Source organism: Pimephales promelas, chromosome 7 (genome assembly GCF_988280905.1).
Source record: "Pimephales promelas chromosome 7, fPimPro1.hap1.1, whole genome shotgun sequence".
Classification (NCBI taxonomy): domain Eukaryota; kingdom Metazoa; phylum Chordata; class Actinopteri; order Cypriniformes; family Leuciscidae; genus Pimephales; species Pimephales promelas.
Window position 1 is genome coordinate 24303562 of NC_142775.1, and position 144179 is coordinate 24447740.

Here is a 144179-nt window from a genome sequence, read left to right on the forward strand (position 1 = left end):
GGTGACGGAAATCAATAACTCTTGCCACTTACACTCAGGTACACTTTGCTTATTATTTGTGCTCCTGTAGAGCGAAGCGGCCATTTTACGTTTTACTCGGCCTCAACGCACAAGCAACGTTTCAGGCCTGCAACGGTGTGTGAGTGTGTGTGTGTTGTGGGCCTGGGCCCACAATAGAGTGTTTTTTTTTTTCCCAATTGATGAATGATCTAATGGTTTAAAACTCTGTCATATTACGGTGTTACAGTTTGCATTTATTGTTGAAACTGAGGTTTGTTTACATTTCTTTATTACTGAGTTTTATAGAGACCGAAATTTCACTGGTATATTGGTTTGCACTGAGCATTTAAAGACAAATTTATTTATTTTTTGTAAAGTAAGGAAAAGTTAATTTAAAGAGTGATTCATTAGATATCCCTATTTTGAAGGGAATCTAAAAGGTTAACTCTTTAAGTGCCTGTTGTTGAGAAGAGTTAATCAAACACTGCATTTGAAAATACCAGTTTTTTTCAGAAGTTGTCTGAACAACTTTTATTCATCTCTAATGTGATACACTTTTGTTAATTCTTTTTGTTTATTTTTATTATTTTTTTTTTAAATAAATCCATTGTGTATTTCAGTTATAGTGTGGTCACTTGACTAGTAGCCTAGCTGTAATTGGTTAAACGAGGTTTTCAGAGATCTGAGTTGCACTTTATAAAAAGTAGTGTAGAATCAAGGGTCACAGATTGATTATAAAATCACGTCGAGAGACAAATAAACGAATCTGGGTTCAAGCGTCTAACATCCCAAAAGGGTAGATACACTTAGGATGGTAGGGGGCGCTACATATATGCGTTGTTTTTCTTGACTGTTTACATTCACTCATCTACTAGGATACTTTGCTAGGATAATTAGCAAGATGGCATATTGATAATTTTTGTGTTAATTCAAGTACAAGTATGTTCAAGTACAAGACTTGAAAGAGAACCCATCTGCGCACTGTCTGAGACGCGGTTTACCGTGTGCGCGCTTCAGTGCACACACACAAATCTTCTCACACCATGCGCGTGTTCTCTTTCACGTCTTCCTGTGCTAGAATGTTTAAATTGGCAAGGCTTAAACAGTTTAAACACAGATGTCAAGGGGTGCTGTTTAAGTCTCACCAGCACACACACTATCAACACCTAGGAGATGATCCTTTTAGAGCATACGACTCTCAATTTGTTTTTGTTTTTTTGTTTTTGTTTTTGTTTTTTTGTAACATTGTCTTCTAAAGAGTATTGTGTAGATTTGTTGTGGATGTCTGTGCTTTCCTGAATGAATAGATAGAGAAAGTGCTAAAAAAACAACAACTAATGGCTGAATTGAATATGTGGAATTTTCCTATTCATGAATCAGAGCTTTAATACCTGTCCCCTGGGGTATCACACTTTTATATAAAAAAAAATAAATAAAAAAAAAATGCACAGAAATTCAGGTTGATCTACATATACATTTGTTCTGCTTTTGTCTCCTGCTAATCGTTCGATATTACATAATCACAAACAGACACATTTTTAGTTGGGTGGACAAGTCTTATAAATCGCAACCCTCTGTGAGAGGACACACGCCCACAGAGCTCTCACTGTTGGAGCCCAATTACATCTCCCCAGCACATTAGCCAGCATTAGCGTGCATTAGCAGGGGAGCTAAGCCACCAGTTCATCTCCTGGAATCTCGACCTCCTACCTACCAGAACAGCGATGAGCATGCCGGCTAATGTGTGCTAATGTGAATGCTCCCCTATAGTGAAGCTGTCTCACTTTAGCACAACTTATCAGGTGCTTTTGTTTGGTGCTTTATTTGGGCAGAATTTTCTTGCTGTCACTTACGGCATACAAAAGTAGTGTACCGTCATGTCAACTTTTATTGTAAAAATCAGCAAATTTAGCTTTATTTAATAACATTTAATAACAGTGATTTCAAATCAATTTTCAGCACTTGAATGGCCACCACTGTTCGATATATTACACATTGTTGAAAATATAAGATGTTGCATAGCGTATAAACTAGTATGAATAATATAACTAATATAAACTCATATAAACACTCCATTATAAACCTGTGCTGCATCCCAATTCGCCTACTTATACTACGCCCAAAAAGTATGTAGGCTACTCTTTTTGTGGAGAAAAAAATACATACTTGAGTGTGTAGCAAAAGAGTAGGCAAGCTTTGGGACAGACTACTTCTTCTTTAACAGTCGCGTGAATCCTATCACCAAATAAAACTGCCCTGTCAATCATCTTTTCATATCGGTTCATAAGCAACTGAAAAAAGCACACATGTGGCCAGTAAAAATAAGTGGCTGGTAAACTAAGCTACACTCAAACAGAGATAGGAATATGTGAGACAGAATATGTGCCTATATTCTGTTATTGTTAAGCCCCACAAAATGCACAGAAACATTATAAAGCACCATAACGTTTTCGTGTACTATTTTATAAGTGGTCTGAAGCCATTATATTGTATAATATGAGATATAAATTAATATTTAAGTAATGCTGGAGCTGTCATTCTCCATTCAGCATTCAAACAGCACGTCGCTTTCGGTTACGACAGTCAATATGAGGAAACTACAATTGTTCTTCACGCGCAGTAACTGAAATTTAAAACTGTTAAAAGAAACTCTCAATAAACTATTGCATAGATAGTACAATACACTAATCAATATGTATTTACTTTGTGCTTTGAACTTTTCGATGCGGGCTCGACACGTTGCGCTCAGTGACTCATAAGCGCATCATTCTGTGCTCAGGACGCGCATAAGCACGGTAATCCATCAGCCGGAAGTTGAAGCCTCACCGGAGCCACCATTGTAGCAGAACTTCACCTGCTTTTAGCATCCCATTGACTACCATTCATTTTGTGTCATCACTTTGACAGCAAATAACTTAAATCTGAGGCGTCCAAAGACTTCATTTGTCCATATTTATTTCTAAAGAAACATGACAATGTATAAAACGCTCCATTATTTTGTGTCTTTTGTTGTAGCCCTGTAGATGCCGTTTTTGTGAAAAATTGGCTAACGATTGTGTCATCACTACGCAACTTTCTGTCGCACAATAGAGACATTACCGTATAGACAGGAGGAGAAGCTCGCAGGCAATCTTTTACTGTCTATGAGGCAATCGGGGGGACATGGAGGCATTAAGTCGAGGGAGAAGCCTTTTACTGTCTATGGGAGAAGCCCATAGATAGAGAGTCCATATTATTATTAGACAAAAATATTAAACAAAATATTTCAACGTTTTGGCTTGGCAAACCTACTAGAAGATTTACAACTGTCAGACTGTTGTTACGCTCAGTCTGAGCCTGCGCAGTTGCTCAGACATCAGACAGGAAGTGCAAAAATATTTGGTACTCCACTGGTATCGGATTGGTATCAGTATCAGAATTTGTGTATCGGATTGGTTTTGAAAAAGCAGTATCGATGCATCCTATGATGGGCTTCCCTCCTGCTGCTACTCACTGAAACTCATCTGTCACTTTGCTCAAAATGAGCCTCCCTTTGATCGAGCACCGCTTTGAGTGACGTGGAACTGCTGGGCATGCAAACAATGTGCCTGTTACATGAAATTGATTGAAAATTTAATTAACCACTGCGTGGCTTCCTCTAATTAATTATGCTTCAAAGACAAGACATGAAGCACGGTATCTTGATGGGATAGCAGAAAGTATGACTACAGTTTCATAACAGTGAGAATGGCAAACTGTAAATTACAGGCACTTTATTTTTTACTGCTGCAAACACATACTATTGAGTGCTTGAGCATGTAATTCTCCAGTCCCTTAGATTGTTGAAATACTGTAATAATGTTATTTATAGCCAAAAAAACGTACAAAAACACTTCTTCTAGCAGTAAAATTGGAAATGTACAATTCAGAGTCCTTCAGCTGCACTCGACTCCACTACTTCTAACTGAATACCAGTCAACGATATGCTGTTTGGTAGTTTTGTTAGCTTTGATTTATGAAGCACAACTTTCATAAATGTCATCTGCTGTCCATTCCCTTTTGTCTGGCTATGGTGATAAGCTAGTCGGGCTTGACTTGACATTCTCAGTTGAATGCAGGAGCACAGGTCACTTCCTCTTTTAATTTGTTAGTGCTGGAATTGTTTTGAATGGTTCGAGATTGAACTGCCAAACTGGATTTGTGGCTAAACCTTTGACTTGGTATTTGGCTATGAGCCTATTAGCATGTAAATGCAATAACTTACAGAAGGAACAAAACAGATAATGTGAAGGAAAAGGTACAGTATATTGTACAGGAAGTACGTATATATTTAACACAATCTTGACGAGTTTGCTTTTTGTCGTTGATTCAGCAGGATAGTGTTACTTGAAATGAGATAAAAACAGAAAGTAAATCTGCAGTTACTGTTTTGATTTTTGTATATGTTCTGCACATAAATATGTTATCCTTGAAATAACATATTTATCAACCTTTAAAGGCACAATATGTTTTTTTTCTGCAAATTTAGCAAAAATAACTGTTTCTATGTTATATATTTCTATTAGAAGTGTACTTACATTATTCTGACAGTTTCCACCAACTAACACACTTGGGAGTGTATATGAATCCACACTCAAGAGTGTTGAAGTTAATGAGATAAGTAAGTGAATAATTGATGATTGAGCATTATTGAAGACACCTAAAGCAGAATCACAAGGAGAAAATCTAAAATTGTAAGCCACCGTTATGGAGATGAGTGTCCGTTTTGTTGAGTGTTTTCATAAGAGCAGTCTTAAAGGGTTAGTTCACCCAAAAATGAAAATTAAGTCATAAATTACTCACCCCCATGCTGTTCCAACCCCGTAAGGCCTTCGTTCATCTTCGGAACACAAATAAAGATATTTTTGATTGAATCTGAGAGCTGGATCAGTCCTACATAGAATGCCTAAGGGACTGGCTCTAAAGTTTGACTGTCAAATTAAAGCTGTTGTCAATAAAGCCAATTTTGTCAAGACAACATTTTGAAACTGTAATCCACGCCTTTGTAACTACACGGCTGGACTACTGTAATTCACTATATGTGGGGGTTAATGGGTCCTCCATCACCCGTCTCCAGATGATACAGAACGCAGCAGCACGTCTTTTAACTGGCACACGTAAACAGGAGCACATTTCCCCGATTTTAGTTTCTCTACACTGGCTGCCTATTCAATTTAGGTCCATTTTAAAATTCTGTTATTTGCTTTTAAATCATTAAATGGCCTTTCCCCACCATACCTCTCTGAGCTTCTTCACTCGTCTAAACCCGTCCATGCTCTCAGGTCAGATGATCAGCTGCTCCTGACTGTGCCTAAAACTAAGCGTAAGCTCAGAGGGGACCGTGCCTTTGCGGTGTCTGCCCCGAAACTATGGAATGATCTGCCTTTGCATGTTAAGCAGGCCTCTTCTTTCCCTTTTAAAAAAAAAAAAAAAAAAAAAAACTTCTTAAAACCCATCTTTTCTCTCTGGCTTTTGACACCTAGCAAGATGTCGACTCCATGATTTTTTTATTATTATTGTTTTTTTTTTTTATTAATGATGAATGTAGGATTATTAATTGTACGTATGTTTATGTTTTCTGTCCAGCACTTTGGTCAACTGAGGTTGTTGTAAAGTGATAAACAAATAAAGTTGGTATGGTATGGTTTGTCTGGAGTACCTGGTGGACTGAGAGGAATACGGGCCTGAGGAACGTTCTTGGGTCCTATGGGACGACATCCTGGATCCTACTCTACTCTCCCAGTTCCATGAGGATCATCCGGACCATCCTGCACTCAGGGGTCGTGGTCGACCTAAGCCTAGTTCACACTACGTGATTTTAAGCCCGATTTAAGCCCGATTTGCAAATCGTTGAGTCGCCGACAAGTCAGGGTGTTATCGCGTGCAAATCGCGGGCGATTAGCGGACGATTAACGCTCGCCAATCCGATAGTGTGAAAGAGCCAACAACGCATCAAAGACAGCTCGCAGACAGCTCGCAGACAGGTCACCGAGCTCAGAAAAATATCTAGCAGGCTAGATATCTCGAGCAGTCGCGCGACTCAATCTCAGTGATGTCATGAGTACAGCCAATCATAGCAACGCATGGGTTGAGGACACCAGGTAAATCTTACTTTTTCTTTTTTGCATTTTTTTTTTCTCAGAGCATATCGTCGAGCAAACAGTGTGCAGCACTAGTTTCTGTCTGACGTCCATATTCGCGTGTTGTGTTCTTCTCTGCAGTTTCGCGTCATTTCTGGTTCGTTTTATTGCGTGGTTTTTCGTGACAAAACATGGTTTCTAGACCAGATAGAATCGTGTTGTTGTCAACTCGTTATTTGTTTGATTATTTTCAGGATTTAGACCGTACTATAGTACTGAAACAGCTCTCATTGAGTCACAAATGATATGCTCTTATCATGTGATCGTGGTTGTATCTCTATGTAGTGCGTTGTTAACTCGTGTAGTGAGTTACCTCCTGTTGTGGATCAATCACGCTGTGTTGTGTGGTGTGAACAGCTAAACAACTTGAACACTCATGATTTCACTGAGAGCAAGTCATGTAGTGTAAACTGCACAGTTCAGCCCGACATTTTAAAATCATGTAGTGTGAACTAGGCTCTAGTCGCCGTCAGTCCCCTTCTCAGTCGTCGAGAGCCGCCTCAGGTTATCTTTCTCCATGAGCACATTGCTAGTTTGGTCAAGGCCTGTGCCCTGTTGAGGCCACGCCAAGCACCCAGGAGGAGTGAGGAAGTCGGAAGATAGGGTGATTGGAGTCGTTGTTGGTTGGAGTCCTGGTTCCAAACTCCTGAGATTGTCCTTGGTTCTTTGTGAGAGAGAGTCTTCTCTCTCCTGCATGAAGCCACCGGGTTGGATAATGGCCTGCTGGGCCCTCGGGCCCCCATGGAGGGGAAGGATGTTCAGTATCACCAGAAACCGTGTTTGCGGCTGGATGAAAAACTAAGAGAGGGAGGTCACATGTGGACTGTATATTATACTGTAAAGCCTGAGAAAGATCCAAACCCTAAGGGTTGCCTAGACCAATAATCATGGGGAAATGTCAGAGTGGGAAGGTTGCTCTAGTTAATTTATGAGTTTTTGTCCCAAGCATGGTTATATCTTCATTAATGCTCAGACAGATGTACTGTATATACATAAATACGTGCATAGAGATTAAGGAAAAATATGGCTTTTCTACTTCAAAGAGTCATTGGAAGTCTAACATTTTCTTCTATTGAATATGTTTATTTCCTATTCTGAACAGATGTTTTCATCAGGCTCTTAATGATTTATGTAATCTTTTTGGAGACAGGTTTTCTCTATCAATCATTATTAGAAAATAACATATTAAAGAAAGATTGGTTCATAATTCATGAAGGTCCAGGCTTTTTAAGCTCTTGATTTTGTACTGTTGCCCTTATAAAATGTATCATACAGTATTTCTTGTAATTGTAGCATTTGTTAAAGCTAAAATTAATTACAGTTATGACCATGAGGATGAGAACCATAACTTATCATTAAAGCTCTGAATGCATGATATAATGCATATTAAATAATTCCGTATATGTTTCCTTTAAGTGTAGGGGTGTACCATCACCATACATGCTTATATCCTTCTATTAGCAACAGGTCAGAAATTATCAGCTAAGGTGTAACATCCCACATTCTCAGCGATGGCAGTGGCCGAACTCTTTCAGTGACCTCTCTGTACTTGGACAGCTTTGACTGCCGCCACAACATCACCTGCTGTTTCGAAGAGGAGTGCTAATTAAATTTGGAATCCAATTACAGCAATGGTAATGAAATTTCCAAATGGGGAAACTCTTAATCTGTTCATTGAGGTGTTTAATTACTAGTGAGTGTGTGAGTTAGAGATAGACTGCACCGCTGCATTTCAAGACGGCTGTTGTAGAGAAACAGAAAGAAACGTGCCTGTATAGGTCTGTGTCCAACATTTGACTGGATCCACACAAAGAGCTTTAAGAGACCTTTTTCACACCAGGGGTTTGGTATTTGATGCCAGGCTAATTTGAATATCTGCAAAAATGAGAAACTGAAGAAGCTTGGTATTTAAAAAAAAAAAGGATTAAAAAGGAGGAAGTCTAGTCTTCAGACTTTAGAGTTTAGTGATCAACTGTGATGAAATATTTTATCCATGCCTGAGTGTTTCTTTCTATTTTCTTTTTTTTTTTTCTTTCAACTTAAAATTTGTGCTGCTAAATTGAACATTGCTGAAATCCGTTTAACCCCAAACTATTGGGTCAAAATTGTGTGTCAAATTTTGTTCTACATTTTTCAGATCTTTTTGTCTGACACTGTCACCGACGGTTGCAGGAAACACGATGAAGATGGGGTAAAATGTCTTCAATAATCCACTCAGAAGGAAATACAGAACAAGATAATCAAATGAAACCAACTGATATGCTAAACGTGACCAAACAATGGGTGATACAAACACAGCGACTTAAATAACAAGGAAAATGGTAATTAATGATGCACAGCTGAACTGAAAAATAATCTTATCAGTTTACGTGACAGCTAAAGAGTGGCGGGTAAACTGAACAAATGAAGTCAGGAAACGTAAAAATAACCTAAAAGTCCATGATAATGAAACTAAGAATGAGTGTCGACACAAGTTATTTAAACATATATGCATATTTGAATGTCTTATGAAATTAATGCTTTCAGATTTGACTTTTTTATTATTAATTAATAGAACATTTGATATATTGAAGCATAAATCCTTTTAAAATGTAAGTTATGTGGTTTTCATGGCTCTGTTGGATATTGAGAAGAAGCCATAAACTGGTACTAAATAGCCCTATTAAAGGCAGTTTAGCAGCCCTCATATTGCTGTGTTGTTCATGGTTGGCAGTCTTTGATTGTTCTCATGAAATGCTTGCTGTTTAGTGCACAATCCACAACACCTATTTGTAGTATGACATTTTAACTGCTGCTTTTACCCCAGACCCTTAGTAATAGAGTTGTGTTGAATGCAGGCAGAGGCCATTTTCTTTTGTTCGCATTAAGCTATTAAATGCTCCGTGGTTACTCTGAAATATGTCACGTAGGCTATAAAGAAACATATTTAGTACTGATACACAGAGCAAATGTAAAGCTGATTCACATGTGAAGCTGAGGTTTTTGTAGGTTCTCTGAATAAATGACTCACCAAATGCCTTAAATGTTAAACATATGTTTCATACAGAGTGGGAGGATCTAGGAGCAAAAAACATGAGTTAAAAAGTTCAAATCAGGGGCAGTGATGTCGGTTTACATAATGTATGTGGGGGCATGTTCAGCTCGATAAAACAAGCAAATTTTTAAGAAAATGGATATTATACAACATCCTACTCATGTAAATACCCTTTGAATATTATCTGTGTAAAACAGTATTTACTTAACTGAAATTGTATTAACTGATTACCTTAAATTAACAACTTACAAAGCAATGCAATTTATAAAAAATATTGTCATTCAAACTTAATGCAATTTACAAGTGATGATAGGTAGCCTATACTGTTTTATGTTGTGTTTACAAATGCTGTTGCAGTTCCTTTAATGTCCACAGGAGGCAGAATGAGATGCTGAAAGACTTCTGCAATAAACCCATGAGGCTGTGCAGGGGTTGATGGGTAAGGCCTGTAGAGCACAAAGGTTCGGGCAGATAAGGCTGTTGTGTGTCCCCATGGTGAATCAATATTTTTCATCGTAGCAGCTTAGCCGGAAAAAGGAGAAGGAGGAGTTGGATTTCACAGCCAGAGAGCGTGACATTTCTGCAGGCAGCTTGCTCAGCCTCACAAAGTATCAGAAACCTTTATGTCGCTTAGATTTCCAAATGAACAGTTTGCTGTGGTGTTTATACTTGCTGTAAATTACACTCACAAGGTGGCAAATAAAGAAAAGAAAAACAGAAGAGTACACATTTCAGCAAGTGTAAATTTACAGATTTACAAAAAAAAAAAAAAAAAGTGAAAGTGCCTGTAGCTTTTTTATATAAATCTCACAGTAAAAGGGTATAGCTTTTTAATTCAGATTCTTTCAAATGACAGGAACTTCAAATGACAGATTTAAATTTAAATTCAGACCACTAATCTGATTTACCTCAGAGAACATAGTCTCATTGTGTATAACCTCTGGTAAGTTCAAATACCATAAATAACATAAATATCTGCTTAGAACAGTCTATCTTAATCTCAAAAATTAAATTTAATATATATATATATATATATATATATATATATATATATATAATTCATATATTTATGTGTACTTTATATATTTATATATTAGGGCTGTCAAACGATTAATCGCGATTGATATCATCCAAAACAAAAGTTTGTGTTTACATAATATGTGGGTGCGCTGTCTATAATTATTTTATATATAAAAATACACACACATGCTTGTATATATTTAAGAAATGTTTTCATATATACTGTATATAGCTTTATAATTTATATTATATTATAAATATCAATATTTTATGTATAAATATTTTTTTTTCTTAAATATACATGCATGTGTGTATTTATATAAATACAAAATAATTATGCACAGTGCACCCACATATATTATGTAAACACACAATTTTATTTTGGATATGATTAATCGTGATTAATCTTTTGACAGCCCTAAAATATATTCTAAGCCTTTAAAAAAGCTACGTTTTTAAAAAACATTTTTAAATTGTGGTTGTTTGGGCTAATATACACTCATCGTCCACTTTATTAGGTCTACACCTTGCTAGTACCAAGTTGGACCCCCTTTTACTTTCAAAACTGCCTTAATTCTTCATAGCATATATTCAACAAGGTGCTGGAAACATGGTCTAACATGTGAAACCATTAATGTTTCTATAAATCTCTGTCTAGAAGCTGACTCTTACTGTGAATTTCTAAGTAACATTGTCTTTGATGTTAAATGTATTGTTAACATATCAGTTTAAATGAATGAATATACAATCATTTTTTATTCAGTTCTTAATAATGCATTCTTCTTGTCTTTGACTGAGTCTTTTGAAGGTTAATAGATGTCAATGCTTGTCCACTCTCGATTCTATCCTTCACACATTTGCTTTGTTATATGTCCACTACAAATGTGTTATCGAATTAAGACGAATTAAGGCGAATTAAGTGTATTTTTATGGCTGCAGTGCGGTGACATTAACACTCATTTCTAGGTTCAAAACCTGAGTCGTCTTTGCTTTAAATACCTCTTGTACTGGTAGAATCAATAATTGCAGCAATTATGTCCCTTTATGACACATCACAGTAATTAGCTTATTTCAATCAATGATTAAAAATATATCATTTGCATCTCTGCTTTAGATAAGAACAGTTGTATTTACAATTACGATTATGATAAATTGGTGCATTTATAAGGTTACTATTGATCATAATACGCTAAAAGCCAGATGAGGTCATGAAGTCTTAGTGAGGGACTTTCTGATCAATAGATGACAAGCAAAAATAGAAGCTGTGCAGTTTTAACAAGTTATTGTTTACATGTCAGTAGTCCACAAATAGCAGTCATTCTGAAAACAGCTAGCTATAGTCAATATCTCTCATCTTCAGTTGCATTCATGCACAATAAACTGCTATGGATAAAACTCTTTTTCTGCATCCTTTTTTGAAGTTTGACAGCCAGTCACCTTACACTTCATTGTGCCTAATACTTATCTCGATCCAAACTTACTGTTGTGTTCCCCAATAACTTGATGGGACCATCTTTGTGCTCGTATTTCACACTGTCATCTCTTATCCAGTGTGAAACAAGCACCTTCTCTGTCAGTCTTCGCCACAGCAGGACTTCAGGGCCCCTAGCCGACAGCTTGAAGTGGCAGTCTGCCAGAGGTCCTGTTATTTTTTACTGCTGTCAATAAGCCTCTAAACGGGCAGTAACCCACGACTACATCTAATTGGCAAAACTCACCCATGGCCAAGTTATGGTGTGACAGTCCTATAATTAAAAGAGCTCATGAAACTGGCCATGTTCAAGCTCGTGATCAGATAATGTGGTGCATCAGTGTAGATGTGAAGTTGCATGGTGGTGTGCCAACTGATGCTTTGAGGTGATCATTTTGTTAATCTTAGGGAAACATCTTTTTAATTCAATATGGTGCCAGACAGAATCATGCTACACTAGAATTCACATTTATTTACATTTGTCCCTAATTTATCAGATTTTATTTTTGCGGTATACTGGATGGGTGTTGATACAGCTGCCTTTATATTTTAGGAACAGGGTCTCTAGCAAAGGGATAATCAGTATTTAGGGCATCAAAATTGTTTTTTCTGGTAGTTTATTTAAAATGCTTTGGATGCCAACCTGCCCAACAATAGCTACTATTTGTCATCTGCATTTTTAAAAGCCAAACAGGTGACCATTAGACCACTTATTGACAAATCTTCTCTGAAAGGAGTAAACATAATACATTTTTAGCTAAATAATCAACTAATTGCTTATTTGCATCATTAATATCAAACATGTATTCAGTTTAGGAAATCTGAGAAATTTAACAACAGTCAGGTTTGCTCGTTGCGCAGTTCAAATCAAATACGGAAGCAAATCATTGAATTCATAACAAGCAACATCATGTTCTTAGCATTTGTCTAAGAAGTCGAAGGATGATGGCAATCAATTTGTTACTGCTGAGAAAATCCACAGCTGTACTGAAATCTGTGTGTGATATCCAGCAGCAAAGAACAAAACCATATGCTCATCCCTCTATTATGAGGGAATGAGTTTTTTTTTTGTTTGTTTTTTTAACTGTTCAGCTGGTAAGCAGTTCAGCTGTGAAAATAAAATCAATTAATTCATTCTAAATTATTCACTTATATGGATTATAGATTGCATGCTTGTGGCAGAATTATGTAATAAGTTATTTACAATTGTCCTTATTGAGCTATTGATACAAGGGGAATCTTGGGTATCAAAATATCAGGTTAAGAATTTACCTTTGTAGTGTAATTTCAGAACATACATTCCTAAATAATCCATTGCGAAGCAAATCAATATCCATAATTTATTCACGTGATATGCCTGTCATGATTTTATTTTTGTGCATATTCAAATAAAGAGAAGAGCTACTCAGCAGGATGACAGAAGCACCAACAGAACTTAAGGGGGCGTTTTAAAATGCCTGCATCATTAATGGATCCCATGCTGCTAGAAGACTCAAACACCACACACTCCCTCCAGAGATGTGACCTTCTCACTGCATGGTCCCCAGGCAGCCTTCCTCATTAACCTGCTCACCATACTCTTCCAGCGAAGACTTACATTGAATGAAAGTTATGAAACCATGAAGCTCCAGTTGCCATGTCAAGTCTCCAGGTATGTTCCACAGGGGATTTTTCCTGTCTGGGTTAGAGATCACATGTTAGATGTGATGTAAATGATTTATAAAATGTATGGATCCAACTGGGAGAAATTGGGACAGTTGTAATGCAGAAACAAATGTTGAGACTGAACAGTGACCATGACCAACAAACTACAGTAAAGTGTCTACTCGTATATTTGTGGAAGAATTCTGAGAATATACTGTACTTGAAATAAGTCAAGGTTCTGAGAACAAAGACAAGCTTTAATAAATAAAAATAGAATTTATCAGTTTATCTTTGACATCATTACTACACTTAATTAAACCAACATTATACTTCTTTGAAAATGTTGAGTTCTTATACAGTGTTCATTGATTTTGAATATTTTTGCTATTTCAAATAACTAAAAGCAGCGGAGGGAGATGTGCCAAGACTGTTAAACTGTTTTTATTATTATTATAATTATTATTATTATTTCAAATGGCTCTGGAGTTGAGTCCTGACCTCTTTATTCTTATCAATGCAATACTGTAATTGTCTAGTCCTTTAACAAATATATATATATATATATGAAGAGTTCAGATGCAAAAGCCTCTAAGTGCCATTTGAAATTTTCTTCTAGAATGATCATTTTTATCAAACTTGTATATTTAAGTTCAGTGATTTCACTTAAATGGCAATGATGATTACCTATTAATTGTTATTTAAGTGAAATTACTGAACTTAAATATACAAGTTTGATAAAAATCATCATTAAAGAAGAAAATTTCAAATGGGATTTAGAGGCTTTTGCATCTGAACTCTTCATATATATATATATATATATATATATATATATATATTCTTACTTTATCTGAATAGATCATAGAGGACATGAACTTTTCCATTTCTCCTACAAATCTGAATGATTAATTAATGTTTCATAGTTACAAGGTCAAATCCATCATGTGATACGTGATACCGCACTGAGAAAACTACAGAAATCCTATGGCAAGGGTGTGTTATTTTATCTGTCAAGAGTGTCTGTCGCTGATAGCCCAGAGCCAGCTGCTCTCCAGCGGAGCTCTGAACCATCCTAATAATACTGAGCTGGTATGAAGCCAGACTCCGGGAGAAATGTGAGAATGATCAGGTAGAAGAGAAATGAACAGTTGAGAGTATATTATAATTTTTCTTGAGGACATGCCCAGAAGTCCACATTTAAACTGCTGAAGCAACAGGTTTCTGACCGTTTCCAAATGTGCTCTTCTCTTAAAGAGGAAATACAAGTGACTATTGGTGGTTAATATATATATATATATATATATATATATATATATATATATATATATAGCCGATATGCATTTTTTGGCCTGTCTGCTATGAATTGGACAGATGAGTCATGTCGGCATGTTGTCTGCATTTATTTAAGCTCAAACAGAGCTTAAAATTAGTTACATTTAATTTAATTAAAAAAATTCGAAACAAGGACCAAAAACAAAGTCAAATAGCTCATAAGGCATGTGCAGTACAAGCTCCTACAACATTCCAAATTGGCATGAGGACACCTCACACCAGGTTTGGTGTCAATAACACCAAATGCCATTGGTTCTCATTTGCCTCGTAAATGTATACTTGATCTGCGAAAACTGGACAACATGCCAGTTTTGGTGCTTTTTTGTCCCCTGGTCAATGCTGCTTTCATTGTGTGGGAAAAGTAGACATTCTTCAGAATTTCTCTCTACAGAATAAAGTAAGTCACACAGGTTTGGAATAACATGATGTGGGTAAATGATCCTGACTGAAGGAATACAGACTGAATTTACAGAATACAGAAACTGCATTAAACAACAGTTGTCCAGGTTCTTCACCACTCAGCTGTGCCAAAGAGCAAGCCACTGTAAAAAAAAAAAAAAAAAAAAAAAAAAGAAAGGCATAAAGATCTTGGCAACATTTTACAAGATAATTATGAATCCAGCTGCAAGACAGTTCTATGGTCAAATAAGACCAACATTTTGCTTTTTGGCCATTAGACTAATGCCAGATTTCAAGTGAGAATTTATATTAATCAAAACATTAATCATTGGGCTATTTAAAAGTTCTGTTTTTGTTTTGGTTTTTAATAGTGCCTGGCAGGTTTGGTTTGAATGTTTGTTATTTTAATGTTAAGTGTGCAAAATACTTGTGTTATCACTGTAGTGTCTGTCTGCCCTGGGTTCAAAGTCGTTGACTATGCCTTCTTACATATAGGCTTCATATTTCTCTGCATATTTTTTTAAATAATATCATATTAAAATTATGTCAGCAAGTAGGCCTAATAGCCTTAACAAGATAAAGAAGATTTTTGCCATTTCGCGTTTGGTCAGGTAGCCTATCATGATGTAGGCTAGGCTATGTCCTAACAACTGGTTGCCGTGCAAAAACGCAGCCAATAGCATCCGTTAACGGGCTGTGTTTATGGGATGGAGAAAACGCAGTCTAACCAGCTGGAGCCTAGCCTACTTCGTGCAAGTCTGAAACATACATCTTGCAAGAGGTGGTTGCGGTCGAAAGTTATCTCTTTTATTGTCGTCGTCGGTACGCCTCGCAATTGATCATGTCGTTAAAAGTCTCCATTGCTCAGCTCGAGACCATTAAAAAGCCTCTGCTAATTTATTTCCACCGCCGTGAACATCCACGAGCGTCGTGAACTCCTCATCGTCCCTCGGATTTCTCATCTTATGCTGTAGTAGTATAGTCTTTTGTTTAGGACATGGGGATCATTTCACAACACTGAGTTTCCAATCGATTTCTGCTGCCACCGTGCTCGAGCAGCAGTGCTCAATTAGGCTTGTGGGAAGACTTTCTCAGAATGGCCCTTCGCCCACGCGTTTGCAAACCAACGCTCTGTTAAAGTAGACTACAGGGTACACTATTCTGCACTGGCCGTCGATAAGCTAGAGCTGGACCATCGCCTCGCTCCTGACACTCCTGCATCCCTGCTGACCAATCAGAGCCGCTGCACCGTCCCGCCCCTCCCGAATCCCGATCCCTTCAGAACACGTGATCCGGAGCGGTCTGGAAACCTGCCGCTCGCCTTCAGTGCGTTATTGTGGTTCACAGGTACAGAGGAATGGCCCTCCGCGAGACTCTGACAAACTCACGGCTCTCCGCGAGCGCACGGACTGAGGACGGAGGACAGTCTCTCTAACTGGCGCTTCAGTGGATGTTGTAACTTCGGCATGTCACTCGAATGGGATATATGATTTTTGCCCCATTTGTGTCTCTCAAAAACACCCCTTGCGTCTTTTTATTTTTTATTTTTGCCTTGCTTTCTAAACACCTCTCTTACCCACTCTCCTCCCGAAACCATCCCCTCCCCTGTCATCGCACCCAGACCTTTCTCATTCCGCATCTGCACCTTCTCGCTTCGGGCGGATCCTTGCTCTTGTCATCCAGAAACAACTGCTTCATGGGGCACACTCCTTTCGTCGGAAAATGTCCCCCTCTTGGCTTCTAAGCGCACCGGCAAAGTTGACAACATTAGGACCAGGGCGCGTCTGTGAGCAGTGTCGGGGGAACTGAGATGGGTGTCTCGGTGGCGGCGGCCCTATATGAGCCCCGAAGTCCGCACCAGTGGAGCCGGATAGTGGGACACTGGGTTTGGATTGCAGTCTTGTCTTTTCTCGCCACTTTCCCAGTGCAACAACTTGGCGCTTTCCCATCCTCTCTCAGCGACTGTCAGACTCCAACTGGATGGAATTGCTCAGGTGAGAATTTCATAGTCCGCTGCTCATTGGGTTGAAGGGAATACGGGTTTGAAGTTCCCTTGACAACGAAAGACGGCTGTTTATCATACAAGTCGCATAAGTTATGGACTTAAATTGATCCTAATGTGTGGTGATGCAAGCTTTTGCATTTCACTGTTGCTGTAAAAACTAGGCTACCTGTTTTAGTGATGGTCAGGATGTTTGGTGTGTTGTATAGTTATTTCAGTATCGTCTTTTTAACCCTCACGGGATAGCCTATATAAATCGCCTAATGGTTTTTCATGAAAACAAGGATGAATCGCTATGCCGTGTGTCTGACACCATATTTCCTACATCAATTGACCTGTTTTTCAAGTTCAGTGCGTTTAAGAGAAAACGGATGGTTGTATGTCAAACACAATCACTAATAGCAAGAAAATAGGCTAATTAGCCAGCAAAAAAGTGGTAAACCTATCCTTCTGTCTAAATCACATGTGAATTAAGTTTCTGTGGATAATTTGAGACTCAGAGACTATATTGCTTGTTTATTTCCATTATCTATGTATCCTAATTTACCTAAAACTATTATTTATATATTTCTATTTTTTGGAGAGAAAAAAAATAAACGAGGGGTTTGATGGTGATAGGTTTCAGCCTTCAAGAATGTTGGCTACATCATTTAGAAGTCAAGTCATACTTTTCTTGGTTACAATTCCATCAAGCCAGCATAATAATCTCAATAATCAGTCCGTTGTAGACTCGGATATTAAGTGGAATTTGATTTGGATTGCGCCGACCTTTCACCTTCACTGTCAGAGCGCCATTCAGATGATTTCGGAGGCACGTGAAATAATCATGATGCGCGCGCCCTGCGGTGAGAGAGACCCGCGGAAGTCACCGCATGTTTGTGCGCAGTTTTCCGCCGTGGCGCCTGACTATCAATCAGCAGGTCACCGTGGGCAATTAGGTGTCGTTTCAAAACGTCTATACCTACTGCCTGCACTTTGGTTATGCAACTCATGGCAATGGCATGCATGAGACGTGGGAAACTCTACCACAGGCATGCCTGAAGGCCACTTCAGTGTTTCCATGATTTACAAAAAGGTGTTGATAATAGGCTATGATACATTTCCTTAAATCCTTACTACAAATGCAATCATACAACCATCGCAGACTACAAAATATAACACAAATTGCCAGAATCAAATGCCTATTGCCAAATGCCTATATAGGTATATTGTAATAATTTTCAAAAAGGTGTGGCCATTGTTTGAATTGATTTTTTTTTTTAATAACTTATCTGATTGGTGTCTAAAAACTTTTTACTGACTGTTTTTCAAACAGCTGTCAGTCACTGATTTTTCAAAATATCTTTTGTGTGTTCTTACAAACTAATAGGGTATTTTCATGTTTAGGTGAACTATCACTTTAATTCACTGCTGAATAAAGAGGATAGTGCACAGAGTAAACATAATATAAACTGACATTATTGCATTTAGGTCTGAAGAGAGGAATCTGTGGTATAAAACCTGAAGTTTTAACTGACTGAGTTTAACTCACAAGCACTTAGTTATATGCTGAAGACAGCAATAATGTCCAGCAAAACAAATGGAAGCCAGCTGTTTAGTCAACAATCCTAACTTGCGGCGGTTGGCAACGGATACAAGCGATGTGAATACTCTTGCAAAGTAAGGGCATTTTTACTGAAATATCTTCCCTGTGATTAGAATTCTGTAAGCTTTAATTTTATGTACCAACTCAAAACCCACGACCCAAAGGGCCAGTGTAAGCAAGATGGTCCTCACTGCAGAACACGAAATCCAGGGGGAGGAGTTGGATCCAGATCCAACTCCTCCCACCTTATGTGTACCCAAACCCATCTCAGCCCCCTGATCCCTAACCCCACCCCTAATACTACCCATCTCCACCCCTTAGATCTGGATCCAACTCTGCCCCCTGGATCTCTTGTAATGCAATGAAGAGCTACTGGAGTAAGCTCTTATTTTTAATGTTCATATATCAATAGCTCTCCTTTGGAGACCTTTTTTATTATTTATTTATTTTATTATATATTTTGTGCAGTGCTGTCTCACCAAGGGCTTTTTTATATCATTTGCAAGGTAGGTGAGAGGAGATAGAGTTTTATTAATTTAAAGAGACATAACAACATTAACTGCCAGTTTTAGTTAAACTCTTAAAGATATAGATTGTTTTCAAATTATCAAAGTGTTTTCAAAGTACTTACAAAATGTCGAGATTTTTCAAAATGAACTGCATCTCAAAATAATTGTGTTGCATAGTAGAGGATTCAGACCAGAATCTGTAGAGAAATTCTCTACTACACTATAGACCATATTTGTATTACACCTCAAACAAAAGCTAAAAACATTTTTAACTGAAAACAATGTCCTGGGGTTTGAATTCCAGCTCTTTACTGGCCAGACAACTGGTCTGATGTCTCACTCCCAGGAGTTGTTTATACTTCACCTTTAGAATATTTGTGTCTTTGCCAGCTTGCTCCTTTAAATTATTCACCTCACAACAAGGCCGAAATAACAATCTGCATCTCCCCTGATACTCACCCATTTGGCACATTGTGAGACGTAACATTGGCTCACACTTCTAGTATGTTTTGATAAAATTACAACACTCGAGGAGAGCAAGTGGACCTGCAATACCAGGTGTTCGAGCCAAGCAAAGTTTCTTATTTCACTGCAGATGAAAGAAACAATCAGATGAAGGTGGTACTGGCACCATTTTTAATTAGGATTGTTAGAGCTCCATTGCTGATGAAGTGGATGTAGTCAGCTATAATATTGGAGGTGAAAATATTAATTATTACAGTTAATTCCAATCCTTGATTCATATTCACGATAAAACACTGCTATGACCGCTGCACCCGGTTCTATTTATCACTGCACAACACTGTGGTTCCTATGTTGTTTTTATATTAGCTTTCATGCATATTACACATTGGAACGTTGTTATTGTTCCCCTCGCTTCGCAACGCGTCATGCCTAACAATGCCCTTCAGTCGTTACTTATTCAAGCACAGCCTCTCGTACCTTATTGCTTACGTAAAGTCTAGTGTTATTCATATATGTTATGAAGTTCTACATACATTCTCTAAACTGAATGCATTTATCTGCCCTTCACCTTGTCACTATAAAGCTACAGCTGTAACTCACAACCCATTTGTTTTAAATTTCTATCCATTAACCACTAAATAGTTTTTATACAAAAGTGGCCGAGGGATATGACAAATTATGCTGCTCCAAACACCTATCCAAAAGCAGTTACCAAGGTTATACTGATTATAAAATTCTTAACAGAATGTTTTGCTTCCGAATCTTAAAATGACTTGTTTGTGGGAAACCAAACTTCTGCAAATCTGGCCTTGCATAGGACGCATAGGATTCCACACTAAAATTAAAGTAGAGCAAAAGATTGATTATTCCATATTGTGACGCATTCCAGTGTAACGGATTATCGAAAAAAAGCATTAAATTAAAAATATTACAAGGACCTGGCTCTATGTATAAGTTATTGATTGGATTTTGAGATGTGGGTGTTGCAAGTGGGTGCAAATGTAAAGACGATATTGAATGGTCAGGATTTAAACTGTCTAAATGATTGAAGAGGTCCAGCATACAAAGTATGACATTTTAATTAACAATTAAGAGTTTAAAAATATATAATATCTTATTAAGATAATATCATATTAACATAAAAATGAAACATAATACAGATGAATTGTTCACAATAAGATAAGATACATAACAATCATTAACTAAATAGATTGGGTGCACAATCTTAATCAATTCAATTTGAAGTAGTTAAATGTTTGCGTCTATAGTTAATCCTTCACTGTTATGTTCTGTCCTGCCTGCACCTGTTCTTGTTGGTCCCTAATTAGTTCATTAGTTCCCTCATTTCATCCTGTGTATTTATACTTCTTGCTCTGTTCAGTCCTTTATTATTTTTTGACAATGCTGCTCTTCATGCGAGTCACCAGTAAACTCTATTTTTGATCAAATCCAGTGTACCTTATCTTCCTTCATTGGCTACACATTACATAATCAGTGTCACGGACTGGTGTAGAAAAGGAAAGCGAGGACTAAATAGCAGAGAATGAAGGTTTAATAAAAATAGAAAATAAATCCAGGTACAAACTGAAAACAAAAGCAGGCAAACAGATAATCAGGTCTGAAGTCAGGGACACTAGGAAATGTAAAATAATAAATAACTAATTACAGGACTGTGAACACAGGGAGAGTGAATAGGGAAACAAACTAGGAGGGTAACTAAGAGGGCAGGTGGGGAAGATTAACAATATGCTGATTTCACGCAGCCATCATTTTGAAATGGCTCCGGTGGGAAGAAAACCGGAAGTGTCGCTTTAAATCAAAGTCGCGAATGCGATGGCGTATTGTTGTGTTTAATTAAGAAATTAGTTATTCTAAAAATGTACATACATATCTTTCATAGTTTAGACTATATACAGTGAAATTTATATATATATATATATATATATATATATATATATATATTCAGAAAATAAAAAAGAATTAGGAACAAACTATATATATATATATATATATCAATCAAGTAACATGACTAGAACACAAGAACATGACAAACCGGGAACGTCAGAGCTCTGTCACCAAACTAAGAATTAAACCAGACAGACAGTGACAGAACTCTGACAATCAGTGCTTAAAGATGCTTAAAGATGTAAGACAAATTCCAGTTTGGGACAGGACTATTTGTTTTTGTGACCAATTTCAGAATGAATGAAGAATTTGAAAATGTAGTCATTATTTTTACAGTTCTGCTTAGTGACATAGTGGCACAGATATTAACCGCTTTATTATTATTTATTTTTATCTTATAATACTATACTATAAACTCTAACTTTCCTCAAAGGGACATTGTGTTGGAACTGCTGCCATCTAGTGGTGAAAATGTACTTTGCATTCAAACGAATTGTGCTCTCCAGCGCCTCCCTTTTTTCAAATGCGCGTTGCATCTACGGTAACCATTATGTACCAAAAAGCTATGACAGGATTAGCACTTCGTCGAGTGTTCCTTCGGGTGAACGGGTTTGTTATTTCAAACAAACAGCAACTTGACACAACGAAAAACGAATGTTACAGTATGAACTGTGAAAACATGAACTATTGTAATAAGTAGTTAAGCCTTCTTTATTCGTTATATTTTCTGAAGTAGCCTACGTGCATTAGATATCATCACCAAATGTTAACTATGTTAACTAATGTATAATAAACTATACAACCAAACAATGAAAAAAAGGCTTGTAATTAAGACTGTAACATTGCCTTACCTGTCGAGAAGAAAGCAGGACTTCTGCATCTCTTTTGAACTCTTTCTCCTCTATCCACCTGGAAAAAGCTATCCCGACATTAACTCGTGCTTTTTGTAATCTCCGGTCACGTTTCCTTTTACGATCTATTTTTTGGACTTTTCTGGCAACAAGGATTTGCAATGCAGCCTTTTAAACTTGCCAGGGGCCTTGAAAAGCCTCTCACTGCTCTGCTCCTCTGCTTCTGCTGATTTCAGTCACATCATGCTGGCTCTGAACGAAAACGCGTTGGGAAGCGAAAACTTATGTCCCTCTCTGCTATTATAGTTTTTCAAGATGGCAGGACTACATGGAAGCCTCCGTGGACTTACCCGTCCTATGTGTATAAAGATAATAAATTCTTAGTTTACGAGCATAAGTATTTGAACAGAGGTATTTGTACTCCATTGAGGACATACTGTATTTATGAATAAAAATATTGATTACAAATAATAAATTACATAAACATTTACACATAGTCTCTTTAAGTCCATATCATGTTCTTGTGTTGTGTACTAAATGTCAGTTTAAGGCCGTTTGTTGGAGGGTTAAATATAGTATTTGCCTGGTTGGTGACAGCTCCAAAGAAAAAAAAAATCACCTCCGCAAATCATTGTTGCGAGTAGTCATGCATCAACTGATCTTATTTACGGCTGTGTGTCACACAGGCTGTTTGCACATCATATTTTTACTATACATACCTTGAACTTCATACGATTTTGAAGAACTTTTGAACTTACCGAAAGTCTATTTTAGATTCAGGAAGAGTTGCTTTAACTTGTTTTTGTGGGCCATCAGATAGTAGAGCATCTTAGGATGAAAGATGTAATTTCCTGTTTGGCTGCTCTAATCATTGCACTGTGAATTCAAGGAATGACTTTGAGGAATTTTTATTGAAATTTGCAGGATGTTTCTTGTTGTCCACACACATACTGTTCTTTCTTCGCAAAGAATAGAACAACAGATCTTATCTATTCGTGTTGACATCCAGGCTACTGAAAGATTGTCCTGCCAGAGAGACTTTAAAGAGAGCAGAACAAAATTCCTTTCCGCTCATGGTAACTCGTCCCTGCTCAAAAAGCATTTTTAACTGACTTCCAAAAGCTTATTTACTGTTAATCATATTATCTGACTGATGTTTGGTTAAGTTTAAAATCTGGTTAGACGTTTAAAGGCCTCTCAGTGTCCTTGATGAAGAAATTAACATAATACAATTTCAAGGATGCCACTGCCTGTTTCCAGAACTCATTTCCTCTAGTGTGACCTTCTAACTTTCTTCAATCACTGATTTAACTTTGACATCCCAAACTTATAGGGCTTTGACCTTTTTGGTGGTCCATAGTAGACCAGGAGTGTGAACCCTAGTGTATAAGTACGTACGTATATATAGCTAAGGATAGTTCACCAAAATGAAAAAAAAAAAAAAAATGAAAATTATGTCATCATTTACTCACCCTCATGTCTTTCCAAACCAGAAGATATTTTCAAGAATGTTTCAACTGTTTTTTTTTTCTTCAATACAATAATGAATGTTTGACTGCAGAAAGCACTGAGACATTATTTTGTGCAAAAGGCATTTTGTGTAATGCTAAATTATATAACGTATAATGCATGCAGTGAAAGGAACACATTTCTTTTTATTTTTTTCAAAAAAATAAATGTGTTTCAGATTTACTTGTTGGTAAACAAGTCCAAACTGTTGAATCGCTCTCAATATAATCTGTGTTCATTGTGTTAGATGGAATATATATTCTCAAGTTTGGTTGGTTGGCTCTTTTGTGTTGAGTTTTTACTTGTTTTCTGAAACGGTAGCACCTTATGTGTTGTATTTTAATAGAATTGGCTTTTTTAGTGTAGCAACAGGATGCACTGCTTCAGATTCATTAAACTGAATGGCGGGATTTTGTGTCTGGTGAGAGAGAAGATCCATCATCACACCATTTCCTGCTCCTGTTACCTCATTGAATGCTGCACGTCTCAGACTTTATAGTCTCAGACAATAAAGCATGTATGTGTGTCGTGAGGTCAAGCTGTATCATGACACAGCTATGGAAGGGCAGCCAAGTAATAGAGGTGTGACAAAATGCCTTGCATCTGTATGACTTCGCAGAGGTATTGCTCACATCAATAATGCAAGCAGATACTGATTCCACCTAAAAAATTGTCTGTGATTCCCATGAATGCTAGGAAAAGATTTTGTTTAAAAAGTATTAGGGTGTATTCACACCTGCCTTGTTTGGTTCGATTGAATCGAACTCTAGTTCGTTTGCCCCCTTGGTGCGGACCTTTTGGGCAGGTGTGAATACAGCAATCGAACTCGGGTGCGGACCAAACAACCGAACCAAGACCCAGCTGAAGAGGTGGTCTCGGTACGGTTCCAAACGAACTCTTGTACGGTTCGTTTACGGTGTGAACATGAACCGACCCAATTGCAAGAAAGCACTGCGTCGAAAGAGAATATTGCGCGTCTTTCTGCGCGTCGTGTGTGAATGTCTAATCGCGCAAAGATGCAAAAAAAAAAAAATAATTTGCAGTTCATAAAGCATTTGCAGTTCACCACCTTTTGGTGGTGGTTGACGAGTTTCCCCCTTAAAGCGAGTGCCGAGAAAAATTCTATATATAAATGTAATGAATTATTATTATTATTAATGTAAGGATAGTTACAATACAAGGATGATGATGCGTTAATTTACGTTAAACTGGACAAACTTAATCGCAAGCGTTAACATTGACAGCACTTGTTAGTACACAATAAGAATCTCATTTGAATGAGTGAACATAGCCCCTCTATGAATTAAAACTTTATACCTTCTCCGTCTTCTGTGCAGTGCCACTTGTAACGCAAAGTTGAGATGTTGCCCAGAGATAAAAAAAACAGAAGGTGGTCGAATGAAAAGATGCACGAGAGACGAGAGTTGTCGTATTTCCCCGCGTTTATAGAGCCACTCAAACGTTACACTCGTCGTCTTCTCAAAATCCGAATTACAACTTCGTATAGATGACATTGTATCATATGATAATCATTAGTTTCTTCATATTGCATTTGTACAGAATTAACACAAAATTAGTAAAAGAACAAATATTGCAGTATGAAATATATGGAAATATCTCCATGCTGAGCCTTTTTTGCACTTGCTGATTTCCCTTGAGAATCCTTGTCCAATGAATGGACGACCTTAGCACACGTGTGGTTTGGTTTACAAATTTTGGTTCACTTGCAAAAAGAGCAGTGTGAAAGCGAACCGTACCAAAAAAATAAATAAATAAATAAATTATTTGGTCCGGACCAAAGCAAGTGAACTATTGGACTTTCCTGGTGTGAATACACCCTTAGACTCAAATTAAGGCATACATTCTTATTTTATCAGGGGATTTATTTATGAGGGATTGATGATGGTTTTGACTAATTAGCTTTGGCAAATACTCTGACTTGTATTTGTTGCTTCAGTAAGCTGAATTGATTGAATGTCAGTTAATCACTGCTCCTTAAGAACAGATTGTGAACAAGATGAATTTAAATAAAACATTGCAGTTGTAATCCATTCGTATGAACAGCTTCTCTAGTTTTACACGAGAGATTATTGCACATACCAAGAGCCAGAATCATTTCTCAAGGTCTCCAGAACTGAGACACATAATGAGAATATTGCAACTGACGACTGATTTCTTTTTTCCTTCCAGTAGCCTTTGAGGTCAATTGATAATTTCTTTAGCTGAAATGCAAATAAGTGCACTAGATTACGTAAGACATTTTTCTGCACTGTATGTGGCCCTTTAGCGGGGGCCTAAAGTAGCTGCATGTCCTCTGGTGTTGTCGTTACAATGAGCAATGTTCTGGTTCGTTCTAGCTTCCAGGGCTCACCGGATAACACGGGGTAAAAATATTGTGTAGCACTTGCAAGAAGCTTATTTGCTTTGACAGCAAAAATCCCAGGGCACACAAGCGGACCCACTGTTTTGTGTCATGTAGTCTTATTATGATGATGTATGGCTCTTTTAGTCTGAATATATGCGGGTAATATTGAATGTTTCATGAGATATTATTCTTTGCGTAATGATAGTGTCGTTTTTGTAATATTAAGCAAATGATAGAGATGCTTATTCCTTAAATAATTATAAAAGCTATCAGATAGGATCTGAATGATGTAGTGTGGGTAAACGGGTAAAGTCATTATTTTGGGAGCTTATTGTTAAATGAACAGCAGTCAGCCTGTATGCTGAATTAGGTTTTGACTCAGCTGTGGTCTGTTTTTAGAAACAACTCATCTTAATTGTAATCATTTTAAGGAATCCTTGTGGACTTAAACTGTCTGCAAGCTCTTGATTTTTGATGAAGTGCTATTTTTCGGAGTCTGTCCAGCTCCTCAGCAAAATTAGAATATTTGACAGAGACTGTACTCAGCTTATTATAAAAGCTGAATAAGGTTCTCATGTGCCTATTATTCCAAGAAGTTCACCGTGTGCTGAATCATTATTCCTCCATGAACGCTTGTTTAATTTCCGATAAGAAAATGTCTCAAGAGCAAAATATGGTCTTGGCAAATGGAGGTGCTCATCGCAACTTGATGAACCTTTCAGAAGCCCTGCCAGCCATCCTGCTGGGATGACGTGTTCGCCCCGATAGTTCTGCTGAATTATTTTTATCAGAAGTGCCTGAGCAAACATCCCTGCTTGTGCTAGTCGCGTCTTGACAATGCTGTGTTTATGCAGAAACTCATGATGTTTTCTGGCTCTTTGGGTTGTTGCAGGGGATGACGACCGGGACACAGATCTCTTCCTTTGTGACACCAACACTTGCAAGTTTGATGGCGAGTGTCTCAGAATCGGGGACATAATAACATGTATATGCAACTTCAAGGTAAGACCACTTTCACTATGAACCAGCATCACTAATCCAGGTTTAGTGTGTTGTGAAGGGTCAGGGGTTGTATGACACAAATCTTTTATTACTTCGTCAATATCACATATTGTCACATATTGTATTGTATTACAAAATTGTTTTTATATATTTTAAATCTTTTTATTGTATTGTATTTTCTATTCAGCAAAATATTGTAACAATATGTCACAAAACCATGTGGTAATGCCGATCACAGTTAATTAAATACTTTATAAATAAAATTAGTTTTCTTTTTTTTTTTTTTACTTATGCAAACTTTTGAAAGACATATCTTTCATGGCAACAACACATCACTTTTGTTAAGTAAACAAAACACTTAAAACTATAAAATGATTAGTTCACTTCAGAGTTATTTTCCTGACCATTTACTTACCCCACGTCATCCAAGATGTTCTTGTCTTTCTTTCATCAGTCAACAAGAAATAAGGTTATTAGGGAAAACATTCCAGGATTTTTCTCCATTTAGTGGACTTCAATGGGGTCCAACGGTTTGAAGGTGTAAATATCAGTTTCAAAGGGGTTTACACGACTCCAGCCGAGGAATAAGGATCTTATTTAGCGAAATGATCTGTCAATTTAAAAAAAAAAAATGATTTTATATATATATATATATATATATATATATATATATATATATATATATATATATATATATACTCACTTAAAGAATTATTAAGAACCTAATACTGTGTAGGGCTGGGTATCGATTCACATTTCAATTTCGATTCGATTTCGTTTCACAAGCTCTCAGTTCGATTCGATTTCGATTCTCGATTCAATTTTCGATTTCGATTCCTGATTTGATTCTCGATTCGACTATAATGAAGATGTAATATAAATCCTATATTTATAAAAAAGAACAGTGGACATAAGTTTACTAGTGGTTAATTAATACAAGGAAATTAAGAGCCATAAACCTGTATATAAAACTCTTTTTATTTTAGGTACACTAAATGCATACAAAGAATAAACAGGATTTTGATGCAATATACAAAAAAAGTCAGAACAGTCGCACAGCTTGATCAAACAGTATCATGTTATTGTATGTTTAAGATAGATATAGATAAATAAATATATAAATATTTAGAATTTTTTTTTACATTGATCTTACCTAAATGGTAATGTATTTTTTTGTTTATTTTTGTTTTAAGAGTTTATGTATGGAAGCTTGATTTCAATCTTTGAATTAAATTGAAAAAAGTAGCACAAATAAATACAATAGGAAAAAGAAACAAATTAAGAGACATTTTGGGGTAGTTTTTTGGGTATGTCAGAAATACTACAGAAACTGACTAAAGTAATCCAATGTAAAATAACACTGGATAGTCTTTTTAGTCCAGACTGAATTAAATACAAAGGCTATTAATTCTGATTGCTTACAATTAATACTATATTCTGTTGTTATGACAACAGAATTAATGACTGACACAAATGGCTGCGTTCACTTTAAGAACTAGTGCGCGAATCCATTACTGTTTCATTAACTTTCTGTCACACGCGTTTAATGCTAATTTAAGACATTACCGACTGTCTTTACGAGGTTACTCACCAAGACCAGAGTTTTGACATAATGTCGCGTGTTTTAACTGTTAAAGTGATATAATCCAGGGATAAAACTTTTGTTTCTGGCGAGCTGTTTGTGAGGCAGATTTAGGCTGTAACGTTACTGTGCACTAGTGTTGTCACGGTACCAAAATTTCAGTATTCGGTACCAATACCACTAAAAATTCACGGTTCTCTGTACCAATTTCGGTACCAAAGCTTAGTTAAAATTTACATATATTTAAGTGTTTATCACGGTTACAAGTATGGAAACTGTACATTTGTATTATAAACACTTTAGAAAAAAATTAGATAAAATGACCTAAAATAAACAATAGTATACACTAACACATTTTTAAAGTTGTTTGTAAAGTTCTAATCCGTTAACATTTATTTAATGCACAATGAATGAAGTGAACAAACATGAACAATCAAGTGTTTCTATTAAACAACATTTACAAACATTAATTAATGTTGTAAAAATATATTGTTCACTCAATGTGTTGATGTGAAGTAGCTAATGTTGATAAATGGTATCTTATTGTAGCATGCAAACTATAGGCTACAGGAGAAAAAACATGTTTTATTTGATTTGACTGTACTTTTATTAAATCTAAAACTGCATTCATATTTAATTTTGAAAAGGCTTTTTAAAACTGCTGAGTTATAAAGGCAAGAATATGCCTAGAACTGGCACTGACATTAAATGACATAAATAGGGATGCGATACTAATACCAGTACTCTGGTGTCGGTTGGATACTACTGTGCTCATGTACTCGTAAAACTACCCCGAAAGCACTTTAGAGGCCGTTCACATATCGCACGTGTTTTTTTAATTATATTTTTGCGCGTGCTTATTCTTTCCAAAGCGCTTGCTCTCACGCGGCGTCTGTCGTTGCTATGCAACGAGTTTTTATTATGAGCGCGCTTGCCTCGCGCCTATATTTGAAATTGCGAATTTGCTTGTAATCTTATGGCAACGTGACATTAGCCTAATCCAAAATATTTCCATATGTGGCTCTTTCCTCCTTTCGTGTCAACAAGTGGATTCAGAGAGAGAGAGCCATATCAGCAATGTGAAGAGGACGCAACTGTGCACCTTTCAGACAGCGCGTCTAGAACTGGATTAACCTGGTATTCGGTACCAAGAAAAGCTGGTACCGTAACATTTTTTTTTTTTAGTACCGACTTGGTACCGAAGTACCGAGTTTTTTGACAACACTACTGTGCACGCAGTGAAAGACATCTCTGAGAGTGCCCGAGCACGGGATAGTTTAACATTGCTTGTAAAACTTAAAAAGACGTGAAAATGATAAACGTTAGTTACGATCATAGGTTACGATGCAATGCTGGCCCGATTGTTAAGTGAATATTCTGTCATGTCCCGACTCCTAAACGCGTGTGTGTATCGACAGCTGCAGCGCTTGCCGCTTGCCTAGTGCAGAGAGACGAGAAGATGCAGCACCGCGTCCGCGAGCCCTTTATATGGAAAAAATCGATTCGTGGCCATTGAGAATCGATTTTGAATCGAACACATTTTAAAAAACGATTAATCGAAAAATCGATTTTTTTTGCCCAGCCCTAATACTGTGTTTGATGTTTGACCCCCTTTCGCCTTCAGATCCCAAATATGCTCAATTGGGTTGAGATCTGGTGACTGTGGGGGCCATTTTAGTACAGTGAACTCAATGTCATGTTCAAGAAACCAATTTGAAATGATTCGAGCTTTGTGACATGGTGCATTATTCTGCTGGAAGTAGCCATCAGAGGATGGGTACATGGAGGCCATAAAGGGATGGACATGGTCAGAAACAATGCTCAGGTAGGCCGTGGCATTTAAACAATGCCCAATTGGCACTAAGGGGCCTAAAATGTCCCAAGAAAACATCCCCCACACCATTACACCTCCACCACCAGCCTACACAGTGGGAACAAGGCATGATGGATCCATGTTCTCTTCTGTTTACGCCAAATTCTGACTCTACCATCTGAATGAGATACCGTTAAAAATAATTTTGGTCACACCGCCCACCCCTAATGCCGGGGATACACTTAACGACTCGCTGAAACATTCTAAGACTGAACTGATCTCACTTACAGACTGCTCTGGCTCGGCACATTCGGGCATGATGAGTTGAAAGTGTTAAATAACATTCCTTGAATCCTCCTAGAGCTTGTCTTTTTACTACAGTTGTTTTTACAATTTTTGTAAAAAAAATAAATAAAAAAAAAACCTTAGGGAAAAATTTTCTGTGAATTTTCTCTTAGCCCTCCGTTTGAAGTGTGCATCTGAAAAATCAAGTTTCGAGGGCTATGTAGCCCAACCCCTTCGCCCTACTCCTCGATCTCAACAAGAATCGGGACACCCCTAGACGTGAACGCGCAAAACGGAGGAGTAGGGCCAAGGGGAGAATTGGGATTGAGCCTTAGAGGCAAGTCTTTGATGCCATGATAACTGTCCTTTAGTATTTCCCTGTTTTCTGTCCAACTGATTTATAAGGGGACTACTAGAAAGTTGCCCGCTTTATCTGCTTTGGTCGTAAGATCACAGTGAAATGAAGACAGAGAGAGTCGTTGCTAATAACATCTGAGTTTGGTCTAAATGAAAATGCATTAGAGTCCCTTCAAGGCCCTGAGCACATAGGCACTCAATGAGTCTGTTATTTTTATCCCGGTTCACGAAGGAACATTAGTTTCTTTGGAGAGATAAATTAACTGTTTATCCAACCCCTCTTCTTTTTTTGGTCCAAATAGGCCTCAAACTTTTCAGACTCATGATGGTATTCTTTTTTTAGGACAAACTCCATTCTGAGTCTGGCCTCAGTGGGTCACATTGCTTTAATTTGTTTTCAAGTGAGGTACTAAATGCCATCGGCAAGAAAATGATAAGCTTGATTTAGGCATCCTGGACTGTGTGCCACATGTGTGCAAGTGAAGTTCTGACGTCAGCTAGCCTAAATCTAATAATGGTCCATGACTTTATTCCATTAAGTGAAATAATTCATCAAAGAAGGATAGTCGAGTGGCTTGTGACGGGTATGAAGCCCTAGAGAAGTCTTCAGTCAGGGAGGCAGTGTTGCTGAAGAGAGGAAGAAGGTTTGATCTGCCGATGAATAGAGGTCATTCAGCCCTTGATGTCCATTGAGTGATGTTTATTCACCTCACACCAGCTCTCAGAGGCACCTAGCACATCACTCATACTGTGATGTTTACTTAAGATTGGTTCTTTAATGGTTTTTTAAGTATTCATTATGTCTGAATGTTTGGTTGAATTTTACTTTCAAGTGTGCCTTTGTGAACTGTACCACTGAGAAGAGAAACCCCCCATTCTTTAAGGAAGATGGACCACTTTTGCACTTATAAATCTGATTCATTCTGCCAAGCTGAATTAAAATTCACTAACCAATGTGGCCAAAGTGAAGCAGTAAATATTACATGGTGCTCATCATTGGGTTGGATTTAGTAATTTTTTTCACTTTGGTCTTGTCTTGCACTGTGCTGGAAAGTTTTTTATATTTATCTATATAGGAGTAGTAGATAAACTATCTATCAAATATTTCTTTAAATATTTTTGAAAGAAGTCTCTTTACATTTACATTTATTTTGCAGGTATTCATCTTGGAGATGCTTTTATCCAAAGCGACTTTGAAATGAGAAATACAACAGTCCTCAACAAGGCTGAATTTATTTGATCAAAGATAGAGTAATAATATTGTGAAATGACATTATAATTTAAAATAAATTTAAAAATATTGTATTTTTTTCCTGTGATCTGAATTTTCAGCATCATTACTCCAGTCTTCAGTGTCACAGGATCCTTCAGAAATCATTCTAATATGCAGATTTGCTGCTATAGAAATATTTCATTATATCAGTGATGAAAACAGTTTTAACAGCTTAAAGGAGAACTCCGGCAAACAATGAACCTTTGGTCTAATAAAACATCGGTACCTAGTCAATCGTTCTCTGAGATTTGTTTTCATGAAAATCGAATGTAAAGATTTTTATCTCTAAAAACTGTTTAACGTATAATGCTAGCAATGGGGGCATTGACTAAGTAAAAAGAAATCGCTAGTTTATACCACTAACAAGGCTCAAAATAGCCCCACACTAACACAGTAACATAATGAGGGTCCATACATGCAAAACGAAGCATTGAGAACTTTGTAGAAAATAGTTAGAAAATAGTCTCATCTTAGAAAATAGTCTCGATAAGCGAACTTCTGAACTCTGTGAACGGCGTTCGGGGATCGACTTATCGAGCGGCGCCTTTCGTTCCTCGTTGCCCTATCAATCTCTCGCAGGATCCTCTCTTCGGCCACCAAACAAAGGAAAGTCTGCACCTCCTCGTTTGACCACGGCGTATTTTTCCGAGTTGCCATAATAATAGTAGTTAGTTTAGTAACTATCTCTGGCCAAACTATTTAAAAATAGTGGGGTTATTCTGGATACTCCATCTAACGCGTGTAATGATGATACAGTGAATGTTGACGATTTTCTCTGACCAATCAGCAGTCGGCATTGTTTTCACATGACATTTTAGTATCGCCTTAGCTCGCCTTAGCTCGCTCAGGACCTCATCGGAGATGGTACAAAAAAAGTACTCGAAAGCTGGAACAGGTACAACTTTACACAGTGGAAAACCAAACAAAGGCGAGCCGAGCCGAGTTGAATCGAGTCGAGCTGGTACTGTGTAGTGGAAAAGTGCCATTATATTCTTTTTGGCAAATCCTAGATAATTAAAGATCTACAAAATCTACAAAAGATCTACTTTATTTCTTCTGTGAAGATATTTTGAAAAAAAAAATGTTAATGTTTTTGAATGTTTCAACTGACATAACAACATTGGGGTGAAAACATGAAGACAAAATGTTCTCTTTTTTGATATTTTAAAATTGTGCTCTAGTTGTGTAAAGACAGCATTTAAGAAATGCAATTTCAAAAAGCCAGCAGAAAAACAACTGTTTTTTTTTTTTCTCTGTCAGATTTTTCCCTCTTTCTAGCAAATCTTTGATTGTCCTCATCTGGACATGTACCATCATGCCATAACGGATCGTGTTGTGATTCTGCATGTTCAGTCATGCCCGTGCGAATGACTCATTGTGTTATGACACCTCTGATCCAAAGCTCTGGTGCTCAGTCATTCATGTACACTTTCATTGCCTACTCATGTGATTCATTAATGGGGGGTTATTGCTTAGCCATGTTTTTTGGCTTGTTTGCAAGCTAGTTTATGGAATTGTTCCTTGCCTGTTGATGATGTGTGGTCTTGATTCAGTTTTACTGGACTGATCAGTTATCATAGCATCTTTTCTCAGCTTGGCTCGTCTCTCAAGCACTGTTTCTGGTTACACTATCCCTCTGGCCATCATTGGATAACTGAGGTGTTGCCATTTTCAGATGGATGTGAATCGGTTGACTTAGCAAACAGCTTCTAGTTTGAGTTCTAGCCAAGGTGCAGCACTCAAGTGAACTTACCCATGAAAAACTGCATCTCCTTCAGTTCTCCTTTAGCGTGAACTCTGGGAATGAACTCGCAAGGCGCGCAGACAGTAGCAGAAGGTGGACGACTTCCCTCCGGGCCTTCGGCTGCCCATCATAAGAGCCATTTTCAGCCAGACCTCTTTGCATAGATTTCCATGCATTTGTGATCCTTTTATTCTTCCGTCACATGGCTTTACCGTGGCTGGGGACAGATTAAAAGTGGGGCTTTATTCCCTGGTGCCATTAGACAGTCCTACATGGCTATGACAATGAATCATATTGTACAGGTGCAATACCAAAATGTGCTTGGAGTGCCTGTAACTGCAAATTCGAGTGTCTTCTCATGTTTATGTGGAGAAATAGGCCATGAGACGTTTTGTGTTACAGTTATTTCACTACAGGTAAAATGGTGTTTTTCAGCATGAGTACCTACAACAATAATGACACCATTTTGTTTTACTGGAGTAAATCTAATAGATTCTCAGTATACAGTCTGCTACTTTAATGGTTAAGAAAATTGTTTGGTTATTTTTTTCTTTGGTATTTTTAAACATTTTTAGTGGTTTTTTTGATGAGCAAATTCTATTACGACATGATTTTACAAAATATGAGTGACTGCCCCCCCCCCCCCCCCCCCCCATTATTATTATTTTCATTGTTACAGTGTATCTACCAAAGAACAAACATTTTTCATAATGGCCTTTGATTTAAAACAAAGGTCTATGTTATGCAATAAAAGTGAATCAAGCAACATTCCTTTTATAATGTATTAATTTTATAATGCCTGCAATAACCGTAAAATCATTATTGTATGATTAATGTAGAATTCAGCTTATGTGCGGTCACAGGTGTGTGGATTTATTGGCTATTTTATATTTTATTATGGTTCCTCTAGTCAGAACTCAGAGTCAGAAATTAGTATTTTAGAAATGTGTTTAAAAGTAAAGTGTGTAATTTCTTACCCGTAGAAGATGGAGGTAGTGTTTGAAACCTGTTTAAAAATCATTGGTTTGGCAATTGCGTTTGGTGCAGAAATGTTGGTGTAGAAATCACACTCTTCTGCTTTAAATGACTTGCAGAAATGCATTTAAATCATGACTATTTTTATTTATTTATTTTTTTATGTGTAAGATTTTTTCATGTCTTTCACCCCTAATAGCTTCTCTCCATGAGCTGCCACATGAGATAACTTTCACCAATATATAAAAAATGAAGCAATTAAAATCAGGAAGGAAGTTATTTCAGGGTGGAATTAGGTCCAGTTTCCTGTTAAAGTCAGTCTGGTGGGATTGAAAATGCAGTTATACTGGCAGCATCCTGACTATGTAAGATGTGGTATGTGTCATACATCCATGTACACCGAGTCCCTCGGCTGGCATGCGCTAGACATGAGATTGGTTGGTGGTTTGGCAGCTGGAGAGTCGGTGGTGTGGGGATTCTACCGAGGTAGGTGATATTCGCTTGAGCCTGATGCCACTCAGGATAGCAGCATCTGTATCAGTCCCCGCGTGGCTCTCCTCAGCCTGTCAGACGCTATTACCGAAGAGCCGTCTCCCCTGACAGGTCCCGGGAGCTCCTTGCTGGGAAGAGCGTTGCTCTAATCAAGAGCAGACTGCCAAGCGCTTGCAGAGCGAGGCATGAGCCTTTCTGCCCTCCCCATAGCCTCCCCCCACCCTCATCAGAGGCTAACAGCACGCACATGGGCATCCTGGGAATGGGGAATGTCACTCAGTCACACAATGGCAGGCACGTCTCTGTGTGAGGGGGCGCAAAAAATACATCATCTGGTGAGACATGCACCAGATTCTTTTTTTTTTTCCTTCCTTGTTTGTGCCTCTCCGGGATATCGTGGCTGATCTGCTTCTATTTTTTCCCTCCCATGACCCTGTTGGCCACCGTCCCTGAGAGCTGTCACAGATAATGTGCTTCTTTAAGAAAGCAAGCGTTGAATCCGAATGCACTGAGACATAGTTACTCTCTTACTTTCCCCGGTTGAAACTGGAATATTCCTCGGATCTTTGCTATTTTCAGATGATCCATAAACAGAGCTTCACTGAACATTATTTGTTGTGCATCTACCATCCATTATTCACAATAAAGTTTGTTCTTTGTTATTTTAAAATGAAACAAAGTGTGGGCTTTCAAATTCAGTTAATGAAAACTGTGCCTTTCCATTAGCAGAAATGCTAATACGTTGATGGCATTTAACAAAAACAGTAACGTGTTTGAATATCTAAAGTATATAAAAGCGAATACATTTACCTGCCTAGTGCCTAAAAACGTGTGTAATTAGCAAATTAGCATTACCTGCTCTTTATTAGACAAAATGTGTCTTGCCAGAGTGCACTGTTGGTTACAAACTTATTTTTGTGTGTGTTTTTAATACATTTTTTATTTGTGAGAAATACTATAGGATTACAGAGTCAATAAGATGCTTTCAAAAGTATTAATCAGAATTATTTTTCAGATTTATTTTTTAATCAAGTTCAAATATATTTTTTCATGTTGATTCATTTTTTTTATTATTATTATTATTATTATGAAGAAACAGGTCAAAATTATATTTTGTTGTAATCAACATAATACCAAAAGTGTTTTTGCCTGATCTTAACTTAAACTGTAATTTTCGTTTGAATTCATAATTTCAGATAGCTTATACTAGGCATTTCTAAGTTCCTCAACTGAAGTGAGCAACATTTTGGAGTGATGAGAGAACAAAACGCATGTGAGTGAACGTTCACCCTCTCGTCCTTGTGCGAGACCCTCCCGTTCACATTCCTTCACTGATTTAAGGTCAACTCATCCCTTTGGTATGGGACTAATGATCTGACAGAAAGGACCAGTTTTCCGTCGACATTCCCTGGAGCTTTTACTCTGTCACAAACGCTGTGCTAGACATCCATCACATCACAGACCCAGCTGACAGGGCCACTCGAAGACGCTATCTCTGTCTTTTGTCACAAACCACAGGTGTTCCAGTGCCTGGAACAGTAAGTCTTCTTAGTGCAAATGCCACTCGTGACATCTGAGATTTTCAGATTTCAAGGTTCGGACAGCCTTGTGTTTTCCAAGGAAATGGTGGTTGGAGTACCATGGATGTCACTGGAATTCAAACAGACGATGTCCTGACTTGTTTCTCCGTACCTCAGGGCTTCGACTCCATCTTTGACAGATTTGTTCTCCTGATAAGGATCAGCTGATGTTACTGATACACAGCCGGTAGGCTTTACGTTATCTTAATGGAAGAGAAAAAAGAGACTGGGCAGACTTCTTGTCTGTGACTGTCTCTGTACATGTCAGATTGAGCTGTGTGCGCGAGTGCAAGCAATGTCTGTTTGCAGTCACAGCCGCTCACTCATGGTGCACTTTGAGCATCGTTATGGCCTCTCATGTTTCTCGAGTCGTGCTGTTTCAGCCCTCATAATGTGCCCAAGGGTGAAAAGAAATGCTACATAATGCTTAATGAATTAAATGGGTTATATCATGTTCCACAATGCATAATTAACTCGCTATGCCTGTTTCATCTCAAGCTGTTGTCTACCCACTGGAAAGTAGACAAGTACACACATTTGCTTTTCTTATATCAGATCAAGACTTTTTTAGCGCTTCTCAGTCTGTTGGACCATATGGGAGTTTTGCATCTGCACTCAAGAAACCGCTGTTTTAAATATGACACTCAAATTTCACACTTCTTCGTGGATATCCTTACATTCAGAGTTTCGTTCGCTCACAGTGTTGGACAATAAACACATATAAACACTCACTCCAGTATTTGTGCGTGTATCTTTACACCCCATCTTAATCAAGGCTTACAATCTTGAACTTCCCAAAAAGTATCATTCTCATCTCAGTTTAGAAGATTTAAACCTTTGAATATTATCGTGTTGATACAAAACACGAAAGTGCGTGACTTGTGGATGTTATTTTTTCACCTTGGAAGCGGACAACTTGAATTCACTTTTTTAATTATATTTCTATAATGATTTGTATCCTGTTGTTGATACAAGAAGCAACCATTGAGAACATTGAAATAGCCACAAAAAAGCTGCTATGATATTACATTTGCTTTGTAGCAAAAGACATTTTTCACCATCAAAAAATGTTTGGGTTCCAAACACCATGAGAGTGATTTAGTGATGGCAATTTTTATTCTTACCCTAAATAACCCTGGGTAAACTAATGGAGTCCTGCAAAACCATCTGAACGTTGGACCAGATTACTTTAGTATACAGCACAAGAGTGATATTTTGGTGGTGGAGGATAAAAGTCGCTAGACTGCCGTTTCCTTATGGGAGTGTGTTGTCTTAACATGTCAGCAACTGTATACGGTAGTTTTCAGTGCTGTTAGTGCTTCCTTGTACAGAACTGTAGACGCAGTATGCAGTCAGTCTTATCACCGCACCGATCGCTTCTGCTGCTCACTGTGTCTGACTTTAATTGCCTGTCTTGGTTCAGTCTAGCCCTACTGCTTGAGAAGTTTCTTTGTCTAAGCTCAGGCAGTACAAGTAGTGCCTAGCATAGATGGATTGACTTGTCAGAAAGAGAACAGCTGATTTGTGCCTCTGAATAGATGAATAGATCATCTAATAGATGGACTGACTGATGCGGGAATGAATGCCTGGGTTGGGGAAAAAAACTGATGGATGGGTGAAAAACAAGGAAATAATGGGCTGCCACTTGCTAGCTCTAATACTAACTCTAATAATGCTGCAACAGCCAACACTTTTCTGTTGGCTTCCTGCCTGTGATTAAGTGTGACATCAATTCTAGGTATAGTGTAAATGAAATGTTAAAAGGGGGTAGCACAGGTGTCTCTGAGTGATGTTTGCAGGGACTATTTCAATGTTGTGAAGAAACACAGGCTTCAAAATAAGTAAGAGATAATGAGGAAAATTGGAGCAAAACAAGACCTCTTTTAGCCAGAGCACAGCCCCACAGCAGCCCCTGCAGGACAAAACAGGAACTTCAGCACCACCGGGGGAGGCTCAAATGAAAGGTATCAAAACACAAAATGCCTTATAATCAAGAGTTTTAGATCCTTTGATCCCAAAGGGAAAATATTGTAAATATAATACTTTGTATACCAGCAAACCTGCTCACATATCCACAAATAGCTTTGAAACACTGTCAAATCTTTGTGGTAGACAAAGAGACAAAATGCACAAGTAGTATGTGAGTATTGGACCACTTGAGAGAAAATGTAACCCCCAATATGCCTAATGGAGCACTGCCGTATAGTTAAAAGTGTCAATCACTTTGTTTGTTTAGTCGATGCACATTAACTAGATGTAGCTAGTGTAATTTGAGGTTAAGAGGCTCAATTTATGATATCATTATTGTCATATCGCACAATAGCTAATTTAAGTTACATTATTCTAACAATCTTGACAAACGTTTTTTTTTTTTTTAAATAATAATATATTTTATTTGCAAAGCGCCTTTCTCATATTTCACATTCTCACACCTTAAAATAGAAAAAGTAGGCTTTGTAATAAAATTAAAGTCCAGGTTTAAAACAAAATCAAAACAATTATACATCCAGCTCAATACAAAGGAATAAACAAATTGATTAAAGTGCTTCTATTATGGTATATTAAAATTTCCTAATTTTGTTTTGGATGTCTCCTACAACAGGTTTACATGCATCCAAAGTAAAAAAAAAAACAAACAAAAAACACACTAATTGTCTCATAATATACACTGCTCATTGTCTAATTTTGAGTCTGAAAACGGTTTGTACGAAGATTCAGTCTCTGTAGACCCCTCCTTTCCGAAAGCCTACGCTGCTCTGATTGGTCAGGTTGCCCAGTCGGTTGTGATTGGTCGACCACTTATAGCACGAGTCAGAGACAGAACGATATCACAATTTCTGTTCCATAGGCTTCCTCAGCTCATGATACACAGTGATACGAACAGAAATGATGGCATTAGTTTTTTCATATCAATCCCAGCGTGTCTTCATCCTTTTGAAGTGCATGCAAAGTAGATTTGCAGCACTGAAAAGAGCGTCTCTGCATCTTCTGCACTCCTCTCCTCTGATCTTTAAAACTTTGCAGACCTTTTATAGTCACAAACAGCTATATTATGCACTGCATGAAAGGTAATTTTCGAAAAAGCATTTAATCATTATAAACCAGGTTAATTATTTCTTAAAGTTTGCAATAATATTTCAGACATCACCTACTGAAGCAAATAGGAGCTGTGCTTGCCTGTTACAGTATCTGCATACACCTGCCTGTGGTGTTACAGAGATGCCAGTCCATTAAACTGACTTGACTTAAAGTTACTTAACAGCCAATTTGTGTTGTGAGTCATTTTGTTTTTTTGGGCGAAGGCATTTGTCGACCTCCACCCTGAGTGTTTGTGTATGGCCTCTGTTGGGAGGCTCATTGTGTTAGATTGCTTTCGAACACATGCTGTCTGGCCTTATGTTCGTCACTTACATGTTTCTTTATCTCTGTGGTCTTTTTGCTCCTTTCTATGCCTGTCCCTCAATGCGGTGTGTTACCACGGGCGTCAGTTTGGTTTGAAATGTGCTGGGGACAGAGCTTCTGAAGTGCATTTTTTTAGAAGTGTTGGGTACAAACTTATTCTAAAATGGTCTAGTGGTTGATCTTTTGCCAAGCGTGTCAGAGATGCGGGTTCTAATCCACGCTCGAAGTTCATCAAAACTGAATATGTTCATCATTGGTTACAGTCTATATCAAGCAGTGACACATGTGTGCATTTTATTTAGTGATTTCACCGGAATGAATAGAGTCTCCACAATGACGGATAAATTGAAGAGCGCACCACAAGAGAACAAATATGCAACTAATAGCCGTGGCAACGAGTGCTCAGCTTGGGTTCAAAGCTAAAACAATTTAAGCTAGAACTCTTATTTAATAGCTAACTAAATTAATGCTCTGCTAGTTAACTGGATGTTTTATTTTTTTGTTTCTAAAAGTGGTGGGTACAAAATGACTTGTGATAGAATTGACGCCTATGTGTGTTGCTATGTATTGATTGAATAAACTGTGTAATCCGAAAGGACCCCTCACACAGCTAGTGAGGGGGTGGGTTAATAAGTGCAGTGAATTGAAGTGGATAAACCTCTTGCTGTCTGTCGATGTGCAATATAGAAAGTTATGTACAAGCACCTGTCTGTTTTCTTGAAAAACATAAGTATCCTATTAATTAAATAATTAAAATAATAGATGATACACAAAAGTTGTAATATATCAAACATGTTCACTTTCCTTTTATACTCTATATATGCATTACAAAAGAGGAAATGTATTCTTTAAAAAATGCAGTTTTCCAAACAAACTCTAAATTTAGGCATGGCATATTTGGTTAGAATAAAACCAAATATTAAATAAATCCCAGCATGCCAGGGATTATATGGTTAAACTGATATTTTTCATATTATTTTAATTTTATTTTTGAAAACACAGTTACAAAACAGTTTTGTAATGTATTTTTTTTCTGTTCAATTGACTTTGTTATTTTTCTAATCTATAACTGCATAATAAATCAGAAGTCTCAGGAAAAAGCTTACTTCTGTATTGAAACCTATGGTGGATAAGGAGGCAGACGGATAGCCTGTATATTTTGGTTTTATACGTCACAGTTGTGAACCATGATTTGTTACTTGCTAGTTAGTTGCATGTGATATTTATAATTTAGGGGGTTGGGTCATACTCTTTCTAGAGCTCATCTGATTGGACACAAATCTGTATACTGCAGGATGAGTCATCATTATCTTTATTCCATATTTGTTCCATCCCGTTTCGGTCCATTTGTTTTTTAAATGCAAGAACACCAGTGTGAACGGCACATTAGACATTTTGGGACTGCTGTGTAGTTTGCATAATTCACTTGTCTGCAAACAAGAAAATGCTTGTCTAATGCTCTTTTTATCATGGCTAACTTTGAAATGATCAAACTTTGTCTGCAGTGGAATTGGACAGGTATATGTGTATTATATCTATCATCATGATAGAGCTTTTCAGCTTTTTCAAGGTCCTTTCATTCATCATAATGCTCCTTCTTCAATCCTAGTCTTCTGACCTGCAAGTGAAAAGCTATTTTTTTTATAGCTGAAGTGTCTGTCTGCTCATTTAACTGTTAGTATGTCAGAGACTCTTTGCTTGCCCTCAATTTATTTCAATTAACTTTTCTATCATAATCACCAGTTATTTTTTCCTCAAAGATGAAGTGCTAATGCACTCCTTCCCCTCAAGAGGTAAAGTTAAAAGGACTAAACCGCAGGGGCTCTGCAAAACAGGCATTTCTCTGGGCATGCTGGGGGCTGCCCGGGGCTGGCCAGCCTTTCTCACTATTGCATCATGCCAGGCCAAAAGATTGATTGAACACTTGAAGCTGTAAAAATGTCAAAAAAAAAGTAAAAGGTTTAAAAGTGGGTAATATCCATTTCACTGTCTCTCTTCCTACTCCTCTAATTTTTTTCTCTGTTTATTTCGAGATCATCTCAATGCTTTGCTCTTCTGAGATTTCACTGTTTTTCTTTTCGGGTGTCTCGGTTGCATTTTACTGTCACTCAGTCTTTTCTAGCACTCTCCGTCTCAGGTGTGCTAGTTGTGGATTATTTTTATCAAAGAGAACTCAAGTCGCATTCGACCTTAGTTGAATGAGATTTTTGAAAACAAATCTGTCACTGCTCAAGGGCATTAAATCAAAGATTGGCCCTTGCAATGTTTAAAACTACAACTTTTTGGTTATCGACCTGGATCTTTATCCACTACGGTACACCAACCCCATATATGAATGTTTAGTCGTATCAATCCATCCATTGTTCATACACAACACAACATTTTACAATAATTGACTACAGTGAGTGTTTTTTTCTGAATGCGTCTTTGAATTATTTACTTGACTGATTCATTCAAAATCACTGATTCATTTGGGAACTAAATACCCTGTGTTGTGGGTTGTATTTGCTTTGACTTTGACCAACAAAAAAATGGTACCAAACAAAGTAATGGGGTCTACACAAGATGCGAGCGACAATTCAGTAGTAAACAGGACCCATTATAATTATTGAATACTCTCTTTTGCAACTCAACAAGTCACCAATGGTAAACAGATGACCCATTCCATTTCTGGTTTCCTACACGCTCTTGCATTTCTGACACAAAGGTCAAATGGATTTGGATCGTTTGCTTCGGCACGTCCAGTGTAAACAGCTTCAGGAACCGTTCACACAGAACTTATTTGTGCATTCCACTGCACTATACCTTTCTATTGATTTTCTATGCATGCGCTAGAAGGACGTGTTTGACAGAGTTTCACGTGCTTTGCAAAGATGTGGCAAGTTAAGAAGTAAAAAAAAAAAAAAATTACGTATCCATAGACCTTCCCCCAACCACCTTCTTGTGTTTTTAATCACAATGCACACACACGCATATTTTTATAATATAATTATATATATATATATACTGTATATATAATATATATATATATATATATATATATATATATATAATTAAATTCTAAAATTAATTTAAATTCTATATTTAGCAAAAAAATCTATATATTAATTCATGTCTGTCTTTTTCCTTTTTTCTGTGTTCCACTTATTTCTATTCATTCAGTATAATCGAATGTAGACCTACTTTATTTTTTTTTATTTTTTTTCCTCCTATTTCACTTCACTCTCTCATGATCTCTTGCCAGTGTTGGCTTAGAGCTTTCTCATCCTGCATAATATTGCTTCTCAGCCGATAAAACAGCGAGTACAAATCCCGCTCCAGAATCGATGGGCACAGTTATTCCTGTGACCCCTGCCAACCAGCTGGCTTCCAGCCACACAGTCCCTCAGCCAACATGTGAGCTGACAGGCCACTGCAGCTCTGCACATACCTGCCTCCCCAGGGGCCAGACAGACCCTGCCTGCCTGACCAGACAAAGTGTGTCTCTGTGTGTCCAGGTGCATATGTGTGTGTGCAGTCTGGTCAGACTCTTCCAAAATACCTGCGTGAAGTTTGGAACAGCTTCATTTTCCACCAGGCCACCCAGTGATTTTAAACTACCTGCTTCTCATGAAGTGAAGCTTTAGTGGGTTTTAAAGAGATAGCATAGCATATAGGATAACATTTTTGTCTATATTGTGCAAACCTTTCTTCTTTAAAAGTATAACCATTTATAACCAAACAACCTGAAACCATAAATTTGCAAATGTTTCACATTATTTTGTGATATATTCCTCTCTGGCATTTTCTTACACTGTAATCTTTTTTTTCCACTGCTTTGAGAGCGTGGGCAGTGAAGTTGGCAGACTGTATTTCGACCCTTCGGAGCTCACAGTAGCTTAATTCGCTCATGTAAGCTCATCTTAAACTCCCAAAATAAAGCGGTGCTAAAACGTCACAATTAAGCTGTGAGAGATATGTAGGTCAGTTTCATGCTTAATTATCATTCTTGCAATACAATATAACATGTTCTTAAAGAAAGACTCCTTTGTTCCATTTCATGATATACTTACATAAAATATGAATTGTATTTTATTATATATATTTTTAAAAACTACTCCTAATAGTAATACTTTGTTTCAGTGAATGTTTTATTATTTATTGACTTTTATTTAAAATACACAAATAACATAATCAGATAGTTATAATACTAAAAACGTATAATATATAATTGTATTTATCCAAATGTTTTTTGTTTCTAATGCTTGTAATCTTTGACTTGAATTTTGTCCCATGTTTGCCCCATGTTTTCTTAATCTAATATTGTTCTCAAATATTTTCTTCTTCTTTTTTAGTGCAACAACGATTATGTTCCTGTGTGCGGCTCCAACAATGAAAATTATGAAAACGAGTGTTTTCTGCGGAAAGACGCCTGCAAACAGCAAACCGAGATCCTGGTGGTTTCTGAAGGATCCTGTCCAGCAGGTACGTTCAGCCGTGGGTTTGGTGTGTATGTCTCTTGAAAGTTAATCCTCAGCCTAATCATTTGCCAATTACATTTATTAACTGTGAGTTTGAAGTTATCAGATTGAGTAGAATTTCAATGTATTCATCCATGTGGTCTGAAACAGACAGAGAGTCATGTCTGCATTGTGTTAAACATGTCTTCAGTCAGACAATACCCATAGGTTAACAGGCTAGAGCTGTGTATGCTTTGTGTAAAGTTTTGCTATGTTTTAAAAACCTAGTGAGCTGCATCTTGAACTTTTTAAGGCATGAATGTTGTTTCTCAAGACTGGATTGGTGTTAGAAATGATTTCAAATAAACATTCCCCCATTTTCCTTTTATATTACATTCCTGATTGTGAATGGGTTTTGCACGTTTAAGGCAAATCAAAAACCAAATGATACGAGCGAAAGTGTGCTCTGTGGTCAATTAATGGTATATTGCAGAGAGTAAAGCAGATGTTTGGTGCTCTGGGAGTTGCTGAGTCAGACTCCATTAAACAGTGCCTAAACACTGAAACCTCTAAAAATGATCCCTAGGGAGGTGCGAGTGTGGGAGGCGAGTATTTGTGCTTATGGAGCATCCAGAGAATGAAATGTTCTCTTTTCGTCGTGTGTGCCTGTTTGTGTATACACATACAGGTAAATTCATAATTCAATCCCAGCAGGATGTTGGTTCTCATTTATTCCTGAATGTTCGAGCATGTACTTGTCTGTAGGTGCTCTATAAGGTAAAAAGCAAATTTACTGAAACAAGCCGCAAAAAAAAAACAAGTCTTTGTCTCTGTCATGCTTGAATGGTGCCACTGAATCATCTCTCATCATCTCTCTGTTTGGCTGTCTCTCTCTCTCTCTCTGAACACTTTCCTGTCATCTTTTGCTTTTATTTCACTCTTTATGTTCATGCATTGGGTGCACATCAGACCAGTCCGGTTTAATTACTTAAATCTGAAAATAAATCTACAAATGCAGTTGCACTTCCAAAGTGTCTCAGAAAACTTGAGATTTTTTTCTTTATATATATATATATCTTTCAATGGTTTGATTAGATGAACCACACAAATCGGACAGTAGGTCTTCTGAATTGCCTGGAGCAGCTTGGCGCTTTGTAAATGTTTCTTATTTTCCTTTGTTTCCTTGGCTATTGAGTAATTGAAATTAATTACATATATTTTTGCAAAGACAAGTTAAGTTCCTAAATGAAGATCATTTAAATACATTGCAATGCTGTGACTGCGGACTTGCAATCCTTATTATGAAATCCACATACAGATCAGGGTTTTAATTGCTTAAAGGTTATTTATATAACCATTCAAAAGTTTGTTTTGGTTTTTGAAAGCAGTCTCTAATGCTCACCAAGGCTGCATTTATTTGTGTAAAAACAGTAATATTGTGAAGGTACAAAATATATTTTGTAAAATTATAAATGTCTTGACTTTCATGTTTGATGTTTGAAATTCTGACTATGTTCAATTCGGATTTATCATGTCAATGATTAAATTATGTGGTTAAACAAAACAAAACAAAAAAAAATCCTAAATGATTTCTGTCCAAAAAGAGCTTTATGTTAGACCAAAATAGCATACCCGCAGCCGGATGAGTTTTTCACACTTTCAGCCCTGAGGGCATTGAAGAAAGAGACAGAGAAATGGACTGCCTCACAGTTCTGATGCTTGTACCAGCTCATCTAACTCTTTGACACTGATTTCCTCTCCACTAATTCCCTGGCAAATGATCCAGCGGCTGAAAGATGACCTACAGAGACAAGTGAAGTGTATCACACTCTGCTGTTTTCTTTATTTCTCCAAGGCTGGTTGCAACTTGGCTCCTCTGTCTTCATTCAAACATCAATATCATAAGTGAAAGTGAACACCTTCATGCACCAGGAAATAGAACATTGATTGTTATAAGTATTTCAGAGAAAGTATCAAAGGCCGCATATCACATCATATTAAATTTTTATAGTATGTCATATTTTCCAATCTGTGTCTGACTCGTAGTATTAAATGCTGCTCTTCTTTTACTAAATGTCATTGGCATGTAAACATGGAAAGTCGTGTGTTAAAGCGTTCCTCTGTCATAGTTTTTGTTGTTTTTTTAGTTAAGTCAGACTGCAATTGCTTAATCATTACACCGCTTTACAAAGATACATTTATATATGTCCACTACCGATCAAGAGTTTGGGGTCAGTCTTCAGATTTGGTTCTGTGTTTGACGCTCTCCATGGTGCTGAATGTCATTCCACAAGTGTGGAATGACACTGAATGGCATCAAAGCGCACTTGTCGGTTACAATCCTTCAATTCAGAGTATTGTAAGCATTAAAAGTTTAGGTAATATTTAAAGTCTACAAGTTACTAGTCACTAAACTTAGCTGTTCCCATTCACCAACAGTCACTTCCAATTCGGTTTGGTGAAATCCTGTTATTCCTGTTATTACACTTGGCTACTCTAATGCTACTAGAGTGTTGCTTAGTTTCCCAAAATGAGTCCTTGATGTGCTCCAATGACACAGTGCCAAATTAGGTGAAGTATCATGGAGGTTAGTATATGCTTCTCTCTTTTTCTGGCATTGATAAGTGGGCTATTTACCTCACAAATGGTAGCGAGTTCACCGCTGTGCTGCTGTAAGATCAGTGTGAGTAATGCACTGATTAAGGAGACGGGCCAGTGCTTATATTGAGTTTTCAGTGCGGCACTGGGCAGCTAGCCATTAGCTTAGTGGTGCGTAACTGTAGAGAGGAGTAAGCACTTTATTTTCAACATTAGAAATGGAGGTTAAGATAGCTTTTCTGCATAATCGCACTCCACGTAGTGCTAAAGTAGCTTTCTGCATGCAGGGAGCATGTTTCATATTACAAGAAATATCAATTTCTTTCTCAAAACATTCACATAAACTGAGGACTGCAAGCTCAACAGGCTGTTTTATCAATTATTCTTTGTGCCTGGTACTGATGTTACATGATGTCCATGTCGGTCAAGCGTACTGTTCTTGAAATAGGTAATTGTGTGTTGTAACAGCGGCCGTGGCATGTTAAATCACAGCTGCATTTGTCTCTGCTGACAGAGACCATCTGCCTCTGAGCCACAAGCTCAAGTTTTGCTGAACCCATGGCATCGTGGGAGCCCAAGGAAAAGTGCAAAGTCACCTCATCACACATTCTTCCTGATAAATGACAAAGGCAGAGGAGATGCATAACCCGCTGATACCTCTGAATGAGAAGCAGGTTTCTTACTCTAAATAAGACTCCTGCCATTGTTTCATGCCCGCAGACTCAGCAGAGTCCAGTCTCACAGGAAGAAGTGTGCAGAGAAACAGGCTGTTCGTCTCGCTTTACTTCCACCCTCACACTGTGAAATAGTCTTTTTGATGTACTAGGGAACTTCATGATTTTTTGAGGCTGTGGAAGATTTGCCACTTTTTTGATCCAATGCTTCAGGACAGATTCATTGGTTCTGTATAATGCTTTTATGTTTTTGTATTTTAGGTCTTCGGTTTCTATCAGGAATTTTGAATTGAATACAAGGATGGAAAATTATAATTGCTGATTTATTTTTATGCATTACACTTCTTTAGTTATTGATTGTAGACTATAGTTTAACTTGTTATAACCATCTTGTTATAACCTTGTAATAACCTTTGATATTAGTTTCATGACTAGTCATAAAAAATAAAATATGATCATTAAAACATTATTTAATGTTTACTGTATACAGCAGCCCGCTGAAAAATCAATTCGATTTTAATGATGTTCTTAATAACATATTTATTAATTATTTGTGTTAAATTTACATATTATTTGTCTAAATTGTCAATAGATAATTTGATTACTTTTATTTATATGCCAGGCTTTAGACAGTTAATATGAGTCATATTTTCTAATTTTATACACGTATACACAGGTTATATATAGGGTACAGGTGAAAGTATTTTGACAGGTTTAGACCTATTTTTTTTGTATTAAAGCCAAAGCTGAGCGTTTTATGTCCAGATGGCCAGAGAGCATCTCTCAAATAATCAAAGACAGATTGTGTGGGACATGTCTCTTGATTCAAGAATGTAATTGTCAGGCAATTATTTATAAACGGACGGCAAATAAATCAGTTTGAACTTCTGTGTGTGTGAATGTGGTTCCGTAGGTTATTTTCTCTCTTTTTTTTAATCTGATGGAAAAATGGAGCATTTTATTGTGTCTAAGGGATTAAGGATGGAATTCATGCTTGATATAACACATAGTCCTACACAGGTAAATTGTAGTGTGAATGTGTGTTTGAATGTTTTAGCTTGCTATCAAATCAAAATGATTTTATAAAGCACATTACAAACAACAGTTGACCACTTTGTTGTATGAAATCATGCTAAAAAATAGGCATAACAATGCATATAAACCATTTAGACTGCAATGCAATAAAGTATAAAAAAATGAGTGCATTTGTAATATCTCCCTCTTATATCATTTGTGCATCCCACTTCTGCCTACAGAAGCCAAATGGGTCACATTTTCACCTTTGATCTTCCCACAGTTCAAGTACATGGAGCCATATCTGTAATGTATATTAGAATAGTATGCCCAGACTCTAGAGAGCTAGATGAGCAATAATGTATGGTACATATTTTAGTCCATCCATCAATCCTTTCATTTTCCATTTGGATTGTCCTATGTTACGGGGATGCTTGAGCCCATCCCAGAATTTCTACCTGTAGGCAGGAAAACACCCTGGACAGATGGACAGTCCATCTCATGCAGCGTTTATGTTGTTTGTTTGTTTGTTTGTTTGTTTGTTTGTTTTAAATATAATTGTTTTATGTGGTCTCTTAGTTAACATTAAGCCTTATGAACGGCATGCATAAAAATGATAAAGAACTAGAAAATGCTTTCTAAATTAGTTTTACATGCAGTAAAACCTGTGTGAATTTTGACCCTTGGTGGATTCACTAAAATTATATAAAGACTTTGGAGAAGACATTGATCTAATGATCTGCTTTTTGTGTTTTATAGAGGCTGGTTCAGGATCAGGAGATGAAGGTAAGGCAAACCAGCCAAAAAAAATTCCCATTTGGACACATGAATTTGTGTGCTTGCTGCTCATTAAATCACTCTGCACTTGTTTACACTTCCCCACAAATGATGCACATAAACACGCACTCACTTTCTCTCAGCCTGTCAGCAGTCAGTTGCTCTCCTCCACAAGCCGCCCACTGAAACTGAGATTCAATTACGCCCACTCATGTATTGTTCAGAGAAACAAAATTATTACACTTTTCCCCCAAAGTGCAATGTCTGACTGACAGTAGAACAGTCTGCGGCTCTAGCTGTATATTAGCTTCGCTTGAAATGTGTCACTCTTCTTTGATTTAATCTCTCGCTCTTCCAGTCAACCCTTTTATTCCTCTCTCTTGACGGAACAGGCCACATCCGCTAATTCAGTAGTGTAACCCCTATACTGCTGCTTATTGTTACCCTGGAAAAACCCAGACAACTTGGTGCAAATTTAGATTTGCTTTGAAAGTTAGCCTGGCTCATTTAAGCCCATTTCCAATCTGTAGAAATCGAGGCACCAATCAGAAACGTTGGGGCAGGTTTTACACGATGATGACAGCGCTGGGATTTTGAAGCAGATTTTGTAGAAAACATTACAAAGATGGACAGTAGCACCTCATTGCAGTACACGAGATCCGGGGGGGCGTGGTTGGTTCCAGATCTAAGGGGTGGAGATGGGCGAGATTAGGGGTGGGGTTAGGGATTAGTGGGTGGATATGGGTAGGTTTAGGTATATGTAAGGTGGGAGGAGTTGTATCTGGATTTCATGTTCTGCAGTGAGGAGCATCTCAAGATGGATGCCGCGGTCGAACATCACTTGTTCGAATCATCTATCGCATCTTTTTTAAGCGTTTTGACCATTTCCTTTTTGTTAATAACTGAGCAAAGAACAAGACCCGGAGATGTTTCACCTCCACTCTGCATAGGTCACCTCCTTCATCACTCTGATTGGTTTTAGATCTGTCCGTGACGTCAGTTGGTGACACCCCTCTGAATGATTTGTCTATGACGCTTTGCCAGACTAAAACTCAGTTATGGTCTGGTTTTAACCAGGCTAGCTTATTGTGGTCTAAATTGTCCAACAGTCTCCTGTTTGTTCAATGTGGTTTGTGCTTTTTGCAAATAGCAGCAGCTTGGTTGGTATATATGTCATTTGGGTGGGATTATTTTCACTGAGGAGGTTAGGTAAATTTATATATTATTTATATTTATCTTTATAGTTTTTAGAGAAATTGAATCCTATCCGGATAGTAATGTCTGTGATTGAACACTGTGACTAAAGCAAAATATCTTGAAGCTAAAGCTACATATCTATCTAGAAACTCAACAACTTTCTAATTGTGGGTCAGAAAGTGATTATTTAGTGCAATATTTTCAAGATTTCTCTAATAGTTCATGTTGGCTTCAGTTCAATAACAATATAAAAGCCAATTATTTAGCAAACAGCATGTTGTCTTTAAAATATTGCACTTAACATTTGCTAACACAGTAAAAATGGGTGTTTATAGCTACCTTTATATTTGAGTTCCATGACAAAAGTTCATGGTTTAGAAAACTTCTGCCCGAATAGTGACATAATAGTGCTTATGAATGCACATCATGAACTTCTCATTTACCAAGTATCTACGAATGCGTAGATATTTGTTAGACAAATGCTTTAATCCCTTAATGTTAGTAGAGGACAATAAATAACTCTCTACCGACCAGAAAAATAAATGGATTCAATGCAGTGAATGTGGAGAAGACAATATGTTGTGGGGAGAGGAGGAAATATGGATAGAGAGACAAAAGAAGAGTGATAAGAGACCGGAGACCGCACACATCGATGCAATATGTGGAGAAAGGAAAGGAGAGGGAAAGAGAAATGGAAGGCTGATAAAGAGAAAGATAAGTAAAGAGGAGGAAGAAAAGATGAGAGTGATAAAGGCTGGGGTAAACGATTGCAGTTTATGGATGGAACGGAAAGGGAGTGCGAGAGAAGGGCATTAAGGTAAACACAGCACCATTGGTGTGATAAAAATCAAATGTATTTCAATGGCTGCAGATAAAACATATGGGTCGCTTACTGGGCCTGGATGATGCTGGTCACTAATGGCAAAGCACAGAGAGAAGCTTCTCAGGCTGTTTGAGTGTGACAGGCTACCTGTGAAGGGAGCGGTTCAGCACGCGTAGGTCCAGGATTGGCCATAACCCACCGGATTTCTTCGGGACAATGAAGTAGGGGCTGTAGAACCTGGACCTCATTTCGTCTGAAAGGACAGTCTCGGCTCGCACCCTTCGCCAGTAGGGTAGCAACCGCCGCTCTCATGACAGGGGCATTGCCACTGAACATAGTGAAGCGGACTCCCCTGAAACGGGGGGGGGGCCACAGACGTCATTTCGGTGGGGCAGCGAAGCGGAGTGACCAGCCCAGACATTCAAGGCATAGCGGCCACAGTCATCATCCGCACACTTACACTGTGGCCTGCTCTGCCAGGGGTCTGGCGAAAGAGGGGGATGGTCCGGAGACGACACACACTGTCATCCGACTCTGTGTCAGAGGAGGACGAGGGGTGCACAGCACCGTGTCATCCGAGAATTTTGTGTGCTCAGAGGTGAGGGTGTTACTTCTTTCTTTAACCACATTAGGGTGCTGCCAACCCGAAGGTGAGCAGCGGGGAGTGGAGAACAAAAGATTCTCCCCCGGCCCTCCACCGGGGGAAGCAGTGGTCCTGCTACCTGCTATCTCCTGAGAAGTCACCATCATCCCTGAGCAACCCATCTCAGGAGCGCTGCTTGGCCCGGCTTTTAGCGGGGGTCGGGGCTGGTACCTTCTTGCAGCTTCCTTCACGACCAGGCCCGGGTGAAGGCTGCTGCTTGGACCGGGCGGGAGGGGTGGGACCCGCAGGAAGACTGAGGCACCTGCTCGGTCGGGTGGGTGGAGGCTGCGGCTGGCCGACCGGGCAGGATGTGCTTTGTTGCCTCAGTATGCTTCTGAGCAGTAGACAACGGTTGGAAAAAGTCCTTGACTGCACCGCTGAAAAGGCCGGCCTGGGACACGGAGGTGTCGAGCAGCCTGGACCGCTCAGCATCCTTCATGTCGGCCAGGTTCAGTCAGAGATGTCTCTCCTACACCACGGCTGTGGACACCTTTGTCAGCCGGAGAGCCAGGTTGGTGGTGGCGCACTGCTCATTAAAGAGCCCTGGGTCTGTCCTACAACATATCACATTCAAGAGCATTAAATTAGACAAATCTTAAAATATTAATTAAACTAAAGTCTATTTTGCAGGGATTAAATGTTTAGGGGAAAAGTATTGTATTAAACAACAATGTTAAACATATTTCATGATCTTATTTGACAATGCAATCATCAATAATTAGATTAATTTGAAGTTATAAAGGAATATTTTCAGCCCATTGATGATTATTACAAAATAACTGTTTGATCATCTTAAATGGGTCATATCCTCATATGTTGTTTGAGTGCAACAATTGGATAGTATTATACTGTAGAAAATAATGGGTGGGAATATAGTGTAAAAAAAATAACAAAATTATTATTAAAAAAAATAACATTAAAAATAAAATGAAATCAGTTTGATGATTTCTCGGTTAGTAACTTGAGCTCCATGCTGCTCTCATGACTGGCAGAACACAGGCAGTGTCTCTTACATAATGTTACAATAAAATAATAAAATGAGTACATGGTAAGGTCTAAATAGACAGTTTTAAATACTAATGACGTTTATTGTTAAGTTCAACTAAATTAGTTTAGTTGATTACTTTAGTAAATTAATTAGTAAATTAATTAAATTAGTAAATTAATTTTCTTCTGCAGGATGTCACGACAAGAGGGCTGTGACAAAGGCCGATATGTTTATTTACTGACTGCTAGTTGTCTCTTTTTTTGGGGGGGGTTCACCTGACAGAACGAACTACTTATAAAAAAAATCTAATTACCTTTTTATTTTTATTTATATAATTAATTAATTAATTAATTTTTATTATATTTTTCTCTTTTTTAATTCCAGAAGCAAATATATTTGTTCCATCACTGTAAACCAAGGAACGCCTGATTTTATTCAATGATTAATTGCTGTATCACTTCAGCTGTCAAAACTGCAGCAGTACGGCTCCACCAGCACTTCATTATTTATAATTACTTCCAAATGAAATCCATTTACTGTGTATCCAGGGCTCTGCTTCAAGGATCCATTATGTTTTTAATTTTGGTAAATTTTCTATAATCAATACAGACACAGGAAGCAGTCTTTAAGGGAGTTGGTTTGTGTGCTTTGGGTTTTCGTTGTGTATTTATTTAGTCTTTGCCGCTGTGGTTGACCTTGTTTGATCTTTCACATAAAATGGTTGTTAAGTCGTGCCTTAAAATGTTCTAAAACACTCCGCAGCTTTTACCGGAGGGAAATTAATGACCTCACGTTCCTGAGGTGACGACAGTCAGCTGCACAGCCGTCTCCGGGTGAGGACCTTCCTCAGTCACCGTGGTATCACCATGGTAACAAGCTTAGAGGACTGAGAAAGAGAATAATCTAATCTCCCCATTTCAGCTGCTGTGATAAAGGCGGGCGTAGTGCCGTCTGGAATGGGAGGTGAAGACTAAGGAAAAGTGTCTAACTGTGCTCAGAGTTTGCATGCTTTACATTCAAGCTGAGTGTGAACATGTTCACTGTTTCTGTACTGCAGTCCTTACTGAGTTAGACATAGTGTTTATCAGTATCTGGCATTGCAGCTGGAAAAGGCTTTTAAAACATCACAACAGATATAATTTATAAGTTCATCTGATATAAATTGAAAATTGAAAAGCTTGAGTTTATATATTGTATCTAAGACTGAATCCAGTGCTTAATTAAGGCTGAGAGGATTTTGGGTATTTGTTTTTAAATGATAAGGCATTAACAAGTGCATTTCAAGGTAAAATAATATGTGTGTGAGTTGAACATTGTAAGCGCAGGTTTATGCAAATGTATTGGGGGTTATGTTTTGCTGTTGGCTCTCAACATACTATTTGACCAATCAGCTTTCTTAAGTTCAAAATCAGTCTCATAGGTTGGTGCTTACTGCTTAATGTTTGCGTACAGTGTGACAATGCCGATTTTTACATGCATTTGGAGCTTGGGGAGTGTTCATTTTAGGCTCCTGCTAATCAGGTTAGCAGGAGACACAAGCAACAGGAGTAAGATCAGACAGAAATCGATGTAATAGTAGAGGCAAGATCGTCATCGGTGAGAGAGAGTATCACTGATCAACTAATGATATTTGGTCTTAAAGTAGCTGTATCACAAAATAATACATCAGGTTGTGGTTAGGGACGTGCAGAAATTTAGCATGTGGCGGTAACATGCTGTTTCTAGTTGGTATAGCTAGGTAGTAATCTAGTAATATAACTGAGTAATGTGACACAAATGAAAATGGATCATTCCATGGGCAAGCATAAAGGCATGTTCAGGCTGCTAAATTGGGTCTGTCACTAAAATATAATTTTTCCATTACACAATTCCATCATGTTGAATTTACATGTACAAGTTATGTTTTCGAACTAAGAATTAACTAAACCGAGAAAGGAAAAAAAAAACAAGTCAATTTAATTGTTTTGTGTGGAATGATCAAATCGTGTAAATTCAAAGCACTTTTTTCTGTGTTCTTATTCTCCATAGCTGAATGAAAGGGATTTAGCGCTTCCTTAAAGTATGAAAATTGAAAATAACATTGAAAATGGAAATGACTTTATATTCCACTTTGTTCTTATCACAAACAAGACATAGATTTGCCCTTGTTGCCTTTGTGAAAACCCATTTCAGAGACTAAGCTATTTCCAGCCCGACAAGAGAAAATGCAATCATTTTATGGCAGCATCTACTCATTCACGATTTGTTCCGAGCTCTGACAAATACCTCCGGAGTTATTAATATAGTCAGGGTCTCCACAAATGAAATGTAAATCTCAGGCACACGTGGAAGGAGACAAATCAAATGAGACAAAGGTGTATTGGGGGCTGTTTGAACCTTCTGTCGCTCAAAAATAAATGTGCTGTTTTAATGTGGGTCATCCTTGGGGCAGAAGGGGATTTCTATTAAAATGTATTTTGGGAAATACAATATAATGATATGGGCAGGCTGGAGAGAATGTGAAAGTGGCAGAGAGGATGAACAGGAATCACACTAGACACAAAAAGATGAGCTGTTCACGGCAATAGTGGGATTATATGGAGATTAGCGCGCTAGATGGGTCAGGAGACATTGTGATTGATGAGCCGTGGCAGGAAGTGACAAAATGGCCTCAAGGTCGCAAGAAAAACTGAAAGAAAAGTGCAGAGATCATTTTGGCTTATATACATACAGTAGAAGTATGTTTTTTTTTCTGCAAATAAAACAGAATAAATCATATCAACATAGAAAATAGAGATTTACAGTCCAGGAGACGAGAAAGAAATGTATGGAGAGAAAGATAAGAAGGAGACAGAAGGGATCACTAGAAGGATTTTACAGTATACAATAGCTATTTTTCAGCTGCTGCATCTATGAGGGGTTTAATCCCTTTCCAATCATTGATCTTACAAAGACACTATTGTCTGATAATTGTGAGCTTCATTTATTGACTGCCACTAAAAACAAACCGACTAAAATCTGTTCTGGTTGAAATCAGAAAAGCATCAGCACTCTGTGGTGCAGGAATACCCATCATAACAGCAGTCTCCATCTCCCAAATTACTGGAAATAGCTAAGCCTAAACTCCTTGGAGACAAACCTCTGTGTCTGAAATGTAAACATCTAAGGGCTTGGTTGTTTATAGAGCTTTCAATTCTTAAAGGATCATTTATCCTGGGAAGCATCTGCAAAATCCACTGAGGTTGTTGGTTTGTTTGACTGTCTTTGAATAGAAAATAGAGATGCGAGGAGCTCCGCTGGGCTTGGAGTTTATGGAGTTTATGCTGGATCTGAAGGTGTTTTGAAATGGAAAATTATTTCACATTTCTTCTGAAACATGGTAAGGGTTATTTGTGGGCTAGAAGCATAATGGATGATTACATTTGAACATCTGTTTTCCACTTTCTTAAGGCTTTTTGCAGCTGGATTATTGACTTCTGTTAATAGACCCTTCTGATCAATGGTTACAGGTGCAAAATGTTCTCCAAAGTGATCAAATCACTCAAACCAAACAGTGTCAGAAACATGTGACCACATTTACTAATTACAGTGAATTATGCATAGCAGCGAAGGGCCTCTCACTCCCCTGTCAATCAGTTACTTTGCTAAAACAAGTGTTAAACCTTGCTGCTTACAGTACATCCCACTTCAAAAGAAAATAATCCTAGAAGCATACAGAATGGGAATGGAAGTAACACTTTTTGTTTGAGCATCAATAAATCAGTGGTTTGTTATAGATCTCTCAAACTTTGATACACATTAGCTACATGTATCTGCTACAACCAAAACTCACTTGGATGTGTACTACACAATCAAAGCTTATGTGAGTCCATGTCAAATACAAAGAGTTGTCTTACAATACCCACTACTGGGGTGAGTTGTGCAGTAACATAAACTGGGGAGGTACTGTAATTAAGATCCACATTATCTAATTAAGGCAAAAACTTTTTTGAAGAGCAAATAATAAACAGTTTTGAATAAAGTGATTCAAAGTGACAAAAAAAACATGTGTATTTCTTTTAGGACTTTAAATTAAGACACAAAAACAATTGACCCTTCGCTCAGCCCCGCCCTCCGTAGTTACTGTTGCTACGCCTGTCAAGCTTTCGCAACTAGCACATCTATTATAGTGTGGATGCACTGGTGTCAGACATTACCAATGAGATAATTAGTAATTTTTGGTGAACATGTGAAATATCTGAGAGAGCAAGACAAAAGGGACTGCAGTATTCCATTCGAGGGATATATGCAACCGATTAGCTAAAGCTAAAGCCTATAGTCCCAGCGCAAGCAATGCTGACCATTCAAATGGGAAACACAAATTAAGTATTTGGCTCTTTTTTAATATTATTAGGCCGTGTGTCCACCAAAGCGGTTTTCCTGGTGTATATTTTCAATTGTTTTCAATGGGAGCACTGCGTTTTTTAAACGCCATGACCGCAACGAGGTGCTGAAAATGTTGACGGGCAGATGTTGGAGCCCGTTCTCATCCCAAAGCGCCATATAGGACGCTTTTGCAAAAGCGTAAATATCCAACGCACATGGCACCCTTTAACGTGAAATGGGACGCAGATATATTTGGGCAGAAGGCGCCCCCTAGTGGTCTAACCCTTACCCTACACCTTACCTAAACTTAACCATAACCGAAGCGTCTCATTAGACGTTAAAGGGTGCCATGTGCGTTGGATATTTACGCTTTTGCAAAAGCGTCCTATATGGCGCTTTGGGATGAGAACGCGTTGGATGTTGTTAAAGGCCAATATCTAAATTTGGTTTAAGTCTCTAAGCAATGAATTCATATTCCTTTGAGTTGTGAAATGACCTTTAACTTGATACAGAAAAAAAAATAGTTGTTGTTCTACTGAGGTGGAAAACCTCACGTCATCCTTGCTAAATCATTCATCGTCACATGAGTTCATAAGATCTGCTTTAGGGAAAATTGCGTTGCTTTTTTTATAAATATAAAATCCGAATAAAGTGAATGAAACATGGCATTTTTTATGAAAGAGATCATATTAAGTTTTATCATATTTTATGGAATACTCTTGTGATAGCCTATAGCAGCTGGCACTTGTGTACCAGAAGCTTGCATTGCACTACTGATTTGGATCTTTTCTAAAGATCAGCGGGTAAAACCGGAGTGAAAGATTGGCACTGTGGTGTCAGAAGGATTAGTGGGGCTTGATGGCAAAGATTGGCACCAACAGTGATGGAACATCTCAACTGCTCTCTGTGCCACCCCACTGTGTCTGGGAGTTCAGATGGAAAGACAAGGTGCCAGCATCTTTCTGCTCGGACAAACATGATTTACTGCAGCAGGGGGTGAGCTGGGAGGATTTATTGATGGTCATAAAGAGGTCATTGTATAAGGAAATCAAATGCTCCTTGATCTTTAAAGATACAAGTTTTATGTTCCTAATCAGTTTATTGAAATTAAACTGCAAAACTTTCTTTTTCAACAGCATGTAATGAGACTAGTATGACTAGTATGAGACATGTAGGGACTAGTATGAGAGTGTGGTTTAGGGAAGGTCATCTAGTGGGTGAAGCACTAGTTGATATGGACATTAATCCAAATGTTAATTTCAGCCTCAATCCTGGTCAGATCCCTTCATCAAAGCTGGCTTCTTAGCTTGCAGGAAGTGACACGTTATTGACTGTACATCGACCGCTTAGCTGCTGGAGATGTTTTCTTCTGTCCCTTTGTGTTTTTTTTTTCTCTTTCCGTCTGCCTTTGTCTCTCATTCTTCATCTGTTTTTGAACCCTCTCCTTGCTGTTTCTTTCTTTCATGCTCTGTGCTACATAGGACAAACATCAAATGGTGTTCTCTCCATCCTGTTTTTCTTCTCATTTCTCATCATCCTCTATTTTTCATTTCCTTTCCTTCCCCTGCACTCTTCTTCCGTTATATTACTGAGAGTGGCTCCATCACGAGTGTTATTATGGGTGCCATCAGGGGCCGATCATAGTCAGAGCTGGAGATCAGCATACGTGCTGGTTTATGTGTGAATGTAAGAGGCTCTGAACCTCGTAGCACTTCTCATAGAAGTATAATGGAGAGCTCTAGACACAACACAGCTGTATCAAATGCAAGTGAAATGGTGCTTATGTGGGGAGTGTACGTTTAATTTATGTGTGATGGCAAAAGTCTTTCTGAGTGATATGAAATCTGTGTGTTTATTTTGCACGGTTGACCTTAGTGCACTGTAATGACCTAGAGTGAAACTGATTCGTAGATCTTCTGCTGGGTCTTATAGGCGCTCAATGGAAGACTTTCAGCAAGCTTAATCTGGTCAAAGCTGGAAAAAATGAAGTTTTAAGCCGTAATTCCTCTCCTAATTCTTCTTCCCTAATCCCTAGAAAAAGGGCAGCTCGTTTCAGGCCTTCTTTCCTGAATTTCACACGTTGGCTCTTACTGCTCTTGCCAATTCAAACCCTCATCTGGCTTTCAAAACGCTCTCCAAAAGCTGTCAGCCAGTGGAAGAAAAGAGCCCCGGGAGCACTCCACAAAATTAGACACCTTCGCTCTGCGCCACCGTCGTCAGCGGATTGCTGTAATTACATGCGCAAATGGGTCATTGGCAAGGTCTTCTATGCTGTCAGGTGTGGATAGAAGAGGCAAAGTGCCAGAGTGGGTTTTACGACATGCTTTTCCCAATTGGACAGGGTTACTCTCAGAGTCTTACTTGTGTGAAGTGGGTTATAATGGACCCAATGTGGTGAAGACTCAGTTAATGACTACATGATTGGAACATTGAGAGCCTGGTACTGTATTTATCAGACAAATTTGCAGCTCAAATGTAATATACGTCCTTTCAAAATGTTTATTCATATATTCAATTTTTTACTACAAAATTATCCATCCAAAAAATGAGTAATCAAATCCTCTGAAAGTCAAATAAGTTAAAAAAAAATAATGAGTAGAGATGGAACATTTTATAGAACTAACAGTAATGGTTAGCAACAATGCAATAGTGGTAATTTAATATTTTCAAACAAAAAAAGACTACCCCTTTGTTTCTAAAAAAAAAAAAAAAATACATAAAACCAAGGTTTAAGAGGTTTAAAAATAACATCTGTACTCAGATACCGATTTGAAATGAAGAGTATCAATACACTGATGCACATGTAAAAGCTCTAACTAATCGATTTACAATATCTGTAGTGTTTTTACTTGCCGGATTCAATTATTCATGCACATGCCTTTTTTGATGGACGAACATTTTGTAATTCTGTCATTCCCAGAATTTTGCAGTCATTGCCAGAAAAACAAAACAAAACAAAAAAAAACATTTTACTGCAATACAAAGGGAGGGGGAAAAAAATCATCACTCTGAGATTCTCTCAAAAAGGAAGTGTTAAGTCGATTCCGTGGATCATGCATAATGCTTAAATGTCACATTAACCGCATAGAAGAAGCATCATTAGCTCGTAAAGATCAGTGGAAATCCAAAGATCCTCTTTCAGGCTATCATCTTTCCATTGTAAGCATTATGCTTCCTACATTCTCTATTGATTCAAAGATGTAATGTGTCCTCTCCATCTGTGGAGATTCACTTGACCTTTCTGTCCCTCAAGAGCTCATCGTGTTCTTGTGCGGAGCCATCTCTTCAGGGAGAATATGGAATGCAGGCTTTTCTTACATTACACATTTGTTTTTTCATAGAAGGCTGATAGAACATTGCATTTCAGTAACGTGTTAATCACACGTTAACCTTTAAACTGCAAAGTATATGCATGATAAAATGTGACCTTTTGGAGTCACAGAAGAGCTTAACAAAGCGTCTCACAATTCTTTTTGTTTCACCAAATGTTTAACATTTGATAGCGTTGATCTAATCTCTTTCCATTTCACAAATGGTGTGTGTGCGTGCTCTGAGCTGCTTTTTGTTAGATGACCCAGGAGTTATCATCCATCCATTCATTCAGTGTGTACATTGCAAGGAATATCACTCAAAAGAATCATTTTCTTCTCATGTTCATGAACAAAACAATAAAATTTTTCTAAGACCATTTGGTGCAAATGAAGTAAAACGAAACGATCTACAGTACAATGTGAACTGCAAAACAATCGTGTTTGTAAGCAAATTACTTAATATTCTTAGAGTTATAATTTGAAAAATTGTAAATTCTGAAAAAAAACTTTTATGCAGTCTTAACTATGGAGCCCCACATTTAGATATTGTGGCCATAAAAAAAAAAATGGCCAGTGGTTGTTTTGAGTTGTCTATGCAAAAAAAACCTGCCATTCAGCCAAATCAAATACAATATAAATGTGACTTTTTTTCACTTTGTGTGTGTGTGTGTGTGTGTGTGTGTGTATGAGCTGGGCTCTGGACTTCTCAAGTAAAACTGGTCTAATTTTATGGATGTTGTTATGTATTTCACTGGAAAACAAGGTACATATACTGATTAGGAAAAATATTTTTTGTACCCATGCAGTCTCTAGGTACTATTTTTACTCCTCATGATGTGATCTTAGTTCATATACAGCTCTTCCAACTCAGACTGGAATGCTACCCTCATTCTTGCTATCTGTTGGGAAGGTTAGTTTCCATACATTGGGCAGGAGATCGGTGGCTTCATTCATCATCTGTCTGACAGCCCATGTTGTGCCCTAAATCAACCCCCACCTTTCTCCTTAGTTTCTGCACAAGTAGGTTTGTCCCATTAAGAGCCATTTTTTTGGACACTCACCATCTGTCTTCTGTTCATTTGAGTTTCTCCTTTCCATCTACCATTTAAAGCAAAACCTATTCCTCTGCTCAGCATGTGCTCAGATGCTCAGAACGCAAAGACATTTAAGGTTATGAAACATTAAAATCACTTTAAAGACAACAACAACAACAAAGACTTAAGAATCCTTCCATTATTCCCAGAATATATTTTAAATCAATCATTGATCTTGAGTGTTCACACACAGTGTATCATATATATTCTTAAACAGGGTTTTTGTTTTGTTTTGTTTTTTGTCAGAGGCTGTAGATGAAAGCAGAGGGGGTTGGTAATCGACTGTGTTTCTGGTCAGGGAAAATTGATTCAGAGGGTCCATCTAAAGCTGGAGATAACCAATACAGCCCCTTCCCTCTGACACATCTCACATTTCCAGACCCTTGGTCCATGCAGCCACAACTCAGGGAGAAGCTTGGCACTGGGTTAATCAGCTCCTGTCATGATTCGGGACAAGAGATGTGTTTGGAGCAAAGCTTGATCTATTGGTGCATACTTTTGATTTTAATGGTAGCTACTGTCTTCACACAAAATAATCAAAATAAAGTAAAATGATCTTATCCTTGTTTTGGAGGGACATTTATTTTACTCTTTTTCATGAATTCCCTTTTACTTTTCGTTGTTTGTGTCTATAGGTTGTCTGTTTTTGAGCTTACAGACTGTCAGTATTAATATATTAGTGGTGGGCATTTTTAGTGGCTCTGCAGGTTGAATCACTATGCCAGTGGGTGTCTTTTGAGTGAGTCTTTGAATCATTTTCTCAAGTGATTAATTCTAATAACTGAATTCTTGAGGAACAAAACAAGTGGCTTTTAAGTAAGTGAGGCACTGAATCATACTAACTCTTTCAGGACAAAAGAATGAATGAATCATTGAATAATTTACTCCATTTGTCAGAACACTGATTCATTTAGCATTAAGACACAGCAGTTGATTATTTTCATTTTGATGCTAATTTTCATTGGTGGAGCAAAATGCCCAAATTATTGGTTCTATAATGTCTAAAATGTACTCAACTCAACTGGTCCCACTTTAAGTGGCTTTAACTACAATGTACTAACATTGAAATTAATAATTTGATACAATGTACTTTTTGTGTTTTTACGTTGTACTTATATTTTAAAAACAAATTACAGCTGTGATTAATTTATGAAATTACATTTGTAATTACACTGTTGACCCTTCCTTTACACCTTAACACACCCTTACCAGTATCACACCTCAATAGCAGCAAAAGTGTTTTACAATACAACATCCACACAAAAAGTAATATGTACTTATTTTTAGAGGTAAGTACACTTAATATAAAGTGGGACCATTAATGGTTTATTGAACGGTTGTATTGAGCAGTTGTACTATTTCTCATATTGCTGTTTTGCTGTATAAACTATTTAAAATAACGTATAGCATATTTTTTTTCTTTGATCTGTGAAATTAAAGAAAAAATTCAATAAGATTCGACAGAGGGACAAAAAATATACCAAAATAATTACTGAAACACCTGGGACTTTAACGTTGTTCTTTCTTTCTTTTTACTTTTTTTTCCTTTAATCCTTCTGCCTTTCTTTTCTCATCTCTCTGTCTTTGTGGTATACGTTTTAAAAATAGCACCTCATAATGGAGGGTCAGGATCCAAAGGGGAATGATGATCCTCCGAGGAGTAGACGTAATTTAAATTCCATGGCGTACGGGATTGCTTTTCCCCATCCACTGATGAGGGCAGATATGCGATAGCGAGGGGCTTTAAGCTTCGGCTCCTGGGAAGCCTCTATCACCAGGGAGCAGGAATGGCATATCAGAAATCATCATGATGAAATGAGGGGTGAGGCTGAGGAAAGATCAGTGGGGGATTTGAACTTCTCGTGAGAGCCAAAGACAAAGGCAGAATGAGAATTATGTCTGTCCTCTGTCTCTCCATCTATTCATGCATGTTTGCATGTGTGTGTTAGAGAGAGAGAGATAGAGATAGAGAAAGAGAGATGGTTGCGTGTGTGTGTGTGTGTGTTAAAGAGAGAGAGAGAGATGGACTGTGATTGCCTGCTCATCTTGCCCCAAATAATATTTGTCAGACCTTTAAAAGCTTACGCTGGCTTGTCTCGTCTTTGTGCATCCAAGCAGGGAACGAGGGTTCGGCTGAGAATGGACAGAAGGAGACGTCCACCTGTGACATTTGCCAGTTTGGAGCGGAGTGTGACGTGGATGCAGAAGATGTCTGGTAAGCACAAAAGCAAAGTTGCAAACTGTAGGAGAACTAATACAGAATAAAAAATAGACTGAATAAAAAGAAAAGATGCCCAGCCAAGCATTTCTTTAGTGAATTAAAAAGAAAAAAATCATCATATACTCACTGTATTGTCATTCTAAACCTTTATGACATATTTTCTTTTGCGGAACATTAGAAGAATGATCATTCTTCAGAAGATCATTTGAAGAATGTTCACACTGCTCTATTTCATACATTGAAAAGCTGATGGGGACTCCAAAAAGGGCAATCTGTGCACTAGGGCTGCAACAACTAATCGATGAAATCGATAATAATTAATTATGAAAATCGTCGTCAGTGAATGTCATTATCGATTAGTTGGTCTGCTTACGTCACAGGGAGCGTTTACTGGTGATTGGTTGAAACAGGCCAATCATGATACACTCTTTGTCTTACATGTGCTTCATGTGGCACACACTCAAGGTCTCTCTCACCCGCTGCTCTGCCGTGTGCGCGCTACAGGTTTAGAAAAGCAGTCTCTTCAGTCTCCCATTAGCGCTCTTGCTTGCGCGCTGTAGATTCCGGGAGTTTCAACTAATTTGTGGGCATCAGGGAGCTGTTATCAATATGTGAGTGACTCCCGGAACTTCCGGGAGACTTGGCATTTCTGTATTTTGTCTCAAGCATCAGCTGACAATCAGTTTGCTCGCAACTTAAGTGATGGAAAATAGAAATAGGTTAAATGGTTAAATTAAAATGGTGTTTACAAAGTGAGGCACAAAATATATAATAACAGTTAAGAACAGCAGCAGTAAAATATTGTTCCCTTTCGTAGTCACTTCGAGTTACGTCAGAAGTGACGGAGATTGGGGGTTTCGCATAGAAAGCCAATCCTCTTCGAGTATTTAAACACGAGCCAATGGCATGCAATGCCTTGGGGCTGCGGAATTTTGCATAGCGTACTCCGCCCTACTCCGTGAGTATAAAAGGAGGAAGTGAACGCAACCGCAGTATGTTTTCGCTTCGGAGCCAAGAGAACCTCTTCACTCCTGAAAGCACTGTTCAAGACTCTTCGAGACGAGCGTCCTCTTCAGTGTTGGTGTGACGGCGGTACCCAGCGAGATTCTGCATCGCCTGCGATCTGAGCAGTGGTCTGCCAGACTTTGCGCTTCTCCCTGGTCGCTTCAGCGCTGAAAGAGTGAATTTCCTCCTCTCATTGAAAGAGCTGCACGCGCACGTCTTTTTAAAGACGGTTCGCCCGTGCTCTTCTGGGTGTGATTGATTTCTGTCGTCATCTGATGGTCACGATCGCTGCTTTGTATGCCTGGGCATTTCAGCATGCAGCAGCAGCGTTCGTGGATGATTCATTTTCCTTCTGTGGGAACATGACCATCTCTACACTGAGGTCGAGACTCAATGATCTCACTTGAGTGAGAGTCCCGGTCCCCCCCGCTCGATCGGTTTCCTCCATAGGGGGCCCGTCGACCCGGGGACCTGGTGATTTACGGTGATGGTGTGGGATAAGCCCCGACGATTCCTCGGGCCACACCTCCCGCCTCAGTGCGAGAGCCAGCGAGCGTTAGTTCGATTCAGTCGGTTGCTTCTTCGGTGGCACCGGCTGCTTCGGGCAGCGCTCCAGATGATGATGCGATGTCGATCACAGCATCACTAGGCGGGCTTGACTCCTCGGGAAGTGAGGATGCGGCCGCGTTGCCTCCCTCGGGAGCGTCAGCGCCGCCGTGTCTGATCCCGCGATGATGGCCGTGCTATCTCGGGCGTCCGTGAGCATCGGGTGGGGGTGGAACTCCGCCCCTCCCCGATCTCTCGCGGCTGAATAATTGGTTTTTGGGTAACGCTGCCGCCTTACGGCCACGGCCAACCCCAATTTCCTTTTTTTCCCCGAGTTGCATGCGGAACTGACACGCACTAAAAAATAAATAAATAAAAAAAAAAAAAAAAAAAAGCGTGCTTAGTTCCCCGCCCTTCCTCCCCTCGGCGATGCGGCTGTCTGTGGGTACGCTGGGGCTCCCCCGGTCAACCGGCGGTTGCTCTCAAATGCCCCTCCAAAGCCTATGGGTTCTCGTCGTCTATGGCGGCGCGATTCTGTAGAGCGGCGGGACAGGCAGCCTCCGCCCTGCATATGATGAGCACCTACAAAGCTAGCTGCTCAGGAATGTGCACGAGGAGGTGACGGACCAAGCGAGCTGCGAGCCTGCCGCCTACCTTGTCCTTAAACGGGTCACGGAGGCGGTCGCTCGCTCCCTTGGTCAGGTGATGCCCACCGCTGTGGTCCAGGAGCATCATATGTTCGGCGGTGCGGTCCAGGACTTTGCCCAGCACTTCTCGACCGCCTAGGAGCAGACGAAGGCGGTTTCTCTGCCCCGACGGCCAGCTGCTGCCTCCAACCAGCCGTCGGCTCGGACGCCTCCGTCAGCTCGCCGCCAAGGACGCCCCCCTGCGGCTCCCTTCCCTCCCACGCGGCCCCAGCAGCAGCCTTCAGCCGGTTCGCGTCGCGGAGGAGGCCACAGGTAAGCGTCCCCCCCCCCCCCCCCCCCTCAGGCCGTGTGCCCCGCTATACGCCAGGCGAAGCGATGTTCCTGAGGCGGGCCGCTCAGTGATAGTGTCATGGTTTTTCTCAGGAGGCGGTGGCAGGGCCCCTCCTTCCCCGGTGGAGGGCCGGTGGAGAATCTTTTGTTCTAGCTAGCTCCCTGAGCTGGTTGAGGAAAAGCTGACACTGTCATGGAGCACACAGACTGGCATGAGCGCGCACGACGTCCATTGCGTCGCCCCGTTCATTCCTCTCTGTCTCGGAGGGCGCGGAAGGGTGCGTGTGTCGTCCCCGGGCTACGCCAATCCCTTCCCCCTCTGTCGCCAGACCCCCGGCAGAACAGACCCCCGTGGAACGCTCTGCCTTCCCTGGTCTCTTCTGTCGGGGAGCGGGTTTCGACGGTGCATCCGGACGGGGTAACTCCTGCACGCATGCCGGTCGACCCGCCTCGCTGCCCCTCCGGGGGGACGTCTGTGGTTCGCATGACCCCGTTGGCTCACTTCCTGGAAGCCTAGCTAGCGCTTCCCGGGTATCCCACTGGGTCATCAGAACGATCAGATTCGGCTACGCGATGCAGTTCACACGGTCTCTTCCCCGCTTCAGGGGAGTTCGCTCCGCGATGGTTGGTGGCTATGCCCCAGTCTTGAGAGCGGAGATTGCGACCCTGCTGGCGAAGGGTGCAATCGAGACGGTCCCTCCAGCCGAGGTGAGGTCCGGGCTTACAGCCCCTACTTCATTGTCCCCAAAAAAGACCGGTGGGTTACGACCGATCCTGGACCTGCGCATTTTGAACCGTTCTCTCCATCGACTACCGTTCAGAATGCTCACGGCCAAACGCATTTTTCGAATGTGTTCGGTATCAGGATTGGTTTGCAGCGATCGACCTGAAGGACGCGTACTTCCATGTCTCCATTCTCCCTCGACTCAGACCGTTTCTTCGGTTTGCCTTCGAGGGCCAGGCATACCAGTACGCCGTTCTCCCAGTCGGGTTAGCTCTGTCCCCTCGCGTCTTCACGAAGATCGTCGAGGCAGCCCTTGTTCCCCTTCGCGAACACGGGGTTCGCACACTGAACTATCTCGACGACTGGCTGATACTAGCACACTCTCGAGCTCGGGTTTGCGAACACAGAGACCTGGTGCTACGGCACCAAGCCCGTCTGGGCCTTCGGGTCAACCGGGAAAAGAGCAAACTTTGCCCCGTGCAGAGGATCTCTTTTCTCGGCATGGAGATAGACTCGGTCGCCATGTCCGCGCAGCTCACGACGAGCGCGCGCACTCACTGCTGGCTTGTCTTCGACAGTTCGAGGGCAAGAGTGCGGTTCCACTGAAACTATTTCAGAGGCTCCTGGGGCATATGGCATCCGCGGTACGCCGCTCGGTTTGCTTCATATGAGACCGCTTCAGCTGTGGCTTCGCGATCGAGTCCCGAGGTGGGCATGGCATCGCGGCTCGCTCCGAGTTCCAGTGACTCCGACGTGCCGCCGAACCTTCTTCCCGTGGTCGAACCTCAGCTTTTTACGGACAGGGTCCCTATTCAGCGAGTTTCCAGGCATCTCGTTGTCTCCACGGATGCGTCTACCACGGGTTGGGGTGCCATGTGCAATGGGCATGCAGCCGCCGGTTCCTGGACAGGAGCCCAGCGCCTCATGCACATCAATTGCCTCGAGCTGTTGGCAGCACGGCTCGCCCGGCACCGCTTCCGAGCGTGCTCAAGGGCCAGCATGTGCTTGTCCGCTCAGACAACACTTCGGCAGTAGCGTACATCTACCACCAGGGGGGTCTACGCTCGCGCCGGTTGTCGCAGCTCGCCCGCCACCTCTTGATATGGAGTCAGAAGCACCTGAGGTCCCTTCGTGCAGCTACATTCCTGGAGACCGGAACCGGGCAGCCGTCGAGCTGTCCCGGGCCGTTCCATCTCCGGCGAATGGCGACTCCATCCCCAGTCGGTCCAGCTGATTTGGGACCAGTTCGGGGAGGCACAGATAGACCTGTTCGCCTCTCGGGACTCGTCCCACTGCGCCCAGTTTATTCTCTGACCCGCGGCTCTCTCGGCTCGGATGCGCTGGCGCACAGCTGGCCACGGGGCTCACGCAAGTGTGCGTTCCCCCAGTGAGCCTCCTTGCACGGGTGTTGTGCAAGATCAAGGAGGACGAGGAGCAGGTCTTGCTGGTAGCCCCCTACTGGCCCACCAAGACGTGGTTCTCCGAACTCATGCTCCTCGCGACAGCACCTCCTTGGCCTATTCCTCTGAGACCGCACTCTCTCAGAGACGGGGCACTCTGTGGCACCCTTGTCCCGATCTTGGAGGCTGCACGTGTGGCTCCAGGACGGGACGAGGCAGGTTTGAGTTCGCTGCCACCTGCGGTGGCGGCAACCATCACTTCCGCAAGAGCGTCGTCCACGAGACACCTTTATGCGTTGAAGTGGAACCTCTTCGTCAATTGGTGTTCTTCTCGCTGAGAAGACCCCCGGAGATGTTCGATCGGAGTCGTGCTTCCTTCCTGCAAGAGGGGTTGGAGCGTAGGCTGTCGCCCTCCACCCTTTGGATTTATGTCGCGGCCATTGCCGCGTCTCATGATGCAGTGAAAGGTAAGTCTATGGGAAGCATGACCTGGTCATCAGGTTCCTGAGGGGAGCGAGGGGGCTAAATCCCCTCCCTCCCCTCCTGCCCTCTGGGGACCTCTCAGTAGACCTGGGTGCTCTGCAGAGGCTTCCCCTGGAGCCTTTGCAGTCGGTAGAGTTTTTGCCCTGTCCTATGTGACAGCACTCCTGATTGCATTGGTCTCCATCAGGAGAGTAAGGGACCTGCTCGCACTCTCTGTTGACGAAGTGTGCCTGGAGTTCGGGCCGGCTTACTCTCACGTATTCCTGAGACCCCGGCCTGGATATATGCCCAAGGTTCCTACCACTCCCCTCCGGGACCTGGTGGTGAACCTGCAAGCGCTGCCCCTGGAGGAGGCAGACCCAGCCTTGGCACTGCTCTGTCCGGTACGTGCTCGCGCACCTATGTCGACAGAACGCAGTGTTCAGGACCTCAGACCAGCTCTTTGTCTGTCATGGGGGGAGCAAGAGGGAAGGGCTCTCTCAAAGCAACGGCTGTCCCACTGGATAGTGGATGCCATTGCTTTGTCTTACCAGCAGCAAGGCCTTCCGTGCCCCCTTGGTGTGACGGCCCATTCCACTCGGAGTGTGGCCTCCTCTTGGGCTTTAGCGCACAGCGCCTCGCTAACAGACATCTGCAGAGCTGCAGGCTGGGCGACACCCAACACCTTCGCCAGATTCTTAATCTGCGAATTGAGCCGGTATCCTCTCACGTACTCGTTCGGCCAGTTCTGGATCCGCTCAGGTGTCTTCGCTTGCTCGCCACTCCACTCCCCGGACTGGATAAGTGCGATATTTCCTCAGTTCTTCCATTGAAGCCTTGAGTCCTCCAGCACCGACGATGCGGGCACCACTGCTGTGGCTCTGGATGCTGGCTAGGTGCCTCCATGCGTACGGTTCCCCCCATGGTAACCGTCTCATGTGTATTATCCACTGTAAGCCTCTCTGAGCATGTGTCTTCCCTTGGCAAGCCATCTGCCACCCATGGAGCTGAAATTAGTAGCCACCTGCGGTTGGTGCTCCAGTGATTCCATATGTGTTCCTATGTGGCCATATGTGTTTCGTAAGTCCTCCCTTCGGTAGGCAGCTGGTAGCATGTCCCCTTCGGGATATGTTTCCCAGTGTACCTTGGTAATCCTGTGTCTAAGTCGGATCCCCTAAGGAAAACAGGTAAGGCTCGGGGGTTCAGACTTTCGCAGGGCACTGGAAGACAGCCTGAAGTTGGCGTGATGGCACAGACCCCCAATCTCCGTCACTTCTGACGTAACTCGAAGTGACTACGAAAGGGAACGTCTCGGTTACGTATGTAACCCTCGTTCCCTGAGTAGGGAACGGAGACGTTACGTCTCCCTGCCACTTCTGCTGTATCGCTGGGTAGATGCCGAGTTCAGTCTTGGCTCCTCAGCGAAGACATACTGCGGTTGCGTTCACTTCCTCCTTTTATACTCACGGAGTAGGGCGGAGTACGCTATGCAAAATTCCGCAGCCCCAAGGCATTGCATGCCATTGGCTCGTGTTTAAATACTCGAAGAGGATTGGCTTTCTATGCGAAACCCCCAATCTCCGTCACTTCTGACGTAACGTCTCCGTTCCCTACTCAGGGAACGAGGGTTACATACGTAACCGAGACGTTTTTTAGTCACTGTCAGTGGTTTTCAGCGAATGCTTGTGCACTAATGCATCATTTTTTCTGTCCTTTTAATCAAGCCTGTTAGCTTGCTGCGTACTTCCATACCATTCTCCTTTTATACTTATCCTTATAATTCAATTCATTTTAAATAAAAATAAAATTTTTATTTTTTTTAGTTTAAATCTTCACATCTGAACAACATGTCTGTGTAAATTTGTTTTAACAAAAATTTTGTTAAAACATGTTGGATATATATATATATATATTTTTTTTTACATTAATCATGGTTGTCAACTTGCCATCAGCAATTATCATTAAAACCAATGTAAATATTGATATTAGTAAAACTCAATGTGTGGCTTTTGGACTTTTTAAAGTACACTTTTACACATAAATACCCTTGTGGCGAGAAGGATGTGGCCGAGGGATGTGAGAGAATGGCGCGAGACCGGTGGCGTGAGTGATAATGAATGACACCTGTTAGACGCAACGGTTTCACATCTCTCACGTCCCTCGGCCTCGTCCTGCTCACCACAACCATGATTTAGGGTTTTATTCCATTATTTTAAACAGAAAAATCAAATTGTATTTCTTTGAAAACCAAAAAATGAATCGTCCGATTAATCAATTATCAAAATAATCGTTATTGATTAGTTGGTCCGCACTATATACTACAGTATTATACGCATTCTGGGGCATATTAACATTTCTGTGAGAAACTGACTAAAATGTTATGTTATTCACAAAATTCTTGCCTTTTAAATCTTACTTTCATTGTATTGAATCTGTTCAAAAGTGTGGGGTAGGTTTTTAATGTTTTTGAAAATCTCTTGTTTTTACCAAGGCTGCATTTATTTGATCAAAAATACATTACAGTAAAAATGGTAATATTTAGAAATAGTATTACAATATAAAATTCCTGTTTCCTATTTTTATATATTTTAAAATGTAATTTATTCCTGTGTTGACAAAGTGTTTTTTTTTTTTTTTTTTTTTTTTTTCAAACTGTTTCTTTAACGTGAATGCTTTCTTTGGTCAGTAACAAAGAGATTAGTTGGTTGTTTGATTTGTTGGTACTGTAACAGCATATGGAATATGGGACACTATAGGCAATACATTAGATTTGTCCACATACTTCAAAGAATCTCAGTTCTTGAGAACTTGCCCGAGAGAAATGACCAAGAAACAAGTCCAATTATGACAGTTTCATCTCTGCTGATGAATGGCTGTTTAGATCCGGTGCTCCAGCTCTGATCTGATAATTCAATAAAAAAAATAAGCAGAAAACCACTATAACCAGTCAATTTGCTCTTCTCACTACATCTTTATGTTATATTCAATGAGAAATGGTTATAATTTCTAGAGAATCTATTTGAGTTGTAAACATGTGCAAAAAAAAATAAAAATACTGACTCACATCATATATATAAAATGCACTCGTGGATGTGGAGAGGAGGTTTCCATTGCCCTGGGCATCAGTGAACAGCTCAAACTGTCAGCAAGAAAGAATGAGACTACCCTTTAATCTTAATAGAAGTAGGCCTCTCTTCCTCCCTCCTGCCTATCTCTCTCGGGACGTCTGAATGGAATTAGATGTCGGCCTTGGCAAAGACAGCCTGTAGATTCACTAAAGATTCAACAAGCTCTGGCTGGAGAGCTGGGGTGTTTGGAGGCATCAGAATGAAACAGCCCGGCCTCTCCCTCCTCAGAGATATCAGCACAATTTGAGGCATTTATACCTGAGTCGTAGGGATGGTCCCATGACAGGCCCCTCGCTCTGATACACTTGACTGCAGATGACTCACTCACCTCACTGTTCCTCCACCAAAAAACACTCTTCCTCTATCAGAAGTCCTTCTTTTTACTGTAAGTCTTGCTCCATTTTCCCATCTTCCTCAATCATTTGAAAGGATTACTGAACAAATGAGATGAAAGAATATAATAACATCAGTGCCATAAGCTGCATTAACAACATGTCAATGTGTGTTTGTGCACTGATTGTGTGTGTATAGTGACAAGCACCAGATTTGTTTGGCTGTTGTATAGATAGATAGAGGTTGGCCATGTTGGAAAAGTTTAGATAACAGAGAAACCACATGGCTCTTACAAATCAATAAGACATATCCCCTCACTCAACAAGATAAATACACGCTCACACACCTACAGATGCTACCATCCAAACAACCTACATTTTTAAGGAAATCTCATCCCTTCTGTTGGACTCATTCGCAAAGCCATTATTACTTGATTTGCTATTGGAAATCTTTGGTGTGTGTGTGTGTGTGTGTTGTTGTTGATGCAGTGCATTTGCAGAGTGTGTGTCCAGAGAACGTGAGAGGCAACATTAAATATTCATGCTCTCAAGACACATTAGCCTTTATGACCACTACAGATGGTCACATTGGAGAGCAAGTGTGTGTGCGGTGCGCGTGTGCTTGTGTGACCATTACCAATGCTTCATCATAAATACATCTCAATATCATTGTGCCTGTTTGTTTCATCTCACATTCAGCGTTCCCATCATGTTTCTAAATTACAATGCATTACAGATCTCAATTACCAATGGCAAACAATCAAAGCTGCTCTTGAGCGGACTTTATACCTTAGTTCAATTCAGTCAGTGTCTCTATTTAAAACAGATATTTTTATCTGCACATTTGCAGTCAGTTCACATTATTCCTGTAGTGCCATACAAAACGGCTCCTTACTCCACTAAAGCTCACTGGCAGGGTGGAAATATTAAAAAGGAAAGTTGAAGAAAGAAAAGCACACACACACACACACACACATACATACATACAAATAATGACAGATTTATAATTATACTGTCGTTTGTTTGCTGCAGTGAGAAGTGACTGGGGACGGCATTTTAATTGTCATTTCTGCTCAACATGTTCCTGCAGTGGCACGCAGATGACTCATACACACTTTAGAGAGAGAAACTACAGATGAAACACCTGAATGCTGAGGAGACAGACCACAAATTCATATCTGTCATGACAAGAGTTTGGCCTTGTAATGAATGTGACAATGTTAAAGAAGTGGTTCACTTTTCAAAAAACTTTTGCTGATAACTCACCCCCATGTCATCCAAGATGTCCATGTCTTTTTTTCTTCAGTCGAAAAGAAATGAAGGTTTTTGATGAAAACATTCCAGCATTTTTCTCCATATTTAGTGGGAACCAAACGGTTCAAGGTCCAAAAGACAAATTCAGTATAAACTGCAAACTGTTCAAAGGGCTTTAAACGATTCCAGGCGATGAATAAGGGTCTTATCAAGCGAAACTATCGCTCATTTAAAAAAAAAAAGGTTTTAAGTTTTATAAGCTCAAATGCTCGCTTTGCTCTGTTCTGTGATGCGTGTTATTTTTAGGAGTCAATTTGTTCGCTTCGTTCGTTGAAGGAACCAAATGACTCGGAAAAAGATTTGTTCATTTTGATGAACGAGTTCGAACAGGAGACTCAAACGTGCGTCACAAAACAGAGCAAGGCAAGCATTTGAGCTTATAAAACTTAAACATTATTTATTTATTAAATGAACGATCATTTCGCTTGATAAGAGCCTTATTCATCGTCTGGAATCATTTAAAGCCCTTTGAACAGTTTGTAGTTTGTACTGAAAGTGTCTTTTGGACCTTGAACCGTTTGGTTCCCACTGAAGTGCATTATGCTGTAATGTTTTTATCAAAAACCTTAATTTCTTTTCGACTGAAGATAGAATGACATGGACATCTTGGATGACATGGGGGTGAGTAAATTATCAGCAAAAGTTTTTTTTCAAAAGTGAACAACTCCTTTAATGTGTTGCTGCTGCTGCTGTTTTTCAAGCATACATGAATCGCCCTGCAGCAGATCTATACAGGTGGAGCAGGGGAAGGTGGGGGGTTTCTGAAAGCATGCTGGAAACTGCTGTAGCAAATGATATAGGCAAACATTTGAATGTTGAGCAGCGAGCCCACTGATACAGCAGGAACCAATCAGCTGTGTTTAACAGAGAATGATGTGACTGCAAGCAGACTGGTTTCAAGGACCTTTCAGCATGTGCCATAAACAGTTTCATGACAGAACATTGTATATCAACTCCTTTGGGAAATACCAAATAAACTCGCCTAACATACACAATAAAGACAAGATGACAGATATTTTGTTCTATCAGGCAGAAACGAATGGCTAGTTCACATACAAAGGCTGTGTGTGTTGCATGCCTGTCGCAAATGTAAGAAACTTTGTCCGTTATTCAATGCGTCTTTGTCTCCTTTTCAAGATAGCCTTTCATCCGTACATACGCACATGCACGTAAGCGCTCATTACCGTCACTAATGAAGGTATGTGAATAAGAGCAGCCATTAAAACGAGCGAAGGAACATCAAAGCATTGAAACTCATAATTTCCCGTTTGAAACAGAGCGTTGTATTATTCTCCGCTGATGCGTTCGCAGTGCTTTGGTTCCTATAAGCCAGTTCTCTGTGCTAGTTATTAAGCCCCTGAGATGATAGTCTCAAGAATGTGCTATAGATCGAAAATCACTGCTGCATCCTATTCAATCAATCCCATCCACATTCATTCCCTTCACGCTGATCCGAGGAGATAAAAAAAGACTTTACTCATACATTTGCAATCTTGACACCCTTATCAACATTTATAGAGTAGACACATAATAAAAACACTGTTGATGTTGGTGTTAATCTGTTTCTAATGGTAATTCATTCAGCCTCAAGCCAAATGAGTACTTATGAATGTCAGTTAAAGTTAATGGGAGGTTACCGTTCCCGCTGATGCAGACCGTTTGTAAAGAGGCCTGTATTTTTTTTTACCATTGTAATCTGTGTATGTCGCAGTGTGCCGTAGTCTCGCAGGATGCCTGTGAAAATGCTGAGCTTAACACACTCATGATGGAGAGGTGTACATTAAAGTCATAATGTTCACCCTTTGCAGAACTGGCTCTTACAAAAGCAATTTTCTTGTATAGGCATAAAAAACAAGTGTTGCTGTGATTGATTGAAACTACCAGCAACGCTAGAATACACAAAATACTTCAAACTGTCCATTCCTGGCAGGTGACTTTGTGAGACAGACTTTGCTGTGTAGATGTTCTTTATATTTTTATTTTATTCAACAAAAATAATTAGAAGCACAACTGTTTTACAAGAAATGTTTCTTGACATCAAATGAACATGTTATGATATTATGATTTCTGAAAGATCATGTGACACTGAAGAGTAATGATGCAGAAAATTCAGCTTTACCATCACATGAATAAATTACATTTTAAAATATATTACAATATAGAAAAACATATTTTAAATTGGAATAATACTTTATAATATAATCATTTTTACAATAATCTTGATAAAATAAATACAGCCAATCGTTCGAAAACAATAAACATCTTACCAACCTTTTGAACTATATTGTATAAATGTGTTGTTGGGATGTCCTGAGCCGATCTCAAGGAGTCCAAGTGTCATGATTTCTAACCTTAATTCCACTTTTTTCCCCTTGAAAAACAAACAAACTTTATTAACATCTACCAATATCTTTATACAGTGATACATTATATATTTATGTGTGTGTGTGTGTGTGTGTGTGTGTGTGTGTGTGTGTGTGTGTGTGTGTGTGTGTGTGTGTGTGTGTGTGTGTGTGTGTGTGTTAGGCCTATGATTTCTGTAGTAGTAGTTCTATTTGAAACACTCTGTAGTGATATATGCCCCATTATTGCATTTAAGCCCCTGAGAAACTCTGCACAGTCCTGTATACATTGGATTGATTTTAATATCTTGAAGTGTGCTCCAATCACTAAGAAAATACAAGTATCGAATCGGGACTTGGTATCGGCAGTTACTCAATATTCAAAGACTCGGATCGGGGGCACAATAAATCTGATCGGTGCTTTGTTTATTTTATTTTACTTTTATAAATGCATTTGCTGCAGGCCATTTTTTTTTTTAATATGTGTTAAATATCGATCTTCCGTTAAACTTGATATTGATTATTGAAATTTGTATAGATTGTGATGCATTATGAAGACAATGTACCACAAAATAATATCTTTCTATTAAGTTAGAAGAGAGAGAGAGATTCACTTTCATGTGTAAGAAAAATGGACATCGATATAGCCGAATGAATCAGAATTTAACTGAATTGAGCTTGAATTAGAATTGAAATTGAGTCAGGAAATCGGAAATGATAGCTGTGTTGTTGTGCGCTGCTCATTTGGCTGACATTTCTTGACATTTCTTGGATATTTCCTCCTCTCCATCAATTCCTGTCCTTTCTCTCCTAATTAATATTCATAAAATTGGTAAAAGGCCAAAAAGATACATTATTTCCAAAGAGGCATTTAAAGATTTTGCTTAAATATACAGTAAGATGTGAAACGTTGAATTCCCTCCGGCAATTATTTTAAGTCCCCACAAGCATATCTGAAGTGTTAGCTTGATCAAACAAGGTGTGACTTACTTAATGATCTTTTTCACCGTCTTTGATTTGACAGTAATTGGCATTTACTGTGTTGTTTCTCACTACACAGGTGCGTCTGTAACATCGACTGCTCCCACATCAGTTTTAACCCCGTGTGTGCGTCAGATGGCCGTTCTTATGACAACCCCTGCCAGGTAAAAGAAGCGTCGTGTCAGCGGCAGGAACGAATCGAGGTCAAGTTCCTGGGTCACTGTCAGGGTAAGAAGACCATTTTATATAATATATTCATTTCTTATATTGTTCCATGATGTCTTCTTCCATTTCATTTGCATTTATATAAGACAACAAGAGAGAACACATGGAAAGATGAACATTATAAATCACTGTTACATAATCAAGTCCATTCATGTTCATTTCATTAGTCTCTGGAATATAGCAATTTTCAAAATATCATCTTCAAAATGACAATGTACAAATGAAAAAAAAAAATAATAACATGTTTTATTATATAACCAGCAGACTGGCAGAGGCAGATCTGTTCATTTTAACATCTGAATTCATTTCTATCCTGTAGGTGACATGATTACAGGCACCAAAGCAGGAGATGGACAATATGCCAGGACAGACTACACAGGTGAATGTGTGTTTAATAATAAAGTTGATTTTAACATGTATGTCCTGTGATTCTGAAGATGCCCTTGGATTCCAGCTGTTCTGTGTGTCTGTGTTTTAATTATAGAGGAGAAGCCTGAGGTTTCAGAGGTGGCGAGAGGTTTGTACATCCCCTGCCCTGAGCACTATAAGAACTACTGTGTTCACGGAGACTGTGAATATCCCAACATGCTCTCAACACCGTCCTGCAGGTACACACACACACTCATGATGTGTCTGATCACTCAAGCATAACCTGTTTAGAAAAATACCTTGTGAATATGTGTGTGCTTATAGGCACACAGCTTCTTATTATGTATGTAACTCTATATCACAGAAGTTTGTCTCCCCCTAGTGTTGAGAATTTGAATTTGAAAAAAAATGAGAATTTTCTTTGGCAGCTAGCTAAAAAAACAGTAAACTTTTTTGTTTTGTTTTGATTTGAACTCAAGTAATGTAAATGTGTTTGTGTGCATGAATAGAGATATTACAGAGACCGTGTGGACTTTTTAAAACAACCTAAATAAGTCCTCAGAGTACTAGAACACTCACGTAATCTAACGAGTTCATAATGCTGTGTTTCTTTCTTCAGCTGTCACTCAGGATTCAGCGGTCCGCAGTGTGAAAATAAGGAGTATAATGTGCTGTACGTGGTACCTGGCTCTGGAAAGCTTCGCTACGTCCTCATCGCGTCTGTCATTGGGGCTCTGCAGGTGGCCATCATATGTGTAGTGGTGCTGTGTATTACCCGGTGAGTATAAACACACACCACAGCATGTTGTGCTTCTGCGAAGGAAAGCTACCTCGTGTGTAGATAACACACATTCGCAGCTCTTTATAGAGTGCGAGGTCCTGCCAGCAGGAGTCTTTTTACACTCTGTGAAAGGTCATTGTTGAAGGATGTTTGTATGGTAGTGAAGTCTAAAGCACTTCTAGTTGCAATAAATAACTCACCCATCTACTGAAATGCGCATCAGAGGGAGTATTATCAGTATGTTCTTGGATTATGATTAGAAGTGATGGTTGATGATTAAACCGGATATCTTCTACATACACTCCCAAAAATAGTAAGCAGCACAGTTGTTTTTAAAATTGATGATAATAATAAGAAATGTTTGTTTGGGCAGCAAATCAGCATATTAAAATAATTTCCGAAGGAGTAGGAGGAATGATGCTGAAAATTTAGCTTTGCCATCACAGGAATAAATTACATTTTAAAAATATGTTAAAATAGAAAACATTTATTTGATTCATTTATCATATTTCTCAATTTTACTGTTTTTACTGTATCTTTGTTTAAATAAATGCAGCCTTGGTGAGCATTTAAATGAATACTAATGCAGATGCATGCATAAAACAATCTTTTAAAAACTCTCGATAAACATTACAAGATATTTTTATTGCAAAAGTTCTGAAATATGAGTTTCTTTTCTTCCAGGCATCGTTTCGATTAGAAATAACATTGTTATATGTATTGTTAAAAAAAGAAAAACAGCAGGTTGTGATGTTTTCCACATATTGTCACTTAAAAAATCTGTTAAAAAAAAGTGCTATGTACGATTAGGACGTCCTTTTGCTTCCTCCACAGGAAGTGCCCACGGACCAACAGAATCAACCGGCAGAAGCAGAACACAATGCACTACAACTCTGAAAACACTCTGCGCGCCTCCACCCGCCTCATTTGAGCGCCGTGACCGCTCGCAAACAGAGAATCATGGGAAACAGAGTTTGAACAAAAAATAAAAAAACTCAATCTCCGTCCCCACAGAGACACTGCATCCTGCTGGATGATGGGATGGAGGGACGGAGAACGATGGGTTCTACACACGATGCCTTGCACCTGTGGCGCAGGAAACAAACAGAGAATTTTAGGACAACATGATAGGACAAGTCCTGTTATTTGATTAGGTATGGGTAATATTTCCAATAGTTAATTTGTTTGTCTTGATGGGGTCCTTTTTCTGTAATGTAAATAAATAATTTATATCACAAAGCACTGTGTGTTTATTCTTTTGCGGATGATATGACTTTTGAAGGATGTGGCTTGAAGGTCATTTCAGGTGATTCTAGTGGGACTGGAAAAAATGATTTTCTACGGATAAACATTGCTAGGCTTCGAGAGGCCCAGCAAAATCAATCTCAACAATTTTGTTGCTGTTTTTAATGTAATGTAATGTAATCATGTACACCACTGTTTGGGATCAGCGATTTTTAATCATTTTATTCAGCAAGGATGTATTAAATTGGTCAATTGTGACAGTAAAGACATTTATAGTGTTACAAAAATTCTGTTTCAAATAAATGCTTTTCTTTTTAAATATACTGTCCGTCAAATAATCCTGGAAAAAAATGTATCACAGTTTCCACAGTTTCACAATTTTTTTTTTTTATTAAGCAGCACAAATGTTTAAAATATTAGAATATAGAATAGTTATTTTAAATTGTAACAATATTACTGTTTTTATTGTATTTTTGATCGAATAAAATCAGCCTGGATGAACATAAGAGACTTCTTTCAAAAACATTGAAAATAATAGTGGTACATTTCAAAATGAATCTCTTAAATTCCACATCAAAAAAAAAAAAAAAAAACAAGGAGAAGAAAGACACATGAAGAGTAATAATATGGCTTAACTTACTAGCAACTACAGAGGATAGATATTAGATATACTGTCAGTCTTAGCCTCTAAATGTCATTGGGAGAACAGGAGGACCCTTGAGGACTAAGAAATTCCAGACATTCTGGGGACTTCCTGTCCTGTCAGACAGTCTCTGTGCCACAGGGGTAATAGAGAGAGAGAGATCCTTAATGAAAATGAGCATACATTTGTCTATGTGGATAAATATGTGTTTGTATTCTGCTTCCTCAGACAGTCTTCAAAGCCCTGGTGACACTGGTGCCGTACAAACTGAATTTGCATACAATGTTCCAGTCAAACAGTAAAGTACAAGATACAGGTACATACATGCTTTGCATTTTTAGCAACACATAATTAAATTCCAAGCCACGTGACGAAAGCAATATCTGATCTATTCCAAGAGCTTCATGGCATAATTTCACAATTACATGTGCTTTTAAATGAATGTCATTGTTTCATTGTATCTTAGCATCAGACAAACCATTTCAAAGTTTTGAACCAAACCATAAATGTGTTTCTTATCTTATATTTCTCTGAATGTCATTTATTTGCATTACTGTTATTTTATAGTAATTCACTTTTAATATAACCCTGGTTGGGAAAGTCTGCTTTATAATATTAGACAACAGTTGTTTGACTCTTGTAGTTGCATTCTTGAAGAACAAAAAAGGGTGAATAAAATCAACAAAAACTGTCAAATCTTGCCAGGCTGAAATGCGAGAAGCATTTCATGTGGGTGGTTGGGAAGGCTGTGAGAAACATTTTTCTTCAGGGCCTTTAGATCTGAGGAAAATTGTCAAATTATCTCTCAAATGACTTTAGCCTACCATCTTCTGCTTTTTTCATCACTGGTCAAAAGGTCCCAGAGACGAGAGAAAGAAATCTTTCAGCTATCATTCGTCTAATGGAGGCTGAAGTCTTTTTCTTTCTCATTTCTGTGCGCAATCTCTCACCAGAGCCGGAGTTTGCATTAACCTAACAGGCATATTGGAAAACCTGTTTCCTGCAAATCCATCCAATATTTAAACAAAGGTAATTAAATGCAACATAGGCATTTAGTGTGCTGTGCAGTGACATGTTTCGGCATACTCTGGAATTTTCCCATGACGTTGAAACACAAATCATGCAAAGCTATGAGTGACATCTCAATAACAGTCACGATACAATGAAACTAAAGAGAAAGACGACTACAGACAAATCAACAACAGGATGTTTTTACGTAGCGGACAGGAAACACTGAACATTATTGAGATGTTTTACAGTAGGCTAACCCACTCAGTGCAACGTGCATTCATTCAAGTATATTCAATTAGGCTATTGCATGTGGTCCAGCTTCCAGTGTTAAAGTGATAGACAGTGATAGTGAATTAGGTTGAAATAGGTTAGTTCCATGTTAGTGAATTTATTTGTTTGTTTTGTTTTGTTTTGTTTTCTTATTGTTGTTTTCTTTTTTGCAGTAAGTACCTTCTACCTGCAGAGGTCAGGCCTCACTACACTATAATGAGTGATTATGGAATCTCTTGATTGAAAAGCTTTTTAATGTGATACTTCTCTCAAAATTAGAATTTAGTCATCATTTACTCACCCTCATGTCATTCCAAAACGGTTTGTCTTTCTTTCTTTTTTGGAACATAAAAGAAGATGAGAAGCGTGCGTGCGTGCGTGCGTGTGTGTGTGTGTGCGTGTGTGTGTGTGTGTGTGTGTGTGTGTGTGTGTGTGTGTGTGTACGTGCGTGCGTAACACAGTCTCATCCCAAGAAGTCATACAACTGACGTCTTGGGACGTCTTTTGACCATGCGCTTGTTTTTCAAAACTTCAACCTGAATGCACACTGACTCATGGGTACTTCATGGGTGTCATCTTAGGAAACTAAATTGAGGTCCACATGTGGAAAAGCATATACATGTGGAGAATGTACAGTTTGTGCAGTCTATGGAGAGTCCCCACAAAGTTAGCAAACCACCTAGGAGGGGACATTCTCATAATCTTACATTCTCTGATTAGGTCCCATTCTATACCTCCCAGGGAGTCGGTTGTGCCTCTGCATTCGTCTTCAGGCAGGAAATGCAGAGTCCGGACCCTCGGATTGTGAGCTATGGATGGGGCCTACACCAATTAGGCTGGGCTATCAATAAATCTATTGTTACAGTAGGCCTATTTATTCTCCCGAGTCTTTCTGGTAGAACTGGATGTTGAACTTAGCTGGACGATAATCTTGATATCCTTTTTGCAGGTAATGGAAGAGGATTCGGTACTCTGTGACAGTACCCCCTCCTCCACGGGCGGCTCCTGACTGTTAGATCGACCCCTGGTAGTCGATCTGGAAGTTCTGTTAGGTATTTGTTAAGTGTAGGATTGAGGATATCATGACGAGTTAACCAGGAGCGTTCCTCGGGACCGTAATCCTCCCAGTCGATGAGGTGCTCCAGCCTGGGGCCCTGTCATCTCGAGTCTATAGCTCGGACCCGGTAGATAGGTTCCTGTTCTGCGATTTTGGGAGAAGGAGGTACTTCCCTGTCACCAGATTCTGTGGGTGGAGAAAACATGGGTTTAGAGTGAGGTTTTAGGAGTGACACATGGAAAGATGGTGAGATTCTGCATTGAGGTTGGAAGATTTAGCCTGCAGGTGATCTAGTTGAGCTGCCTCACAGTGAATGGACCTGTGTACCTGTTACGCTCTTTACTGTAATGTACATGTTTTACAAGAACGACAGATTGAAAATGCTTTTTCTTTGCATTGTAAACCTTCCTGTGGTGGGTACAAAATCGACTGGACAGGGCAAGGACATGTTCTATCTGTCCCATCCGAAAATTTCGCCCATGTGCAGAATAAAGCAAGTCTTAAAGGTTAAGCAAACCTTCAAAAGTTTGAAGGTGAGTAAAAGATTTTTGAGTGAACTATCCCTTTAAGTATAATGTAATGTGTTTTGGCATGACCTATTTCTGCGTATATTGATGTCCGTGAGTGGATGTGGAATCACTTGGGTGATGGTTTTTGCTTTGTTTCCATAATCTGAGCACATGATGGGAAAATACACATACCCCACCAAACTACAGGGGAAACATTAGCACTGTTTTTCTTTGCGTATGTGTGTGCATGCAGACAGCCTCAGAGTGAGGCAATTGCCTTTTTTCTCAGGAAATGAATAGATGTTGGAGATTATGTTTATGTTAGTGTCCTTTAATAACAATCTCTTACAAATATCTAAGTTATGCATGTTGCTTTATCCCTATCGATTGTCATTATCCCGAAAATTATCTTGCATGTTTATTTTTTATATGAGCTCCACACCAGATTTCCAGATGAGGTGACACATTTATTTCACAATGTTTAACTTTATGGATCTATGAATGATTTAGTGTCATTCCTTCTCTTTGTTCATTCAGATTGTTGAGCAAGATTCAATACTTTGTTCATTTTCAAAGTCAGACCTTGACATATACTGTTCCTTCAAATATTTCCTAATGCACTCATTTATTACTAGATTATCATTATGATTTCTGAGCGGTTTGCTGGATGTCCTTTGTTTATTGGACTTTCATCCTGCACAATTAGCATTTAAGGTATTGCAAAATATGTTGCTTTTAAATAAATTGTTGCTCTCCTTCTACATTTCTAAAGTGATAGTTGATCCAAACATGAAAAATTACTCACACTCATGTCTGATTTTCTGCGTGATTCAGCGATTATTTTATTTGTAGTACATAACATTAGTTATTTATCAGTCCAAGTCCAAGTTTTGTTTTAGCATCAATTAAAAGTTTTATTTCAGTTTTAGTTTTTTGTACATCAAGTTAAACTAAACGGAAATGTGAATTGTTCCCTTTGCAACTCACTGAAATAAATGAAGTTTAAGGTTTTAAAAAAATATATTAATTTCAAGTGACAAAAGTTTTTGATTTGATATTTTTGGTTCAAGTTTTAGTTAACTATAATAACCTTAGGTGCCATGGCCACAGACTGACTGAGTTCACTGTCCAAACACTGATTTCCATATTTCCCCATGTGACATTTCCCCAGTCTGAGACAAAACACCAGTAGAGATTCATGAAGAAATAAAGAGACATTCAGGTAGGTTGGAGACATTCAGAAACAGATACACCCACATTCCTTCACACAAACACTCCTGTGGCTAGTGTTGTCCAAAAATGCCTCACTACACTATAAAAAAAAAAAAACATTACTGAATGAAAATTCAAGCTGATCAAACAACACTGAAATTGCACTGAGGGAAAATACACACATGCAATGGGACACTTTCATACTGACACTCTTTACTCTCATTACTCTGATGGGCTGGGCTAACTACCACAGCAACCAGGCAGGCCCCTCCCCTGGGTGTGTGAGAAGTTTTTAAGTAGAGTGTTGGGAATGTTGTTTTTAGAGAGGCGCAGAAGGCAGGAGAGTGTCTGTGAGTGTCAATCTAACCACACCATTCAAAACCACCAGCTTTGACTCCAGGATGGGTGAAGACTCCTCTCACGCCGAGCGAAGCACAGCCACCTTACCCAGGGAGGAAAGCACCCCGATGCCACCAGCCCCAGATGCTCAAGATCTTCTCCTTCCAAGCTTCAACTCCAGCCCGGTACCCTCCTCCCCTGTCAACACCCTTTCCCGTCTGGGCCCCAAGTCCCCCACTAGCCCCACTGCCCCTGGCAGCCAGGTGAGCGCCATCACGGTCGTGGCTCTGCTCGACAAGCTGGTGGTGATGATCGAGGCGGTGCAGGATAACCAGCGGAGGATGGAGAAGAAGCAGGTCGAGCTGGAGGGGGCTGTCAGGGTGGTGCAGGGGGACGTGACCCGGCTTACCAAGAGCCACGCGTCCACGGCCAACAGCGTGGCCAAGCTGCTGGAGCGCTCGCGCAAGACTGGTAACAACGTGAAGGAGGTGAGGGAGCGCCTGGATAAACAGAGCAGCCAGGTGAAGCGTCTGGAGGCCAACCACACCCATCTACTGAAGAGGAACCACTTTAAGGTGGTCATCTTTCAGGTGAGCAAAATGAGATCTTGCTACTTTTGAGGAACCTTTAAACTTTGAAATGTGTCTGAATGAGGTTTTTATACACTTTAGGAACCTTTAAATACAAAAATAATATAAATAAGTGGGCTTTTAAGCTTGTAACTAAATATATACTTTGTGTATAGATGTTTTTCATATAGCTAATACATTTTAAATCTATCATATATCAACACACACTTTCTATCTCTTCAAGAATTGTGCATTTTTATAAAGTTAACCTCCATGTAAATTTCCGATCCATTATAGAATTGCAAGGGGGTGCACACAATAATTACACAAAATAAGTTAGATTTCAGTGTTTTCTTTGGGATTTAGTTGTGTGTGACAGGAACAGGACACGTGTGCAGTATGAATGAAACTAAAGTGCACGGGAATTTTTCCTGTGACTGCAGCTGGGATGAAATGTTTGAAGTTTGTGCAGATTGCAGAGGAATGGTAATATTTACATTTGTGTTTGAGCATTTTAAAAATGTGTATTGTTACAGCATGCATGAATGAGAGTTGTCAGTAGCTGAACTTGAGCTTCCTGCAAAATTCTTCATCATCCATTACCATAAAACTCTAAGGTCACTTTGTTTACAATGGGTGCGTGTGTAAAAAGCCTCACCTTACAAATAAATGAAAAACAAACTGAGATTGTAAAGTCTTCTGGCTAAACCAGCTTTGTGACCTGTGCTTTAGTTTGCTACTTTGCTCTAATCTTTTGGTATGGTCTTTTGTATGTTCAGGTAATGCAGTTTTACACACTCAGGAAGTGCTATTATACTTTATGCCGGTTGGTTAATGTAAAGGGTGCGTCGTGTTGATTTAAGCAACTGCGTGGGGCTCATGCTTTTAGAATAGAAGTTCTTATCTGATTGCCCTAGAGCGAGCCACATGCAGCTTTACATGCTAGGACACTGATCTTTAACTTGTAGAAGCAGGTAGAGGCATTTCTTAGGGGTGCTCAAGGTCTGCTTTTCAAAATGATTTCTGGGAATCAGTTTTCCTTAGGCTAATGTAATTCAATAGCAGAATGAGCTAAATGTCAAAGCGAGTATTTGAACCTAATAAATATGAAACCACATACTTTTATCTTGCTCATTTGAGACTATCCTGATCCATCGTGTCAACACCTGATCATTTATGAAGCATAACGGGTCAATTTTTTTTACACTTAGCATGCTAATTCAAAAAGAGGAACTTTTCTGGATATTTCTTTTAATAAGCACTTTTTAAAAGAGCAATCTATCAGTGTGTAGAGAGTTGATTAGAGGGGTGATGAGTTTTGAATAATCCAGCTGTCAAATAGGAAGCCCATGAGGCTGAACAGTGTGACTAATGCTTGATCCCAAGTCTTAAACGTTCCCCTTGCGATCGCTGGCAGCAGGTAATTTTCTAAAGTGATAATCAGCCTGTATTCAGCCTGTTAAAACACTTTGGCATGAGTGCAGGCTTGCAGAAATTTGCGGCAGGAGATTGTAATATCTACTTTGGGAATGTGTTGGAAGATGTAAATAAGATTTTTGCAAGACACATGCACACATTCACTGGACTAGAATGTTGTGTTTGTTTGTGAGTGTACTGAAATACATTATCATGTATTTTAATAGAAATTAATACTTCTATTTTGCAAGGACACATTAAATTGATCAAAGATTACAGTAAAGGCAGTTGTAATGTTACAAAATATGTCTATTTTTAAATAAATGCTGATCTTTTGAACTTACTATTCATAAAAGAATCCTGAAAAAAATATATATATCACGGTTACCACAAAAATAATAAGCAGTATTAAAATGTTTCTTGAGCAATAAATCAGCAGAGTGATTTCTGAAAGATCACGTGAAAATGAAGAGTAGAGTAATCATGCTTAAAATCCAGCTTTGGCATGACAGGAAAAAATTAAGATTTTAAATTATAGCTGCAGATGATGTTTCACATTTGTTGCACATGTGTCAAGACAAATATAATGTGATAATGGTCTTTCATTCACTGACTTTTCAATCAAGACGTTTCTCTTCTTTTTGTTTTCTGTTTTTGTTAATAAAAAAGTGATGTGCATGTCCGTACCGTATAGGCCATTAAAACAATGGTGTATTGTTCTGTGGAGACCACCCCTTTTACACTCTATTAAAAGTAAACACAGAATACAAACACGTGGGAGACGCGTACAGTCTCAGAAGTTTCCTTTGGAAGAGCAATGTTGCTCTTTGGTTGCGCATTTGCTTGTTTTGTTAAATTTTTTTGGCATCTTGACGATGCTCACCCAGGCTCTGTTGTAATTATAAATGTTCTGTGCACTGTGTAAAGGCATTTGGAGATGGAAGGTGTGGTTTGTACACACAAGGGCCCAAAGAAAGAAAGAAAGAAAGAAAGATCGAAAGAACTGCTGTAAACACACTGAGCTTGGCACTGAAAATGCATGTTGGAGAGAAAGTCCGGTCAACTGCCTCGTTCCCATTAACAAGCACTAATGATCTGCAGTAATTACTGCCCATTTAAAGCTTTGTTTGTTTATGTTTAATGCATCACTGCTCTTTCTGTGTTCTCAGGAATATGTGAGTGTTGATTCTTGAAAAATATGGTTCTACGTGCTGAAGCTCTTCAACTACGGCATTTTTGTGATTGTGGTTGCCAGTTCTTGTGAAAGGTTAATAAAATGTCTTCAGTAAATGTGTTCACCGTAATAATACACAACTCCTGAGAACTGCTTTTTTTGTTAATATAAGATATAAATATTGGTTATGAATGTGTGTTTTCCATGACGTCTAGAAGAAAAACTCTTTCTATATAAGGGATTTTATCCCTTACGTTTAACGTCTTTATCAAGGCGTGCAAAGTTTGGCAAGCTGCATGACTGATGGCAAACATGAGGATTTTATGGATAGTTATAAAACATTTTTTAAAACACAAAGCATATTTTATTGCTTTTATGTTTTTGAAGGAAAGAAAGATTTGGCTGAGATGTTTCTGCAATGGGCGTTCACAAAACCATCTGACAACTGTCATTTTTTTACACCTTTGTAGTCATTCCGATTCCCCTCATTAGTTCACCCTCTCAAATCCTGTTGAACATTGTAAGGGTTTATTTTGGCCCAGAGGTGCCATAGAACGCCTAGGATGATGCAAGTCTGCTTGTGATCCAAGAAATTCCACGTATGATTGACCAAGGCAATCCATTGGCATTAGTAAATCTGCTTGTGATCCAAGAAATTCCACGTATGATTGACCAAGGCAATCCATTGGCATTTGTGTAATTGCGCATAACATAGATGTTTAATCCACAAGATCAGGATCTTCAATGAAAGGTAAAACAAATATGAGTGTGCAAATGTGAATTGTGGGAAAGTGACAGTCTTTCAGTGTGGGAGAAGGGAAACAAGCCGATCGCCAGAGTTTACAGGCCCTCCTATAATGAGAAAGAGCTTTTTATAGCGACAGAGCAGATTCTGATGATCAAAACACATTCAGTCTGATAATTCTGCACAATGACACTTGGTTATACAACAAAACACATTCTTTCATCAATCAAAAGCATGATTTCCTTTAAGATTTGTATCCATTTCGTGCAGCGGATGCACACAGCACACAACAAAGAGCATTCATCTGAATTTGATTCGGTTGATCTGATCTCATCCATGATTATATTCTCAGACACTGAGAGAAAATGTGTTTGCTTATTGCAATCGATGCATTTCAGAGATTTGTTCTGGATATTTTTATCTGAGAGTACACTGATTCAGGTTGCAATTACAATATTTTACGATTTAAAAAAAAAAAGATCAGGTCGGCATACAGTCGTTGTTTAGGCTGCCTTTCATTATGATTCCTGTCCCATTACCTGCTACACCCTCAACCAACAGAGATTCACCCTAAAGCAAATCTGAGTTAGCAAAAGAAATAAAGCAAGCAAGCAAGCAAGCAAGCAAGCAAGCAAGCAAGAAAGAAAGCAAGAAAGCAAGAAAGAAAGAAAGAAAGAAAGAAAGAAAGAAAGAAAGAAAGAAAGAAAGAAAGAAAGAAAGAAAGAAAGAAAGAAAGAAAGAAAGAAAGAAAGAAAGAAAGAAAGAAAGACATGATTTCAAGGCCAGGGAAAAGATTGTAATGAGGGAGGAAACGGCAGAGGAGCAGAACAAATAGATTGAACTGGACGAGAACAATGGAAAACATACTGATGTATGAGAGAGAGAGAGAGAGAGAGAGAGAGAGAGAGAGAGAGAGAGAGAAAGGGACTCAGGCATGTTTCGACCCCATGCTGGATTTCTGGTTTGACAACTTGACTCCTCCCTTTATCTGACTCTGAACCAACATAAGCACACACATAACTGTTTGTTTATTACAACGTTCTGAAATTCTTGATTCTGATTGGTCAATCGTAGCATTCTGCATGGGAAAGGTGAAACTAGCAAAGAATAGGTGGTAGGTGGGGCAACAGTCAAATATACATTTGGCTGTCATTATTCAAAAATATTTGACTGTTGCCCCACCAACCACCTATTCTTTGCTAGTTTCACATTTCTCGTATCACTCCACAGATAATGTCCGGCCTACAAACACCTAGTCAGGGTTTGCTTTCTGATGATGACCTTACCTTTTATTCTATTCAAATATACAAGGATAAACGAACCATAATTCACCTGTTCACTTTGTTGCAGTGGAGCTAAAGTATGCTCATGCAGTTTTCTGCCTCCTAGCCACGATACCTCCTGCACCCAGCTCAGTAATGTTTGCAAGTGATCACAGTTGATTGCTGTATGACTCATCCTGAACAACACAGATTTTTGTCCAATCAAATGTTCTAAGGATTAAGTATGTCCCACCCGCTGAATGTAAACACCATGTAACCAACTAGAAAGTAGCAATGGTTCACTATTTAATATAATTAAAGCCTACTGGCTATTTTTTTTTATTGGACAAGCTCTTTGTTATGCTCCACCAAACTTACTGTTTAAATAAGAAATGCATCAAGGGTGAGGTGGGGTGAGATCTGAAAGTCAAGCCCTGTGAAGATGAAATGATCCAGACACACTCATTCTGCAGGTGTTATTAGACTTGCTCAAATAAATACAGTCTAATTAGAAAAATGATACTTTAGGGAGCATGACTATTCATGTGATTAATTCAAGCGGGCCAGATAGACAGAGACAATGGAGCTTTCTTAATATGAACCTGAGAGAGAGAATGAGATGCAATCAGACCCCTTCTCAGTTCTTACATAATACTTCAGGATTTTATTTTATATAAAACAAATATGATTCATTTCTGCAGGGCAGTAAACCTCTGCTAATTCAGTAAAAGGCAGTCAAAAGTCCACAGATGGCCCTTTAAGTATCACTTTTACCATAGTTTTCACCACAATGCCGCAGATCGGAGGCTTTGATAGCATATTGCTTTGCCCAGCATCTCGCTGAACTGTGTTCAAGCCAGTTGGCTATTGCTTTATACTTATTCTCTCCATCTGGAGCAAGGCCAAAGATTCCCTGAACTTCTTCCACACATCATAACCAGGTAATGGATGAGCGAGCGTATGTGTGTTTTGGGCATCACATATGATCTGTAAGTCATGTGTTTTATGTGTTCAGAAACTTATAAACATGTTTTATAATTAATTTGACTAGGGTTAAATTAGAGAAAACGGTTTCAGACATGACATTCAGTCATGATATTCATAATTAGACATTCTTTTATCAATAATCAAAATTTGTGCAGACTTTTTTCAACGTTTTTGAGGAATTAGGTGATTCAGATTTGTCTTGGCACAGCTACTAGAAGATTTACAACTGTCAGACTGTTGTCAAGCTCAGTTTGAACCTGTGCTGTCGCTCAGACATCAGGCAGGAAGTGCAATAATCAGGCTTCAGTCTTCTCCACTGAAATCATAACACAGTCTCATCCCAAATCGTCATATAACTGACGTTTTGGGACGTATTTTGACCATACGTCAATATCCGCCTTTTTAGGGCCCCCTTAAACGTCGGTAGATGGCGATCCCGGGCCGTCATACAACTGACGCTTTACCTTTAACGTCAGTTAGGTGACGGGTTAGGTTTAGGGTTAAGTTTAGGTATGGGGTAGAGTTAGGATCCCATAACCTCATCTACCGACGTTTAAGGGGGCCCTAAAAAGGCGAATATTGACGTATGGTCAAAAGACGTCCCAAAACGTCAGTTATATGACGATTTGGGATGAGACCGGGTTGGAAATCATTGGGGTCACTGTGTCCATTTATTTTACTGTCTATGCTTTAAACAACAGCTGCTGATAGAACGGCAACGGCAGCCGGAAGTAAACTGTTAACTGCCATAGCTAAAGAGCGCAAAAACCACTAAAAGAGGACGCCATAGGGAATAATTTAATTATCAGACCAAAAAAAAAGTGATTTTAAAAAGTAAGAGAAGGGTTGATTTTGGCATTTAATGATATCCAGAAACGTTTACAATGCCATAACCTAAACCATAACATTAACTTTCTTAATCTGTCACGTAGTAATGACTACGGCAAATCAGCTGTTCTCCCGTAGTAGACGGTTACAGTAGAACATCGAGAAATAGCAGTTAATGTCGTGTATGTGCAATAGAACGAAAGAATGATGTTGCCATTCCACCAGAGGCTGTTGCTAATCCCTAAAGTCCCTAATACCTGACAATGGACACCTCGACGTGCATTAACCCTTACATAATCGGCTTCTAATATCTTGAAGTTGGGGGACTAATAACTAAAAAAAAATATATTATTTGAAAAAAAATGAGAATTATTTAGTGTTAAACTAGTTAACTAAAGTCTGTGGCGCGCTATGGCAGGGACCGGCTACCGGAGATCATCACGCTCACTCTCAATGCTTGTGTTTACACCAACCGCGATGGGGCATTTCAAAAGCATCCCAGAAGTGGGATAAGGCTTTACTTAAGATAGGTGCTAAGTCTATTTTTGTGACACGCCATGTCCAAGTTGCACCGTAAATACAAAATAAAAGTAAAAAACTGTCAAGTTTTTTTTTTTTTATATACGCCCTGTAAGGATTCCCAATTGTATTGCAATGCACACCAATATATCCTTGGTAGGAACCATAAACTGTATGGTAGAAACCCAAAGATCAAGAAAAAACACATCGAACAGGCAAATCACATGGTCTCACGCATCCAGTCGCTTTGCTTCTGAAATGCTCCTGGTGTGAGTTGGCACTGCGTGGAGGACGGAATAATAAGACGTGTGCAGTGTACAAAAGGGGTAAAGTCGAGAACAGTTCAGATGCTTCTTTTTGTTGCTGCTTATTGTTATCTTATTCATAAGTGTTATTCACGAACGCTCAGTCACATAATCATCATTCAGATCATCGCTTGGGGGGGCTAAGCCCCCCCAAGCCCCCCCATGACGCCGGCCCTGATTGTACTTCGTAATGACAGACTTTGAGAGCCACTTTCACTTGTAAGAAAAATATGCGATAGGCTTCTACTAACATCTATCAGTGAAACATCCTTCCTTTGTGATTTTTTTTATATCATCCTCTATTGTTCTTATATTTGTCTTTCCTGTCTTTCTTTCCAATGCTTTCCGCTGCCCTTGTGTTGTCTGTTCAGGACGTAAGAGCCTGATCGACACACACACACACACACACACCAGTCTCTCTCATCTCTTTCGATGTTTCCACTCCAAAAAGTCCAGAGGCCTCCAGCGGGGTGCATTAATTATCCAGGCTCCCATTACACACACTGAACCAGGGGTATCAGCATGTGACACAATGTTTTCAAAAGTTTTCTTCAGTCTCCTCCTCTTTCTCTTCCTCTGAGCCTCACAAGCCATTGTATATTTAGATAAAGGTCAAATCTGAATGGCAAATGTCTTGATTTATCACTCTGTTACAAGGGCTGAGAAACAAATGTTAAGAAAGGTGGATACAAAGCTGAATCAGAAAGACTTCAACAACTTTAAAGAATGCAGATGATAAATGAAGGGTAAAACCAACCAAACAGAGAGTCCCTGCTTTGGTTTTCAGCTTGTAATCAAATTGTAAATGTATGTAGAGAAAAGTATACTGTTGCAAGTATACTGAAGCCATTCCCAAATGATTTAGTAAAATATGCATCATTTTAGTGAAATGTGTTAGTTTTATTAGACATTATATGACACTGTTACTGTTTAATAAAGACGTCAAATCGGGGTCGACCTACTACTGTGTGAAATTTCCCAGGCCTATAGAGGTATATTTCATGTGTGCACTTTTCATCTGACAAGACCTTCGAGGTACAAACTAATTAGATTTGAGCTGAATCAACATATTTCAATAGGGAATCATTTTACGTAATTCAATTTTTATCTAAATCCCTAAATCTCATGGTAAATTACATGGTAAGTTATTTTACAGTTGGCTGAAAATATAATATGAAGGTGTTGCCTAAGTTTCACTCTATTATTAATTATGAAATGGAATACAAATGTAGACATTACGGGTAATCACAATTTAAAAGCTGATACTTTTACAGAACTAACCGAACACAGCCAACTCCCAGCTCTGGTTTCCATGTCGCTCTTGAACCTGAGGGGTGTTACGTGCTTGTGAAGAAACTGGTTTGCCCAGAGTCAACACTGGTTTTGACTGGATCTCTGCCCTTGGGTGATACAGGGTATTCAAAGGTGAAATGTTAAAAAAGATGAGCACAGGTACCATCCCTTTAGACATTTGTAAAAAAAATAAAAAAAAATAAAACATTGGCCACACTTCTCTCTTCTCATATGAATCAAGAAAGACATTGGGATGATTTATTGAATGTAAAAAGTGGGAGTTGCATTCCTTCACTGGAATTTGTAAACCAACTTCTTGATAATGGGACAGAGTTTTGTGCACACAGACAAGGCATTGGTGTCTATATTATCCAGGATTATAATACAGTTCAACAATTAGCTCCCACTGTTTATTATGTTGTTTCTTTATTACAAGTTAAAGGAATGTGTGATTTTGAATTAATGAAAGCTAGATGCTAGCTAGATGTGGTATAAATCGTTCACCGTGACTTAAGACACGTTCTGGGATCAACTTGTTTTGACGATCCCGGAATAACATTCCTGTCAGAAAATTAAGTGCTAACCCTAAACATAATAATCCATAATTATCCCTAAAATCAGAGGGAAATGATGGGTGAATAACACCGATGTAGAAACACCTAACCCTGGTTTGAAGCCTAAACTTGACATAACTGCAAACTTGTTCCTCAGATTTGATTGGTTGAATGTTGTACTTGGTGTATTCACGTTCAGAGCTCTAAGTGTTGTTACTTACATTCATTATTATTGTAATGTTCTGTGCTTTGAGACATGAGGTAATTTAACTGACAAACTTTAGACTAACACAGTCTTGAGACACTTTGCAGACTCTGTGCTCAGGCTGTGTGTGTGTGTGTGTATTAAAGGAGGCATGGCTTTGGAGAGAGGTCTGAAGGAAGGGTAGCCTGGGTTTCCCCATGCTGCCTTGCCCCAGCGCGATTTTATTCACTACGTCGTCTGGCGTTAGCCAGGCTAAAGGAAGAGTGGGATCTAATGCTTTCAAGCCTCTATAAAACTGCTCACCCTATAGCTTGAAGAGAGTATACACTAAATTGAGTGCTTTAAATTATAGAATAGAACATTGCTTAACTTGTAAAATGTTCATTTCCTAGATAGTGACATTGGCATCTGATCTGTTTAGACATGTACTTGCATTTGCAGTTTCATACTGAAATACTGGAATGCAATAACAAATCTGTCATTTCGATGTTTAGAGCAGTGTGCATGCTCAAAAATTACTGAGTGTGCCAGTGCCCTTAGGAGGGAGCAGGTGAGTCTGCAAAAGCTCCATTTGTGTTGATAATCCGCCCTTCCCTGAGGGTCAGATCTTCAATTTACTCCTTAAGCGTAAAGCATGACTTCTGTAAACCTCAGCAGCTGTGTCTGGGGGAATGTGTCAGGGGTCTGCGAGTGTGAGGGGAGAGCGGGAGATAAGAGACGATTCTGCACAGAGAGATATTTTGCCATATTTTGTGATTTTTGATATTATGTCAGTATCTCGGAATACATGCATAATCACAAAATATGAAACAAATATTAGTGAAAAAAATAATTGCTTTCAATAAGCTAGAGTTTACCCAAAAATATTGACTTTTTATGTTGTTGTTGTTTTTTTTTTTTATAATGTAACTTTTGAAAAGGAATTTGGCATCGGTGTGCTTGGGAGCAAAAATAATATTCTTCACTGTGTGTAAGAGAGAGATTTGAAAGGGTGTGGACTGGTATATTTGATGGGTTTTGCTTGTTTGTTTATTGCAGTGATTGCATGATAAACTATTTAAAGCAAATATTTAATTATGCATAAGATAACAGTTCTGTATTTTTTTACATGCAAAATCACACAATTAAATATAGGTGCAAAAAAGTGATAAAAAAAAGATTGCATTCAACGTATATTGAGATATGCTGTACACCCAAAATCTTGACTTGAGAAAGGAATTAGATTATAAGATTTTAGTTTGCATTTTTATACTTGAGAGTTTCAAATCAAAGCGTTTTAAGATAAATTTGGGGGTAAGAATAAACCTAAACCTTGTGCCATTTGTATTGCTTATTGCTTTGGAATAACTCCAAGACAATGCCTCTACATGTCTTCTGTATAGCTAGCTGTGCCACAAACAGGTTTTTCAGCGGATTGCACAATATAACTTTAAAAACAAAAGAGCAAACTGACTCATCTCTTACAGTAGTTTTGCTTATTGATTCAAGAATATTGTGTGTGGATCTGAAACAACGACTACACTATTAACACCCAAATGCAGGGTTACAGTAGGATTTACTATAACAGAATATCTACACTGCAGGGCAGACATCAACACTCTGAACCGTTAAATGAATTTTCTTTTTCTCCAATTTCAGGAGGACAACGAAATCCCATCCACTCTGCTCACAAAAGATGGCCTGGCCTCCACCTCTCAGGATGAAATCGCTCCATCTTCACCAACTCCACTCCCTGATTTAAACCACTCTCAAGACGAAGGCTTGCAGACCGTCAGCCTCTCCTCTGATGACGATGAGGGAAAAGGAGCAATGAGCCCCCTCGCAGAGGGCGGCGACGATTCCCTGGTGGATCTGCATGAAGAGAGCTTCCCGGGCACGGGAAGCGAACGTTTAGAGCGTTCTCGTGCTGACAAGTTCAAGCGCTCCAGTCTGAAGAAGGTGGATAGTCTAAAAAAGGCCTTCTCGCGAAGCAGCATCGAGAAACAGATCAACAAGATCGTGCCTGCAGAACAACGTGAGAAGATCAAGAAAAGCTTCACCCCCCACCACCCGAAGAGCTCCTCTTCCAAGAGCTCGTCTTTCCGTGTCTCGCCAATGACATTCAATGTCAAGAAGGTACGAGATGGAGACGCTGACTCCTCCCAGCAGCCCGGGAGCTCTCCGAGAAATCTCACCCCGGTGGATCTTCCCAACATTGGGGGACCTGACGGTGAGCTGCCCATGGCTGAGTTACACTCAAGTGAAAAAGCAAACGGAGATGATCACCACAGCCCCTCCACCCCAGGAAGTGCCAGTGGAGAGGTGTTCGTTACAGATGAGACAGGAGATCTCGAGAACGGTCCATCAGCCACTCTGGCTGAAGAGGAAGTGGATAAAGAAGATGACGACACTGATGATAATGAGGAAAATGGGAAAGAGGAAGAGGAGGAAGAGAAAGAATCAAGACCCGCAGAAGGAGTGCCTGTGTCTCCGCCGTCGACTGCAGCTACTGTTGAGCTAACTTCTTAAATAGTTGTTTCTAGCCCTTTGACTTCCATCTATTTTTGAGACTTTGGGACGCATAGTTACTCCCTTGTGCCACTGGTATCTTGTCCCCAAGCTTTTTTAACGTTAGCATGTCTGCTTCAATAGCATATCGCCCTAAATTAACCCCAAATATAATGTAACTATAACCTATTTTGTTAAGTTCAGATATTAAGCATGTTCTTAAGAGGAAATTCCATTTAGATTCCATTCCAAGTAGATTGTGTACAAAGGCCGAGAGAATGGTACAGCAGTTCAGACCACTGTCACCACAATGATACGCCGAAATAGCTATATTTTCCTGTGGGAGCCTGTGAATACCATGAAATTGACTGAACTGAAATGCCTGAACTCTCACTCTCTATCTTTTTTTTTTTTTTTCCTTTGTGTTGGAGAGGCAATGTGTGTGCCGATCTGCTCTTTGTTATGCTGGAGTCCAGACTCTCTTTTGTCAGTGTACATATGATTTAGTATTAAATTGTCTACAATAAAGTAAAATGGAAGTATTATGGTTTTTTTGAAATAGTACTTTTTTTGTTTTTTCAGTAACAGCATTTGTGTGTGCAAATACGTAGGAAGGATTGCAAACATCATCACCATTATACCAATACAGTCCTTTTTACAAACAACTACAAAAGGTGAAATGTTGATAACGTTATGTTTTTTTTGGTGTTTTTTTTTTTTGTAGAACTTTTATTAAAATATTTAGAAGCAATCAATATCAAGGCTTGAATAAGTAGATGTCTATGAGGACTGACAGTAGGTCCTGGCATGGTGGGAATCGTGTTTACAAAATTTCTGGGGGGAAGCCAGCACATTGACTGCCATCTCCATAGAAACCTTGCCCACTGCCAACAACTCTCCAATTACTGCTGTGCACGGCAAGGGCACACACACACCACACACACACACACACACACACACACACTCGCATACAACAATGAATAAAAGTATACTATGAAACAGAAGTATTTGTGTGTTGTCAAACATTCCATTCTGCTGATGTAATAACGTCATTTTCTCCACACTAACATTTTTTAGATGATTCAGAGATGAAATAAGAACTTAGACCTGAAAAAAAAAAAAGCCTACCACCCAAGTACCATAAGCTTTTAATCGTTTCTCTGGACAGTCATATCTATCTCACGCTAAACTATTCAGTATACGCACAGCCTCTGATACACACTCACACACACACACACACACACACACATCAAGTGAAGAAGGTGCATTCCTGGTTCTGATGGATAGCTTCTCTGCAGTTCATTTTCCACTGACTGGAAAAAGAAGAGGTGGGAAGGGATTGATGGCTATAGTTTCCACGGGTTAGCTGAGGTATGGAGTGCCCGCATGTTCTACAGCTGTGCTGCCTAAAGGCCTCTCCGCAGACACACTCCTCATGCTGGTTTTGCGTCACGCCTCGGCAGTGATGCTCAACGTCAATAAAACAACTTCAGGTCCAGCTTAGTTTGAGTTTTGCGGATTTTGTCCACAACAATTAACACCATTATAGAAAACCTACTCATGTATTAATGCAATCAGTCTCAAACCATGTGTTCTTTTAATAAATGTGGTAAGATGAATAGTGGTTATGACAGAAAACTTTGCTGTTTAGTTTTCAACATAAACTACATGTAAGTTTGTCAAGTCTAAAATCTCTCTGGCTCCCAGGTAGCCTGCGGAGTCAGGTTACATGTAGCATACTGTATATCTCTACAAATTGAGGGATTATTGAGGAACCGCTAACAAAGACAGTGTGAAATATGTATGAGGGTACAGAGATGCAGAGGCGTAGCAAGCTTTTGAAAAGTGTGGGGGATGGATGTGTCATTTAAATTTGGGCATGTTACGTAGACCCCTGTCCCTCTAGGGGGGTTCGGGGGCATGCTCCCCCGCAAGAAAATTTGGTACATTTTAAGGTTAAATCATAGGGTTAAATGCAGCAATCTGGAGCACATTGAGAGCTCAAAATTAAGAGCTTCAACTGGATTCGACCCAGGCCTGTGCACATTGAACAACGAAAAAGCATGGACTTGTTGCTTACCTAAAGAGGGCTCAAACATCTTTATAGTTAAGATATAGAGTTTGTCATTATATTCTATATTATGCTTTCAAAATTGCAATACTTTTGTCCTAATTTCTTCACTTGTAAGAAATAAACCCTTGCGCTTTTATTTAGGAGAAAACACAGAACACCATGCTGATCGTGTGAGCAAAGAGAGCGTTTTTTTTTTTTCAAATCACGCAGCATTACAAACAGAATGCCTAACGCAAGTCTTGTACTGTTTATACAAAAATACGAAATATAATAATGAAAACACTGGACATGTCAATAAAACATAAACATAACATCTTCCCAAACACATATCAAGCTTATTTAAAAAAACTCGAAAGCATAAACACTCATTTAAAGTACCTGGAAAAGGGAGATGTAAACAACCATAAGTTCCCGCCTCCTCAGCACGAGCTGACCGATACATCTAACACATCAAGAGAGGCGGGACTTAAGGCAGAACAGCCAATCATCAGCCGGACACACTCAAAGCCGGTGTCATGTTTGAGAGGAGACAGCCGCAGCGAGCGCACACACACACACACTGAGCGCCAGAGAAACGGAGGAGCGACTGTAGAAAGGTGTTTGTGTAAAACTGCGGAAAAACGGCAGAAAAAGTGCGGGTGTTGAACACTCTCACCGGGGAAAGTGTGGGTGTTAAAACACCCTCATCCCCCATGGTTGCGACGCCCCTGGGCTCTAGACCCTTCCAGAGCTGAGATATCGAGACTCAAAAATTCGGCCCGAGACTCAGGTCTAAGTCTCATGGCCCTCTATCAGAATCCAGAGTTTTGGGAAGATTGGAGAAACTTAATTTTTCGCCCAAAAAAAAAAAACGTAAGGGGTACCACTGTCGTTTATTTTTCGGGCCGAATTTTTGAATTTCGATATCTCAGCTCTGGAAGGGGCTAGAGCCTCCATTTTTGCACTCAGGTCTAAGTCTCATGGCCCTCTATCAGAATCCAGAGTTTTGGGAAGATTGGAGAAACTTAATTTTTCGCCCCAAAAAAAAAACAACGTAAGGGGTACCACTGTCCTTTTTTTTCGGGCCGAATTTTTGAGTTTCGATATCTCAGCTCTGGAAGGGGCTAAAGCCTCCATTTTTGCACTCAGGTCTAAGTCTCATGGCCCTCTATCAGAATCCAGAGTTTTGGGAAGATTAGAGAAACTTAATTTTTCGCCCAAAAAAAAAAAACGTAAGGGGTACCACTGTCGTTTTTTTTTCGGGCCGAATTTTTGAGTTTCGATATCTCAGCTCTGGAAGGGGCTAAAGCCTCCATTTTTGCACTCAGGTCTAAGTCTCATGGCCCTCTATCAGAATCCAGAGTTTTGGGAAGATTGGAGAAACTTAATTTTTCGCCCAAAAAAAAAAAAACGTAAGGGGTACCACTGTCGGTTTTTTTTCGGGCCGAATTTTTGAATTTCGATATCTCAGCTCTGGAAGGGGCTAAAGCCTCCATTTTTGCACTCAGGTCTAAGTCTCATGGCCCTCTATCAGAATCCAGAGTTTTGGGAAGATTGGAGAAACTTAATTTTTCGGCCAAAAAAAAAAACGTAAGGGGTACCACTGTCGTTTTTTTTTCGGGCCGAATTTTTGAGTTTCGATATCTCAGCTGTGGAAAGGGCCTAGAGCCTCCATTTTTGCACTCAGGTCTAAGTCTCATGGCCCTCTATCAGAATCCAGAGTTTTGGGAAGATTGGAGAAACTTAATTTTTCACCCAAAAAGAAAAACGTAAGGGGTACCACTGTCGTTTTTTTTTCGGGCCGAATTTTTGAATTTCGATATCTCAGCTGTGGAAGGGGCTAGAGACTCCATTTTTGCACTCAGGTCTAAGTCTCATGGCCCTCTATCAGAATCCAGAGTTTTGGGAAGATTGGAGAAACTTAATTTTTCGCCCAAAAAAAAAAAACGTAAGGGGTACCACTGTCGTTTTTTTTTTCGGGCCAAATTTTTGAGTTTCGATATATCAGCTCTGGAAGGGGCTAAAGCCTCAATTTTTGCACTCAGGTCTAAGTCTCATGGCCCTCTATCAGAATCCAGAGTTTTGGGAAGATTGGAGAAACTTAATTTTTCGCCCAAAAAAAAAACCGTAAGGGGTACCACTGTCGTTTTTTTTTCGGGACGAATTTTTGAGTTTCGATATCTCAGCTCTGGAAGGGGCTAAAGCCTCCATTTTTGCACTCAGGTCTAAGTCTCATGGCCCTCTAACAGAATCCAGAGTTTTGGGAAGATTGGAGAAACTTAATTTTTCGCCCAAAAAAAAAACGTAAGGGGTACCACTGTCGTTTTTTTTTTCGGGCCGAATTTTTGAGTTTCGATATCTCAGCTGTGGAAGGGGCTAAAGCCTCCATTTTTGCACTCAGGTCTAAGTCTCATGGCCCGCTATCAGAATCCAGAGTTTTGGGAAGATTGGAGAAACTTAATTTTTCGCCCAAAAAAAAAAAACGTAAGGGGTACCACTGTCGTTTTTTTTTTCGGGCCGAATTTTTGAATTTCGATATCTCAGCTCTGGAAGGGGCTAAAGCCTCCATTTTTGCACTCAGGTCTAAGTCTCATGGCCCTCTATCAGAATCCAGAGTTTTGGGAAGATTGGAGAAACTTAATTTTTCGCCCAAAAAAAAAAAAACGTAAGGGGTACCACTGTCGGTTTTTTTTCGGGCCGAATTTTTGAATTTCGATATCTCAGCTGTGGAAGGGGCTAGAGACTCCATTTTTGCACTCAGGTCTAAGTCTCATGGCCCTCTATCAGAATCCAGAGTTTTGGGAAGATTGGAGAAACTTAATTTTTCGCCCAAAAAAAAAAAACGTAAGGGGTACCACTGTCGTTTTTTTTTTCGGGCCAAATTTTTGAGTTTCGATATATCAGCTCTGGAAGGGGCTAAAGCCTCAATTTTTGCACTCAGGTCTAAGTCTCATGGCCCTCTATCAGAATCCAGAGTTTTGGGAAGATTGGAGAAACTTAATTTTTCGCCCAAAAAAAAAACCGTGAGGGGTACCACTGTCGTTTTTTTTTTCGGGACGAATTTTTGAGTTTCGATATCTCAGCTCTGGAAGGGGCTAAAGCCTCCATTTTTGCACTCAGGTCTAAGTCTCATGGCCCTCTAACAGAATCCAGAGTTTTGGGAAGATTGGAGAAACTTAATTTTTCGCCCAAAAAAAAAACGTAAGGGGTACCACTGTCGTTTTTTTTTTCGGGCCGAATTTTTGAGTTTCGATATCTCAGCTGTGGAAGGGGCTAAAGCCTCCATTTTTGCACTCAGGTCTAAGTCTCATGGCCCGCTATCAGAATCCAGAGTTTTGGGAAGATTGGAGAAACTTAATTTTTCGCCCAAAAAAAAAAAACGTAAGGGGTACCACTGTCGTTTTTTTTTTTCGGGCCGAATTTTTGAATTTCGATATCTCAGCTCTGGAAGGGGCTAAAGCCTCCATTTTTGCACTCAGGTCTAAGTCTCATGGCCCTCTATCAGAATCCAGAGTTTTGGGAAGATTGGAGAAACTTAATTTTTCGCCCAAAAAAAAAAAAACGTAAGGGGTACCACTGTCGGTTTTTTTTCGGGCCGAATTTTTGAATTTCGATATCTCAGCTGTGGAAGGGGCTAGAGACTCCATTTTTGCACTCAGGTCTAAGTCTCATGGCCCTCTATCAGAATCCAGAGTTTTGGGAAGATTGGAGAAACTTAATTTTTCGCCCAAAAAAAAAAAACGTAAGGGGTACCACTGTCGTTTTTTTTTTCGGGCCAAATTTTTGAGTTTCGATATATCAGCTCTGGAAGGGGCTAAAGCCTCAATTTTTGCACTCAGGTCTAAGTCTCATGGCCCTCTATCAGAATCCAGAGTTTTGGGAAGATTGGAGAAACTTAATTTTTCGCCCAAAAAAAAAACCGTGAGGGGTACCACTGTCGTTTTTTTTTTCGGGACGAATTTTTGAGTTTCGATATCTCAGCTCTGGAAGGGGCTAAAGCCTCCATTTTTGCACTCAGGTCTAAGTCTCATGGCCCTCTATCAGAATCCAGAGTTTTTGGAAGATTGGAGAAACTTAATTTTTCGGCCAAAAAAAAAAACGTAAGGGGTACCACTGTCGTTTTTTTTTCGGGCCGAATTTTTGAGTTTCGATATCTCAGCTGTGGAAAGGGGCTAGAGCCTCCATTTTTGCACTCAGGTCTAAGTCTCATGGCCCTCTATCAGAATCCAGAGTTTTGGGAAGATTGGAGAAACTTAATTTTTCGCCCAAAAAAAAAAACGTAAGGGGTACCACTGTCGTTTATTTTTCGGGCCGAATTTTTGAATTTCGATATCTCAGCTCTGGAAGGGGCTAGAGCCTCCATTTTTGCACTCAGGTCTAAGTCTCATGGCCCTCTATCAGAATCCAGAGTTTTGGGAAGATTGGAGAAACTTAATTTTTCGCCCAAAAAAAAAAAAAACGTAAGGGGTACCACTGTCGTTTTTTTTATGGCCGAATTTTTGAGTTTCGATATCTCAGCTGTGGAAGGGGCTAAAGCCTCCATTTTTGCACTCAGGTCTAAGTCTCATGGCCCGCTATCAGAATCCAGAGTTTTGGGAAGATTGGAGAAACTTAATTTTTCGCCCAAAAAAAAAAAAACGTAAGGGGTACCACTGTCGTTTTTTTTTTCGGGCCGCATTTTTGAGTTTCGATATCTCAGCTCTGGAAGGGGCTAAAGCCTCCAATTTTGCACTCAGGTCTAAGTCTCATGGCCCTCTATCAGAATCCAGAGTTTTGGGAAGATTGGAGAAACTTAATTTTTCGCCCAAAAAAAAAAAAACGTAAGGGGTACCACTGTCGTTTTTTTTTCGGGCCGAATTTTTGAATTTCGATATCTCAGCTGTGGAAGGGGCTAAAGCCTCCATTTTTGCACTCAGGTCTAAGTCTCATGGCCCGCTATCAGAATCCAGAGTTTTGGGAAGATTGGAGAAACTTAATTTTTCGCCCAAAAAAAAAAAACGTAAGGGATACCACTGTCGTTTTTTTTTTCGGGCCGAATTTTTGAGTTTCGATATCTCAGCTCTGGAAGGGGCTAAAGCCTCCAATTTTGCACTCAGGTCTAAGTCTCATGGCCCTCTATCAGAATCCAGAGTTTTGGGAAGATTGGAGAAACTTAATTTTTCGCCCCAAAAAAAAAAAAACGTAAGGGGTACCACTGTCGGTTTTTTTTCGGGCCGAATTTTTGAATTTCGATATCTCAGCTCTGGAAAGGGCTAAAGCCTCCATTTTTGCACTCAGGTCTAAGTCTCATGGCCCTCTATCAGAATCCAGAGTTTTGGGAAGATTGGAGAAACTTAATTTTTTGCCCAAAAAAAAAAACGTAAGGGGTACGTACCACTGTCGTTTTTTTTTTCGGGCCGAATTTTTGAGTTTTGATATCTCAGCTGTGGAAGGGGCTAGATCCTCCATTTTTGCACTCAGGTCTAAGTCTCATGGCCCTCTATCAGAATCCAGAGTTTTGGGAAGATTGGAGAAACTTAATTTTTCGCCCAAAAAAAAAAAACGTAAGGGGTACCACTGTCGTTTTTTTTTTCGGGCCGAATTTTTGAGTTTCGATATCTCAGCTCTGGAAGGGGCTAAAGCCTCCATTTTTGCACTCAGGTCTAAGTCTCATGGCCCTCTATCAGAATCCAGAGTTTTGGGAAGATTGGAGAAACTTAATTTTTCGCCCAAAAAAAAAAAAACGTAAGAGGTACCACTGTCGTTTTTTTTTTTAGGCCGAATTTTTTAGTTTCGATATCTCAGCTCTGGAAGGGGCTAAAGCCTCCATTTTGCACTCAGGTCTAAGTCTCATGGCCCTCTATCAGAATCCAGAGTTTTGGGAAGATTGGAGAAACTTAATTTTTCGCCCAAAAAAAAAAAAACGTAAGGGGTACCACTGTCGTTTTTTTTTTTCGGGCCGAATTTTTGAGTTTCGATATCTCAGCTCTGGAAGGGGCTAAAGCCTCCATTTTTGCACTCAGGTCTAAGTCTCATGGCCCTCTATCAGAATCCAGAGTTTTGGGAAGATTGAAGAAACTTAATTTTTCGCCCAAAAAAAAAAAACGTAAGGGGTACCACTGTCGTTTTTTTTTCGGGCCGAATTTTTGAATTTCGATATCTCAGCTCTGGAAGGGGCTAAAGCCTCCATTTTTGCACTCAGGTCTAAGTCTCATGGCCCTCTATCAGAATCCAGAGTTTTGGGAAGATTGGAGAAACTTAATTTTTCGCCCAAAAAAAAAAAACGTAAGGGGTACCACTGTCGTTTATTTTTCGGGCCGAATTTTTTAGTTTCGATATCTCAGCTCTGGAAGGGGCTAAAGCCTCCATTTTGCACTCAGTTCTAAGTCTCATGGCCCTCTATCAGAATCCAGAGTTTTGGGAAGATTGGAGAAACTTAATTTTTCGCCCAAAAAAAAAAAACGTAAGGGGTACCACTGTCGTTTTTTTTTTCGGGCCGAATTTTTGAGTTTCGATATCTCAGCTGTGGAAGGGGCTAAAGCCTCCATTTTTGCACTCAGGTCTAAGTCTCATGGCCCTCTATCAGAATCCAGAGTTTTGGGAAGATTGGAGAAACTTAATTTTTCGCCCAAAAAAAAAAACGTAAGGGGTACCACTGTCGTTTATTTTTCGGGCCGAATTTTTGAATTTCGATATCTCAGCTCTGGAAGGGGCTAGAGCCTCCATTTTTGCACTCAGGTCTAAGTCTCATGGCCCTCTATCAGAATCCAGAGTTTTGGGAAGATTGGAGAAACTTAATTTTTCGCCCAAAAAAAAAAAACGTAAGGGGTACCACTGTCGTTTTTTTTCGGGCCGAATTTTTGAGTTTCGATATCTCAGCTGTGGAAGGGGCTAAAGCCTCCATTTTTGCACTCAGGTCTAAGTCTCATGGCCCGCTATCAGAATCCAGAGTTTTGGGAAGATTGGAGAAACTTAATTTTTCGCCCAAAAAAAAAAAAACGTAAGGGGTACCACTGTCGTTTTTTTTTTCGGGCCGAATTTTTGAGTTTCGATATCTCAGCTCTGGAAGGGGCTAAAGCCTCCAATTTTGCACTCAGGTCTAAGTCTCATGGCCCTCTATCAGAATCCAGAGTTTTGGGAAGATTGGAGAAACTAAATTTTTCGCCCAAAAAAAAAAAAACGTAAGGGGTACCACTGTCGGTTTTTTTTCGGGCCGAATTTTTGAATTTCGATATCTCAGCTGTGGAAGGGGCTAAAGCCTCCATTTTTGCACTCAGGTCTAAGTCTCATGGCCCTCCATCAGAATCCAGAGTTTTGGGAAGATTGGAGAAACTTAATTTTTCGCCCAAAAAAAAAAAACGTAAGGGATACCACTGTCGTTTTTTTTTTCGGGCCGAATTTTTGAGTTTCGATATCTCAGCTGTGGAAGGGGCTAGAGCCTCCATTTTTGCACTCAGGTCTAAGTCTCATGGCCCTCTATCAGAATCCAGAGTTTTGGGAAGATTGGAGAAACTTAATTTTTCGCCCAAAAAGAAAAACGTAAGGGGTACCACTGTCGTTTTTTTTTCGGGCCGAATTTTTGAATTTCGATATCTCAGCTGTGGAAGGGGCTAGAGACTCCATTTTTGCACTCAGGTCTAAGTCTCATGGCCCTCTATCAGAATCCAGAGTTTTGGGAAGATTGGAGAAACTTAATTTTTCGCCCAAAAAAAAAAAACGTAAGGGGTACCACTGTCGTTTTTTTTTTCGGGCCAAATTTTTGAGTTTCGATATATCAGCTCTGGAAGGGGCTAAAGCCTCAATTTTTGCACTCAGGTCTAAGTCTCATGGCCCTCTATCAGAATCCAGAGTTTTGGGAAGATTGGAGAAACTTAATTTTTCGCCCAAAAAAAAAAAACGTAAGGGGTACCACTGTCGTTTTTTTTTTCGGGCCGAATTTTTGAGTTTCGATATATCAGCTCTGGAAGGGGCTAAAGCCTCAATTTTTGCACTCAGGTCTAAGTCTCATGGCCCTCTATCAGAATCCAGAGTTTTGGGAAGATTGGAGAAACTTAATTTTTCGCCCAAAAAAAAAAAACGTAAGGGGTACCACTGTCGTTTTTTTTTTCGGGCCGAATTTTTGAGTTTCGATATCTCAGCTCTGGAAGGGGCTAAAGCCTCCATTTTTGCACTCAGGTCTAAGTCTCATGGCCCTCTATCAGAATCCAGAGTTTTGGGAAGATTGGAGAAACTTAATTTTTCGCCCAAAAAAAAAAAACGTAAGAGGTACCACTGTCGTTTTTTTTTTTAGGCCGAATTTTTTAGTTTCGATATCTCAGCTCTGGAAGGGGCTAAAGCCTCCATTTTGCACTCAGGTCTAAGTCTCATGGCCCTCTATCAGAATCCAGAGTTTTGGGAAGATTGGAGAAACTTAATTTTTCGCCCAAAAAAAAAACAACGTAAGGGGTACCACTGTCGTTTTTTTTCGGGCCGAATTTTTGAGTTTCGATATCTCAGCTCTGGAAGGGGCTAAAGCCTCCATTTTTGCACTCAGGTCTAAGTCTCATGGCCCTCTATCAGAATCCAGAGTTTTGGGAAGATTGAAGAAACTTAATTTTTCGCCCAAAAAAAAAAAACGTAAGGGGTACCACTGTCGTTTTTTTTTTCGGGCCGAATTTTTGAATTTCGATATCTCAGCTCTGGAAGGGGCTAAAGCCTCCATTTTTGCACTCAGGTCTAAGTCTCATGGCCCTCTATCAGAATCCAGAGTTTTGGGAAGATTGGAGAAACTTAATTTTTCGCCCAAAAAAAAAAACGTAAGGGGTACCACTGTCGTTTATTTTTCGGGCCGAATTTTTGAATTTCGATATCTCAGCTCTGGAAGGGGCTAGAGCCTCTATTTTTGCACTCAGGTCCAAGTCTCATGGCCCTCTATCAGAATCCAGAGTTTTGGGAAGATTGGAGAAACTTAATTTTTCGCCCAAAAAAAAAAAACGTAAGGGGTACCACTGTCGTTTTTTTTCGGGCCGAATTTTTGAGTTTCGATATCTCAGCTGTGGAAGGGGCTAAAGCCTCCATTGTTGCACTCAGGTCTAAGTCTCATGGCCCTCTATCAGAATCCAGAGTTTTGGGAAGATTGGAGAAACTTAATTTTTCGCCCAAAAAAAACAAAACGTAAGGGGTACCACTGTCGGTTTTTTTTCGGGCCGAATTTTTGAATTTTGATATCTCAGCTCTGGAAGGGGCTAAAGCCTCCATTTTTGCACTCAGGTCTAAGTCTCATGGCCCTCCATCAGAATCCAGAGTTTTGGGAAGATTGGAGAAACTTAATTTTTCGCCCAAAAAAAAAAACGTAAGGGGTACCACTGTCGTTTTTTTTTTTCGGGCCGAATTTTTGAGTTTCGATATCTCAGCTGTGGAAGGGGCTAGAGCCTCCATTTTTGCACTCAGGTCTAAGTCTCATGGCCCTCTATCAGAATCCAGAGTTTTGGGAAGATTGGAGAAACTTAATTTTTCGCCCAAAAAAAAAAACGTAAGGGGTACCACTGTCGTTTTTTTTTTCGGGCCGAATTTTTGAGTTTCGATATATCAGCTCTGGAAGGGGCTAAAGCCTCAATTTTTGCACTCAGGTCTAAGTCTCATGGCCCTCTATCAGAATCCAGAGTTTTGGGAAGATTGGAGAAACTTAATTTTTCGCCCAAAAAAAAAAACGTAAGGGGTACCACTGTCGTTTTTTTTTCGGGCCGAATTTTTGAGTTTCGATATCTCAGCTGTGGAAGGGGCTAAAGCCTCCATTTTTGCACTCAGGTCTAAGTCTCATGGCCCTCTATCAGAATCCAGAGTTTTGGGAAGATTGGAGAAACTTAATTTTTCGCCCAAAAAAAAAAACGTAAGGGGTACCACTGTCGTTTTTTTTTCGGGCTGAATTTTTGAGTTTCGATATCTCAGCTCTGGAAGGGGCTAAAGCCTCCATTTTTGCACTCAGGTCTAAGTCTCATGGCCCTCTATCAGAATCCAGAGTTTTGGGAAGATTGGAGAAACTTAATTTTTCGCCCAAAAAAAAACAAACGTAAGGGGTACCACTGTCGTTTTTTTTTCGGGCAGAATTTTTGAGTTTCGATATCTCAGCTCTGGAAGGGGCTAAAGCCTCCATTTTTGCACTCAGGTCTAAGTCTCATGGCCCTCTATCAGAATCCAGAGTTTTGGGAAGATTAGAGAAACTTAATTTTTCGCCTCAAAAAAAAAAAACGTAAGGGGTACCACTGTCGTTTTTTTTTCGGGCCGAATTTTTGAGTTTCGATATCTCAGCTCTGGAAGGGGCTAAAGCCTCCATTTTTGCACTCAGGTCTAAGTCTCATGGCCCTCTATCAGAATCCAGAGTTTTGGGAAGATTGGAGAAACTTAATTTTTCGCCCAAAAAAAAAAACGTAAGGGGTACCACTGTCGTTTATTTTTCGGGCCGAATTTTTGAATTTCGATATCTCAGCTCTGGAAGGGGCTAGAGCCTCCATTTTTGCACTCAGGTCTAAGTCTCATGGCCCTCTATCAGAATTCAGAGTTTTGGGAAGATTGGAGAAACTTAATTTTTCGCCCAAAAAAAAAAAAAACGTAAGGGGTACCACTGTCGTTTTTTTTTTCGGGCCGAATTTTTGAATTTCGATATCTCAGCTGTGGAAGGGGCTAGAGCCTCCATTTTTGCACTCAGGTCTAAGTCTCATGGCCTTCTATCAGAATCCAGAGTTTTGGGAAGATTGGAGAAACTTAATTTTTCGCCCAAAAAAAAAAAAACGTAAGGGGTACCACTGTCGTTTTTTTTTTTTGGGCGAAAAATTAAGTTTTTCCAATCTTCCCAAAACTCTGGATTCTGATAGAGGGCCATGAGACTTAGACCTGAGTACAAAAATGGAGGCTCTAGCCCCTTCCACAGCTGAGATATCGAAACTCAAAAATTCGGCCCGAAAAAAAAAACGACAGTGGTACCCCTTACGTTTTTTTTTTTTTGGGCGAAAAATTAAGTTTCTCCAATCTTCCCAAAACTCTGGATTCTGATAGAGGGCCATGAGACTTAGACCTGAGTGCAAAAATGGAGGCTCTAGCCCCTTCCAGAGCTGAGATATCGAAATTCAAAAATTCGGCCTGAAAAATAAACGACAGTGGTACCCCTTACGTTTTTTTTTTTGGGCGAAAAATTAAGTTTCTCCAATCTTCCCAAAACTCTGGATTCTGATAGAGGGCCATGAGACTTAGACCTGAGTGCAAAAATGGAGGCTCTAGCCCCTTCCACAGCTGAGATATCGAAATTCAAAAATTCGGCCCGAAAAAAAAAACGACAGTGGTACCCCTTAAGTTTTTTTTTTTTTGGGCGAAAAATTAAGTTTCTCCAATCTTCCCAAAACTCTGGATTCTGATAGAGGGCCATGAGACTTAGACCTGAGTGCAGAAATGGAGGCTCTAGCCCCTTCCACAGCTGAGATATCGAAACTCAAAAATTCGGCCCGAAAAAAAAAAACGACAGTGGTACCCCTTACGTTTTTTTTTTTGGGCGAAAAATTAAGTTTCTCCAATCTTCCCAAAACTCTGGATTCTGATAGAGGGCCATGAGACTTAGACCTGAGTGCAAAAATGGAGGCTTTAGCCCCTTCCAGAGCTGAGATATCGAAACTCAAAAATTCGGCCCGAAAAAAAAACGACAGTGGTACCCCTTACGTTTTTTTTTTTTGGGGCGAAAAATTAAGTTTCTCCAATCTTCCCAAAACTCTGGATTCTGATAGAGGGCCATGAGACTTAGACCTGAGTGCAAAAATGGAGGCTCTAGCCCCTTCCACAGCTGAGATATCGAAACTCAAAAATTCGGCCCGAAAAAAAAACGACAGTGGTACCCCTTACGTTTTTTTTTTTTGGGCGAAAAATTAAGTTTCTCCAATCTTCCCAAAACTCTGAATTCTGATAGAGGGCCATGAGACTTAGACCTGAGTGCAAAAATGGAGGCTCTAGCCCCTTCCAGAGCTGAGATATCGAAATTAAAAAATTCGGCCTGAAAAATAAACGACAGTGGTACCCCTTACGTTTTGTTTTTTTTTGGGCGAAAAATTAAGTTTCTCCAATCTTCCCAAAACTCTGGATTCTGATAGAGGGCCATGAGACTTAGACCTGAGTGCAAAAATGGAGGCTCTAGCCCCTTCCACAGCTGAGATATCGAAACTCAAAAATTCGGCCCGAAAAAAAAAACGACAGTGGTACCCCTTACGTTTTTTTTTTTGGGCGAAAAATTAAGTTTCTCCAATCTTCCCAAAACTCTGGATTCTGATAGAGGGCCATGAGACTTAGACCTGAGTGCAAAAATTGAGGCTTTAGCCCCTTCCAGAGCTGAGATATCGAAACACAAAAATTCGGCCCGAAAAAAAAAACGACAGTGGTACCCCTTACGTTTTTTTTTTTTGGGCGAAAAATTAAGTTTCTCCAATCTTCCCAAAACTCTGGATTCTGATAGAGGGCCATGAGACTTAGACCTGAGTGCAAAAATGGAGGCTTTAGCCCCTTCCAGAGCTGAGATATCGAAATTCAAAAATTCGGCCCGAAAAAAAAACGACAGTGGTACCCCTTACGTTTTTTTTTTTTGGGCGAAAAATTAAGTTTCTCCAATCTTCCCAAAACTCTGGATTCTGATAGAGGGCCATGAGACTTAGACCTGAGTGCAAAAATGGAGGCTTTAGCCCCTTCCAGAGCTGAGATATCGAAACTCAAAAATTCGGCCCGAAAAAAAAACGACAGTGGTACCCCTTACGTTTTTTTTTTGGGGGGCGAAAAATTAAGTTTCTCCAATCTTCCCAAAACTCTGGATTCTGATAGAGGGCCATGAGACTTAGACCTGAGTGCAAAAATGGAGGCTCTAGCCCCTTCCAGAGCTTAGATATCGAAATTCAAAAATTCGGCCCGAAAAAAAAAACGACAGTGGTACCCCTTACGTTTTTTTTTTTGGGCGAAAAATTAAGTTTCTCCAATCTTCCCAAAACTCTGGATTCTGATAGAGGGCCATGAGACTTAGACCTGAGTGCAAAAATTGAGGCTTTAGCCCCTTCCAGAGCTGAGATATCGAAACACAAAAATTCGGCCCGAAAAAAAAAACGACAGTGGTACCCCTTACGTTTTTTTTTTTTTTGGGCGAAAAATTAAGTTTCTCCAATCTTCCCAAAACTCAGGATTCTGATAGAGGGCCATGAGACTTAGACCTGAGTGCAAAAATGGAGGCTTTAGCCCCTTCCAGAGCTGAGATATCGAAACTCAAAAATTCGGCCCGAAAAAAAAAACGACAGTGGTACCCCTTACGTTTTTTTTTTTTTGGGCGAAAAATTAAGTTTCTCCAATCTTCCCAAAACTCAGGATTCTGATAGAGGGCCATGAGACTTAGACCTGAGTGCAAAAATGGAGGCTCTAGCCCCTTCCACAGCTGAGATATCGAAATTCAAAGATTCGGCCCGAAAAATAAACGACAGTGGTACCCCTTACGTTTTTTTTTTTTTGGGCGAAAAATTAAGTTTCTCCAATCTTCCCAAAACTCTGGATTCTGATAGAGGGCCATGAGACTTAGACCTGAGTGCAAAAATGGAGGCTTTAGCCCCTTCCAGAGCTGAGATATCGAAACTCAAAAATTCGGCCCGAAAAAAAAAACGACAGTGGTACCCCTTACGTTTTTTTTGGGGGGGGCGAAAAATTAAGTTTCTCCAATCTTCCCAAAACTCTGGATTCTGATAGAGGGCCATGAGACTTAGACCTGAGTGCAAAAATGGAGGCTCTAGCCCCTTCCAGAGCTGAGATATCGAAACTCAAAAATTCGGCCCGAAAAAAAAACGACAGTGGTACCCCTTATGTTTTTTTTTTTTGGGCGAAAAATTAAGTTTCTCCAATCTTCTCAAAACTCTGGATTCTGATAGAGGGCCATGAGACTTTAACCTGAGTGCAAAAATGGAGGCTCTAGCCCCTTCCACAGCTGAGATATCGAAATTCTAAAATTCGGCCCGAAAAATAAACGACAGTGGTACCCCTTACGTTTTTTTTTTTTGGGCGAAAAATTAAGTTTCTCCAATCTTCCCAAAACTCTGGATTCTGATAGAGGGCCATGAGACTTAGACCTGAGTGCAAAAATGGAGGCTTTAGCCTCTTCCAGAGCTGAGATATCGAAACTCAAAAATTCGGCCCAAAAAAAAAACGACAGTGGTACCCCTTTCGTTTTTGTTTTTTTTTTTTGGGCGAAAAATTAAGTTTCTCCAATCTTCTCAAAACTCTGGATTCTGATAGAGGGCCATGAGACTTTAACCTGAGTGCAAAAATGGAGGCTCTAGACCCTTCCAGAGCTGAGATATCGAAACTCAAAAATTTGACCCGAAAAAAAAAAACGACAGTTGTACCCCTTTCGTTTTTTTTTTTTCGGGCGAAAAATTAAGTTTCTCCAATCTTCTCAAAACTCTGGATTCTGATAGAGGGCCATGAGACTTTAACCTGAGTGCAAAAATGGAGGCTCTAGACCCTTCCAGAGCTGAGATATCGAAACTCAAAAATTCGAACCGAAAAAAAAAACGACAGTGGTACCCCTTTCGGGGTTTTTTTTTGGGGCGAAAAATTACGTTTCTCCAATCTTCTCAAAACTCTGGATTCTGATAGAGAGCCAAGAGACTTTAACCTGAGTGCAAAAATGGAGGCTCTAGACCCTTCCAGAGTTGAGATATCGAAACTCAAAAATTCGACCCGAAAAAAAAAAAACGACAGTGGTACCCCTTACGTGTTTTTTTTTTGGGGCGAAAAATTAAGTTTCTCCAATCTTCTCAAAACTCTGGATTCTGATAGAGGGCCATGAGACTTTAACCTGAGTGCAAAAATGGATGCTCTAGACCCTTCCAGAGCTGAGATATCGAAACTCAAAAATTCGGCCCGAAAAAAAAAACGACAGTGGTACCCCTTACGTTTTTTTTTTTGGGGGGCGAAAAATTAAGTTTCTCCAATCTTCCCAAAACTCTGGATTCTGATAGAGGGCCATGAGACTTAGACCTGAGTGCAAAAATGGAGGCTCTAGCCCCTTCCAGAGCTGAGATATCGAAATTCAAAAATTCGGCCCGAAAAATAAACGACAGTGGTACCCCTTATGTTTTTTTTTTTTGGGCGAAAAATTGAGTTTCTCCAATCTTCCCAAAACTCTGGATTCTGATAGAGGGCATGAGACTTAGACCTTAATGTGCAAAAATGGAGGCTCTAGCCCCTTCCACAGCTGAGATATCGAAATTCAAAAATTCGGCCCGAAAAAAAAACGACAGTGGTACCCCTTACGTTTTTTTTTTTTTGGGCGAAAAATTAAGTTTCTCCAATCTTCCAAAAACTCTGGATTCTGATAGAGGGCCATGAGACTTAGACCTGAGTGCAAAAATGGAGGCTTTAGCCCCTTCCAGAGCTGAGATATCGAAACTCAAAAATTCGGCCCGAAAAAAAAAACGACAGTGGTACCCCTTACGTTTTTTTTTTTTTGGGCGAAAAATTAAGTTTCTCCAATCTTCCCAAAACTCTGGATTCTGATAGAGGGCCATGAGACTTAGACCTGAGTGCAAAAATGGAGGCTCTAGCCCCTTCCAGAGCTGAGATATCGAAACTCAAAAATTCGGCCTGAAAAATAAACGACAGTGGTACCCCTTACGTTTTTTTTTTTGGGCGAAAAATTAAGTTTCTCCAATCTTCCCAAAACTCTGGATTCTGATAGAGGGCCATGAGACTTAGACCTGAGTGCAAAAATGGAGGCTCTAGCCCCTTCCACAGCTGAGATATCGAAATTAAAAAATTCGGCCCGAAAAAAAAAGACAGTGGTACCCCTTACGTTTTTTTTTTTGGGCGAAAAATTAAGTTTCTCCAATCTTCCCAAAACTCTGGATTCTGATAGAGGGCCATGAGACTTAGACCTGAGTGCAAAAATGGAGGCTCTAGCCCCTTCCACAGCTGAGATATCGAAATTCAAAAATTCGGCCCGAAAAAAAAACGACAGTGGTACCCCTTACGTTTTTTTTTTTGGGCGAAAAATTAAGTTTCTCCAATCTTCCCAAAACTCTGGATTCTGATGGAGGGCCATGAGACTTAGACCTGAGTGCAAAAATGGAGGCTTTAGCCCCTTCCAGAGCTGAGATATCGAAACTCAAAAATTCGGCCCGAAAAAAAAACGACAGTGGTACCCCTTACGTTTTTTTTTTGGGGGGGCGAAAAATTAAGTTTCTCCAATCTTCCCAAAACTCTGGATTCTGATAGAGTGCCATGAGACTTAGACCTGAGTGCAAAAATGGAGGCTCTAGCCCCTTCCAGAGCTGAGATATCGAAACTCAAAAATTCGGCCCGAAAAAAAAAACGACAGTGGTACCCCTTATGTTTTTTTTTTTTTGGGCGAAAAATTAAGTTTCTCCAATCTTCTCAAAACTCTGGATTCTGATAGAGGGCCATGAGACTTTAACCTGAGTGCAAAAATGGAGGCTCTAGCCCCTTCCACAGCTGAGATATCGAAATTCAAAAATTCGGCCCGAAAAATAAACGACAGTGGTACCCCTTACGTTTTTTTTTTTTGGGCGAAAAATTAAGTTTCTCCAATCTTCCCAAAACTCTGGATTCTGATAGAGGGCCATGAGACTTAGACCTGAGTGCAAAAATGGAGGCTTTAGCCTCTTCCAGAGCTGAGATATCGAAACTCAAAAATTCGGCCCCAAAAAAAAAACGACAGTGGTACCCCTTTCGTTTTTGTTTTTTTGTTTTTTGGGCGAAAAATTAAGTTTCTCCAATCTTCCCAAAACTCAGGATTCTGATAGAGGGCCATGAGACTTAGACCTGAGTGCAAAAATGGAGGCTCTAGACCCTTCCAGAGCTGAGATATCGAAACTCAAAAATTTGACCCGAAAAAAAAAAACGACAGTTGTACCCCTTTCGTTTTTTTTTTTCGGGCGAAAAATTAAGTTTCTCCAATCTTCTCAACACTCTGGATTCTGATAGAGGGCCATGAGACTTTAACCTGAGTGCAAAAATGGAGGCTCTAGACCCTTCCAGAGCTGAGATATCGAAACTCAAAAATTCGAACCGAAAAAAAAAACGACAGTGGTACCCCTTTCGGGGTTTTTTTTTGGGGCGAAAAATTACGTTTCTCCAATTTCTCAAAACTCTGGATTCTGATAGAGAGCCAAGAGACTTTAACCTGAGTGCAAAAATGGAGGCTCTAGACCCTTCCAGAGTTGAGATATCGAAACTCAAAAATTCGACCCGAAAAAAAAAAAAACGACAGTGGTACCCCTTACGTGTTTTTTTTTTTTGGGGCGAAAAATTAAGTTTCTCCAATCTTCTCAAAACTCTGGATTCTGATAGAGGGCCATGAGACTTTAACCTGAGTGCAAAAATGGATGCTCTAGACCCTTCCAGAGCTGAGATATCGAAACTCAAAAATTCGGCCCGAAAAAAAAATGACAGTGGTACCCCTTACGTTTTTTTTTTTTGGGGCGAAAAATTAAGTTTCTCCAATCTTCCCAAAACTCTGGATTCTGATAGAGGGCCATGAGACTTAGACCTGAGTGCAAAAATGGAGGCTCTAGCCCCTTCCACAGCTGAGATATCGAAATTCAAAAATTCGGCCCGAAAAATAAACGACAGTGGTACCCCTTACGGTTTTTTTTTTTTGGGCGAAAAATTAAGTTTCTCCAATCTTCCCAAAACTCTGGATTCTGATAGAGGGCCATGAGACTTAGACCTGAGTGCAAAAATGGAGGCTTTAGCCCCTTCCAGAGCTGAGATATCGAAACTCAAAAATTCGGCCCGAAAAAAAACCGACAGTGGTACCCCTTACGTTTTTTTTTTTTTTGGGCGAAAAATTAAGTTTCTCCAATCTTCCCAAAACTCTGGATTCTGATAGAGGGCCATGAGACTTAGACCTGAGTGCAAAAATGGAGGCTCTAGCCCCTTCCAGAGCTGAGATATCGAAACTCAAAAATTCGGCCCGAAAAAAAAACGACAGTGGTACCCCTTACGTTTTTTTTTTTTTGGGCGAAAAATTAAGTTTCTCCAATCTTCCCAAAACTCAGGATTCTGATAGAGGGCCATGAGACTTAGACCTGAGTGCAAAAATGGAGGCTCTAGCCACTTCCAGAGCTGAGATATCGAAATTCAAAAATTCGGCCCGAAAAATAAATGACAGTGGTACCCCTTACGTTTTTTTTTTGGGCGAAAAATTAAGTTTCTCCAATCTTCCCAAAACTCTGGATTCTGATAGAGGGCAATGAGACTTAGACCTGAGTGCAAAAATGGAGGCTCTAGCCCCTTCCACAGCTGAGATATCGAAACTCAAAAATTCGGCCCGAAAAAAAAAACGACAGTGGTACCCCTTACGTTTTTTTTTTTGGGCGAAAAATTAAGTTTCTCCAATCTTCCCAAAACTCTGGATTCTGATAGAGGGCCATGAGACTTAGACCTGAGTGCAAAAATGGAGGCTTTAGCCCCTTCCAGAGCTGAGATATCGAAACTCAAAAATTCGGCCCGAAAAAAAAAACGACAGTGGTACCCCTTACGGTTTTTTTTTTTGGGCGAAAAATTAAGTTTCTCCAATCTTCCCAAAACTCTGGATTCTGATAGAGGGCCATGAGACTTAGACCTGAGTGCAAAAATGGAGGCTTTAGCCCCTTCCAGAGCTGAGATATCGAAACTCAAAAATTCGGCCCGAAAAAAAAACGACAGTGGTACCCCTTACGTTTTTTTTTTTTGGGGGCGAAAAATTAAGTTTCTCCAATCTTCCCAAAACTCTGGATTCTGATAGAGGGCCATGAGACTTAGACCTGAGTGCAAAAATGGAGGCTCTAGCCCCTTCCAGAGCTGAGATATCGAAATTCAAAAATTCGGCCCGAAAAAAAAAACGACAGTGGTACCCCTTACGTTTTTTTTTTTTGGGGCGAAAAATTAAGTTTCTCCAATCTTCCCAAAACTCTGGATTCTGATAGAGGGCCATGAGACTTAGACCTGAGTGCAAAAATGGAGGCTCTAGCCCCTTCCAGAGCTGAGATATCGAAATTCAAAAATTCGGCCCGAAAAAAAAACGACAGTGGTACCCCTTACGTTTTTTTTTTTTTTTGGGCGAAAAATTAAGTTTCTCCAATCTTCCCAAAACTCTGGATTCTGATAGAGGGCCATGAGACTTAGACCTGAGTGCAAAAATGGAGGCTCTAGCCCCTTCCAGAGCTGAGATATCGAAATTCAAAAATTCGGCCCGAAAAATAAACGACAGTGGTACCCCTTATGTTTTTTTTTTTGGGCGAAAAATTGAGTTTCTCCAATCTTCCCAAAACTCTGGATTCTGATAGAGGGCATGAGACTTAGACCTTAATGTGCAAAAATGGAGGCTCTAGCCCCTTCCACAGCTGAGATATCGAAATTCAAAAATTCGGCCCGAAAAATAAACGACAGTGGTACCCCTTACGGTTTTTTTTTTTTGGGCGAAAAATTAAGTTTCTCCAATCTTCCCAAAACTCTGGATTCTGATAGAGGGCCATGCGACTTAGACCTGAGTGCAAAAATGGAGGCTCTAGCCCCTTCCAGAGCTGAGATATCGAAACTCAAAAATTCGGCCCGAAAAAAAAACGACAGTGGTACCCCTTACGTTTTTTTTTTTTTGGGCGAAAAATTAAGTTTCTCCAATCTTCCCAAAACTCTGGATTCTGATAGAGGGCCATGAGACTTAGACCTGAGTGCAAAAATGGAGGCTTTAGCCCCTTCCAGAGCTGAGATATCGAAACTCAAAAATTCGGCCCGAAAAAAAACCGACAGTGGTACCCCTTACGTTTTTTTTTTTTTGGGCGAAAAATTAAGTTTCTCCAATCTTCCCAAAACTCTGGATTCTGATAGAGGGCCATGCGACTTAGACCTGAGTGCAAAAATGGAGGCTCTAGCCCCTTCCAGAGCTGAGATATCGAAACTCAAAAATTCGGCCCGAAAAAAAAACGACAGTGGTACCCCTTACGTTTTTTTTTTTTTGGGCGAAAAATTAAGTTTCTCCAATCTTCCCAAAACTCAGGATTCTGATAGAGGGCCATGAGACTTAGACCTGAGTGCAAAAATGGAGGCTCTAGCCCCTTCCAGAGCTGAGATATCGAAATTCAAAAATTCGGCCCGAAAAATAAACGACAGTGGTACCCCTTATGTTTTTTTTTTTTTGGGCGAAAAATTGAGTTTCTCCAATCTTCCCAAAACTCTGGATTCTGATAGAGGGCATGAGACTTAGACCTTAATGTGCAAAAATGGAGGCTCTAGCCCCTTCCACAGCTGAGATATCGAAATTCAAAAATTCGGCCCGAAAAAAAAACGACAGTGGTACCCCTTACGTTTTTTTTTTTTTTGGGGCGAAAAATTAAGTTTCTCCAATCTTCCCAAAACTCTGGATTCTGATAGAGGGCCATGAGACTTAGACCTGAGTGCAAAAATGGAGGCTCTAGCCCCTTCCAGAGCTGAGATATCGAAATTCAAAAATTCGGCCCGAAAAATAAACGACAGTGGTACCCCTTATGTTTTTTTTTTTTGGGCGAAAAATTGAGTTTCTCCAATCTTCCCAAAACTCTGGATTCTGATAGAGGGCATGAGACTTAGACCTTAATGTGCAAAAATGGAGGCTCTAGCCCCTTCCACAGCTGAGATATCGAAATTCAAAAATTCGGCCCGAAAAAAAAACGACAGTGGTACCCCTTACGTTTTTTTTTTTTTGGGCGAAAAATTAAGTTTCTCCAATCTTCCCAAAACTCTGGATTCTGATAGAGGGCCATGAGACTTAGACCTGAGTGCAAAAATGGAGGCTTTAGCCCCTTCCAGAGCTGAGATATCGAAACTCAAAAATTCGGCCCGAAAAAAAAACGACAGTGGTACCCCTTACGTTTTTTTTTTTTTGGGCGAAAAATTAAGTTTCTCCAATCTTCCCAAAACTCTGGATTCTGATAGAGGGCCATGAGACTTAGACCTGAGTGCAAAAATGGAGGCTCTAGCCCCTTCCAGAGCTGAGATATCGAAACTCAAAAATTCGGCCCGAAAAAAAAAAACGACAGTGGTACCCCTTACGTTTTTTTTTTTTTTGGGCGAAAAATTAAGTTTCTCCAATCTTCCCAAAACTCAGGATTCTGATAGAGGGCCATGAGACTTAGACCTGAGTGCAAAAATGGAGGCTCTAGCCCCTTCCAGAGCTGAGATATCGAAATTCAAAAATTCGGCCCGAAAAATAAATGACAGTGGTACCCCTTACGTTTTTTTTTTTGGGCGAAAAATTAAGTTTCTCCAATCTTCCCAAAACTCTGGATTCTGATAGAGGGCAATGAGACTTAGACCTGAGTGCAAAAATGGAGGCTCTAGCCCCTTCCACAGCTGAGATATCGAAACTCAAAAATTCGGCCCGAAAAAAAAACGACAGTGGTACCCCTTACGTTTTTTTTTTTTGGGCGAAAAATTAAGTTTCTCCAATCTTCCCAAAACTCTGGATTCTGATAGAGGGCCATGAGACTTAGACCTGAGTGCAAAAATGGAGGCTTTAGCCCCTTCCAGAGCTGAGATATCGAAACTCAAAAATTCGGCCCGAAAAAAAAAACGACAGTGGTACCCCTTACGTTTTTTTTTTTTGGGCGAAAAATTAAGTTTCTCCAATCTTCCCAAAACTCTGGATTCTGATAGAGGGCCATGAGACTTAGACCTGAGTGCAAAAATGGAGGCTCTAGCCCCTTCCAGAGCTGAGATATCGAAACTCAAAAATTCGGCCTGAAAAATAAACGACAGTGGTACCCCTTACGTTTTTTTTTTTGGGCGAAAAATTAAGTTTCTCCAATCTTCCCAAAACTCTGGATTCTGATAGAGGGCCATGAGACTTAGACCTGAGTGCAAAAATGGAGGCTCTAGCCCCTTCCACAGCTGAGATATCGAAATTAAAAAATTCGGCCCGAAAAAAAAAGACAGTGGTACCCCTTACTTTTTTTTTTTGGGCGAAAAATTAAGTTTCTCCAATCTTCCCAAAACTCTGGATTCTGATAGAGGGCCATGAGACTTAGACCTGAGTGCAAAAATGGAGGCTCTAGCCCCTTCCACAGCTGAGATATCGAAATTCAAAAATTCGGCCCGAAAAAAAAACGACAGTGGTACCCCTTACGTTTTTTTTTTTGGGCGAAAAATTAAGTTTCTCCAATCTTCCCAAAACTCTGGATTCTGATAGAGGGCCATGAGACTTAGACCTGAGTGCAAAAATGGAGGCTTTAGCCCCTTCCAGAGCTGAGATATCGAAACTCAAAAATTCGGCCCGAAAAAAAAAACGACAGTGGTACCCCTTACGTTTTTTTTTTTTGGGCGAAAAATTAAGTTTCTCCAATCTTCCCAAAACTCTGGATTCTGATAGAGGGCCATGAGACTTAGACCTGAGTGCAAAAATGGAGGCTTTAGCCCCTTCCAGAGCTGAGATATCGAAACTCAAAAATTCGGCCCGAAAAAAAAAACGACAGTGGTACCCCTTACGTTTTTTTTTTTTGGGGGCGAAAAATTAAGTTTCTCCAATCTTCCCAAAACTCTGGATTCTGATAGAGGGCCATGAGACTTAGACCTGAGTGCAAAAATGGAGGCTCTAGCCCCTTCCAGAGCTGAGATATCGAAATTCAAAAATTCGGCCCGAAAAAAAAAACGACAGTGGTACCCCTTACGTTTTTTTTTTTTTGGGGCGAAAAATTAAGTTTCTCCAATCTTCCCAAAACTCTGGATTCTGATAGAGGGCCATGAGACTTAGACCTGAGTGCAAAAATGGAGGCTTTAGCCCCTTCCAGAGCTGAGATATCGAAACTCAAAAATTCGGCCCGAAAAAAAAACGACAGTGGTACCCCTTACGTTTTTTTTTTTTGGGGGCGAAAAATTAAGTTTCTCCAATCTTCCCAAAACTCTGGATTCTGATAGAGGGCCATGAGACTTAGACCTGAGTGCAAAAATGGAGGCTCTAGCCCCTTCCAGAGCTGAGATATCGAAATTCAAAAATTCGGCCCGAAAAAAAAAACGACAGTGGTACCCCTTACGTTTTTTTTTTTTTGGGGCGAAAAATTAAGTTTCTCCAATCTTCCCAAAACTCTGGATTCTGATAGAGGGCCATGAGACTTAGACCTGAGTGCAAAAATGGAGGCTCTAGCCCCTTCCAGAGCTGAGATATCGAAATTCAAAAATTCGGCCCGAAAAATAAACGACAGTGGTACCCCTTATGTTTTTTTTTTTTTGGGCGAAAAATTAAGTTTCTCCAATCTTCCCAAAACTCTGGATTCTGATAGAGGGCCATGAGACTTAGACCTGAGTGCAAAAATTGGGGCTCTAGCCCCTTCCAGAGCTGAGATATCGAAACTAAAAAATTCGGCCCGAAAAAAAAACGACAGTGGTACCCCTTACGTTTTTTTTTTTTTTGGGCGAAAAATTAAGTTTCTCCAATCTTCCCAAAACTCAGGATTCTGATAGAGGGCCATGAGACTTAGACCTGAGTGCAAAAATGGAGGCTCTAGCCCCTTCCAGAGCTGAGATATCGAAATTCAAAAATTCGGCCCGAAAAATAAATGACAGTGGTACCCCTTACGTTTTTTTTTTTGGGCGAAAAATTAAGTTTCTCCAATCTTCCCAAAACTCTGGATTCTGATAGAGGGCCATGAGACTTAGACCTGAGTGCAAAAATGGAGGCTCTAGCCCCTTCCACAGCTGAGATATCGAAACTCAAAAATTCGGCCCGAAAAAAAAACGACAGTGGTACCCCTTACGTTTTTTTTTTTTGGGCGAAAAATTAAGTTTCTCCAATCTTCCCAAAACTCTGGATTCTGATAGAGGGCCATAAGACTTAGACCTGAGTGCAAAAATGGAGGCTTTAGCCCCTTCCAGAGCTGAGATATCGAAATTCAAAAATTCGGCCCGAAAAAAAAAACGACAGTGGTACCCCTTACGTTTTTTTTTTTGGGCGAAAAATTAAGTTTCTCCAATCTTCCCAAAACTCTGGATTCTGATAGAGGGCCATGAGACTTAGACCTGAGTGCAAAAATGGAGGCTCTAGCCCCTTCCAGAGCTGAGATATCGAAATTCAAAAATTCGGCCCGAAAAAAAAAAACGACAGTGGTACCCCTTACGTTTTTTTTTTTTGGGGCGAAAAATTAAGTTTCTCCAATCTTCCCAAAACTCTGGATTCTGATAGAGGGCCATGAGACTTAGACCTGAGTGCAAAAATGGAGGCTCTAGCCCCTTCCAGAGCTGAGATATCGAAATTCAAAAATTCGGCCCGAAAAATAAACGACAGTGGTACCCCTTATGTTTTTTTTTTTTTTTGGGCGAAAAATTAAGTTTCTCCAATCTTCCCAAAACTCTGGATTCTGATAGAGGGCCATGAGACTTAGACCTGAGTGCAAAAATTGGGGCTCTAGCCCCTTCCAGAGCTGAGATATCGAAACTAAAAAATTCGGCCCGAAAAAAAAACGACAGTGGTACCCCTTACGTTTTTTTTTTTTTGGGCGAAAAATTAAGTTTCTCCAATCTTCCCAAAACTCAGGATTCTGATAGAGGGCCATGAGACTTAGACCTGAGTGCAAAAATGGAGGCTCTAGCCCCTTCCAGAGCTGAGATATCGAAATTCAAAAATTCGGCCCGAAAAATAAATGACAGTGGTACCCCTTACGTTTTTTTTTTTGGGCGAAAAATTAAGTTTCTCCAATCTTCCCAAAACTCTGGATTCTGATAGAGGGCCATGAGACTTAGACCTGAGTGCAAAAATGGAGGCTCTAGCCCCTTCCACAGCTGAGATATCGAAACTCAAAAATTCGGCCCGAAAAAAAAACGACAGTGGTACCCCTTACGTTTTTTTTTTTTTGGGCGAAAAATTAAGTTTCTCCAATCTTCCCAAAACTCTGGATTCTGATAGAGGGCCATGAGACTTAGACCTGAGTGCAAAAATGGAGGCTCTAGCCCCTTCCAGAGCTGAGATATCGAAATTCAAAAATTCGGCCTGAAAAATAAACGACAGTGGTACCCCTTACGTTTTTTTTTTTGGGCGAAAAATTAAGTTTCTCCAATCTTCCCAAAACTCTGGATTCTGATAGAGGGCCATGCGACTTAGACCTGAGTGCAAAAATGGAGGCTCTAGTCCCTTCCAGAGCTGAGATGTCGAAATTCAAAAATTCGGCCCGAAAAAAAAAAACGACAGTGGTACCCCTTACGTTTTTTTTTTTTTTGGGCGAAAAATTAAGTTTCTCCAATCTTCCCAAAACTCTGGATTCTGATAGAGGGCCATAAGACTTAGACCTGAGTGCAAAAATGGAGGCTTTAGCCCCTTCCAGAGCTGAGATATCGAAATTCAAAAATTCGGCCCGAAAAAAAAAAACGACAGTGGTACCCCTTACGTTTTTTTTTTTGGGCGAAAAATTAAGTTTCTCCAATCTTCCCAAAACTCTGGATTCTGATAGAGGGCCATGAGACTTAGACCTGAGTGCAAAAATGGAGGCTTTAGCCCCTTCCAGAGCTGAGATATCGAAATTCAAAAATTCGGCCCGAAAAAAAAACGACAGTGGTACCCCTTACGTTTTTTTTTTTTGGGCGAAAAATTAAGTGTCTCCAATCTTCCCAAAACTCTGGATTCTGATAGAGGGCCATGAGACTTAGACCTGAGTGCAAAAATGGAGGCTCTAGCCCCTTCCAGAGCTGAGATATCGAAATTCAAAAATCCGGCCCGAAAAATAAACGACAGTGGTACCCCTTATGTTTTTTTTTTTTTTTGGGTGAAAAATTGAGTTTCTCCAATCTTCCCAAAACTCTGGATTCTGATAGAGGGCATGAGACTTAGACCTTAATGTGCAAAAATGGAGGCTCTAGCCCCTTCCACAGCTGAGATATCGAAATTCAAAAATTCGGCCCGAAAAAAAAACGACAGTGGTACCCCTTACGTTTTTTTTTTTTGGGCGAAAAATTAAGTGTCTCCAATCTTCCCAAAACTCTGGATTCTGATAGAGGGCCATGAGACTTAGACCTGAGTGCAAAAATGGAGGCTCTAGCCCCTTCCAGAGCTGAGATATCGAAATTCAAAAATCCGGCCCGAAAAATAAACGACAGTGGTACCCCTTATGTTTTTTTTTTTTTTGGGTGAAAAATTGAGTTTCTCCAATCTTCCCAAAACTCTGGATTCTGATAGAGGGCATGAGACTTAGACCTTAATGTGCAAAAATGGAGGCTCTAGCCCCTTCCACAGCTGAGATATCGAAATTCAAAAATTCGGCCCGAAAAATAAACGACAGTGGTACCCCTAACGTTTTTTTTTTTTTGGGGCGAAAAATTAAGTTTCTCCAATCTTCCCAAAACTCTGGATTCTGATAGAGGGCCATGAGACTTAGACCTGAGTGCAAAAATGGAGGCTTTAGCCTCTTCCAGAGCTGAGATATCGAAACTCAAAAATTCGGCCCAAAAAAAAACGACAGTGGTACCCCTTTCGTTTTTTTTTTTTTTTTTTGGGCGAAAAATTAAGTTTCTCCAATCTTCTCAAAACTCTGGATTCTGATAGAGGGCCATGAGACTTTAACCTGAGTGCAAAAATGGAGGCTCTAGACCCTTCCAGAGCTGAGATATCGAAACTCAAAAATTTGACCCGAAAAAAAAAACGACAGTTGTACCCCTTTCGTTTTTTTTTTTTCGGGCGAAAAATTAAGTTTCTCCAATCTTCTCAAAACTCTGGATTCTGATAGAGGGCCATGAGACTTTAACCTGAGTGCAAAAATGGAGGCTCTAGACCCTTCCAGAGCTGAGATATCGAAACTCAAAAATTCGAACCGAAAAAAAAAACGACAGTGGTACCCCTTTCGGGTTTTTTTTTTTGGGGCGAAAAATTACGTTTCTCCAATCTTCTCAAAACTCTGGATTCTGATAGAGAGCCAAGAGACTTTAACCTGAGTGCAAAAATGGAGGCTCTAGACCCTTCCAGAGCTGAGATATCGAAACTCAAAAATTCGACCCGAAAAAAAAAAACGACAGTGGTACCCCTTACGTGTTTTTTTTTTTGGGGGCGAAAAATTAAGTTTCTCCAATCTTCCCAAAACTCTGGATTCTGATAGAGGGCCATGAGACTTTAACCTGAGTGCAAAAATGGATGCTCTAGACCCTTCCAGAGCTGAGATATCGAAACTCAAAAATTCGGCCCGAAAAAAAAATGACAGTGGTACCCCTTACGTTTTTTTTTTTTGGGACGAAAAATTACGTTTCTCCAATCTTCCCAAAACTCTGGATTCTGATAGAGGGCCATGAGACTTAGACCTGAGTGCAAAAATGGAGGCTCTAGCCCCTTCCAGAGCTGAGATATCGAAATTCAAAAATTCGGCCCGAAAAATAAACGACAGTGGTACCCCTTACGTTTTTTTTTTTTGGGCGAAAAATTGAGTTTCTCCAATCTTCCCAAAACTCTGGATTCTAATAGAGGGCATGAGACTTAGACCTTAATGTGCAAAAATGGAGGCTTTAGCCCCTTCCAGAGCTGAGATATCGAAATTCAAAAATTCAGCCCGAAAAAAAAAAACGACAGTGGTACCCCTTACGTTTTTTTTTTTTGGGCGAAAAATTAAGTTTCTCCAATCTTCCCAAAACTCTGGATTCTGATAGAGGGCCATGAGACTTAGACCTGAGTGCAAAAATGGAGGCTCTAGCCCCTTCCAGAGCTGAGATATCGAAACTCAAAAATTCGGCCCGAAAAAAAAAACGACAGTGGTACCCCTTATGTTTTTTTTTTTTTTGGGCGAAAAATTAAGTTTCTCCAATCTTCTCAAAACTCTGGATTCTGATAGAGGGCCATGAGACTTTAACCTGAGTGCAAAAATGGAGGCTCTAGCCCCTTCCACAGCTGAGATATCGAAATTCAAAAATTCGGCCCGAAAAATAAACGACAGTGGTACCCCTTACGTTTTTTTTTTTTGGGCGAAAAATTAAGTTTCTCCAATCTTCCCAAAACTCTGGATTCTGATAGAGGGCCATGAGACTTAGACCTGAGTGCAAAAATGGAGGCTTTAGCCTCTTCCAGAGCTGAGATATCGAAACTCAAAAATTCGGCCCAAAAAAAAAACGACAGTGGTACCCCTTTCGTTTTTGTTTTTTTTTTTTGGGCGAAAAATTAAGTTTCTCCAATCTTCTCAAAACTCTGGATTCTGATAGAGGGCCATGAGACTTTAACCTGAGTGCAAAAATGGAGGCTCTAGACCCTTCCAGAGCTGAGATATCGAAACTCAAAAATTTGACCCGAAAAAAAAAAACGACAGTTGTACCCCTTTCGTTTTTTTTTTTTCGGGCGAAAAATTAAGTTTCTCCAATCTTCTCAAAACTCTGGATTCTGATAGAGGGCCATGAGACTTTAACCTGAGTGCAAAAATGGAGGCTCTAGACCCTTCCAGAGCTGAGATATCGAAACTCAAAAATTCGAACCGAAAAAAAAAACGACAGTGGTACCCCTTTCGGGGTTTTTTTTTGGGGCGAAAAATTAAGTTTCTCCAATCTTCTCAAAACTCTGGATTCTGATAGAGGGCCACGAGACTTTAACCTGAGTGCAAAAATGGATGCTCTAGACCCTTCCAGAGCTGAGATATCGAAACTCAAAAATTCGGCCCGAAAAAAAAATGACAGTGGTACCCCTTACGTTTTTTTTTTTTGGGGCGAAAAATTAAGTTTCTCCAATCTTCCCAAAACTCTGGATTCTGATAGAGGGCCATGAGACTTAGACCTGAGTGCAAAAATGGAGGCTCTAGCCCCTTCCAGAGCTGAGATATCGAAATTCAAAAATTCGGCCCGAAAAATAAACGACAGTGGTACCCCTTATGTTTTTTTTTTTTGGGCGAAAAATTGAGTTTCTCCAATCTTCCCAAAACTCTGGATTCTGATAGAGGGCCATGAGACTTAGACCTGAGTGCAAAAATGGAGGCTTTAGCCCCTTCCAGAGCTGAGATATCGAAACTCAAAAATTCGGCCCGAAAAAAAAACGACAGTGGTACCCCTTACGTTTTTTTTTTTTGGGCGAAAAATTAAGTTTCTCCAATCTTCCCAAAACTCTGGATTCTGATAGAGGGCCATGAGACTTAGACCTGAGTGCAAAAATGGAGGCTCTAGCCCCTTCCAGAGCTGAGATATCGAAACTCAAAAATTCGGCCCGAAAAAAAAACGACAGTGGTACCCCTTACGTTTTTTTTTTTTGGGCGAAAAATTAAGTTTCTCCAATCTTCCCAAAACTCAGGATTCTGATAGAGGGCCATGAGACTTAGACCTGAGTGCAAAAATGGAGGCTCTAGCCCCTTCCAGAGCTGAGATATCGAAATTCAAAAATTCGGCCCGAAAAATAAATGACAGTGGTACCCCTTACGTTTTTTTTTTTGGGCGAAAAATTAAGTTTCTCCAATCTTCCCAAAACTCTGGATTCTGATAGAGGGCCATGAGACTTAGACCTGAGTGCAAAAATGGAGGCTTTAGCCCCTTCCAGAGCTGAGATATCGAAACTCAAAAATTCGGCCCGAAAAAAAAAACGACAGTGGTACCCCTTACGTTTTTTTTTAAATAAAAAACCCCTTACGTTTTTTTTTTTGGGCGAAAAATTAAGTTTCTCCAATCTTCCCAAAACTCTGGATTCTGATAGAGGGCAATGAGACTTAGACCTGAGTGCAAAAATGGAGGCTCTAGCCCCTTCCACAGCTGAGATATCGAAACTCAAAAATTCGGCCCGAAAAAAAAAACGACAGTGGTACCCCTTACGTTTTTTTTTTTGGGCGAAAAATTAAGTTTCTCCAATCTTCCCAAAACTCTGGATTCTGATAGAGGGCCATGAGACTTAGACCTGAGTGCAAAAATGGAGGCTTTAGCCCCTTCCAGAGCTGAGATATCGAAACTCAAAAATTCGGCCCGAAAAAAAAAACGACAGTGGTACCCCTTACGTTTTTTTTTTTTTTGGGCGAAAAATTAAGTTTCTCCAATCTTCCCAAAACTCTGGATTCTGAAAGAGGGCCATGAGACTTAGACCTGAGTGCAAAAATGGAGGCTCTAGCCCCTTCCAGAGCTGAGATATCGAAACTCAAAAATTCGGCCTGAAAAATAAACGACAGTGGTACCCCTTACGGTTTTTTTTTTTGGGCGAAAAATTAAGTTTCTCCAATCTTCCCAAAACTCTGGATTCTGATAGAGGGCCATGAGACTTAGACCTGAGTGCAAAAATGGAGGCTCTAGCCCCTTCCACAGCTGAGATATCGAAATTAAAAAATTCGGCCCGAAAAAAAAAGACAGTGGTACCCCTTACGTTTTTTTTTTGGGCGAAAAATTAAGTTTCTCCAATCTTCCCAAAACTCTGGATTCTGATAGAGGGCCATGAGACTTAGACCTGAGTGCAAAAATGGAGGCTCTAGCCCCTTCCACAGCTGAGATATCGAAATTCAAAAATTCGGCCCGAAAAAAAAAACGACAGTGGTACCCCTTACGTTTTTTTTTTTTGGGCGAAAAATTAAGTTTCTCCAATCTTCCCAAAACTCTGGATTCTGATAGAGGGCCATGAGACTTAGACCTGAGTGCAAAAATGGAAGCTTTAGCCCCTTCCAGAGCTGAGATATCGAAACTCAAAAATTCGGCCCGAAAAAAAAAAACGACAGTGGTACCCCTTACGTTTTTTTTTTTTTTGGGCGAAAAATTAAGTTTCTACAATCTTCCCAAAACTCTGGATTCTGATAGAGGGCCATGAGACTTAGACCTGAGTGCAAAAATGGAGGCTCTAGCCCCTTCCAGAGCTGAGATATCGAAATTCAAAAATTCGGCCCGAAAAATAAACGACAGTGGTACCCCTTACGTTTTTTTTTTGGGCGAAAAATTAAGTTTCTCCAATCTTCCCAAAACTCTGGATTCTGATAGAGGGCCATGAGACTTAGACCTGAGTGCAAAAATGGAGGCTCTAGCCCCTTCCACAGCTGAGATATCGAAATTCAAAAATTCGGCCCGAAAAAAAAAACGACAGTGGTACCCCTTACGTTTTTTTTTTTTGGGCGAAAAATTAAGTTTCTCCAATCTTCCCAAAACTCTGGATTCTGATAGAGGGCCATGAGACTTAGACCTGAGTGCAAAAATGGAGGCTCTAGCCCCTTCCACAGCTGAGATATCGAAACTCAAAAATTTGGCCCGAAAAAAAAAAACGACAGTGGTACCCCTTACGTTTTTTTTTTTGGGCGAAAAATTAAGTTTCTCCAATCTTCTCAAAACTCTGGATTCTGATAGAGGGCCATGAGACTTTAACCTGAGTGCAAAAATGGAGGCTCTAGCCCCTTCCACAGCTGAGATATCGAAATTCAAAAATTCGGCCCGAAAAATAAACGACAGTGGTACCCCTTACGTTTTTTTTTTTTTTGGGCGAAAAATTAAGTTTCTCCAATCTTCCCAAAACTCTGGATTCTGATAGAGGGCCATGAGACTTTAACCTGAGTGCAAAAATGGAGGCTCTAGACCCTTCCAGAGCTGAGATATCGAAACTCAAAAATTCGGCCCCAAAAAAAAACGACAGTGGTACCCCTTTCGTTTTTGTTTTTTTTTTTTGGGGCGAAAAATTAAGTTTCTCCAATCTTCTCAAAACTCTGGATTCTGATAGAGGGCCATGAGACTTTAACCTGAGTGCAAAAATGGAGGCTCTAGACCCTTCCAGAGCTGAGATATCGAAACTCAAAAATTTGACCCGAAAAAAAAAAACGACAGTTGTACCCCTTTCGTTTTTTTTTTTCGGGCGAAAAATTAAGTTTCTCCAATCTTCTCAAAACTCTGGATTCTGATAGAGGGCCATGAGACTTTAACCTGAGTGCAAAAATGGAGGCTCTAGTTCCTTCCAGAGCTGAGATATCGAAACTCAAAAATTCGAACCGAAAAAAAAAAACGACAGTGGTACCCCTTTCGGGGTTTTTTTTGGGGGCGAAAAATTAAGTTTCTCCAATCTTCTCAAAACTCTGGATTCTGATAGAGGGCCATGAGACTTTAACCTGAGTGCAAAAATGGATGCTCTAGACCCTTCCAGAGCTGAGATATCGAAACTCAAAAATTCGGCCCGAAAAAAAAATGACAGTGGTACCCCTTACGTTTTTTTTTTTGGGGCGAAAAATTAAGTTTCTCCAATCTTCCCAAAACTCTGGATTCTGATAGAGGGCCATGAGACTTAGACCTGAGTGCAAAAATGGAGGCTCTAGCCCCTTCCAGAGCTGAGATATCGAAATTCAAAAATTCGGCCCGAAAAATAAACGACAGTGGTACCCCTTATGTTTTTTTTTTTTTGGGCGAAAAATTGAGTTTCTCCAATCTTCCCAAAACTCTGGATTCTGATAGAGGGCATGAGACTTAGACCTTAATGTGCAAAAATGGAGGCTCTAGCCCCTTCCACAGCTGAGATATCGAAATTCAAAAATTCGGCCCGAAAAATAAACGACAGTGGTACCCTTACAGTTTTTTTTTTTTGGGCGAAAAATTAAGTTTCTCCAATCTTCCCAAAACTCTGGATTCTGATAGAGGGCCATGAGACTTAGACCTGAGTGCAAAAATGGAGGCTTTAGCCCCTTCCAGAGCTGAGATATTGAAACTCAAAAATTCGGCCCGAAAAAAAAACGACAGTGGTACCCCTTACGTTTTTTTTTTTTTGGGCGAAAAATTAAGTTTCTCCAATCTTCCCAAAACTCTGGATTCTGATAGAGGGCCATGAGACTTAGACCTGAGTGCAAATATGGAGGCTCTAGCCCCTTCCATAGCTGAGATATCGAAACTCAAAAATTCGGCCCGAAAAAAAAACGACAGTGGTACCCCTTACGTTTTTTTTTTTTTGGGCGAAAAATTAAGTTTCTCCAATCTTCCCAAAACTCAGGATTCTGATAGAGGGCCATGAGACTTAGACCTGAGTGCAAAAATGGAGGCTCTAGCCCCTTCCAGAGCTGAGATATCGAAATTCAAAAATTCGGCCCGAAAAATAAATGACAGTGGTACCCCTTACGTTTTTTTTTTGGGCGAAAAATTAAGTTTCTCCAATCTTCCCAAAACTCTGGATTCTGATAGAGGGCCATGAGACTTAGACCTGAGTGCAAAAATGGAGGCTTTAGCCCCTTCCAGAGCTGAGATATCGAAACTCAAAAATTCGGCCCGAAAAAAAAACGACAGTGGTACCCCTTACGTTTTTTTTTTTTGGGCGAAAAATTAAGTTTCTCCAATCTTCCCAAAACTCTGGATTCTGATAGAGGGTATGAGACTTAGACCTTAATGTGCAAAAATGGAGGCTCTAGCCCCTTCCACAGCTGAGATATCGAAATTCAAAAATTCGGCCCGAAAAATAAACGACAGTGGTACCCTTACAGTTTTTTTTTTTTGGGCGAAAAATTAAGTTTCTCCAATCTTCCCAAAACTCTGGATTCTGATAGAGGGCCATGAGACTTAGACCTGAGTGCAAAAATGGAGGCTTTAGCCCCTTCCAGAGCTGAGATATCGAAACTCAAAAATTCGGCCCGAAAAAAAAACGACAGTGGTACCCCTTACGTTTTTTTTTTTTGGGCGAAAAATTAAGTTTCTCCAATCTTCCCAAAACTCTGGATTCTGATAGAGGGCCATGAGACTTAGACCTGAGTGCAAAAATGGAGGCTCTAGCCCCTTCCAGAGCTGAGATATCGAAACTCAAAAATTCGGCCCGAAAAAAAAACGACAGTGGTACCCCTTACGTTTTTTTTTTTTTGGGCGAAAAATTAAGTTTCTCCAATCTTCCCAAAACTCAGGATTCTGATAGAGGGCCATGAGACTTAGACCTGAGTGCAAAAATGGAGGCTCTAGCCCCTTCCAGAGCTGAGATATCGAAATTCAAAAATTCGGCCCGAAAAATAAATGACAGTGGTACCCCTTACGTTTTTTTTTTGGGCGAAAAATTAAGTTTCTCCAATCTTCCCAAAACTCTGGATTCTGATAGAGGGCCATGAGACTTAGACCTGAGTGCAAAAATGGAGGCTTTAGCCCCTTCCAGAGCTGAGATATCGAAACTCAAAAATTCGGCCCGAAAAAAAAAACGACAGTGGTACCCCTTACGTTTTTTTTTTAATAAAAAACCCCTTACGTTTTTTTTTTGGGCGAAAAATTAAGTTTCTCCAATCTTCCCAAAACTCTGGATTCTGATAGAGGGCAATGAGACTTAGACCTGAGTGCAAAAATGGAGGCTCTAGCCCCTTCCACAGCTGAGATATCGAAACTCAAAAATTCGGCCCGAAAAAAAAACGACAGTGGTACCCCTTACGTTTTTTTTTTTTTGGGCGAAAAATTAAGTTTCTCCAATCTTCCCAAAACTCTGGATTCTGATAGAGGGCCATGAGACTTAGACCTGAGTGCAAAAATGGAGGCTTTAGCCCCTTCCAGAGCTGAGATATCGAAACTCAAAAATTCGGCCCGAAAAAAAAACGACAGTGGTACCCCTTACGTTTTTTTTTTTTGGGCGAAAAATTAAGTTTCTCCAATCTTCCCAAAACTCTGGATTCTGATAGAGGGCCATGAGACTTAGACCTGAGTGCAAAAATGGAGGCTCTAGCCCCTTCCATAGCTGAGATATCGAAACTCAAAAATTCGGCCCGAAAAAAAAACGACAGTGGTACCCCTTACGTTTTTTTTTTTTTGGGCGAAAAATTAAGTTTCTCCAATCTTCCCAAAACTCAGGATTCTGATAGAGGGCCATGAGACTTAGACCTGAGTGCAAAAATGGAGGCTCTAGCCCCTTCCAGAGCTGAGATATCGAAATTCAAAAATTCGGCCCGAAAAATAAATGACAGTGGTACCCCTTACGTTTTTTTTTTGGGCGAAAAATTAAGTTTCTCCAATCTTCCCAAAACTCTGGATTCTGATAGAGGGCCATGAGACTTAGACCTGAGTGCAAAAATGGAGGCTTTAGCCCCTTCCAGAGCTGAGATATCGAAACTCAAAAATTCGGCCCGAAAAAAAAACGACAGTGGTACCCCTTACGTTTTTTTTTTTTTGGGCGAAAAATTAAGTTTCTCCAATCTTCCCAAAACTCTGGATTCTGATAGAGGGCATGAGACTTAGACCTTAATGTGCAAAAATGGAGGCTCTAGCCCCTTCCACAGCTGAGATATCGAAATTCAAAAATTCGGCCCGAAAAATAAACGACAGTGGTACCCTTACAGTTTTTTTTTTTTGGGCGAAAAATTAAGTTTCTCCAATCTTCCCAAAACTCTGGATTCTGATAGAGGGCCATGAGACTTAGACCTGAGTGCAAAAATGGAGGCTTTAGCCCCTTCCAGAGCTGAGATATCGAAACTCAAAAATTCGGCCCGAAAAAAAAACGACAGTGGTACCCCTTACGTTTTTTTTTTTTTGGGCGAAAAATTAAGTTTCTCCAATCTTCCCAAAACTCTGGATTCTGATAGAGGGCCATGAGACTTAGACCTGAGTGCAAAAATGGAGGCTCTAGCCCCTTCCAGAGCTGAGATATCGAAACTCAAAAATTCGGCCCGAAAAAAAAACGACAGTGGTACCCCTTATGTTTTTTTTTTTTTGGGCGAAAAATTAAGTTTCTCCAATCTTCCCAAAACTCAGGATTCTGATAGAGGGCCATGAGACTTAGACCTGAGTGCAAAAATGGAGGCTCTAGCCCCTTCCAGAGCTGAGATATCGAAATTCAAAAATTCGGCCCGAAAAATAAATGACAGTGGTACCCCTTACGTTTTTTTTTTGGGCGAAAAATTAAGTTTCTCCAATCTTCCCAAAACTCTGGATTCTGATAGAGGGCCATGAGACTTAGACCTGAGTGCAAAAATGGAGGCTTTAGCCCCTTCCAGAGCTGAGATATCGAAACTCAAAAATTCGGCCCGAAAAAAAAAACGACAGTGGTACCCCTTACGTTTTTTTTTTAATAAAAAAACCCTTACGTTTTTTTTTTGGGCGAAAAATTAAGTTTCTCCAATCTTCCCAAAACTCTGGATTCTGATAGAGGGCAATGAGACTTAGACCTGAGTGCAAAAATGGAGGCTCTAGCCCCTTCCACAGCTGAGATATCGAAACTCAAAAATTCGGCCCGAAAAAAAAAACGACAGTGGTACCCCTTACGTTTTTTTTTTTGGGCGAAAAATTAAGTTTCTCCAATCTTCCCAAAACTCTGGATTCTGATAGAGGGCCATGAGACTTAGACCTGAGTGAAAAAAATGGAGGCTTTAGCCCCTTCCAGAGCTGAGATATCGAAACTCAAAAATTCGGCCCGAAAAAAAAAACGACAGTGGTACCCCTTACGTTTTTTTTTTTATAAAAAACCCCTTACGTTTTTTTTTTTGGGCGAAAAATTAAGTTTCTCCAATCTTCCCAATACTCAGGATTCTGATAGAGGGCCATGAGACTTAGACCTGAGTGCAAAAATGGAGGCTCTAGCCCCTTCCAGAGCTGAGATATCGAAATTCAAAAATTCGGCCCGAAAAATAAATGACAGTGGTACCCCTTACGTTTTTTTTTTGGGCGAAAAATTAAGTTTCTCCAATCTTCCCAAAACTCTGGATTCTGATAGAGGGCCATGAGACTTAGACCTGAGTGCAAAAATGGAGGCTTTAGCCCCTTCCAGAGCTGAGATATCGAAACTCAAAAATTCGGCCCGAAAAAAAAAACGACAGTTGTACCCCTTACGTTTTTTTTTTAATAAAAAACCCCTTACGTTTTTTTTTTGGGCGAAAAATTAAGTTTCTCCAATCTTCCCAAAACTCTGGATTCTGATAGAGGGCAATGAGACTTAGACCTGAGTGCAAAAATGGAGGCTCTAGCCCCTTCCACAGCTGAGATATCGAAACTCAAAAATTCGGCCCGAAAAAAAAAACGACAGTGGTACCCCTTACGTTTTTTTTTTTGGGCGAAAAATTAAGTTTCTCCAATCTTCCCAAAACTCTGGATTCTGATAGAGGGCCATGAGACTTAGACCTGAGTGAAAAAAATGGAGGCTTTAGCCCCTTCCAGAGCTGAGATATCGAAACTCAAAAATTCGGCCCGAAAAAAAAAACGACAGTGGTACCCCTTACGTTTTTTTTTTAATAAAAAACCCCTTACGTTTTTTTTTTGGGGCGAAAAATTAAGTTTCTCCAATCTTCCCAAAACTCTGGATTCTGATAGAGGGCCATGAGACTTAGACCTGAGTGCAAAAATGGAGGCTTTAGCCCCTTCCAGAGCTGAGATATCGAAACTCAAAAATTCGGCCCGAAAAAAAAAACGACAGTGGTACCCCTTACGTTTTTTTTTTTTGGGCGAAAAATTAAGTTTCTCCAATCTTCCCAAAACTCTGGATTCTGATAGAGGGCCATGAGACTTAGACCTGAGTGCAAAAATGGAGGCTCTAGCCCCTTCCAGAGCTGAGATATCGAAACTCAAAAATTCGGCCTGAAAAATAAACGACAGTGGTACCCCTTACGGTTTTTTTTTTGGGCGAAAAATTAAGTTTCTCCAATCTTCCCAAAACTCTGGATTCTGATAGAGGGCCATGAGACTTAGACCTGAGTGCAAAAATGGAGGCTCTAGCCCCTTCCACAGCTGAGATATCGAAATTAAAAAATTCGGCCCGAAAAAAAAAGACAGTGGTACCCCTTACGTTTTTTTTTTTGGGCGATAAATTAAGTTTCTCCAATCTTCCCAAAACTCTGGATTCTGATAGAGGGCCATGAGACTTAGACCTGAGTGCAAAAATGGAGGCTCTAGCCCCTTCCACAGCTGAGATATCGAAATTCAAAAATTCGGCCCGAAAAAAAAACGACAGTGGTACCCCTTACGTTTTTTTTTTTGGGCGAAAAATTAAGTTTCTCCAATCTTCCCAAAACTCTGGATTCTGATAGAGGGCCATGAGACTTAGACCTGAGTGCAAAAATGGAAGCTTTAGCCCCTTCCAGAGCTGAGATATCGAAACTCAAAAATTCGGCCCGAAAAAAAAAAACGACAGTGGTACCCCTTACGTTTTTTTTTTTTTGGGCGAAAAATTAAGTTTCTACAATCTTCCCAAAACTCTGGATTCTGATAGAGGGCCATGAGACTTAGACCTGAGTGCAAAAATGGAGGCTCTAGCCCCTTCCAGAGCTGAGATATCGAAATTCAAAAATTCGGCCCGAAAAATAAACGACAGTGGTACCCCTTACGTTTTTTTTTTTGGGCGAAAAATTAAGTTTCTCCAATCTTCCCAAAACTCTGGATTCTGATAGAGGGCCATGAGACTTAGACCTGAGTGCAAAAATGGAGGCTCTAGCCCCTTCCACAGCTGAGATATCGAAATTCAAAAATTCGGCCCGAAAAAAAAAACGACAGTGGTACCCCTTACGTTTTTTTTTTTTTGGGCGAAAAATTAAGTTTCTCCAATCTTCCCAAAACTCTGGATTCTGATAGAGGGCCATGAGACTTAGACCTGAGTGCAAAAATGGAGGCTCTAGCCCCTTCCACAGCTGAGATATCGAAACTCAAAAATTTGGCCCGAAAAAAAAAAAACGACAGTGGTACCCCTTACGTTTTTTTTTTTGGGCGAAAAATTAAGTTTCTCCAATCTTCCCAAAACTCTGGATTCTGATAGAGGGCCATGAGACTTTAACTTGAGTGCAAAAATGGAGGCTCTAGACCCTTCCAGAGCTGAGATATCGAAACTCAAAAATTCGACCCGAAAAAAAAAAAAACGACAGTTGTACCCCTTTCGTTTTGTTTTTTTTTCGGGCGAAAAATTAAGTTTCTCCAATCTTCTCAAAACTCTGGATTCTGATAGAGGGCAATGAGACTTTAACCTGAGTGCAAAAATGGAGGCTCTAGACCCTTTTTCACGAAATTTACTCACCCCCATGTCATCCTAGATATCCATGTCATTCTTTCTTCAGATGGAATCGTTTAAAGTCCTTTGAACAGTTTGCACTGAAACTGTTGGACCTTGAACCGTTTGGTTCCCACTGAAGTGCATTATATGGAGAAAAATCCTGGAATGTTTTAATCAAAAACCTTAATTTATTTTTGACTGAAAGAAAAAAAGACATGGACATCTTGGATGGGGGTGAGTAAATTATCAGCATTTTTTTTTTTTTTAAGTGAACTACTCCTTTAAATGTGCCATAAAGAGACAACATTAGGCTATAGTTTATGTGAGCTTTTTCCTTCCCTAACAGAGCCTAGAAAAGGTGCAGGTTACATATGCAGGTCTTATTGGTGAGGGCGTTTGCTAACAGGGTGGGGTTGTAATTGTAAACTGTAAATCTGACAACTTTAATAATACATTTGAAAAATATTGGTAGGATTCTCATTAAAATGAAAATGTTTAGGAGGGAAACAAAACAAGGGAACAAAGAAACAAACCCTCCTCCGCTGCCACCTAACTGGTTTTTGAAACTGAACTTTTAAGGTTTTATGGATGATGTCGTCTCCACCGTGTGGCCAAATACCGCCAGTACTTCATCTGCTTTCTTGGAGATTACAAACATGTTTAAATACCGTACATAGCCTATGGAATATGTTATGTTTCGTTACTCAGAGAACAGGCAAAAAGAAAAATGCTCTAAGCTATTACTGAAAACCATTACTGAAAACCATATTATAAAACCATGTGACATGTGCTAATAGAAGTAATAAATAGTTTTAATAGATTTTTAGACAGTAGGTTAAATATTATTTTTAAATATAAAACTAGTTCCAATCCTGCTTAGTGCTTTATTCATGATAAAACACGGCTATGACCATGGCTATGACCGCTTCACCCAACGTTTCAATTCATAGCGCAACACTGCAGTTCCTATGTTTTTATTTTAGCTTTCATCATGCATATTACACATTGTAACGTTATCGTTGTTGCTGTTCACTGTCGGGGACTATTTTTTTCTAGCGGAAGGAAAACGTTTTGTGATTTTACTTCATGAAAGTTGCACTACTACATTTTTTTTTTTACTTTAATATTTTTATTGTGTGGTAACCGTTTTATAAAAGCAATAAGGTATACTCGAAGCAAGTGCTGTATCGTGAATAAGTAACGTTAACGGCTGAAGGACGTTGTTAGGCACGACCATAGGGGCACGACGCGAAGGCAGTACAGCCTCTCGTAACGTAAACCATATAGGTAACTTATTGCGTATACGTAAACCATATAGGCAAAATACAGGTGTATATATTTAACTGTTTAGGAGTAGGACACAAAAAATAACATCGTGAGGTATGCGTGGAATTTGCTGAGAAGTGTCATTTTATAACCTTTGTACTCCAGCAAAAAAAATGGCGTCACGGTGGCCGAGAGGTTAAGGCGTTGGACTCGAAATCCAATGGGGTTTCCCCGCACAGGTTCGAATCCTGTTCGTGACGTTTTTTTTTTTTTTTTTTTTTTGTTGCATGTGTGAGCACGAGACTTTAGATGTAAACTAAAACAATCATAATCTGACTAGCTAGTCAACAGGTCGTGTTTTCAAATTTCTATTCGAAAGAAGATCATTGTGACAAAGCAAATGTTATGTACTTGTCTGCATAGTCTGTAACATTTATTTATTTGATGGAAACAACACGTTTAACTACTCTTCATGGATAGTGCCTCAAAATAAAGCAAATCAACGCATTATAATGTGATGATGCAACCTAAATACCTTTGGAAACATTTCGGAGCGTGTAATCAAATCATATTACACAACGTCGACAACCGTACGAGGAAATGAAGTGTGGTTATATTTCCTATCCATGTGGACACATTTTCTTCACTGTGTCCAATCAGATTGAGCTCAATGTAACAAGAACACGCCACGGTAAAAATACACACTTGGGTCTCTCAAGTTTTCGTTCCCGTACAATAGCCATGATACTGTACCACATATGCTGAATTATTTGTAATGCCTGATCAAACAAATGTTCGTGTATTCAAATCCCATGTGTGTATTAAACAACAAATAACGCATCTGTGAACACCCCCGCGAAACAGTGTGATGGTACAGCCGGTAGAATTTAAAGAACTGAACACACACTTGCGCAGATCAGACGCTTTGTTAGTGAGGGAGAGAAAGCGATAGTACTGTGAAATAGAGATTTTCCCCTCTTTTGCGAAAGTATTTTTTTTATTCTGTTTCTTGGTAAAAATGCAGTACGTCACAAGTAGAAAACATACTATAATTATAACAATTTAAACGGCCATCAGGAAGTTTCAAACTGGTCATAACGTACACGTTAACCAGTTATAGTTATCTCGGCTCAAATCGTTTTTGTTTTTCAATTTACTGTCTCGTCGCTTTAGTATTTTTAATGTCGAATAGACGCCAGATGAATGATTTTCGAGTGGAAGGTGACATGAAGAGACGCGATGTTCAGTTTCACCGGCAGCATGTGTGTCTGAACTCACTGACACAGTTTTAAACGCAACCCGCAATATATGTGTGAAGAAAACAGAGTTTAATAGCTGTTCGTTAACTTGACGTCGTGAATTGACAGTGTAGGCTAACAACAACAAAAAGACTGAGTATGAATCTGGATTCTAGACATTTTGAGCAGTGACGACTTGAAGTCTTCTTGAGTCGTTGTTTTTCCAGCTTTAGGACAGGATGAAGTCTAAAATATCTGTCTGGAAAACGAATTGAGTGTTGTTGTTGTTTTTTTTTTAAAACGAGTCGTTTTAATCGTGTATGAGGAAATATTTCCTGCTTTTACTTTCATTCCTTTAGCTCGTTGGTCAAATGTGGAAAAAACTGCCTCAAATGTTACGCTAGAAACACCATTGCCTTTCCAAAAAGGGTTTTGCATGCAAAGTTTATGCGCCAAATAAAGTTTATTTGGCAAATAAAACATCCCACTCCGCGCACAGATTTAGCTTTAGATCAAGAAATCCTCCAACACAGCTGTGGTTTCGCTAGCCGGTGTGCTAGCATTCACTCCAGCTCAAAGAAATGTCGAATATCTCCAACGAAGGTGTGATCTTGATTAAAGATGTAAAGGCCGGATCTAAAAACCTTAATATCGTCTTTATAGTTTTGGAAATCGGTAAGTGAATTCACTGCTGTGCCCCTCACGAGCATTTTAGCACTAGTAACAGTTAGAGCTAATTTCTCACTGCTAACATTCATGAATAACATGTCTAACGCTCGATGTCTATTTTGTCCTTCTGGTGTTCTTGTAGCTTTTTTTTTTTTTTTTTTTTCACGCATCACCCATCATGTATCGCAATCGAGTGTGTTTTTAGTAGTTTTGCAACGGTTGAGATTTTACCATAGACGGATTTTACTGAACTTTGCTGTGCACGCGCAGGTCGAGTGACGAAGACAAAGGACGGGCACGAGGTGCGCTCGTGCAGAGTGGCGGACAAGAGCGGCAGCATCGCCATCTCTGTGTGGGATGAGCTGGGCAGCCTCATTCAGCCCGGGGACATCATCCGCCTTACGAGAGGGTAACGAGACACATCCTATGGACACATCTCTCTCTCTCTCTCTCTCTCTCTCTCTCTCTCGAGAGAGAGAGAGGGTAACGAGACACATCCTATGGGCACATCTCTCTCTCTCTCTCTCTCTCTCTCTCTCTCTCTCTCTCTCTCTCTCTCTCTCTCTCTCTCTCTCTCTCATTTGTACTTGAAGAGTACAAAACAAATAATTGATTTAAGGCTCATAAATATCGTTTCGAGTACAGATGAAGTGTTTTAACTTTGGAAAAATATTTTTGTTTGGATAGGTATGCTTCAATGTGGAAGGGGTGCCTTACACTGTACACTGGAAGAGGAGGAGACTTACAAAAAATTGGAGAGTGAGTATTAAATGTTGCCTCACAATAATATCTTCCATTTTCATTTTGTGATTTATCATATCAGCATTTGGCAATAACCATGGTAATTCACCCTTGTGACAGTTCAAAATCTACTGGCACATTAATTCAATGTCTTTCACAGGTTTTGTATGGTGTATTCTGAGATTCCTAATTTCAGTGAGCCAAATCCAGAGCTGCTAGGACAAGCTAACCAGCATAAGACGGTGAGTCCAATCAATGTTTATGCAAAATGGCACCTCGGTGTGATGCCTCAATGATTATACTTTCCTTTAATCATTTGCATGTCTAAATTTGCTTCAGTTACAATGTGAAAAAAAATGGTCTTTCACTCCAACTCATTTCAAAGTCTTTGTTTAGCAAATAACTTGGAATGTATAAGTTATTAATCCAGAAGCAAACATTTGGTTTTACTTCTGCACATTCAAATACCAAGCCATTAAACTAGCCTAACCAGCAAAGCTCCTGTTACGCACAAAGTCAACACAATGGTGTCTTGTCTCTCGTCCTCTCAATAGGGTAAAGAACAGCGCGGAAATTCTCCACCGAATCAAAATTCAGGTACTCCTGGGCAGACAGGTGAACAAATGTATGACTAGTACTTTACATAATCTGTCCTACTAAAGTGACGGATGGTGATTTTTGTAGTGGTGGATTAATGGTTTGGAATCGGGGCTGCTAACGAAGGTTGCAGGTTCAGTCTCTGAAATTGGAGTTACTGAGATCCTGTTCTTACCGTTAGCATACTGTAAGCTGTAATAGTTTTTTCTAGTCCCTCAGCATGGTGTCTTTTGTATATTTCTGGTGTGATTAAGTTTGCCACTTTTTGTTTTGTTTGACCAACAGGAAATGGTACTGGGCCAGTATTTTCCAATAACAGTGCTGCACCTGTGCCTCGGGATCCCAACTTCGGTGTTCCAGGAAGACCAAACGGGCGTGTTCCAGGCAATGGACCACCCCCAGTAACTGCAGGGGCATCCCCTGCTCCCCCCAAACCCACAGTCACCATTAGCAATGGCAGGGACCCAAGAAGGGCTTCAAAGAGATGAGACTGCAAAACTACTTTCTTGTTTCCACAAACCACCCTTATAATACAAAACAATACTGCCAATCAAAAGATACGAGGTTTAATGCTACTGTTTTGCCACCTATGCCTTTGCTTTGTCATTTTGCCAATATTTGCGTTGTATCCTAGCCTGACTTCGTCATATTCATATTCTATAGGACTTTGAGGCGTGTCTTTACCGAACCAGGAAAATAAAAACTGCACTCACTTAGTTAGACCTACAGCCAATCAGAGC

The 144179-nt window shown here is 39.8% G+C and overlaps 3 protein-coding genes and 1 non-coding gene across 5 annotated transcripts in view; all 4 read left to right on the forward strand.

Moving 5' to 3' along the window:
* The first annotated feature begins 16254 nt into the window (after nucleotides 1-16254).
* Nucleotides 16255-81211, forward strand: tmeff2a (transmembrane protein with EGF-like and two follistatin-like domains 2a). Of its 2 annotated transcripts, none has more exons than XM_039655883.2 (10): nucleotides 16255-17049; nucleotides 27139-27248; nucleotides 45086-45215; nucleotides 50236-50262; nucleotides 64772-64868; nucleotides 78165-78313; nucleotides 78630-78689; nucleotides 78795-78918; nucleotides 79299-79457; nucleotides 80295-81211. In XM_039655883.2, exons 1-10 carry the CDS (start codon nucleotides 16866-16868, stop codon nucleotides 80389-80391), a joined length of 1137 nt encoding a protein of 378 aa, XP_039511817.1. In that variant the 5' UTR covers nucleotides 16255-16865; the 3' UTR covers nucleotides 80392-81211. The 2 variants fall into 2 exon arrangements, with proteins under 2 accessions (XP_039511817.1, XP_039511816.1); XM_039655882.2 differs by having other exon boundaries at nucleotides 16259-17049; nucleotides 64769-64868.
* A 4504-nt stretch (nucleotides 81212-85715) lies between these two features.
* cavin2a (caveolae associated protein 2a) lies at nucleotides 85716-98633 on the forward strand. Its single transcript, XM_039671424.2, has 2 exons — nucleotides 85716-86336; nucleotides 97242-98633. The coding sequence occupies exons 1-2, from the start codon at nucleotides 85809-85811 to the stop codon at nucleotides 98109-98111; spliced, it is 1398 nt and encodes a 465-aa protein (XP_039527358.1). The 5' UTR covers nucleotides 85716-85808; the 3' UTR covers nucleotides 98112-98633.
* A 41739-nt stretch (nucleotides 98634-140372) lies between these two features.
* On the forward strand, nucleotides 140373-140454 carry trnas-cga (transfer RNA serine (anticodon CGA)). Its single transcript has one exon. It is a non-coding gene; the product is annotated as a tRNA-Ser (tRNA).
* Nucleotides 140455-140905: 451 nt separating this feature from the next.
* Nucleotides 140906-144179, forward strand: part of nabp1a (nucleic acid binding protein 1a) — a 4173-nt gene continuing 899 nt past the window's right edge. Inside the window, exons 1-6 of the mRNA XM_089133231.1 lie at nucleotides 140906-142107; nucleotides 142372-142510; nucleotides 142789-142860; nucleotides 143003-143084; nucleotides 143397-143439; nucleotides 143725-144179. The exon at nucleotides 143725-144179 is cut by the window's right edge and continues 899 nt beyond it. Of these exons, the coding sequence (XP_088989357.1) occupies nucleotides 142014-142107; nucleotides 142372-142510; nucleotides 142789-142860; nucleotides 143003-143084; nucleotides 143397-143439; nucleotides 143725-143927 (633 nt within the window). The 5' untranslated portion in view covers nucleotides 140906-142013 and the 3' untranslated portion in view covers nucleotides 143928-144179. The remainder of the gene's footprint in view (nucleotides 142108-142371; nucleotides 142511-142788; nucleotides 142861-143002; nucleotides 143085-143396; nucleotides 143440-143724) is intronic.

Bases quoted from the DNA above. Each gene is read 5' to 3' on its own strand.
- cavin2a (XM_039671424.2), top strand. From the start codon at position 85,809: ATGGGTGAAGACTCCTCTCACGCCGAGCGAAGCACAGCCACCTTACCC. The intron at 86,337-97,241 runs GTGAGCAAAATG...CTCCAATTTCAG, and splicing joins TTAAGGTGGTCATCTTTCAG to GAGGACAACGAAATCCCATC.
- tmeff2a (XM_039655882.2), top strand. From the start codon at position 16,866: ATGGGTGTCTCGGTGGCGGCGGCCCTATATGAGCCCCGAAGTCCGCAC. The intron at 50,263-64,768 runs GTAAGGCAAACC...TGTGCATCCAAG, and splicing joins TTCAGGATCAGGAGATGAAG to CAGGGAACGAGGGTTCGGCT. The intron at 79,458-80,294 runs GTGAGTATAAAC...CTTCCTCCACAG, and splicing joins GTGGTGCTGTGTATTACCCG to GAAGTGCCCACGGACCAACA.